The sequence below is a fragment of the Elgaria multicarinata genome, chromosome 1, assembly GCF_023053635.1.
Source record: "Elgaria multicarinata webbii isolate HBS135686 ecotype San Diego chromosome 1, rElgMul1.1.pri, whole genome shotgun sequence".
In the NCBI taxonomy this organism is placed as follows: domain Eukaryota; kingdom Metazoa; phylum Chordata; class Lepidosauria; order Squamata; family Anguidae; genus Elgaria; species Elgaria multicarinata.
Genome location: NC_086171.1, coordinates 52,573,985 through 52,707,068, shown reverse-complemented (window position 1 = coordinate 52,707,068; position 133,084 = coordinate 52,573,985). Strand labels below are relative to the sequence as shown.

Here is a 133,084-nt window from a genome sequence, read left to right as displayed (position 1 = left end):
TATGAACTCTTCTTTTGAGCAGTATCCAGTAATGTCTGCTAGCACAATAGGAAAGTAGCAGTGGCTAGCACAACCAGAACCTAGTCAAAACTACCCACTGACTTATGCCAGAAGTGGTCATTTCACTTAGTTTCCTGGGTTGCATTAGCAACGTCTAGTTTCCTGTTTCACTAGCAGCATTCCTGCTAGCACAACGTGTTTAGAGTTGATGGATTGACAGCATTGGATACTGCCCTGGGTCTTTGAGCAGCTGCCAAAGGGTTTTTCTACATAGATCTTCTGCTTCAGGATTCTTTGTGGGATTAAAACTGGCTCTTACACATGGGTTTCTCTGGGTGTTTTCTTTCTCTGCCTTTCTATATTCAATTATACAACCACTAGGTGGCAGTGTGGTATAGCAGAATTGCACAAATACACCAAGGGTTCATGCCACTCAGGGAAATGCCAGACCTCATTAGAAAGAAATAAAAATAAGTTGCCACATTGAGTAATTTTGGCTTTCCTGCAAAATTTCTGAAATGGGCTAGAATTTTATATTCATCCCCAATAGCTAGAGTTATGGCTAATGGTCTTTTTTAGCCTTCTTTTCACCTGAGAGAGGCACTAGAGAGAGATGTCCCCTATCTCCTTTGATAGTTGACTTTGGTTTAGAACCTCTGACTTGTGCTATAAGATAGAATAGTAGTGTTCATGATTTTGTGCATAATTTAGAATTTAAAATTATTATGCGGATGATTTTTTATTGTTTATCTTGAAACCTCAGGTAACTGTTCTGCCTTTGATACAGTTAATGCTTTTGGTAACTTGTCTGGCTATTCAATTAATGAGTCAAAATCGGAACTGATGCCAATTGGCGATACTATATCCCATAGCATATTAGCTAATTGGCAATTTCACTGTTTCATTTTACTTTAAAAGCAAGTGACCAAGTGGAATTTCTCTCCACTTGGTTCTTGAATATACTCTTGAATATACTTGGTTCTTGAAACTAAATTGACTTAATTCTTTGACTTAGGCTGAAGTTGGTATTACTCAAGCCTAGATCACTTGGCATACATGCAAAAACAGAGTTGGATCCAGATTTATGCTGGATCAATTATGATGACATTCATGTTATACTCCCTATGATCTCCTATTAACTGCAGGGCTACTGAGTTCAGATGTAAAAAACAGGCTTGTATTAAGGGTGGTGATGGCAATTGAGAAAGCTCTAATGATCCGGGGCTGATAGAAGTGGATTTTCCCACCCCCTCTTCGCCCAGAGGCCCCTCCAGCCCCTGAAAACACTATACAGAGTCAGAAAAACCTGTTGAATGGGGTCAGCTGTAACTTGCTTGTGGGAGGGAGATTCCTGAATATAGTTGGAGGAACCCTCAATGAGCAGACCCCTTCCTCTTCCTGAAGGTAGATCCTGGATCCAACTCCTGGTTGTTAAGGAACCAGGAGTTCAAAGAAATCTCTGGAAATGGGGCCTATCTTTTATATATGTAACCCATAAGCCTAGATTCTCACATGTCAGGCTAAGAGATATTATTAATCATGTTAGAGGTGGCTCTTTATCTCTGAAATAAATGGTGTCTTGCAGTCTGTCCTACCTTGCCGGATTGGAGATGCAAACTCCCACTTCTCACAGCACCTTTCAATATATTTGTTTGACTACAGGTCCTTTTTAATAAGCTATGTCTAAAATGAAATAGTCCATATATCTTAAAATATCATTCAGAGAATGAGGGAGCCATAGACTATTTTCTAGTTAACTGCTATACCAAACCTTCTATATTTCATATGATAGAAAAGAAGTGAACCAACGGGAAATGAACTTCTGGCATGAAGATAAAGATGTCATGTTAGGAAATATTTGCACTAGATGTATCTGCAACTCAAAATGCATTATGCTAGCTTCTTACTAAAGAGTACAGTTGTTTTTTCAAAGTAAAATCAGCATTTTGGTATCCTAGGGAGTTTTTAGCCAGTAAATATTTTACATTGTCTCTTGAAACAATCATGGTTGGCAATAGCAGCATATTGTAATCATATCTAATTGAGTCAATAAGGAATTTCCCTAAATAGCCAAGGTTTTGCTTTCCTTAATATTCTTATTAAAATACTAACAGGCCATAAATGAAATGCATAGGACTTCCTTATATACCAACCACAAGCATGCCACAAATTTGACTTTGGAGGAGGGAAGACTGACGCCTCCGCTGTCATTTCTCATAACCAGTTTTAGGGCTAATTTTCCAAATTGGGCAGATTTCTCCATTGCATAAATCTGGCCACAACTGTTGCCATAAACAGAAGCGGTCCATGCATGCAACGCTTATAATGTGAGCCTTATGGGGAAAGGCTCCTTTGTTTTTATTCTGTTCAGCACCTGTCACACATTGTTATGCACGTCATACATGGGAAAACACCGCTGCCACACATAAGTGTACTCTTTCATCTCAGCTCATCCAGGTTGCACTGGCAGTTTCTATTCATGGTGAACAGCTAAGGGCAAACTTACATGACCTCCAGAAGAGCAGTGTGTGTCAGTCTGTTTGTAGCAAAATCGCACAGGCTCTCACAGCACCTTAAAGGCTAAAGAGTTGGGCTGCCCTCCAACACAGCCTGCATGGAATAGCAGGGACTGTGTGTGCTTTAGCCCCCTCTTTTTTAAAAGCCACATTTCAGCTGTTTGGCAGGGAAGCAGGCGCGACTGAATCCAGGCCTCCACTCCCATTCCCTCTCCCTAACAGCTGCTTGGTGAGATTTTTGCTTTTTGAAAAAGGACCTTGTAACTTCCTCCCTTGAAGGAATTTTGTCTCTCCCTCTTTTTAATGGCATTTCACCACATTGCAAAAGGCCTTCTTTTTCTTGGTTCGTCTTCCAGCTAGGAATACAAACATGGCAGTCAGCCATTTTGACCCAAGCTAGATTGGGGCATTATTTTGGCATGGACTTTCATGGGCTTGAGCCCACAGAATAATTTGTTTTGTCTTTAAGGCGCAATATATCTTGTTTGTAGCAGTAGGTTCAAGCTGTGCCAGCTAGCCCCGACTGAAAAGCATACCTGAAAAGACCATTTTTACGTATCGATTCTTGACACCTTCAATCACTTGCTCAACCTTTTCCACTGTGACAGTAATCTTAAAATACAGAAGCAGCAATTCCCAATATTTTAGTGCCTTGAGTAAGGGAAAAAGGATACCTGAAAGAGCGCCTTCTCCCTTACCAACCTGCCCGGTCACTGAGGTCATCCGAGGGCCTGCTCCTGGTGGTTCCACATAGATCCATCCTCCGATTGGAATCCACCAGGGGAAGAGCCTTCAGCGTGGTGGCGCCCCTCCTGTGGAATTCCCTGCCTCTGGAGGTCAGGCAGGCGCCAACCTTGTACTCCTTTCGGCGCCTCCTGAAAACATCTTTATTCCAAGAAGCCTTTCTCTAACATGCAGCCTTGGATTATTGTTATTGCTTCTTTTAAATTTTGTTTTAACTGTTTTTATTCTGTTTTTATTTTCATTTTACCTTGTACACCGCTCTGAAATTGTTCAATGGGGAGCGGTATATAAATATTCTAAATAAATAAACAAATAATAATAAAAACATTCCTTGTGTCTGATTGTTGCCTACATATGCAACCATTAATACAGGGGTGGGCAACTTGTGGCACTCCAGATGTTTTTGCCTATAATGCCCGTCATCCCTGACTAGCATAGCCAATAGTGAGGCATTATGGGACTGGAGGGCCCACTCCTACATTAAAATGAAACTAAGATATCCTGCATATTAATCTAAAGAAACATTCTTGACAACTCTTTTGGGCAAAAGAAATGCAAATGAGTAGACAAAGAAATGAGACTTTAGGTCTGGCTTTGTGATTAATTCATTGGTTTGCTTTTTCATTGAGTGTTTGTAGCTGCTGGGGGTGGAAATGGGATCATTATTGTGGCCGCTAGCTTAAGCTACAGAACATACTATTAAGTTTACCAAACAAGCTTTTAAGAAAAAATGGGAAAGTTTGCCAACCTCTCCTAACTATAAAGATGTGTGCTGGTTGATATGTTGTCTCTGTTTAATTTTCATTCCTTGAGACAATTATATGTCAAATACATAGAGAAGAGGGATAAAGTTGCTAATGTACTTCATCTTAATATATTTTAATTCATTGAAACTGGTTAATAATTTACTGTGTATATCTGCCCTTCATTTCAATTAGCTTTACAAATGAAGAAAAAAAGGATTGTCCTTTGATCTTCAAATGAAAGAATGGCCCAAAAAAACAAAACAAACAAAAAAACCCTCCAACCTTGATGCCATTCCAAAAATGACTTTGTTGACCAGGAATTTATCGTCACTTTTCTTCTTTTTATTTACACTTTAGACATTAAGGCCCCTGTGAAGAACAATGGGCACAACCTTGCCAAGGTTAAGCACTAATGGGGAAGACATAAATGAGTGCGTAACTCTTCTCTGAAAATCAGTGGGATTTATTCCAATGGGACTTGAGTGTTTAACTTTGGCTGTTATGTGCCCACTGCTAGCAGACTTTGAGTATGGTATTCTCGGTAAGCATTTCGAGGGTTTCGTGTGTAACTTCCACTGTTATGAACGCCATGAGCCCTATTACCTTAACTAGCTAACTGACTTCCTGCTTCATCCATTCGGGTAGTGCGGGGGGGGGGACAGCCACTGGGAGGCTGTACCCCCTCTGCCTACTAGGATAAACATCATGGAAAGGGGGAGGCCAACCTGGCCCCACATATCAGCCAGAGAGAGAACTGCAGGGAGCTTGTTTTGCCTTTCCCTGCCAGAAAGAATTTTGAAAGGATTTTGAAACGAAGAACTAGTGCCTGAGTTTTGCTCTCTTTTTTCCTCCTCCCTTCTAAACCCTTTTCCTTTTGTGTTGTCCTTTAGATTTTAAGCCCAAGGGCAGGGGCTATCTTAATATTAATCCTCATAAGCTACTCTTGGAGTCTTTTTCAGCTGAAGAACAGAGTAAAAACTGTTATAAGTAAATAAGTAAATGGGGGTGGGATATGGATTAGTAAGCAGTTTTTCTTGAAGTCTTAAGAAATGTGTGTCAGCAGACCCATTCTTCCTGCTGAGAAAATCCTTAAGCCTGTACCATGTGCTGCCACCAATTTCAGTAGTGTGTGCAGCCTGGACAGGCATCAGCAGGTGGCACTGTTTTAGGGCTTTTCTGAATGTTGGAGAGAAGTCTTCAAAGAGTTTCCTATGCATTATCTCAGTAACTTTTACCATAGCTTCATGAGGGGTTGATTGACTGAAGACATGTCTATATTGCCCTTCAATTAAAAAATTTATGGGTGGCTTACAATAGTCCATAAAACATGACAAAACTATAAGGAAAAAAATAAGAAAATGGTTTACAATTGCAGAAAGTCAGCACTAAAAACAAATGCAGCAGAAAAAGAGAAAGCATCAATAGTTAAAAGCCTGGGAAGTTTAAAATAAAAACTATTGCCTTGCATCTAAGGACAAAATAGACATTACTTTAAATGTGTGTCTGCAACTATGCTTTTTTATTTTTACTCTGAAGAAGGTGTTTTTCTCATCTTAAAAACTAGGCATGTGCTCCGCTCCGATTAGAAGCGTAGAAGCAGGAGCGAATTGGCCTGCTCCGCCTTGCCCAGAGGCGGAGTAGAAGCGGACCGTGGACCCCTAGAAGCAAGGTGAAGAGAAGCGCCCATTTTCGGAGCGCTCCGGTTTCCGCGGTCTGCTCCGATCGCCATCTTGAAACATTTCGCCCATAGGATTGCATTGCAGAAAAGAAAGGGGGATAACTGTGTTGGTTTTGAAGCTATCTTTCTGAAAATTCTTGTGCTTAGAGAGTCGTGGATGGGGGTCATTTTGAGCCTACTGTCAGCTTTCTGCGTGGTGCGGTTCGCGTGCTAGAAATTTTTAAAAAGTAGGGTAAAGGCGGGAAAAAGGTTACCTGTTTCGATTGCTGAGGGGCAGAGTCAACTCCAGGTCATGATCACATGATCCCAAAGTTGGAGGAGGGGATAGGCAAAATGGGTAACTTCTCTTTCTTAGTCTGAACGGACTTTTCCCAGTGTTTTTTAAAACACTAGCCCCACCAAATGCACAAACACAACCTGAAATCATATACTAAGCCAATAATAAGAGATAGAAACACAACACTGCTACCCACCCTAACTTTGGGGAACAACTGAAAATATGTGGTGCAAGGGGATGAGCTCCCCTAGGGCATGCCATGTGGACGTGTCCCCACTCTCTCCTGTACTTGGAGGGCTATCAGAGCCCTCCAAAGAGAGTAAAGCAATGCCTATCATGAGTTGAAGTGAGAGCTTGACTCCTTAGAGCTCTTGTGGTGGAGCAATGGCTTTCATGCGTTGCTTCTTAAAAGACTGGTCACTAGACCAGTCAAATTGGCAGCTGCTTCCCCCTCCCCTGGGAAGGTTTGAACCCTCTGTCGCTGGAATGGTGGAGTCGTGCTTAAGGGCTGTTTGGATTTCGTCCTTGGGTGAATGAACATTGATCTAACACTATTACTGGTAAAAGACAGATATAGCCTTTTAAAAAAAGTTCTTCTTGTTGTTTATTCAGCAACACTGCTGCTTTTAATTCCACCCCTCCTTCGTTTATTTATTTATTTATTTATTTATTTATTTATTCCATTTTATATGCATTACTGGCTTATCCTTGGCTCACTTCCTTATGCCCCCAGAAATGTCTGCTGCCTGCCTGCCTTCTCTCCCTCCTCCCCTGCCCGCCTCGCAGGGAGGTTGTGTGTGTCTGGCTTTGACTCAGGGGAGTCCTTCCTGCGCTCAATCCATTTTTTTCAAATCCATTTTTCAAGTGTGGAAGAAGATTAATATTAGGTTGATGATCTCTACTCCCCAATTCATGGCATGTTGGGATTTCCTTTGAAATGGCTCCATTGAGATGTCTGCAGGTTTAAGCCCCGCCAAAAAACAGGGGATGATGGGATTGCCTTGTACCTTGGCATGATTGTGGGTCTAGATGGCATCTGTGAGTGTGCTCACTTCCCTTTTTTTTATCTGTCCAAATGTCAGAGAACAGTCCACGTCTGCAAATGGGGTGTTGGATTTTCATAAATTCCCCAAAAATCAGGGGATGATGGGACTGCCTTGAGTCTTGGCGTGCATGTGTATCCCTGGATAAGCTATCATGGTGGCGAGTTTGAGGTTTCTAACGTGCACATTGACAGAGCTATCGAAAGGGGTGTGAATGGGGTGTTGGATTTTCATAAATTCCCCAAAAATCAGGGGATGATGGGACTGCCTTGAGTCTGGGTGTGCGTGTGTATCCCTGGATAAGCTATCATGGTGGCGAGTTTGAGGTTTTTAACGTGCACATTGACGGAGCTATCGAAAGGGGTGTGAATGGGGTGTTGGATTTTCATAAATTCCCAAAAAATCAGGGGATGATGGGATTGCCTTGAGTCTTGGCGTGCGTGTGTGTGTATACCTCCATGAGGTGTCATGGTGCCAAACTTGAGGTTTCTAACTTTAACAGAAAAAAAGTTGTATACTTTTTTAGCTTAATGCAAGCCTATGGGGGGGGAAACGGAGCTCCGATCCAGATCCGGAGCTCCGCAACGGAGCGGAGCGGACATGGGCGGAGCGGGGGTGGAGCGAAGCGGCCTGATCCGCAAATCACAGATCTGGAAGAGAAGCGGAGCGGGGTGTCCGTGCACACCCCTATTAAAAACTACCCCTTCCCCCTATGCTAGAGTGACCATATGAAAAGGAGGACGGGACTCCTGTATCTTTAACAGTTGTATTGAAGAGGAAAATTCAGCAGGTGTCATTTGTACTCATGCAGCACCTGGTGAAATTCCTTCTTCCTCACAATAGTTAAAGCTGCACGAGCCCTGCCCTCTTTTGTATCTGGTCACACTAGGTAAGGCTCCTGCAGCTTTAACTGTTGTGAGGAAGAGGGAATTTCACCAGGTGCTACATGCATACAAATGAGAGGAAGTGGCGAACCACAGGAAGCGGAGAACTATAGGAAGTGGTAAACCACAGGAAGTAGTAAATCACAGGTTTACTTGGAAGTAAGTCCCATTTTGCCCACTGAGGCTTACTCCCAGTTAAGTGTGAATCGGATACAGGTTTATTTGGAAGTAATTGTCCAGATTAGGCCTGCAGACTGGGGGCTCTCCATTCCTAATCTAGGATATGGCAGTTCCTCCGAAGAATGGGGTTGGGGGACGGCCAGCACATTTCAATTTATTCCTTTGCCCATCATCTCATGGTTTCTCTGAATAGTTGTGCTGTGAGAATTTGGCAGGAACAACTGGTCTCATCCCTGCAATATGGCAGCCCTTTCACACATTCAGTCAATATGTCTGGAAACTGATTTTGAAAGGGGAGGGCAGACTGGGATTACATCCCACTGTCTCCACTCCCCCATAAAAGTGGCATCTTTTTAAATTCACTCCTCTGTGTAGTCATTAAAGGTTCAAGAGCCTTGTCTTGGTTGAATCTAGTTACTCTGTCTCTCAATTGCTTGGTGCAGATGTAAAGCTACCATGGTTAAGTCTTACATCTGAATGCCTAAACCATAAGGACTGGTGACAAACCAGACTCTGATATGGCTATGCAAACCGCAATTTGCAAAATCGTCTGCAGTGGACATTTATCAGAAGGAGTAAAGGGTAAATTGCAGCTAATTTGGGGTTAATGAGTCATGCTCAGGGCAATTAAGCCAATAAATTGATTCATACAAGGGTGACTTGTCTTATCCTAAAAGTATGCATCTTGGGGATTTCCACTTTTATGCTCAGTTTAGTTGCAGAATTACTTCTGTAATGTAAAACAATGTATTTCATGTGAACATGGCTTTGGGGGAAATAAAAGATTCTCCATGTTAGTAGTCTCGCCTTGTAATAATCTTACATTGTAAAGTGACCTTTTGGCCCCAGCAATCTCATCCTACTTATCTTGCAGTTTCTTTAGATAAAAGAAATAAAGCATGATATGCTTGAATTCCAGAGCTTGTTTTCTACCGCTCTGACAAAAGTTAAATAAAAAATTTTAAGCAGATACAGGGGGGAAGTTCTTAGAATAAATCCTAGTTCTCCTGATAATATTTAAAGATGCTCTAATCTCTATTCTCCCTCCGCCCTCCTTTCCCACCCCCCTCTATTCTCAGACCAACTTGGAATACATTTTGCGATAGCACCACAGTTTTAAAGTTCACATTTTGGTAGGCAAAATGTTTTTTGAAATAGTTTATTCCTAAATTCAAGATTGACTTAGGAAACAGACCCATCTGCAAGCTAGTGAACTTTTGCCCCTTCTTGGAAGACAAGCCCATATAGTCATCAGAGGAGGAGAGGAGATAGTTGGACACTGCTAAGTTGTGTCCAGAGATAAATATAGCAATAATGGCTATAGCTATTTACTGTTTTACTCTGTACAGCACCATGTACATTGATGGTGCTATATAAATAATAATAATAATAATAATAATAATAATAATAATAATAATAATAATGGGAAAATACATATATAGGGATCAGCAATTTCTTGTCAATGATGCTGCCATTTGACCCAGAAAGGGATTTTACTCTCATAGTCCCCTCTCCGCCCATGGGGAACACACATACACCCATCATCTCTGATGTTGCCTTTGCAACCCCAGAGAGGCTTCCAGCGCTGATCTCTCTGTGCCAGTTGCACAGGGGAGGGGGCAGGAAGCTCAGACACCTGAGTCCGAGGTTGGAGTGCTGTCTCCTATCTTGGATCCAGGAATCCAAAGTATCTTATGGCACCCTGACTCTGTCTAGGGGGCAAAGGATTGCTCTCCCCATCTCTTTCTTAACTCATACAGCAACAAAGAAACAGAAAACAATCCATACCACATGTGGTTGTTGTTTTTTCTTAGTTTAAAACCTTCTATTTTTCCTTCTGCAAGTATAATACCATTTGTTTACTTTGCTGATAAGCAAAACAGGAAAGCTTCCAATAATATGCAAACTAAGAACTGGGGGAAATTTCATGACAACGAACAAATACAACCTCACCAAACATCAAGGTTCAAGATACTAAAATTAGAAGTTGCTTGCAATAAGGATCTAAAGTGTCTGAAAATAATGTGAACGCAACATCAGAGCCATAGATAAAAGCCAGAGCATGAAAAATCAAACACATGATATGAAATGATAATGCTAGGGCAGCTGAGAGTGGTACAATACCGATTACTCTATAATTCGCTCTTGCTTAAGGGTCTATGGTATTCAGTGTTGACTAAACAATCTTACCAAAAAATTACTTACAACATCTTTAAGTAGCAAGCAGAGAGTGAGGCTGTGCTAAGTAGGCTATGCTCTCTCCCTGGTGTCTGGGCATATAGCACAAACATTTTCAAGGAGGGACCCTCCCCACATACAGCTCTACATGCAGACATTCAACCTGTATGCATGGACACAAGGAGGATGGGCTACTCAGCACACATGATGTCAAGAACAGAACTGAATACCAAGGACCATTAAGCAGGAGAGAATCGTTGGGTCTTAAGCCCTCTGGCCTGGAAGCATGGGCCTTAATTCTAACTACATGAGTAGGCTGGCTGTGTTTACTTAATGGTGAGGGACCGTCACTCTCCACATGCTCAGAAACATTGTTTTATTCTTATAGGACTGAGTCCTGAAACAGTTTCATTGGCTGAGTCAAGTTTAAGCCCTCATGTAAACTACCTTGAATGAAAACATGCAACAGAGAAAATAGGATAGAAGTTTCCAGTCATAGTTTTACACAACATTCTGAAACACTTACTTTTATATCTTGGGATATATTTTTATGGAATATCCTGCCTCTCCCCCCCAATTAAATAAATACAGTAAATGTATTACTGTACTTATTACAGTAAGTGTGTTGGTATGGAGTGCAGAGGGGTCATCATTCTCTCAAAGAATAAACACAAGCAGTCAAGTACTTATGAGTGTCAAGGTAAAACTGGGCCAAGGAAAAATAAGGAAGTGCTTTCCACGTACTTAGGAGACTCCCTAGAAGTTTGTAAAAAAAAACCTTTAATATATTTTTTTAATGAGCAGCCTGACAAGTGCCTGTAAGGTTCCAAGGTTTACAGGATGTTGATAGCAATTCAGTCTTGGGAGAGAGAAAAGGGTCTAGGAAACAAACGTCAGGCAGACTCTGTGCATCTATGGTTGAGAGCACTTGAGACATGAATGTCAGGACTGAGAAGAAAAATAGATAGCAGATGGAGAGAAGAGATTAATGTAAGATCTTAAGGAGGAGCCGTGCAGAATTGGCCCAAAGGCCGACCTAATCCAACATTCTGTTCCCATAGTGGCCAACCAGATGCCTACGGGCAGCCCAAGAGGAGGACACAGGCACAACAACATCCTCCCACACATGTTCTCCAGCAGCACATAATGGTGATAATGGCTCGGATCCAGATTTAGTAACCCATTGAAATCAATCGGACTTAAAGTTGGCTCTACCCTCTTTTGTATCTGATCACTGTAGTATAGCTCCTGCAGCTTTAACTGTTGTAACCAAGAGAGAATTTCACCAGGTGCTGCATGCATCCAAATGACACCTGCTGAAATTCCCTTTTCGATACAACTGTTAAAGCTACAGGAGCCCTGTCCTCCTTTCCATAGGGTCACCCTGTTTAAAATCTTCAACGAGTAGCAATAGTAACTAAACAATACATATAACCATACATAACAAATACAAACAACTCTAACCCTAAACCACTGTTAATTACAAAGACAGTGCTACAGTTATTAGGGCAGTCACTTCCACAGTTCCCTGTTGCTGGCCTTGGCTGTTGAGTTTTCCCATTCCTCCTCACTGGCTGAGAGTTGTTCTTTGTCTTTCCCTGACTCCCTTTATCTTCCTCCTCAGCAGCTCCGCTTCACTCTACAGCCTTCTCCTGTCTTTCTCCTCAGCTGCTCTTCCCTCCTTGGCTTTCTCAGCTTTTTCTCCAGCCGTCTTTCTCCTCTAGCTCCTTTACCTACCCAGCTCCAACAGTCTATTTTTGAAATCCGCACCCCGCTGTCTCTCCCCCCTCCATTTCGTGGCCCTCCCACTTTTCACAGCTTGCATTCCAAAACGGGGAGGTGCAAATCAGCGAAACTCGAGTGCGCTCCTCTGATTTCCAGTCGAAGCTCTCTCGTTCTGACTTGACTGAGTCAGTATCAGATTGCGAGCTTTATTATTTTTTTTGGGGGGGGGGGGGGGCTCGCGCATGACAATGTGTTTATATATTTGTGCACATTTCCCCAAACGTAGCCCTCCGTTGTGCACATTTTTGACATGGATGCAATTTTCTCCCATTGATCAAAGCATGTTTGTGTGCATTCTTCGAATGTGTATTTCCCATGCACATTTTTCAAGTGCATAAATTTTTGTTGTGCAGATTGTAGCGCAAGCTTGGACATATATGGACTTCAGACCTCAAATTGTGTTCACGTGCATGAGGTGCAAACTGGGTACATTCTGATAAAAAAACAAATTAATACAATTTTCTCACATCCCTATTTTCAAAGCTCTTAGGAAAAGGTATTACACCTTCTGAGGATACGCTACACCAGTTTGTTGCAAGTCTCACTTACATCCTCACGGAACTCTGACCTCTTCTACATTCTACATTTAAAAAAGAAGTTACATCATATATCATATATATTAGTTACGAAAATAACATCTCAAATATGTGCTTCTTGGACCAATTTGCTACCTGAAAGATTACATGTTACAAACCAGGCACCCTGGAATGAAATAAATCCCAGAATCTATTTTGGAACACAAATCTCTGCTTAGAAAATGGTATACAAGTCCCTGTTGGTAATAACATTACCAAAATTCTGGTTAACAGCAAATTTAAAAGGAGACAATTATTTCTGCCTGAGAATATCCTTGACAGGAAAGAAATATTACTCACAGTGGAAAAAAATGACAATAACTTTTCAAGAGCATGCATTATTGTCACACCTAGAGCTATAAAGACAAAGCTAGTTTTCTGGGTATACAGATCACTCAGGCAGGTTAAGGCCTGCCTTGATCCATTTCCAGCAGAGAGTAGGTGGAAGTAAAGCAACATGAACATATGTAGGATAAAACTGGAAAATAGTTTAACAGTGCAATTCTATATGTGGTAGAATGGCCATGTGTCTTCTTTTTCAGAGGACTGCTCTATTTCGAAAGTGTTCTTAATTTGAAAGGCCATCCAATCCATGTTTGGTTTAAAGATAAAGAACCATAAGAAGAAAGAGCTGAGCTTTGAAATTGTCCATCAAGAGTACCTAGACAGCAGACTGAGCAAGGTCAGTCTTCCACGCCATGATATGAAAGACAAGATAGCACCCCAATCTCTATCCATGGACAGAGGCCAACCAGACCAGCAGTTGAATCTTTCTTCAACGCTGATGATGGGACAGTGTCTTAAGAATATAAGAAGTGCCATGCTGGATCAGACAGAGGGTCCATCTATCCCAGCACTCTGTTCACACAGTGGGCAACCAGCTGTCGAACAGGCACCAACAAAGCAGGACATGGTGCAACAGCACACTCCCACTCATGTTCCCCAGCAATTGGTGCACATAGGTTTACTGCCTCAGATCCTGGAGGTAGCACATAACGATCAAGACTAGTAGCAATTGATAGCCTTCTCCTCCAGGAATTTATTCAACCCCCCTTTAAAGCCATGTAAATTGGTGGCCTTCACTACATATTGTGGTAGTGAGTTCCATAATTTAATTATGTGCTGTGTGAAGCAGTACTTCCTTCCTCTTTTTTGTCCTATATCTCCCACCAATCAACTTCATGGGATGACCCCAGATTCTAGTATTTTGAGAGACGAAGAAAAATGTCTCCCTATCCACATTCTCCACACCATGCATAATTTTGTACACCTCTGTCATGTCTCCCCTTAGCCTCCTTTTTCCCAAGCTAAACAATCCCAACTGTTGTAACCTTACTTCATAGGGGGGGATGCTCCACCATCATTTTAGTTGCCCCCTTCTGCACTTTTTTCAGCTCTATAATCGCCCCCTTTTTTTTAGGTGTGTTGACCAAAACTGTACACATTGTTCTAAGTGTGGTTGCACCATAGATTTGTACAAAGGCAGTATGATACTGGCAATTTTATTCTCAGTGCCTTTTCTTATAATGTCTAACATGGAGTTTGCCTTTACAGCTGCTGCACACTGGGTGAATATTTTCATCGAGCTGTCCACCACAATCCCAAGATCTCTTGCTTGTTTGGTCACCGCCAGCTCAGATCCCATCAGGTTATACTTGAAGTTGGGGTTTTTTGCCCCAGCGTGCATCACCTTACACTTGTTTACATTGAACCGCATCTGCCATTTGGATGCCCATTCTCCCAGCTTGCAGAGATCCCGTTGGAGCTCTTCACAATCCCTTTGTGATTTAACAACCTTAAATAATTTGGTGTCTTCAGCAAACTTGGCCACTTCACTGCTCACTCCTAATTCCAGATCATTTATGAACATGTTGAAAAGAATTGGTCCCAGTACCGATCCCCGTGGGACCCCACTATATACTTCCCTCCATCAGGGAATTGACCATTTATTCCTACACTTTGCTTTTTATTCTTTAACCAGTTACTGATCCATAAAATGACCTCTTCTCTTATTACATGACTGCTAAGTTTGTTCAGGAGTCTTTGGTGAGGGACTTTATCAAAAGCCTTTTAGAAGTTCAAGTAAACAATGTCCATCGGATCAAGCCTGTCTACATGTTTGTTGACACTCTCAGAAAATTCTAGAAGATTAGTGAGAGGGACTTGCCTTTGCGGAAGTCATGTTGATTCTTCTTCAGCAGGATGTGCCCTCCTATATGCTTACTAATTTTGTCTTTAATAATGCTTTCAACCAATTTACCTGGAACGGATGTCAAGCTAACCGGCCTGTAATTTCCTGGATCTCCCCTGGATCCCTTCTTAAAAATGAATGTTACATTGGCCATCTTCCAGTCCTTTGATACAGAAGGTCTTCCACACCTGAGGGCAGCAGGCTAGCTTAAGGGTTCAGCACATGCCATGTGGCAAACACCAACTCTGTCCTCCAACGTTTTGCTGCTACTCTGCCGTCCAGCATATGCTGTCTGAAGTAGCTGCCTCATTCTTCCTTTTGATAGGGCCAGCCCTGTTGGAGAGAAAAGCATTCTGTATATGCTCAGAGCCTCTGAATTTCATTGTTATTTTTGCTAACATTGGAGAAGTGTAAATAAATTCTGGTTATTCCATGTAGAATAATACCAAGAGACATTAACTATTGTCATAATAGCTCCAGGACAGCAAGATCTCGTAATCTTTGAATGGCAACATGAATCTCTTTTCTGTGGGTACACATACTGGGAAGCCAGTACATGTGGTGTTTGTATCCAAGACAAAAGAGAGATATTCACCATATCATTCCTATGCCTCAGTCTACCTGCTTAATCTCCATGTTATGTGAAGCTGCTCTCAATCTTATGTTTTTACTAGTTCACTCAATTCATTTACCCATTAGTTTAGATACAGAAACAATACTAACGTTGCTATAAAGATATTGTGTTCTAGTCATACTGTGCAAGATATGGGGTAACCAGAGCAGCATATAAATTCATTACTGTAGACATACGATGGACTTTTATGCTGTCATTATTATGTTTTCTATCTTACTCATTATCTATCTACAATTAGTTCTTACTGTTTGAACTCCCTTTTTGATTATTGTAGTGTACTCAGTTGATGTTTGCCAGCAATTACTCAAGCATCCTAGTGGAAAGAGCTAATTTGGAACCCAATACTTAAGAATGCAATTCTACACAGGTTTACTTGGAAGTAAATTCTGTTTTTTTCCCCTATGGGAATTATTCCTAGTTAAGTGTGAATGTGATTTAATTTTTAATGGCTTATTTTATATTAAACAATAATTCTAATGTCAAAACAGTTAAACCAGATAAAGTTGAATTCAGTGAGATAGTGATCCCACAATCTTCAGGAACCATTCTCCAGATGTTACCTTACTCTCTGAAGTAGAGTGGCCAGATGTCCTACTTTACAGAAGACAGTCCTCTACTTTGGAGAACTGGGAGAGGGCAGTCCTCTATTTGAAGGTGTCTGTATTTGAAGGGGTGTCTGTCCAGTGCAAGTCTGGTTTAAAATAAAAATCAAGGAACAGGGGATTCAACCTGTGCAGGATGGGGTTACACTTCCCCTTAAGATTCAGGCTCACTGCTTAAATGTACTCCTGGACTCAGCCTTGAACCTGGCTGCCCAGGTTTTAACAGGTTCTAGCTGAAGCTAGCGTGCCAACTACAATCTTTCTTAGGCATGTCTGATCAGGCCATGGTCATACATACCTTAGTGACATCCCATTTGGACTACTGTAACATGGTTGAAAACTGTTTGGAAACTTCAGCAGGTCCAGAATGCTGCAGCCAGACTGTTGTCTGGAACCAGTTAAAGGGAGCATGTGACTCCCTTGTTACAATAGCTTCACTAGCTAACGGTCTGTTTCTAGGCACAATTCAGAGTGCTCGTTATAACATATAAAGCCCTAAACAGCTACCTGAAACCAGCTTCTCCCATGTGAGCCTGCCCAGGTTTTAAGATCTTTAGGAGAGGTCCTTCTATTGATACTCCCCCCTTCAAAGGCACATTTGGTGGCAACGTGTGAGAGTGCCACTTGGTGGCTGCTCCTAGGCTGTGGAACTCCCTGCCAAGGGAGGCTTGACTGACTCCTTCTTTGCTGTCCTTCCTTTGACAGGCAGAGACATTTTTATTGAAGCAGATCTTTGGCATGTAAGATAGGCAGTCAGATTGGATGCTGCTTTTATTCTGTTATTGTTTTCTTTTCAGTTGTTTTTAATGTATTGTTTTATTATTGTTTTAACCAAGTTTCCATGAGTGTAAGCTGCCTTGCATGCCATCTTCTTGATAAAATAGTGGGGTAGAAATCAAATAACTAAAGGAGGGAGCACAGGAGCCTTGAAGTTAACACCTGGACACCAGGGTGAGCAAGGACACTGGCCATGTAGTCTACAAATAGGCAACCTTTTTGGCCCTGTGGATACTTCGACATTTTGAAAAAGTGTCCTGGGCACCACCCGGAGATTTAAAAAGCTGGGACTGCCTTCCTTTGGATTCTCATTATTCTTGTCTGCCTCTGTATTCTGTTCCCAAGTTTTCTCTCTTTTGCCTGCGCCCCCCAGTTGGTTGTTTTTACTCCACCCCCATTAAAGTCAATGGAGCAATTTAATAAATTAGGGAGAAAGGGTGCCCTGCCCCCCCAAAATGGTTGGAGGAGAGGAAGCTCACCTATCACCAAGGACCATTGCTCCAAGACTCCTTGGTGGGCAGTGAGTTCCCCCCCCCCTCTCAAGTTGTTTTTGGCAGAAGTCCCCTTCCCCTACATATCTATTAAATACAATGGTGCGATATAGCTCCATTGACTTTAATAGCCCAAGAGGTCTGGCAGACATACCCAGGTTTGGGCAGTCACCTGTGCACTCACACACTGCTGACCTGTTTTCTCTATTATGGTGAGATATATAGTCTTGCTATTTAAATTATAGGTTTTATTTCTAAAATTGTATCTGTAGCTATAAAGCGAACGTTATGGAACTTGGCATCATTTATTTATTTATTGATGCATTTTCTCTTTTTTGGCAAGGCATAAATGGTTAGCTTCCCCTGAAATTAGGTGGTGTGGCAAACGGGTGGAGGCCTTTTCAATTGAGGTAGGCAGCCCATCTTTCAAATGCTATTTCCAAGAAGGGCTGCTTGGCACTTATACTTCTTTCTGGCATCAAAGACCTTTTAAAAAAAAAACTAGGTCTTTTAAATATTGATAGTACTGGTTTTGACTCAATTCCTGTTGTATTGTTCAGCTGCTTTAACTTGATGACTTTTATTATTATTTGATTTTTAAATATTATTTGTGAACCTCCCTAGGATTACTAACACTGAAAGATGAGGCATATGTTTCTAAATAATTAAATATTGCCACTACTCCAACTGGTGGCAAGCCTTCTTGTAGGCCTCCATTTTCTGTTTGTGTCTGGTATGCCCCCTTGGAGGTGAGCCAACTGCAAAAGGGTAAATCAAAATGTACTGGGGAAGAAACTTTCTCTCCTCCTTGATGAAATTGGTTTTATCTCTGGCCTCCTTTTTAACTGGCTTTCTTCCTTAGTGGTAAGTTGCTGACAAAGGATCAGGACAGATCAGACCACAGAAAGGGAAGTGCCATCTTGTATCGCACCTTCTATAGCTGCTTCCATGGGAGGCTTTTATTAGGCAATCTCCTTGCCTCAAGCACAAAACTTCACGAGGATTCAGGTGACATCACCTCCCACTTGTAACCCTGCCATGTTTTCCCACCAATTCTTCTGTCTTTTTTCTTTCCACAAAAGTATCCATTAGAGAGGAAAATAATAGCTTCACAATGGTACTTCCAGACAAGGCTTTTATAGCACCATTGGCCTTCCCCATTCACAGAATTTTATGAGAGATCGTGATAATGTTGTCTTCCACTTGCAATCCTCCCACAGCTTCTCACAGCTTCTTCTGCCCCCCCCCTTAGAAAATCCATAAAGAAGAAGAAGAGTGGTAGTGCTAGCAGCTGTCCCACTGCAAACACCCTGTCTCTCTTCTTCCACCTGGATTGCCTTCACAGTAATCTTCCCCATCCAGGGGCACATCTACACGAAGTAAACACGCAGATTCCCATTTTAGGACACATGATGCAGCCTTCCATTCGCCGCAGCGTCGGCTTTTAACCACGATAATGCGCATATTTGCAGTTGGGATTTATCGCGACTTTTAGGTCAACGTTTGAGTTTGCACCGCATTATGGTTATGTGTTGTTGGGGGAGTTAAATCACATTTTGACATGTGGGCGGAGCATTGAGTGTAGACAATCTGGAGTAGACTATAAAGAAGTCAATCTGTAAACACCTTGAAATCAATGCAGTGATTACTAGAAGCCAACATGGATTTGTCAGGAACAAATCCTGTCAGACTAATTTATTATTATTATTATTATTATTATTATTTATTTATATAGCACCATCAATGTACATGGTGCTGTACAGAGTAAAACAGTAAATAGCAAGACCATGCCGCATAGGCTTACAATCTAATAAAATCATAGTAAAACAATAAGGAGGGGAAGAGAATGCAAACAGGTACAGGGTAGGGTAAGCAGGCACTGGGTAGGGAAAAACTAACAGTAGAAAGTAACAGTAGAAGTCTGCACAACATCTAATTTGATCTAATTTTTTGATAGGATAACCTCCCTTGTGGACTGTGGGAACGCTGTGGATGTCATATATCTTGATTTCAGCAAAGCTTTTGACAAAGTGCCCCATGATATTCTGATTAACAAACTAGCTAAAAGTGGGCTAGATGGAACAACTATTAGGTGGATTCACAGTTGGCTACAGAATCGGACTCAAAGAGTACTTATCAATGGAACCTTTTCAAACTAGGGAGCGGCAACGAGTGGGGTACCACAGGGCTCAGTCCTGGGCCCAGTGCTCTTCAACATTTTTATTAATGATTTGGACAAGGAGGTGCAAGGAACGCTGATCAAATTTGCAGATGACACAAAATTGGGTGGGATAGCTAATACCCTGGAAGACAGAAACAAACTTCAAAGTGATCTTGATAGGCTGGAGTGCTGGGCTGAAAACAACAGAATGAAATTTAATAGGGATAAATGCCAAGTTCTACGTTTAGGAAATAGAAACCAAATGCACAGTTACAAGATGGGGGATACTTGGCTCAGCAATACTACAAATGAGAAAGATCTTGGAATTGTTGTAGATCGCAAGCTGAATATGAGCCAACAGTGCGATATGGCTGCAAGAAAGGCAAATGCTATTTTGGGCTGCATTAATAGAAGTATAGCTTCCAAATCACGTGAGGTACTGGTTCCTCTCTATTCGGCCCTGGTTAGGCCTCATCTAGAGTATTGCGTCCAGTTCTGGGCTCCACAATTCAAGAAGGATGCAGACAAGCTGGAGTGTGTTCAGAGGAGGGCAACCAGGATGATCAGGGGTCTGGAAACAAAGCCCTATGAAGAGAGACTGAAAGAACTGGGCATGTTTAGCCTGGAGAAGAGAAGATTGAGGGGAGACACATTTGAAGAGTGATAACACTCTTCAAATACTTAAAAGGTTGTCACACAGAGGAGGGCAAGGATTTCTTTTCGATCCTCCCAGAGTGCAGGACACGGAATAACGGGCTCAAGTTAAAGGAAGTCAGATTCCAGCTGGACATCAGGAAAAACTTCCTGACTGTTATAGCAGTACGACAATGGAAGCAGTTGCCTGGTGAGGTTGTGGCCTCTCCCACACTAGAGGCCTTCAAGAGGCAGCTGGACAACCATCTGTCAGGGATGCTTTAGGGTGGATTCCTGCATTGAGCAGGGGTTTGGACTCGATGGCCTTGTAGGCCCCTTCCAACTCTGCAATTCTATGATTGGTAGATTTCCCGCCTTCCCACCTATCGGCTGCCTCGTCCCTTCGCACCCGCCGTTTTCAGTTGTCCTGTGACACAAAAAGGAGGGAGGGGAGGGCTGGACACTAAGCACCAGGGGAACGTGGCACTTGGCAGGGAACGTGCCCAGGTGCTATTGAAATACTACCCCACACCCACACCCCTGGTGAGCCATTGGCAAGGGGGATACCGGATGGCAGACGAAGCCCCCCTCCTTCCCCACCAAGCACAGGTGTGAAGAAAATGCAGCACAGGGGCAGCGGTGGTGCTGACAGCTGTGGAGCCATGGCACGGTCCTGACCAAGGCAGCTTCCTTTCCCCGTGAATCCACAGCAGGCTGTGTAGCGCTCTCCCTGACATGCAAGGCAGCCACTTCTCCCCGGCTTCCCACGGAACCCAGCCAGTTGTGTTCTGCAGCTGGAGCAGAAGCGCCCCTTCCCATAGCCAAGCGCCCCAGACTTGGGGGCTGGAAATGTGCCAACCCGAACCAGTGAGAGAGAGGAGGGCAGGGAGAGAGAGGAGACATGTTCAGTCCCCCTCTCGCATCATCTGCTGCCTCGTTCATTTAAGCCCCCGGTTTTGCTCTTCTATTGATCTGCGGAGTTCCGCAGATAAAAATCTAGAGTTTCCCGCGCCTATACTCCATATCATTGTATGTACGATAATGCGCATATGCACATTAATAACTACACAACAAAAAAGGAGATAAATCGCTGTTGCTGCTGCAATGTGATGCTCTTTATCTAGATTCAAATCAATAAAAATTCAGGTTAAAATTAAATGAGAAGCAATCCCGCTGTCATATAGACGGGGGCTTAGACCACATTAACAGTGCAATTGTACACATGCCTACTCAGAAGTAAGCCCAACTGACTTCAGTGGGACTTGCTCCAAGGAAAGAGGGTGCTTTTTTCTCTTCCCTATGATGAAGCCCAACCTTTCTGCCTGGCTTTCCTCCAGCGAAGGCAAGCAGGCCATGAAGGAGGGACTTTCAGAGCAACCTAGCTTTTCTGCTCCTTGGCATAATTTGCTTTTGGGGGCTTGCCTCATACCAAGAAGTAAGAGGAGAGTGCACAGTTAAGAGTCCAAAGCACAGCCTATCCAACTGATGGGAACTTCTGCTAGTTGTAATTACAAGTCACTTGGCTTTGCTGTTATACAGCAGCAGATCAGTTCCAGCAGTTTAAAGAAGGGAAGAAAAACAGAGAAGAAACTTTCTAACTCACTGATTGGGTTGTGAGTTACTAATACGTTTGGAAAGGGGGGGGGGGGAGGCAATTCCTTCAGTCTGCTGCCAAGCTCAGGAACTTTCATGCTAGATCCCAGAATGGGATTGGTGACATCACAGGCTTCACTATTGTAAATTAATGATGTCACCCAGATGGAACAATGGAATCCTACATGGTGGGATGGAAGAGCCCAGAAGCTAAGGACAATAATAATGAAATACTAAAACAGGAGAGATGCTGCTGAACATAATAAACATTTTACTAAAGTAAACTTAGTTTTTAAAAAGTTAAAAGTTTTAACTTTTTAAAAACACCCTCCCTTAAATAAGCTCCTCTACATCTTATAAAGCAATGGTTCCAGAACTCAGCTTGCCAACACCCATCTTTCAAGGGTCCCTGGCTTCCACCTGCTGGGTTATTACCTTCAACGTTTGAATGGTGGCTCTGCAGGGTTAGAGATGGAGAGGAGGAACTTACTGATTGCTGTAGTAAGCAGAAACAGATCCGCTTAGTTTACCGGAGTATTTGCAAAGTTTACAGGTGTAAACTAAGTGGGCAGAAGAGATGAGTTGATGCTTTTAGTGGTACAGGAATAGAGAAGCAGCTACCTGTGCTGCTGTAGAGTTTGGACAAGTCAATTCCTTTTTACCCTAAGAGAAGAGAAACAGGTCCACCTAACAAGGCAGGCCTGTCGCTTTGGCACTTGGCAGCAGTTAAAGGGCTGCTGAGACTGTAGCCTCCAGAGCCAGGATAGGTGGTGACTGCTGCTTGAGAAAGCCAGCAGAAAAAGAAAAAAAAAGGGGGGGGGGCGGCGGAGGGCTTTAACTCCCTGAGACAGTTATCAGTCCCTCGCTTTCCTCCCCCATCCGACGTTGAGGAAGAAAAGGACGGTCACTAGGAGACTTTTGGTGAGAGGGGAACTGAGGGGAAAGCAACCCACCCGATGGTGTCACTTTCCCAAAGAAGTCTCCCTTCAGCCCCAATCCAGAAAAAAGAATATGCTTCTCATTTATTATGATAAAATGTGTTGATGTTTTTAATATACTCCTCTCAACACTGCACTGCCAAGGTGTGGAGTATTTGCACAGCTTGCTTCAGGCGCACCAACAAATAGCCCACCGGCGTTCTCCCTCGTAACCCATCTAAAAATCCTTGGGGCGCAGTTTGCGCGGGAGAGGAGCGGGACGCGCGCGCGCGGGGGGGGGGGGATAATATTGAGAAAAATGCCTCCGGGAAGCTCCCTTTTGATGGGCCGGTATGTGCCTTCTTAGGTACCGACCCCCTCCCCCCTTTGAGAAAGAGAATGTATATGTATGTATACGTGTGTGTACACACACACACACATTATATATATATATATATATATATATATTCACATTACTTACACACACACACACACACACATATATATATATATAGTAATGTGTGTGACACCGACAGGCTGGTTGCCCTCCCTTGCTGGGGGGGGGGGGGAGCAGAGGCAGGCAGGCAGGCAGGCAGGGAAGCCATTGCCTGTTTAATAGTTGCTGTTGCAGCACTTCCGCTTCTCTCCCAGCGAGAGAGACACGAGTGGCCAGGCCCAGCCGCACCGAGGAGGAGCAGCCAGACACAAAGGGAGAGGTATGGGGAAAGGGGCACCCCATCTCCACGGCGAGGCGCAGCTCCCTCTGCCCCCGGCATGGCTTTGGCCCGGGAGGGCGCTGAGGGGAAACGGGAAAGGGCGGCAGGAGGAGGGGGCGCTTTGTTGCTGCCCAGGGAAAGCGAGAGATGGGCGAGCGACCTGGGTTGGCAAAGGAGACGGGGGGGGGGGGGAGGAGGCGAGGGGGGGAGAAAGGAATCGGGGTGATTCTGTCTGGGGCTGTCAGATATCGCACCCACCCCCCAAACGTAAAGCCGCTCCCGCTGGTTGAGCTGGGGGAGGCCGGCAGTGGCAGGAGGGTGCCTGGATGTGTAACTCCCCCCCCCGTCCTGCCTGAAAGAGAGGACGCAAGAGATGGGGTGGAGGGGGTAGGAATGGCGGGGTGTGTTGTTGTTGTTGTTGTTGTTGTTGTTAAGAAAAGGGTTGAGAAGTAATGAAGAGAGAAGCGAAGAATGGGGGCAGGGCGCCCTTTTTCTGGAGGGAGTCTCCCCCCCCGCCCTTTAATTTTAGTTTGAAAATTCTCCTCACCCTCTGTCCACAAATGGTTGCCGAATGCTACTCGTTTCTCTCCCCCCCCCCCCAGATTCCCCCCCTCCATTCTTCGTCTTGCCTTTTGGGGGCAACCTTTCTCCCCTTGCCCCGAATTAGTAAGTCGCTGATTATGCGCCTTCTGAAAAGTATTACCCCCTGCCGTCCACACACACACACGCTGGGTTTTTTAATGTCCCCTCTAATCTCTTTAGGTATCCCACACCCCTCCACAACCCGCTTTTCTGGTCAACGCTTCCTGGTAGTGTCCTCTTCTCTCGGGGTTCTGCATCTCTTCTTTCCCCATAACCTTGTTGGCACTGATTCTGCCCCTCTTCCACCAATCTCCCCACCCCCAACTGCCTAGGAGCCGATCTCCTCTCTGTGTCCTTTTTCTCCATGTGTCTTAGATGTTCTTCCGACTAGATTTTGGGTGGCTGGGGGGGCAGGTGATTGGACTCTTGTGTAAAGGATTGGGAGAAGAGTTTTTTTTTAAAAAAGGTAATTACTTAGTCTCCCTAATCCTGTTTCCTTTTTTATTAATTCTTGTGGCCTGTGTGTCCCCCTCTCCTTCTTCTCCTCTCCACATTTCCAGAGATGGAGCTGGCACTAAATGTTACTGAACCGGGGTGCGGGAGAAGCTACTTCTTTCTCCTCTTTGAATCCATTCTCTGTTTCTTCCTTCAAAGCTTTTGGGGGGAGATGAAAATGTTTCTGAAAAGGTAGACCCTAGACCCCCGCCGTTCCTTGTCCCAGTGTTAACTTTCCGTTTCCCTCCCTGCTCCTTGTGATATCTCTTCTCCAGGTTTGGGGTACGTAGCGGGGGGTAGCTATGTCGGATGACGATTCGAGGGCTAGCACCAGCTCTTCCTCATCTTCATCCTCCAACCAACAGACCGAGAAAGACACAAACACACCTAAGAAGAAGGAAAGTAAAGTCAGCATGAGTAAAAACTCCAAGCTCCTTTCCACCAGTGCCAAGAGGTGAGATTATCCTTAAACATGAACTGAGTTCTCTGCCTATACAGTTAAGAGGTTGTGATGGCTTTTCTTCACTGTTATCTTTGTGCTATTGTTCTTACTGCACAATTCACAACTTTTTGCCCACACCCCAGATGCATTTTTTTTTCTTTTAGGCATCTCATTTTCACAACTATAGCTCTAACCTTCTCTTTGAATTTACGCCCAGAAAGGTTCAGAGCTTGTAACTTGGAATCAAGACTATCTCTACCTAATTCCTCCTTGCTACTGTATATACTGGATCGCCTTTAGCAAAGCACTTAATTTCTTCACCTATCAGTAGATGTGGATTATGACAATAGTCTGTATACAGGAATACTGTAAAGATTAATTAAGGTTTGGTAGCTGCTTTGAGATCATCTGATTATATGTCAAATACTAATCTTCCATAAGGGGAAAATGCTACTTTCTATTGTTGCTTGTGTTTAGAATTAATATTTTCTATTTCTTAAATTCATGTGAAAGCAACAGCTATTTTCAGATTTTCATGCAAAACCTATCTGTTGCTTCAATAAGAAGAATCAATGTCAATTAAGACTGCAAATATTTGCATTCTACTAACCTCACACTTATGATACTTCTGTATCTGTGGTGTGACTGGAATATGAATCAATATTTTCAGCAAATTGTCTGATGGTTCCAGTGCTCTCCAGCTGACTCCTATTGATGTTACTGTGACACAGAGGTAGTGAAAAGAGGAGGAGCCTTTCATTAGAAATTTTCATAGGGGAGGGCAGATCCTGGTATTGGCTGTTAATAACGCTGTGTCTTTTCTTGGGGAGAGAGAAGCAAAGAGAAGGAATACTCTGTGTGTCTTTGACCATAGCTTCCTTTTACCTATTAAGTGATAAAAATCAATGGGAATTTTGTTACTGATTTAATTGATGCTTGGATTTCTTCCATTGTGGTTACTGTGGGGAAATCTGTCCATACTATTTTGCTTTCATTCCTGTGATGGCATTAAGATGATCAGTTAGAATGTATTTTGGTTTAGCAGCCTTTGTGGGAAGCTAGTATGTCCCACTGGAAGTTATTGATAGAGCTGGCCTCAAAGGCTTGGACGTTTGCTGGTTTTGAGCCAAACAGTGTCTCTTAACCTGTGTTCCCTGCCAGTGAAGTGGATATAACAGCAGTGTCAGAGGATTTTTATGAAGATCACTAAGAATAGGAAATGTTGACCTGGCTATGTCTTCACTGATTCATGCAACAAATTTCCCTTTCAAAAAGTTTTTGTGTTTGTTGCATATGGAATTTATCCTGCATTCTTACAATGGTACTTTATGAAATTACTTTATCTTCTTTGATGATTTCTTGCCATAGGATTCAGAAGGAGTTGGCTGACATCACCTTAGATCCACCTCCCAACTGCAGGTAAGTGTTGATGCATTCACTCTAAGGTTAAAACTGCATGTTGCAATAAACGTCATGTCACCACTAGTCTGTATCTCCTCTCATGTCCCGCTGGCAATGTTTAGGTAAGAAGATGTGTAGCATGATGTCATTGCACTCTGTGTTTCCCTGCTGCATGCAGTTGGGTGCTGCTTGAAGGAGGGAAGGGAAATGCAAAGTACAATGACATCACCTCATGCATTGTCCTTAATGAAATAGTGATACAAAGGAGAAGTTGTAGGCTTGCAGTAGCCACACATGTATCGATACATATAGATTGGTCTTCAGGCAGATTAGAGAGATTGCTTGGTGGTTGTTTGTTTATATATATATATATTGTTTTGAATCATGAGATGGAGTATCTTTTTTGAATGGCATAAAATAATTCCCTGTTCATTTGCGTTGAAGTTTAGAGGAGACATATTCCAGATGTGAATTTTCTGTTCCTCATGCTTGTTTTATTGTACCTCAGAAATGTTTGCATTAGGATTCCATTGTATTACAACTTGTCATACTGCCTCTGTGTGTGTTTCTTTCTGTCACTGGTCAGTTATGAAGGTATATGAAAATGTATATTCCTGTTACTCCTAGGCTTTCTTCTGCTTTTATAAGTCTTGTTCCTGAATGCATCACTGTTACTATTATCCAAATCTGGGAGAAAAAGGGAAATACCTGTTGGTGTCTTTCCAGTTATAATGTCTCTATGCAGAGCAGTAAGGCATGTGTAGGAATAGGATTTGAGCTCGTAGCTCAGCATATGCACCTTAAGAGCATGCATGTAATCTGGTGAAAGCACACCCCAGGGAATGTCATTGCCTTTATAAAATGAGTGTTTGAGCTGTGTGTTAAAAGATTTAAACACTTTCTGAAAGTACCTGCTAAGCTGCTTCTTAGGTTATCACTTAGCATTTGTAGCGTTTGGGATAGTACAGCATATTGGTTCTTGGTTTCCCGTTAATTAAACAGGAAGGTTAATTTCAGCATTATCTGTCACCATTTAGGTTGCTTTTTCAAGAGAGCACCTTATATCTCTCTTATCTATCTCTTCTAATATCAATTTTGGAAACAGTCGCTGTTGATGGTGGCTGTTAAAAGGAAATACTCATGAAAAAAAAATATCTTAAAACATTTACAGTGACCCACACCATGTACTCTTTCCTTTTTAACTGCTCCAGGAAGCAAATGATGCCAGTACTAAAGTTACATTTTAAAAATCATTTTATGTGGAGAAGCTGGGAAGAGAATATATGAGGACAAGGGAGGTCTAGGCTTAATGAAGGGCCACCCTGTTTATTTAATAGGATCAGCTAAAGACTTATTTCCTTCTATTGGCTAATGTCCCCGTTGCAAAGGATCAGAAACATTATGAGTGACTGATACCTGGAGGAAAGAGGGGAAATTACTGGCATGAATGTATTAGGTTTTAAAAGTTTGAGTTGATAGTGTTTAATAAAATGAATGTAAAAATATGCCTGACAAATGGTTTTGTCATGTTACTGAGACTTTCTGCAGTTTTAATTCATACTGGTTGTGAACTTGCTGAATTGGATCTGTACCCAGTGTGGATGGTTCTTAATTGTTTTTCCTCCTCTGGATCAAAGTCTGTGTCCAAATCATCCTAGTAATGTCTCAACAGTTATCTCTCTTTAAACAGTGCGTACTGTATATGAACTTGGTGTCTTTCAGAGCCACGCTAGCAAATTACCTTGTCAGAATATAATGACTGTAGATGTGGTTTCTTATTTCACTAGTGCAGTCCATTGGGAATCATAAACTTCAAGACACATACGAAGATGTTTGCTTTGCTTAAGCCTTTTGAGGGGCAAAATCGCTTTACGCTCCAAGCACATTAAACTATCCAGTGATCAGAGGAAACTTGTACTTCAGATTGTATAAGTGAACAGAAGTTTAGATGTTTTTTATTTTCTTCTCCCTATGAATTCTGTTGAATTTGAGAGAAATATGCTAGTCTTGATTTGTGCTCATAATTGGGGGAAGAAGGGATGAATCTAGATGGTTTGCTGTTTCTGATAAGGAATAGTTTTAGCGTAATTTCACTGTCAGCACTTTTATATTTATTGGTTCTGGAATACAGAAGAGCATAAATGTTCTTCTCATTGCAAGGAAGTATGGAATATGTTTCTTTTTCACACTAAGAGCATTTTAAAGTCTTTTTTGTGCAATTTTGTACATGTGTGAATGTGTTCACTTGGTAGAGATCCATTTTTCAGTCAAATTTATATTCTAGGCAGCATAGGTGTTGTATTAAAATTGCAGATGCAGCAAATGACATAACTGATTTAAGCATCACTTGGGAAAGTAGCCTCTGTACTGCTATCCTGTAATATATTCACAGGGGATCAAGCTGTTCAGTTGATGTGATGGGAAGGCCCCCCCCATTAAAACAGTGGTAGGTGACCTATGCCCCGTAGGTTGCACCTGGTATATCAGGACTGTTCCTCCCCTCCATCCCCCAGACTGCTCTCATCATGCCCCCCCCCCCACTCATTCTGCTTTCTTTCAAAGTTAGGGAAGACTTTAGCCACCAGATACAAGCATGAGGCATACATTCCCTTTGGATTTCGTAAAACTTCCATGGCCTTCAGTGTAGTTGGTGGCAAAGATTCCAGTGCCACTGTCCAGTAGTTCTCAGGGTGTGGGGCCAGCATTGCTAGAGAAGCACAAGAGAGGACAGAAACTATTACAGAATGTCTTTTTAAAGACAGAATAAAGTGCCATTTCAAGCCATCACAGACCCAGTTAGTATTACAGAAGAGGTTGTGTGCCCTGAATATTATGGGTAATAAAGTTCAGTGAATTTATTTTCCACAATTTTTTTTGCTTCTCTAAGGGCTCTCTCAGCAGATACCTTTAAAGCACTCTGTTGGCCCATATGGTCCAGCTCCTACCCTTTCCGTTTGATCTGTTTGCCTCCAGGCCAAGGTTGAGCACTGCCAGTGAACTGTCTTCCTGTGTTTTGTGTTGGTTATGCTTGGGGAAGCTTGGATTGAACCTTTTATTACTGAAGGAGACAAAAATAATGTCTTTTTGTCTCCCCCACTTGTGAATATGATTAATGTGGGTCTTTTTTATTTTGAATTATAATCTTTACAAAAACTGCTAATACTGCTAATGTTCCAGATGAAGTGGCTCACCCTATTCCTGCATATGAACGTAGTCTTAAAAGTCTACCATATCAGTTGCTCTTTACCAGGCTATCTTTCTGAGATACAAGCACAGCCTCTCACCACCATGGACATAATATCTGTAAGAGAGCAAAAATTATTATAGGTAATATCAGAACATGGGTAATGCAGGGTGATGAAACTATACAGACATGGGAAATGTATAAAAACAATTTAAGAAGTTCTTATGAAATTGGCTATTGGCTCTAATCTGTTTTGGTTACTGCTTCAGTCCTTGTTTTGTACGATTTTATGTATATGTTCAATGTTAGAGAAGTAAATGGTAACTGCACTTAAAATGTGATAGTAAAATAGCTGCTTCTGGCTGCTTTTTCATACCAGACTGCTCTTGCATCTCCTTCATAGCATGTGATCACCTTCCTTGCCTCAGAGACCTTCCCCTTTGCTCTATACCTGATAACGATCTTGACTTGAGAAGGTTATTGAAGCATCCCGCTGCATTCACATGGCAGTACTTTTCAGGGGATCAGGTTTCACCTCTCTCATTTTATGGTCTTGGATTGAATCTTGGTTTGAAATGCTCCAGATGTTGACAGAAAGTGCTTTTCTTTGTTGACCTGGCACACTTTGGGAATGTGCACTGAAGACTAGAAATTGCCCTGACTGCACTGACTTATGTACACAACGATTACAGTGCAGCAGACTGAAGAGTGACAACGAATATGTATGAAAAGGAGAAGTAGACTTCTGAGCAGTGAGCCCTTTGAGACAGCTTATACACCAAGATTTCGTGAACCCATAGAAAGTGGGGAGGGGGGGAGAGATGGGGGAAAGAGATAATTGTATCTCAAAAAGAGGCTTTGAATAAAACCTTTAGCCTGCCAGTGTCAGCAGAAATCTGACCTTTTTTTAAAATTTGAGATATTTGTGTACTTTGAAAGGTCATATTGCTAGTTAATATTGAGGAGTTTTCTATTTGTCTTGTGAATTTTACTTTGCTAACCCAATACTTGTGAAAAATTCTTCAAGGAAGGGTAGCAGGATATATTTCTATTGTCAAATGTATGAACATTTCTTGGCTCTGGCAGTTATAATGGGACAGTTGAATGCATTTTTTAGCTTTGGTTTAAATGGAAGATATGGCTTTAATATTCAAAGGATCAATTTGGCAATGAAGAAATAGTGTTGTGTACTAAAATTCCAATACATGGTTCTCTGTAAAATGTTCAATAGTAATGTAGAATTTACTTGAGAGTTGTGTGAATGTATTTGTCCTAGTGAATTTGAAAAAAAGCAGCAGAAGTTATTTGTTTTTTAAAAAATACCCATTTGTGAGTGAATGCAAAATTCTGAATTTAATAGGCCTGAGCAAAAAAACACAGCATAAATGACCACATAATCTGATCAAGGAATGTTGGCGCTCCATAATTCTAAACAGTCATGTATTGGATTAAGGAATAAAACTGCAATCTTATATTCAGTTACTTGAGATTAAGTCCCATTGAATTAATAGGGTTTACTTCTGAGTAGACATGCATAGGATTGTACTGTAACTGTTGGTAGTCTGACCCTTCAGATACTGTTTCTTGTACCTTAATTCTCCAGAAATTCCTACAAAAGTTCTAATATAATAATGATGATGATGATGATGATGATGATGATGATGATGATGAACTTAAGGACATTTTAGTGTCATTTTAGGAAGTAATAAATAATATAACATAGGAAATGCATGGAATATTATCACCTGTAAATAGGTGGAAATGAGAATGTTGATGCAGTTTTAAAAGTTGTGCAGCAAGAAATTCTAGGTGCATTTCCTCCTTCTTACCCTAAACCGCCCCATCCTCAGACTAAATAAAATCTGACAATAATACTGAATTCTGCTTTTACTTTTTAATTAATCCATGCCCTGAGGCCCTAATTCTTTAAACATTTTCCTTTGATATCAATGGATCTATGTGCAAATACATGTTTTAAGAAGAGAGGATTAAAATATCCGTTTTTATTTTGTTAGATATCATATACGAATATAAATGCTGTAAATGGACTGCTTTCTAACTCTGCATAAAGCAGCAATACTCTGCAGCTGTTAAACCAAGATGAGAGTTTTGGATTTTCTTCCCTTTGTTTGCTGGTTTGAAAGAGACATTTGTGAATCCCTAGTTCATTTTGCATATGTATGCTCTCAGTTTTTTGTCAGAGATGACGTGATATCAACAACACTTTTATTAATGTGCATTAATTGAAAATCCATACAACACTGGAAGAACAAATACTTAAGGAACAATATTCAGTAAGATTTTTAGGCAGATATCGAGCAGTTTCCTACCACAGGGCTGGCTCCCTATCCACATTCTCCATACGATGCATAATTTTGTACACCTTTATCATGCCTCCCCTTAGCCTCCTTTTTTCCAAGCTAAACAATCCCAGTTGATGTAACCTTCCCTCATAGGGGAGATGCTCCAGCCCCTTAATCATTTTAGTTGCCTTTTTCTGCACTTTTTCTAGCTCTATAATATCCTTTTTTAGGTGTGGTGACCAGAACTGTACACAGTATTCTAAGTGTGGTCGCACCATAGATTTATATAATGGCAGTATGATACTGGCAGTTTATTCTCAATTCCTTTTCTTATAATGACTGTGACTACTAAGTTTGTTCAGGAGTGTTTGGTGGGGGACTTTATCAAAAGCCTTTTGGAAGTCCAAGTAAATAATGTCCACTGAATCACGCCGTCTACATGTTTGTTGACAGTCTCAAAGAATTCTAGTAGATTAGTGAGACAGGACTTGCCTTTGCGGAAGCCATGTTGATTCTTCTTCAGTAGGACCTGCCCTTCTATATGCTTACTAATTTTGTCTTTAACAATGCTTTCAACCAATTTACCTGAAACAGATGTCAAGCTAACCAGCCTGTAATTTCCTCGATTCCCCCCCCCCCCCGGATCCCTTTTTGAAAATTGGTGTTACATTGGCCATCTTCCAGTCCTCTGGTTCAGAGGCTGAGCTTAGGGACATATTGCATATTTTTTGTGAGGAGATCCACAATTTCATATTTGAGTTCTTTGAGAACTCTAGGATGGATACCATTTGTGCCTGGTGATTTATTTGCTTTCATTTTGTCAGTAAGGTTGAGAACTTATCCAAGTTATTTCTGCAGCCATGAGAGCTGGGAAACTGATATTCTATAAAATCCATCAGATTTCCATGATCAGTACCAAAATGCCTGAGATGCTGCATTTTCCTTTCTGGGCAGGGTCTATAACTCAGTGGTGGCACACATGCTTTGCAGGCAGAAGGTCTCAGGTTTTATACCAGGTGGCATGTCCATTAAAAAAAAAATCATAGGTACCAGAGCTGGAAAATAGGCAAAGACCATGAAGAGTTGCAGACAGAGTAGATAGTACTGGGCTGGGAGGATCAATGGCCTGATTCAGTATAAGCTAGCTTCATATGTTCATAAATAATAAGGTTAAAAGCTGCACAGCAGAACTCTATAGAAGCTGGCTAATATTTCTGGGAGTCCACAGTTGTTTAGAGCTGCAAATTGTTCAGTTGAGTCTCTTCTTAAAATCAGAGCCATGCTAATGGCAGGGTTGTCTTCGATCATGTGGCAATCACTAGCTTGATTTTTGTAGTGATTTTTTGTTTGGTGTACCGTTGCTCAGTAAATCCCTAATGAGTTGAGTGCTTTGCAGTCTTGCCTGCCAAAAATGGAAATGACATCTTGGGAGTTGTTTTGGCAAAGAACTGAGATCTGAAATTTCCACATATCTCTTAATTTTATTATTTAACTATCTTTGTGACCCATTAGTATCACGTTTTGCAGTACTATGTATGTACCTTACCAGATGTCATGTGTGTAGAGTATTTGATACAGTGGAAACCATTATCTGTATAGCCGTATGCCACTGTAATCATTATGTAAACAGTTCTTTTGTTTATCTAACTTGGATTATCTAAAAGTTTTGGATGTTTCCTGGGCTATTTTAACAAATAGGATTGTATTGTTGTAGAATGTATAGAACTGGCAGAAATGTTGAAAATGCTTCACCCTACCCCACTCCCTCACACACACATACTTTATGAGTGGAAATAGGTATGGTGGAGCAGGCCTTTTATGTGTGCCAAGTAGCTTGTAAAAATTACCAGATAGCATTTGTGTTGATTCAGAAGCAGATTATGCACGTCTTTGTCACTGGAATTTATCTCCTTACCACTGTTGTAAAATTCACATTTTATTGGGTGGTCTAAAATTGTAAGAAATAAATAAGGAACAGATAATTCTTGCTGGAGAGTGAGGACTGCTTATTTGTTTTGAGCAGCAGTAGGGGAGGGTTGTTTAATCTTTCCCCTGCTCCATTTTCCAAATGAGATGAGGGCCCTACCTCTTGAAGCTGCTATTTGTCCTTTGAAGAATAAGAAAAAATGCATGTTGACACCTTCGAAAGAAGCGAAATAGTTTTGTTATGACCATGTGTAACAATCTAAGCAAAGTTAGTAGTTTGAATGAAAACTACACAGTTTCACCATTTAAACTGTGCATAATACATGTGCAAGTTAAACACAGTTCCCAGCTTGCCCTACTAATTACTGCCGCCCCCCAGTCTTTTCCTCTGCTTGAAAGAGCAGTACTAGACTATACCAATTTCATTTCCTAAAGTAGGGGAAGGTAACTCAGATGCTCTCTGTAGTGGATTAAGAAAAGTGATGCTGCTTATTCTCCAGATTACGGAAAGCTCAGTAGGGCAATCATATTTTCCTCTCTGAAGCCGAGAGAGAAAGCTAGGATGCTGCTTTCCACATTGGTGCTCACCCAAGCTACAAAGAGGGCTGCAAAACTTCAGTTCTCGGCAAAGTTTTTATAGGGTATTGGTACGGTTAGATCTGTATTGGGTGGCATGTGGATGGTAGGTTATTTAAATTCGAACTTCCATTGAGGAAGTGGGGAAGTGATAGAGAAGAGGTTTGTAGCCTCTGCAGTAATAGGATGATGGTTTTGATAGCAAACATGCAGTGTTGCTAGCTCCGAGTATGGTAAACTATAGGAATAGTTATTTACTAATTTTGACATCTCTGGTGGGTTCGTTTGCTTTTGATAGTTTACTAGAGACACTTTAAGTGCTGTGGAGTTTCTGAACAAGTCTAGTAGAGCTTCCTTTGCTTTTAAAAAATGTCGTGAAAAATAACGTTGCTGATGGTACCACTGAAAACTGTACCAATTCTTAATAGCAAGGAAATTAAAATCTTTATTCTATGACCTATAGTAGCTTTTAAACATACTTCACTCGCTTAACTCACCATGTTAATGAAATGAAAGGCATTGTTGTGATAGTGCAAAAACATCTTATACATGAGAGTGTTTGAATACAGATCACACCCTCATCCCAGTTGCACATATCCTCAGTCCTGGACTATTGCTGGAATTGAGAGAAACGTATTTGAAGCCCTTGGAAATATGTATGCAGACAGAATTATTTGGAATATTTTGGAATTTGGTTGTTGTGTGAGTACATGTGCAAACTACCTGTAGATGGTTACATGTGGTGATTCCGCACAAATCTTTTTTCTGTATGTGGCTACATAGCGTTTCCTAAATGGGAGAGCTATTGTATAGAAAATCCATCATGTTTGAAGTGGCCCTCGAAAAATGCTTTATAATATGGGAGTGGGGTGGGGAAATGGCAATATGTTTTAATTATAATAGAGCTAAGCTGTAGAAGATCAATTTAAAAGGATGCTAAAATGGATGTGGCCATAAAAGTAATTATATCACTTTTATAGTGTACTACAAGGGGTCATTCATACTGAGGTTTTAGATCCATCTAATGAATTGTGTGTGTGCACACGTGCATTATTATCAGTTGTTTTCCTGTGAACACGGTGTGAATCAGGTATTTAAATTTATTCCACACATGTATTAAATGTTTAGAACTTGTACGTTCTACCCATTCTTTTTTCCCCATCCATCAATAAACCTGTTCATGTCAGACTTCTACAGGGTAGAGTATTCAATCCAGAGTAATAGCAAAAAAGTTGTCCTTACCAAGCGGCATGCTTCACTGACAGGAGTAACATTTCAATCTCTTGTATTTTGTGGAAAACTGACTTTGGGCTCATCTACACCAAGCAGGATATTCCACTATGAAAGTGGTATGAAAGCTGTATATAAAAGGCAGGTGCCACACCAAGCAGGATATAGCACTATGAAAGCAGTATGTGGTATGTGTCAATGGGCCCCAACAGTTGTCAGTGAACTTCAATACCACTATAAAGCAGCAGCGTGGCTTCTACCTTTTATATACCACTTTCATACCGCTTTCATAGTGAAATATCCTGCTTGGTGTAGTTGAACCCAGTATCACAGGTAACCCCAGCTAGTGTGTGCTGACTTAAAAATAAATAAATCTATGGAGTGGATTGCTTCTGTAATCACACACTTCTGCCATTACTTTCTAGCTGGCATGGCATGTGAGAGCTGATGGTAACTGCTTGAAAATGGCTCAGTTTCTTTACCAAACCTTCTCACTGACCTGAGAATTCTTGCAACTTTGTTTCTGGGTTGCAAATGCCTTGATTGTTCCTCTTACCTGCGTAGGAATATTTATTTTACTTCATTCAGTTCAAATCACTTTAAGGTCTTCTAGGGTAAACATTGATCTGCACCAGCTAACACTTCTGTTGCTTCAGACTCCCATGAAGCACCATGCATGCTTGTTCCCCTTTAGATATTTGTGTCTCTCTATTGCACTTTCAGTTTGTGGTTCATGTGAGAGGGCTTTGGGTTTCCCCCCATTTTACTATTATTAGACCGCCAGTGAAATAGCTCTATTCAAAGTTGGGCTTGTACAGATCCTTAATCTCTGTTCCCTATGAAATCATACATTTTTGATCCAGTTGCTTCATTGCTTTGCATTACTTGTTCACAATTTTTATTTAAACCCACATCTACTTAGAAAATAGTTGCTGCAGCTACAAAGGAAAGCAGAGGAATAAAGTGGAGTCAGGACTTTCTGAAGCTGCCTGGAGAGAGAGCACATGCCAATAGAATTGAGAAGAGTCTGATAGCTGCAAACAGAATTTTGGGACTGCTGCTCCTGCAAATACTTGAATTTAAAACTGAACTCTGTATTGTTCCCAGACTTCATAATCCCATTGCTATTAGACTGAGAAGCTGGGCTTCCTAATGAGGTACACACAGTCGCTAGAAAAGGCTTGTATTCCTCCCAGACAGTTTCTAGTCCACCCTTGGCCCCGAAATATCATAGAAAAAGGTGGCCACTCTGATGCAGCATGAGTTGCTTTGTGAACTGTCTTGGGAGGGTTAAATCCCAGTACCTTTTTCTAAGCCACAAGAAATGAAAGCAAGAGATTTTGCAGCTTGCAACTCCAAGTTTTCAACTGAAAGCTGATGTAAACTGCCCAGAGAGCTTCAGCTATGGGGCGGTATATAAATGTAATAATAATAATAATAATAATAATAATAATAATAATAATAATAATAATGGCCAGTGGTTTATCTCCCACTCCCTTTGATTTAGGAAAATGTATGACAACTTTTCAAAAAGGTTTCTTGTAATAGTGATTAAGGGCTTCTTCACCCTGGGTTTATACCGTGCGATCAAGATTGGTTACTCACGGAAGTTTGTGGGCCCTTTACACAATGTTGTCAACCTCCAGAATTTATTACCTTTATCCCACCATTGTAAAGTGTTGGGAAAGTCGAGTTTTTCTTTGGGAAGAGCTGATGAAGCGCTTTACATGCTATGTATTTTCATAATGGTGCTACAACAGCAGTGTCATCTAGTGGCTGTACAATGAAACATATAGAACTACCCGAGAATTTATCAAAGAAGATAAACAGCCTGTGTCAGCCTGTAAGGAGCCAATCTTAATCCTGCAAAGAATCTGGAAGCAGAATTCCCGGTAAGCTGCAGGATAAAAGTCTTGATGTGGTGAAGCCCTAAGACAATATCAATCATGGTGTTAGTGAAAAATTATTATAGTTCTATGAAATAAGCTCATGCTGAACTTAATGGAGTTAAAATTGGAACTTAAAAGGGATGTGTGCCCTGAGCACATTTGCACAGTGCTTATTTTGGGGACATGGTTCTGCCTGCATGCAGTATGTCTGATTCCTGCAGTTCATATGTTCTGGGGAACCAGCTAGTGCCCCTTTCCTTTTACTGACCTGAATAGTTGTAGGATTGGTGAGAGCTGTGCAGCCTGCATGTGTGACTTCCTGCCCTTAGCACAGGGCAGCCTATGAGCAAAATACCTGCACCTTCCAGGGATATGCACTGCTTTTTAAATCTCTGTAGTGTGCACAACTGCAGTTGGCAGCTGTTCTCTGTGCATGTTCTTACTGCGCAGTTTGGGCATTCTCATCTTGCCTCATGCTAGTTTCTCAGGCTTTTAGAGCGCCCAAAGTCTTTGAGTATCTGTAGAAATTTGGGGAAAACATTCTACCTTATCACAGTGTTTGTGGAGTGACAAGGAAGGATTTATTTATTTCCTTTTTTCCTCCAAAGAACCTAAGACAACGTACATAATCCTCCTCCTCCTCTCCATGTTATCCTCACAACAATAACCCTGTGAGGTAGGTTGGGCTGAGAGTCTGTGACTGGCCCAAATTCACCCAGTGGGTTTCCATGGCCGAGTGGGACTAGAACCCGGATCTCCTGGCTCCCAGTCCAACACCTTAGCCACTACACCACACTGGCTTAGTCCTTGAATTTGTAGGCATCTTTTATCTAGCCTTGCTTAGTCTTTTGACACCTGCTGTGTCTATTTAGTTTGGTTGTTTTAGTTTAGTTATTTTCTGGCAGTTTAAGCAGATAGAAGTTATCAAATCTTACTATTGTAAGACAATAATTTGTTTTGACATCTATATGACTTTTATCTACATGACTTACCAGTATAATAAAATGCCCATTTTCTTGATCTTTGCCCCTTCCATTTTGTATCATTGATTCATCTTTCACTAATTGAACTAGGTCCGATGGATTAAAAGAAAGTCAGTTAAAAACTTAACTATTGTATGTATTATATTAAATTTAAAAACTTAGAATTAGACATTGTGTTCATATGCATAATTTCTGATGAATTTGGTATGAATTATATTCAGTTTAAGATTAATAGTTCTTCTTCGTGGTCTCTGTGCATCACACAACAGTGGGCTCTGCGCCTGCGCGGAGTCTCGTTCGGGAAAAAACTTCTATAGCTGAGGCGTTTTTGGCGGGAACCCCTCCCCCACGCCGTGAGTGCGTATGCGCAAAGAGGGGGTTCCCGCCGATTACCTCAGTTCTCTTTTGACCGCCATTGTGGTGACATCGTTTGGGAAATTCTCTGTAGGAAATTAAAATAAAACTACTGTTAGAGGCGTTTTTTTTCTTCTCTTCTCTTCCTATCAATCTAATATTTCTTCTTTATTCTTATTAGCGTTATTTTCATTATTTGTTTTTTCTCTTCGCGAAAAGCGACCGCCCGAAAGGGCGCATGGCCCTCAAGGCGCCGTTCAGAAAATGCAAAAATTGCGGGAGTAAGCTCCCCCTGTCCGACGGGCACTCCCTCTGCCTTTTGTGTCTAGGTGAGGCCCACATCGTTGATACCTGCCGTTTTTGTCAAGCATTTTCTAAACAAACATGGCGACATAGGTCAGACAGACTTAAAGCTCTACTTTGGAGCAAGGCCTTACAGGCAGTAGACAAGCCATCGACGTCAAAATCTCGTATCATGGAACCTGTTCAAACCTCTCCAAGATCGCCATTGCTTGCCGAAGCTCAACAACCTGAATTGCCGGCCACGCCAGGGAGAGGCATTACGCTTTCAATTGCTAAAAAGCTGACAAAGAAAGCTAAAAAGGCAAAACATACTGCCACGAGGAGCAAAATAAAAAGAGAAAGGAAAAATCTCTTAAAAAGAGTGTGCCGAACCCTACTCGGCCGTCTGTTCCTCCTCCGACGCCTAATAGACCGATACCGACGGTCGATACTGTACAGCCTCAATCGGTACCGACAAATGATCCTTTGCCGCAAATTTTGTTGACCGAAGCCGCGCCTTCGATACCGATATCGGTACAGCCGTTGCCGCCTCCTCCACCGCCACCTTTGTTACTGTCTCCTATACCGACAGTACGCTTACCTTCAGCGCGTGAACAGAGGCTAACGTCAACATCGGAAGGCGAGATCAGAGATCTATCACCAGCTCCTATACCGCCTAGGCAGGTGCAACCTCAGGACAGGCGTTATAGGCATGACTCTCCGGACTCGATATTCTCCACTCATTCCGGGAGAGGATACTACTATTACCATCACTCAGCTCAATCAAGGGATAGATCCCGTTCACCACGCCGTATGGATAGATGGGAACGAAGTCCCCATAGATATCAATATTGGGATCATGATCCCTATTACCGACAACCTTACGAAGGTCAATGGGAAAATTTTCCTCAAGACCACTATAGTCGAGAACGGCCTTTTCGAGAACAACCACCTATGCAATCTGTGGCCAGACCATCAACTACAATTTCTAATCCTCCACTTCGGGTCGACTTGTCTGCACGTATATAGCCAATACAACTTGAACCACCCACAGCACTAGCCTCTGATGCTCTAGCGCTAATGCAACCGCAATCAGCTCCACTTATACAAGTCCCAACTGCTCCAGTGGACTCCTCAACATCAGGCCAGGATGAATACGGTTCTGATTCATCTTCATCATCCTCGGCACGACCTTCGCTGGCGTCTCCTGATATAGAGGTCGCCCCACAAGGGGGTATTTTTCCATCGGAAGACCTTGGACACTTTTCTGATCAGGTCATCAGAATGGCACAGGCCTTGGGTCTACAGGTGGAACAATCCACATCTACTACACAAGACCCAGTTTTCGACTCGATTATTTCAGACACAACAAAACCTGTAGCCATACCTATGTTACCGGCTCTACTTGAAACTATAAAACAGTCATGGAAATCACCTTCAACAAACCCACCAACTTCCAAAAGACTGGAGGGTATGTATAAGATACAGCAGTCTGATGTCGAGTTCTTGTTCCAGCATCCGCCACCGAATTCGATAGTCATCGAAGCTGCCCAGGGTGGGAGTAGACATCAACATTCTTCCCCTGTAGATAAAGGATGGCGTTTAGATCTTCTCGCTCGTAGATTGTATACTTCCTCCTCCCTAGCACTAAAGGTTACAAATTACCAGGCAGCTATGTCTGGTTATCAGCTACTTCTTTGGGACAAAATGGGAAAGTTAATGGAACACTTACCTGAGGATAAGAAGTATCTCGCTAGACTCTTCCATTCTGAAGCGTCACAGCTTTCACGTCAGCAAATACATACCTCAAGGCACCAGGTCGACTGTATAGCAAAGACCTTAACAGGAACTATAGCGCTCCGTCGCCATGCCTGGTTACGATCTGCGGGCCTCTCCCAGGAGGCACGTTCTAGAATAGAAGACTTACCTTTCAATGGGCTTGGTTTATTTAATGCCAACACAGACAATTCCCTTGATACCGTGCAAAAAGCAAGAGCAACAGCTCGCCGGATGGGCTTCAACCAACCGCAACAACAATTCCAACGACGTTGGTCTCGACCACGTTCCTCGTACTATTCCAATAGACAACAGTACCAGCAAACTCAACCTCAACAACAACAACAACAACAACAACAGGCTTTCCAGCCACGTAAGCAACTTACAAATTTCAGAGGCAGGGCCCCTTCTCGTAAATTCGACGGCTCCCTTAGGCAGCGTCTTTGATTTCTTCTTGACGCCAGCTCCATACACCAACCCCACCGTTTTCTTTAACGATAGACTTCCCTATTATTACTACCAATGGAAGGCTATCACTACTGACACATGGGTCCTCTCGATAATCCGAAGAGGATACCGCATAGAATTCGAAACCCTCCCTTCCCTCGGTAAGGTAAAGATCACAACACCTACATCGCCTCTACTCCAGGAAGTCGACATGCTGTTGGATAAGGGTGCTATCGAAAGTGTGCCCTGGAGTCATCTTTTGAGAGGTTTCTACTCAAAATACTTTACCGTACCAAAGAAAGATGGAGGGCTTCGCCCAATTTTAGATTTATTATTAAATACGCATATTAAAACCAAAAAGTTTAGAATGGTATCATTGGCTTCTATTATCCCATTATTATCCAAGGGACAGTGGTTTGCATCGATCGATCTTTGCGATGCATATTTCCACATCGCGGTGGAGAGCACATACCGCAGATACCTGCGATTTATAGTTGGGCATAACATCTATCAATACAAAACTCTTCATTTTGGCCTTTCCACTGCTCTGAGAGTTTTTTCTAAGTGCATGTCCATGGTATGTGCTCACCTTCGTTTAATGGGTGTAGAAGTTTACCCCTATCTTGATGATTGGCTTCTCGTAGCATTGACAAAACAGCAACTTCAAAATTCGGTACAAATTACTTGCTCCTTGCTAAACAAATTAGGACTCTATGTCCACTACGAAAAATCCCAATTACAACCTTCACAGGTCATCCAGTTTATCAGGGGAACCCTCAACTCCATATCTGCTCGAGCCTTCCTGCCAACCAGTTGATGCCTACGCATAATCTACCTTGCACAGAAGTTTCGACATAAACCCCACACATCGGCATTCGCAGCACAACAATTGTTAGGCCTTATGGCCTCAACTACGGCAGTAGTTCAATATGCCCACCTCAAAATGCGACTGCTCCAGTCATGGTTCAAACGGCACTTCAACCCCCAAAGGGACCCAAAGAACCTTCGACTTTATCCACCTATCGATATCAAAGACTCTCTTATATGGTGAACAGTAATACAAAACCTGATGCAAGGAATTCTTTTCACTCAAAAACAACCAACCAAGATACTGACCACAGATGCGTCAATGAAGGGTTGGGGAGCACATTTAGACGCACTAACTGTTCAGGGTCGATGGTGCAAGAAAGAAACCAAAGACCACATAAATATTTTAGAATTTCGAGCGGTTCAACGAGCTCTCAAATCTTTCGAGTCGGAAATTACCGGTCACTTCACCCAGATAACCTCAGACAATACAACGGTGGTCACATATCTAAATAAACAAGGGGGTACCAGATCAGAAAGGCTTCTAAAATTGACACTCAACATCTTCAATTGGTGCATCCCAAGAAACGTCACGATTACTGCCATCCATATTGCCGGCACCGAGAACAAATTAGCAGATTTCCTAAGCCGTTCTCACCATCTTGCGCACGAATGGCAACTACACAGAACAGTTGTCAAGACAATATTCGATGCATGGGATATCCCGGACATAGACTTATTTGCCACAGAAGCAAACAAGGTGGTGCCAATTTTTTGCAGTCGTGCAGGTCTAGGCAAACACTCACAGGGTGATGCCTTTGCACTTCAATGGACAAACACTCTTTTTTATGCATTTCCCCCTTTTCCCATCATAGCCAGGGTAATCACCAAGATTCTTACCAACTGCATCTTGATCACCCCTTGGTGGCTGAGACAAACGTGGTTCGCCACACTTCTACAGCTGTCGAGGACTCGATACCGATGGCTCCCGCTACTGCCAACATTGCTGACGCAACAGCACGGCAAAATCAGACATCCCGACTTACAAACGCTGCGGTTAACAGCTTGGAGAATACAACTGTCCCCTCAGATCTAACCTCCACACGGCTACAAGTCATTCTCGATGCAGCTAGAAAGCCATCGACCCGAACATCGTATAACCGTAAATGGGCTTCCTTTTCGGCATTTGCCAAGGACAACAACTTTGATCCTTTCTCTTCCACTATACAACAAATTTTAATGTTTCTGCTAACGTCTCAAAGAGGCTTATCTACATCTTCAATACGTGTTTATTTGTCAGCTATATCATCGGTTCGTTCCAATATCGACAGTTCAACTGTGTTTTCACACCCCCTTTCCAAACGCTTTTTAAAGGGGCTTAATAACCTAGCACCTCCAATCTGCCCACGCATGCCGACATGGAGTATTTCAGTGGTATTAAAATCCTTGACTTCAAAACCCTTTGAACCACTAGCCACGACGGACCTACGACTACTTTCCTTTAAAACAGTGTTTTTAATAGCCATCACCACCGCCCGAAGGGCTAGTGAACTTGCAGCTCTCCGAGTCGATCCCCCTTATCTAACTTTTCACAAAGATAAGGCTGTGTTACATCCGGATGTGACCTTTCTTCCCAAGGTAGTTTCAGATTTTCATCTAAATCAGGACATTGTCCTGCCTCCTTTTTTTCCTTCCCCATCTTCGAAATTGGAAATTACCCTTCACACATTGTGTATGAGTGTCTGAAGATTGCTATGTGTGTGTGTATGTGAGAGAGGGGTGGGAAGGAAAACTTTCTTCTGTTTTTTTCACACAGCCATGATTTTGGGCGCTCTCTCTCTCTCTCTCTCTGTGTATGAACTGGTAAAGTATTGTTTGCATATTGTACTTTCTCATAGAGATCCTTGCAATTTATCTCCAGAAATACATTATGGTTTCTCTGTTTAACCACTGAAAGGATATATTGCAAACATGACTGAACAAGTAAAAGTAAATGTTACAAATACTATATTGTGCTTTTCAGTAAACACGTATGCTTTGAACTGTTATGGGCTAATATAAACATTGCCTAATTAGACTTGCTGTTAATGCCAGAACTTTACTGTATTTCAGTTGCCTTGTTTGTAGGCATAAATATACATTTAAAAATGGCAGTTAATGCATATAATGAGGGCATTCCCACAGTAGAAACTGTATCTTGACTTAAGGGTTTGAATTGTTGTGAAAAAGTTGATAGACCTCACCCTATAATTACCTACTCTTTAACATATCAATGTAGAGAACATGCTCCAGTTTCATCCTTGAAAGCTTCCTAGTTTAACATATCAGGATGCTTCTGAAGTTTTCAAATGAAGTTTGCTCTTTCTCCCCCCCTCACTTAATGAACTGAATATCTGCACACTTGTGCCTCACCTTAACCTATATATCTTCATCAATTTACAAACAACAACACCTCATGAAGTTCTAATTGTGATTTTAAAAAATCTGGATTTTGTGGTGACATATTCTTAATGAAATGGTGCCTCACATAAATAATCTGTGCTACAGATTGCCTGATATAAAGCTCTCATTGGCATTCTGTGAGAGTGCCATACAAACCAAAAATGTTTTAATAGCCATCAATTCTTTTCACGGAAATCTAGGAATTTCCACATTTGTATTCTGCTCTTCTTCCAGGGAGCCATGGCACCATATATGGGCTTATCCATTCCATTCTTCCTGAACTGAGTAATTTACCCATTAGCATCCAATGAGCTTCATATCTGAGCAAGTTTTTGAACTCTAGTCTTCCCAATCAAAGTGCAACAATATATTTACTATACCACATTGATGCAAAATTATATTGTGGTCATGTATGTTGAAAAGGCAGAAATCTTTAGCCCTTATTTACGATATGAATTTGCAAGAAATGCTAGAAATGTAATCTAGGAACTGATATTTTCTCAGGCCAAGCAGAGCCTCTCAATTGGCCCTAATATTATATACCTGAGAGAAAGCAGAAAAGGCAGGCTCAGGGTTGGTTGAAGAATTGGGGGCGGGGCGGGGTTTCAAATTCCAAGAACTGCTGCTTTCCCAAAAGATCTTGAGACGAGTCACCACTTTCCTAATGGATTAGCCAAAATCCACATCAGACTTGGAGCATAGAAAGTTGCCAGTCCCTGAACTTGGAGGCTGACAATCCAATGCAGGACAGTCATAGCACCACATGCTTCGGGCATAGTTTCTTTGGCCAGATGGGCAATTTTGCCTGTATAGCTGGGGAGATTCAGAGCAGTGTGGGGAGCAGAGAGGCTGTGTGGTGCCTTGGAAGCTGGATAACTTGGCTTCTGTGGTCTCCACCCCAGGACTGCCGCCTTTCCCCGTCTCCCCTCTATGTTTCCAAGTGCAGAGGCAGAGAAGAAGCGCGCCAGTTATGACTTTTCCATTATTCTAAGGTGGTAGAAGGACTAGCTTTCTCCTGTGTCAGAGGAATGACCAACTGTCTAGCCCACTACTCTTGTCACTCTATTTATGCATTTAGTTGGAATGAACCCTCAGGCACATTTTCCCCTCCAACCCTGTTAAATAAAAGGTACTTGAGTCTGAAGTTAGTGACAGAACCCGATACATTATACAACTCAAGCATATGTTCTACCACTAAGCTTTAATCTCTCCACATTCTCTTGTTGTCTTTTCTTTCACAGAATTGCCTCAGGAGCTTTCAGAAACAGAACAATATGCAAAATTTACATTTCTATAGTTGGATCTGCATATCTTCCCCACCTGCCCCCAAACTGTTTACTGTGTATGAATATTACTTGGACAAAAGGGTCAAGGTTATTTGTTTTTTCAAGCTTTAAACTGAATGGTTGTCATTTTCTGCATTTTGAACAGCATTGCTCAGACTTAGAGATATCTTGTCTGTTCCAAGCTTGTTTTATACTTCATGCCTTTCCCCAACTTAGAAACCTCAGTGCACATGGCTGCCTTGTTCCCCACCCCCCGCCAATTGGGTGTTATGCAGTGATGCCAGTGAAGTTCATCTGAGCTTCTGTGTTCTTCAAAGGAGATGCGAAGAACCCAGAAGTTCCTTTCCTCAAGCTCTTCTTTGGCTTTGTTTAAAATCTACATTGAAAAATGTTTTCCAACTTCCTGTCCAGCTCACAATGGTGCAAGGACCGTGCTCCAGGGAATTATTAGGATCAGTATCAAAGACCAGTCCAAACACAAGGGGCTCCAGAGAAAAGCTAGGTTATCAGGGAAATACAAGACAGGCATCTTGGAGCTGGTGCACAGACATTGTTCCAATACTTTGTACCTCTAGCTAATGACTTCTAAGCCTCATTCTTCAGAACCCCACCCAGAGCACAGCTGCAGGGCATTTGAAGAATGGTGTACTCATGAGCAGAGCCTTGTTCTCAAGTATCCCTTTACTTATGAAGAGTCCTTAAGCAGGTGGTTTCATGTCTGGCAGCCCACCAAGTCAGAAGATTTAGCATGAGCGCGCCTTCTGCCTAGGTGGTCGATAGTCATCTACCTCTGGCATCTACATCTAACCCCAAGAAGGAACTAACTCCATCTTGTGGGAGAGGGGCTACTGTTACCTCCTTCAAGGGCCTGGGGTGCCTTTGATCTGCATCAAGATACTTCCAAGTCAAGCCGAACCTCTGCAGTGCATAACTGCGGGGAGGGGGGCTCCAGTTCATTCTCCAAAGTAGAGTCCTCCATTGGGGGCAGGATACTTCCTCAGTCCTTAGGAAGACTACAAGTCCTAAGGGGAGCTGCTCTTTCAGATATTACATGCTTCTCAGTGAATCAGAATAATGCACAAGAATGGGGATGGGACAGGGGAAGTCCTTTCATTGCATCTGTTACTGTAGGGTGACCATATGAAAAGAAGGACAGGGCTCCTGTATCTTTAACAGTTGCATGGAAAAGGGAATTTCAGTAGGTGTCATTTATATATATGGAGAACCTGGTGAAATTCCCTCTTTATCACAACAGTTAAAGCTGCAGGAGCTATACTAGAGTGACCATTTTAAAAGAGTTTAGGGCACTTGCAGCTTTAACTTTTGTGATGAAGAGGGAATTTCACCAGGTTCTCCATGTATACAAATGACACCTGCAGAAATTCCCTTTTCAATATAACTGTTATAGTAGCCCTGTCCTCCTTTTCATATGGTCACCCTAGTTACTGCCACTGACCTGCTTGCTGGATACGTAATAGGAAGGGTGCTTTGGGGATTTGGGAGAGGGTGTGTTTCTGCATTTCCTGAGACCCTTAGATTGCCTCAGAAAATTAAGTGATTTGTTTCTGATTTGGGGGCGGGGTGGTGGGTGACGACGACAAATTGGTTAATCTCCACCTCAGTCTGAGCATGTTTGCCCATTTCTCATGTTCTGTCCCTCTCCCCATGAGGTCCATTTTATATCACTGGTGCCTACAAGCAGAGCCTGATGTACTTTATCTTATGTACTACTCTAAGTCACCTTGTTTATCTCATCTGTTACCTAATAGTTTGTTAAGTTTTTATGTTTTATTTTATTCGTGGCCTTACATAGTTTTGGAGTGGTAAGATATACATTGATTTGATTTGATTCAATTTCCTGGATGAGGTAATGGGATCTGCAAGAGTCGGGGATTTACTTATACCCCCTTCCCTTTCGGTAGTCCGTGTGCTCAGCTGTGGCCCATAAAGTCTGTGAAACGCTGAGCTTTGATTATTCATAGGCATATTACCAATAAGACATGGGAAATTATGTGTGCTTCTGCTCTTCCAGATTGATTAATAAGGAGACTTGAATGTATGTGCTAAAGCCAACTGAAATGGCAAGGTGGAAAATGTATTGTTGTTTTGTAATTTGAAGTAACATTTCAGTTTTCTGGAGGCACAGTAAATATGGGATTCAAGAGGAACTGATATGCAGGCTGGTAGTACTGTGCTTTGATATTCTTTTTTTGCACCAATTGAAGAACACGTCTCACTCTGGTAAAAAGTCAAGGTAAACTAATTTTGATGGCTTCTGAGACAATGGTTATCATGTCAAGGAGCTTAAAATCTTTCATCGTGGCTGTGTTAAGGCTCCTTTTATGGACACTAGCATTTTTACGACTCTTGCCTTCACAGGAGCTTAATGAAACTCAGTCCCATTGACTGTGTGTAGTAAATGGCGATATGCTCAGATTCACTTCATTTCCTTACTGATGAGATTTATTCTCCTTATTTCAAATTGCCAGAAATACTGAGCACACTGTGCTGGCTCATAGTTCTGATTTTTTTTGTTGTTGTTGTTATCATGTTAGTCATGTCAATAAAAAGCTGTTTGGCTTTGGAGATTTTTAAAGTTAACTCTAGGCTTTCAGATGAATTGGTGAAAGGTGTGATCTCAAGTATCCTGGAACATGAATGATTTCAACAGGTGAGATGGGGCTCCCTTGTACTAAATGAATGACTAGCTTCTCTTTAGCCTTGCACCGTCTGGTCCCCTGTTGTGTTCATGACTGATCCAGAAGGCAGCTCACCCACCATCATCCCTGTCTGTATTCTGTTCACACCTTTCCAACTAGGTACATAAATAGTCTCTCAGTTCACTAAGGAAGTGTGTGGACCTGGAAACTAAGCAAGGAGTTACCTCAGAGCTGTTGTATCAGCACTGAATAGCCAGGGACTAATAGTTCTTAGAGAGCCTCTTACTGAATCTTCTAAGGCCCAGGATCTGGAGCATCATTGAGACTTATCTGTGCCTTCAGAATAGACTGGAAGGACGGAAGCCTTGGGCTAGTAACTGAGCACTGTATCAGTGGACCTGATCTTCAGCCCAGTCCCAGGGGTTATGAAGGGTCTGTGTGCAGGGCTGGGCTGGGGGTCCTGACAAGGGGCAGTAGGGTCCCTGTTATTCAATCTCCCTTGGGTCTGATGTCATCTGAGGAAGTGGCCTCTGGCTGTGCCTCGAGGGATAGGGAGACTCCTGGAACCCAATCTATGCTAGGGGCTACCACAAGGTCATGCTTCCTCCCCTCTTTGGATTAGGTCTTCTTGGTCGTGACATGTTGGCAGCACTGCATTGCTTTCTCTTTGCAAGCCTTTGTGCTCCCTTTCCTTAGGGTGCCTTCTTTATGAACTTTTAGTAGCCTTGTCAAGGGTTTGTCACATATGCAGGAGCTCTGATGTGCATGCAACGCTTTCCCCTTCAGTTTTGGGGCCAGTGCTGCATGCATAGAGATTCCTGTGTCACTAAAATCAATTATGAGAAGAGGGGAAGAACAGAACTTGTCTGGAAACTATGTGTGTGTAACAGCATGCATGGAGCTTTGGATTTGCCTCTTAAGCATGTAAAGGAGTCAGCCTATCTTCTAACTCTCACTTGCTGCTGATCTGCTTGCCCTTCTGCTTGGATAAAAGTGACTGTTGCCAGCAGAGCCATTTCATAACTATGTTTGGCAAGTTAGAAAAAACTTTCCTTGATTAGGGAGGCTCACAATGACAGGAATTCATGCTTTCTTTTATAATTTTTGCTTGCATTTTTTTCTTTTGGCAGGGCAGGGGTAGGGTTGCTAACTGTCTAGATTTTGGCTAGCTTTGGGGTCTCCTAGACAGTTGCCAAAATTAATCGGACTGTACTTGTGTTTTTGTTTCTATTTCTAGATCAATTTTCTTTTCTTTCTGTATACAATCAAAACGATTACAAAACATCTGTATAATATGGCTGAGGGGGAAGGGGTTTGATTATGGTGAAGGTGCAAGCCTATGCAGTTTAAAATGATCTCTGGCCTACTCCTTCCTTGGTTGGGTTCCTGTTCCTCCAAGCTGCCTCGTCCTGGCCCAGTTGTTCAGCCCATCTTGGCTACTGTTGAGGCTGGCTTCTTAGCTTCTTCCCAGCTTGGCTTGGCTCAGTTTTCTTGCTTGTGATCAGAGCACTGCCAGTGCTTTCAGCAGCAGGAAATTTGCAACGCTGGTTGCAAGGGAGAGGAGGAAGTCACTCTACCATCTTCGCTTCATTGGCTTTACCACACTGCTGGAATGATGTGGTGGCGATTATGGGCCTAGCAGCATCAAGAACACACAGAGGCAATGCACAATGCTCATATACCCTCCAGCAGTTATGAGATTTCCTTGCACTTATGTGTGAGAGAGTGTGTTGTCTTGCGAGTGGAGAAGGAAGCGTGGAATAAAGACACAGACACCAGAGCTTGGGATAAACTAGGGCCTCTTTATTAAACAATAAAGGAGATTCAACCCCTCCCTGGATCTGCATATGAAAGTGTGGGAATATGTGTCCTTATCGCAGGCCACTTGCCTGTCTTTATGGGCGAGCCACTCTCCTAAACGAGAAGCCTCTCTTATGCAACGTTTTGAAAGTGTGGGGAGACCACCCCACATCACCCCCACTCAGTGCCGTAAAACCCTGTGTAGTTGAGGCAGGAGGATCTCCAAAGGCATACCATATCCTGACACGTGAGCTGTAAAACTCACAAGGAGAAGGACCTCCGGATATGCCAATCACTAAAAGGTGCCAGAGTGGTCACCTTCCCCCACGTCTTGCCACTGGAGGGTGCCAAGCCTTAGCTTAGGCTCCCTACCCCCACCTATCTGGGATGAAAACCCGCAAAACCACATGCAGATCCTGCAGGAAAGTATTATTCCCTGCATCGGAGAGATGAACTTTGTCTGCCCTATAAAATTCCCCTCCGGAAGGAATACGAATTTACTTGTTGACTTTTCATCATTGCCCTATTTAAGCTATGGGCTTCCCCACCCTCACACCTCTAGTGCAGAGGGAGCAAGTTTGACACACAGTACAAATATCTGGCCATCCAGATACCTCCAGGTCTGCCTTAACCTGTAGAAGTTGGGGACTTCTGCTCCAGGAATCCCATGCCCCCCCCCCAGGTGGGCATCATACCTGCAGCGGGGCAGAAACCATTTTATGGATGAGATGCCACCACAGCGTGCCTTGCCTGCCACCCCACTGGATGGAGGCTGTTTGACCGAGCCCAAACTGTGTGCCAACACTTCCTTGCGTCACTCTGTGGCTGGCCCAGATGCCATGCCATGTCAGCAGATTAGGATCCCCACGGGCTGTGGTCTCCTCTGCCAATCTGTTAAGGAATGCAATTATCAACACTGAATCTACATTAAACACACCCATCTTCCTTACAGAATGTACCCTTATGCATGCCTAAGACTGCCATCTCTCTATGGCCCAGAACTTGGCATTTCCCAACCCCACTGCAGCAGCAGCGGCCCAATTCTGAATGGGTGTCAATAGTGCTGATGTCTGAAGGGGCTTCTTGGCTACCATCAAAATGATACCAGATAAGGAGCAGGCCTTGTGAAAAAATAGCACCGCCTGTTCTTTCCCTCAAAGTAGGGTCAAACTGCAAATGGACATATATCCTCACTCAAGACCGAAGTGAGCATTACCATGGCACTTTTAGCCCAGGTTCAATAAGCCTGATGTCTGAAGGGGCTCCTTGGTCTTCCTGGCTACTGGTACCCCTTCCTGTGGTAAAACAGAAACTCAAGTTCCTTGCCCCAGAAGTTGAAGTAGAATGTAAGACTGCTCAAGGTCATATCCCCTCACTCGAGGCTGCTACTGGCATTACCATGGCGTCAGAAAATTGAAAAGGCCTTAACAGCTCTCTCAGACAATCCTGCTTGCCCTCGCTACATCTGAGCGGGCTAAGCTAGGCCGCTGATTGGCAGGCCGCTCTGCAAACTATGGAGGGGGGTTGGTAAGTGTGTGTGTGTGTGTGTGTGTGTTTGTGACTAAGCCCAAGCCACACTGCCCCGGAATGTGGTGCCACCCTCCAAAATCGCTGAGGTCGTCGCTGGATCCGATAATATTCTCTGTCTCCAAGACCAAGCCTTTCTTTCCAATGCTGCATCTTCTGCAGCCGGAAAGCCAGAGAAGCCTTGCACTTGTGTGAGAGAGTGTGTTGTCCTGTAGCTTTACCATTCAATTCTCTCTCTCTCTCTCTCTCCCCCCTCCCATGCCTGAGTCTTGTCATCTCTGTGGCTCAACTGGCTTTTTGATTGGCTGTGCTTAAGAGTGTTTTGCCATGGCCTCCTTGGACAAGTCTTTTCTCTATCTTAATATTCCCCATTAGTAAAATGGATATGTGTTTTCTAGAAAATCTTCTAAATCCTTAATTACTGAACAACATGCTACATATATGTGAACAGATGTATCCCACCCTATTATCACTGGGATCTCAGGGCAGTGTAGATAAAATCAGACCAATATAAACAAATAATTTACACAGCTAAAAATGTATTAAATCATTAACAAATTAAAACCCATAGAAAATTTTAAAAGCAATAAAACAATTAAAACCATGTGTAACCATGGAGAATTTAGCCCTCAAAGGCTTTGATAAAAAGCCATGCTTGAACTTGGTGCCAAAATGAAACCAGTGTCATTGCCAGTTGGGCCTCCAAGGGGAGGGTATTCCACAAGTGGGGAAGATGTGGGGGAGTGCAACCTTGTTGATTCTTCTGGTCCTCTCAGCATCTTTAGGCTTAAAAGGGCATGGTGTTATTGTAGTCCTGGTCCTTCTGGGAGAAGCAGTCTCAAAAAAATGGTGCTGGAGGATTTATTTCCAACCCATGATCTTTGATTTTTGGGAAGCCACGAGGCTTTATCTTGTGTGTGTCCCCACCACCCTGCTTCTTAACATCAACATAAAACCACTGGGGAAAGTTATCCAGATGTTGGGACTGAATGTCACCAGTATGAAGATGATACTAAGCTGTAACTCTTGTTTCTATCTACTTCTCTCAGTGAGGCTATAGATCTCCTGAACCAGCATCTGGAGATAGTTTTGGGTTATTCTGGAAAGAGTTTTACCACTATTTGTAGATAAAGATGTGAAGGCCTAGGGGGAAAACGTGGGAGATGGGTTCAGCTCTTTACCCTTTTAATGTTTAATAAACCGAAGCTAGTTGTCCACTTGAAATAATCTATTGATATTTCTGGAAATTTGTAGAGTAAAACAATTTGAGAGATTATCATTAGTTATGTGCTTATTACAGATTCATATCAATTGAGGTCAATGCAGGCTCCCCCTTTTTTTCAGTGGCCATGCACATACAGGGGGCAGGCTTGGGAACCCAGGTCTAAGGGGGTAAGGTTTAAACCTTCCCACCCAGCATGTACTTATCCCAATTGGATTGGGGCTGCGTGCTCATGCTCTGGAGTGAGAAACAGACAGAGTGGGGGCAGCTTGCTACATAATTAATGTAATGTGATCAGATCAGATTTTTATTATGCGGTCACAGACCCAATAAAAGCAATACCAACAATCATTAATTTAAAACCATAAAATCACAGTCTTTTGTTCAACAGGCTAAAAGAGTTATTTAAAACATACACATATTTAAAATATATAGGCATAGTTAGTAAAATTGGGAAAGTGGGCCCCATGCTACAGGTTGGGAATCCGAGGTGGATCCTGGGTCTGGATCAGTTGAAGACCACTAGCCTATGAAATATTCTGGCCTCTGACCACTGAGGGCAGGAGCGTCAAATCTCTTTCACCCTGAGCACAGAGTTACATACATTTTATTATGTGGTCACAGACCCAATAGAAACTATACCAACTATACCAACAATAATTAATTTAAAACCATAAAATCACAGTCATTAGTTCATTATACAAACAGGCTAAAAGAGTTATTTAAAACATACACATATTTAAAATATATAGGCATGGTTATCTTGTACAAAAGATAAGCAACAGCAGCCTGGGATAGAAGTTGCAATTAAGATAAGATCAATTTGCGATTCCTTTGTATGGAGAGGAGGAACTTAGCCACTAACTCTGTTGTTAACTTGTTTGTACCTGCCAGAAAATATTCCAAATACTGTTTGGGTGTAGTTTGATCCCCCCCAATATGGTGCATTATATATTTGTTATTCTTGGTCCGCTGATTAAATGGCCTTTTGAACAATGTATTATTCCTTGAAACAGTACAGAAACCCTCTGCAATCATGAAAGTTTTTTGAGCAGTCAGGCTAGATCACATTATAATTCTGCTCCTGAATTTATAACCTGGATTCTTGACTCCATGTTTAGCAGTTTTCAAATCTAATGTTTCTTTTACTATTAAGATAACAGAACCAGAAAATCACTAGCCTCTGCAATTGCTAACAGGTGATGACAACTCAAGAAAGTAAAAATTTCAATCATGAATTGTATGTTAGCCAGTGTGGGATCTATATGCAAAACAACAATAGCAAATATACACAGATTTTGTATTGATTAATAAAATTCCTTAAACTTGCTATATTTTATTGGTAATATAAACTATAAGCCTGTTCTTAGTTGCTTTGAGTGCATTTTCATTATTATCATTATTATTATTATTATTAATTAATTAATTAATTAATTCATGTGTTGCTTCCCACTGCCAAAAGCAGTCCCGAAGCAACCTACACACACAATAAAGAAATCCATGATTAATATAATAGTGAGAGGGAATCAATATAAACCATAATCAGCATGCTAATACAGATAAAATAAATAACGTAACAGATAATCTAAAAACAATACAATATGAAACTCAAACACTTTTCTCTGCCTTAATGCTCTGTGTCTCTCTTGCAGTGCAACCCTATGCATATTGGCTCAGAAGTAAGGCCAATGTGTTCAATAGAATTACTGCCTAATAAGTGAATTCCACACTTACCCACTGAATACAGTAAGACTTACTTCTGAGTAAATATATATAGAAACATGCTACTGTTCCTCCTTAATTCCCATAAATTAGTGTGGAGAGCTGTCCCTCTGTATTTACATAAGAATTATCATATTTTTACACATCAAGAAATTACCTCTTTCAAAGTGCTAAAGGGATATATATGCAGCAGGATGGTTACCTAAAGTATAATCATTGCTTCTGTTAGTTGTAATAACAAAATACTATGACTCTCCAGGGCAGCAGTTGTCAAAGAATTATTAATCTTTGGGCATGGGTTTATTTCACATTTTCCCTCCATGTATTGCAGATTTAACATCAGGAAGTGCTTTTGTTGGCTTTTTTGAATGACTACACAAATCTTTTAGCAGGCTTTTTGGTGCATAGATGTGTGATGCGTCCAGCAATTTCCACTCACAGTGTTGGCAGGAGCACATTGGTGTAATCATTATGCTGCAGTGTTCTGGATATTTGTCTTAGTGGTTTGTGTGTATTGTGAGGGTACTGATATAGTTCTGCAACAGATGGTTATCCTGGCAGACAAGACGCTCCATGTTAAGAGCAGAAGTTTCCTCTTTTGTCAACAGAGGGATATTGAGGAGGATACTTCCTACATGGACTTCTTGAGTCTCCAGATAAGATTATCTTCAGAAGTAGTTGGAATAACTTTGCTTGCTCTCTCTAGTAAATTAGCTACTTTTCCATTCTGCTAATGAAGAAATTTGTGTAGCTTAGCAGTTTGCTGACTCTCTAGGCTATGTAAGGTATCTGCAGTTAAAAAAAAAAATATGCTCAGAAATATAGGAGCTAAAGTTCCTAAATTATTCCTTAGTTTGTGTTTTGAAGAGGAGGTTATGTGGGATGAGAGACAAGCAGCTTCCCAAGACATCCAAATATGCCATGAATTGACTATCCTAACCAACCCCTTGCTTTCCCATTAATGTGAACTGGAGGCTATTGTCCTTGCTGATCTTGGCATGGATTACCCCAGAGTCACCATGGAGGTGGTGGCACCCAGAGTTTGTGCAAGCCAAGGGGCCAGCAACTGCCCACAATGGCAACTGGGCCATGGTCTTATTGTCAGTTTGTACAGCCCGATATGCAAAAGAGTTAATGCAAGTCTTTTTAAAATGACAAAGGGTCATTTGGGAAGGAATAGCAGTTTAATTTCTGTGGCTTGAACCCACAGATCTACTCGAACAAATATAAACAATTCTTGTTCCCTTTCCTCTTCTCTCCACTAGCTGCAGTTCCTCATGCCATCAGAGTCCTCCACGAGCAATGTGGTATGAGTGGTGGTGCCTGGGAGGGAAGAATCAGCGATCCCTGCCTGTGCTTGGACAATTAAGAGAGAACTGAGTAGTGTATTTGGTATAAAAGAACACAATAGGATGTGAATGTGATGTGTTATAAAATTCTAAACATAACTCTAGGTTGCTGACTTGTAAATCAGTTAGTCTTCTTCTGCCCTGCAGTTGAGGATGTGACTATATAACAGTGTATTGCTAAATGGGTAATGAATGCTAGTCTTGAGGCTTTAAACATTATTTTTCCCTAGATTTTTTTCTATTTTTTTGTCTCCTTTTTTAAAGATGTGTCCCATTGGCACTTCCCTGCCTTAGTGTTCCTTTCAGAGCAGAATCGTTCATTGCAAGGAATGTGTGTGCAAGCGGCTTGTAAAAGCCTTAGAGAGGTGGCTTGTAAAATGGTGAATAGAATCCTAAAACCTGTTAAGAATTAATAAGGGGGGTTGGGGGAAGCAGGGGGCATGACAGTTAAACTTAAGTACACTCTTTTCGGAGAAATGGCTGCTCTTCTGAAAGAAAGCAATGAGGAAAGCAGCACTTTATAGCGTGGGTAACAGCCGCATCTTGCTATTTTATTAGATGGCACTTAAAATTATGAAATTAATTGCCCAGAGCACACAAATATAAGAGGTGAAGTAGTAAATGTGTTTTAAAAGGTTTGACTATTGCAGTTGACATTTATGTCAAAGTTTCTCAAAGGAATATTAAAACGTACAAATCCAGCTCCTAGAGAGGATATCTCTGTATCTCTTCTTCATTTGTGAAAAGTTTTAGGAGCTGCTTAGAGAAATTTAATATGAGCAATGATTAGCTGTCTTTTGAGGCTTAGATAAGGTTCCCATTGTGTGGACATTGTAAATTTATGAAAACTACCCTGAATATATTGTAACTTGAAAGGAAGGACTAAGGAACCTGTGTGCTGCCTTTTTAGATCTATTTAGTTCTTTATAGCATCAGGGTCACACTTCTGTCATGTAAGCTCCAGTAGAAGTGTTAAAGAGAGATTGAAGACAAGAGCAACTTGTTCCTATAAGAGGACAAGAGTTGGCAATAATGTTCAATAATGTGAACCAAACTTTTGTGCTTTTTCTTCCTTTAGAAGAGAGATTGAGGGTGAAAATGGCTTCTTTATTTGCAGTGGGCTTGACTGAGGTTTGGAAATGAGGGAGAGAGAGTTTTTCATTGACTAACTGTAAGACTGAATCCAAACCACAATAAAATTGGATAATCCAGTTTATAGCATCAGCTCAGCATTCATGGTGTGCCAAACTTCATATAAACATAAGCACTCGTTCTTTCGTTTGCAAAGGTTAAATGCTGGGAACACAACTAGCAAATGTATCTGCTATTGTGATGTTTAATACAGATAGGATTGCTAATAGTTGGCCTTGATTGTACTTCCCTGCAGGGCTGACAGTTTGGTCCCTGAAGTGAATTGTTTAAAAGTATTTATCCGGCTATATGAGAGTGCCATGCTTTTCTTTCCCCTCCCTGCCCTCTGCATAGGACTTCCTGCATCGTGCAGTCCAATCCTATGCATATACTTAGGCCGTTTCTACACCTGCCTTTTCCCCCCCGGGAATGTCCCGGGATCATCCCTGTGCATCCAAATGACACACAGGGGGTCCTGGGAGCAGGCAGGGACAACCCCTCCATTTTCCTGGGATAATCCTTAGGTGTAGAAAGGGCCTTAGAAGCTCCCAGTTAATTCAGTTGGACACCGTTGTTTCTTGCAACCACCACAGTAGTCTCCTAATACTAAAGTATTGGATTCAGACTAAAAAGTGTCAGTTTAGCAAAACTGTGTGAAATAAAGCCAGCTTGAATGAAATCTGTTGACATACATAATTTTGTGATAGGGTCCCCAACCTTTGAGACCCGTGGGCACATTTAGGAATTTGAGAAACTGCTGATGTACATGCTCTTTCAAATTATTTACCTGCTTCATGGAAATTAATGAATGGTCAGCGTAAATGGATTCTCTGCAGCCTTTTGACAGCTAAAAGAGTGATATTACAACACTGGAAGGATAAAAGCTCACCTCCTATAATGCAATGGATTGAGGACCTTACAATGCTTTCAGTATTTGAAAAGGTGGCCTATAGAATCACCTTCAAATGGATACTTATTTGGATAATTTATCCATTTTTATTGAAGCCCATGTATAATTTCCTGGAATTGCATTTTGTACAAATCAATGTACATACATTAAAAATGGAACAGGGGTTAAAAGAGAAAACCTAAATGTAAAAAAACAAACAAACGGGTGCCCAAAGGTGACATGTTGGGGACCTCCCAATGACACACTTTAAGTTCCAATGCCTCATTGAAATTTTAGTTGCATTGGGAATGGGAATCATTCTTAGGACAAAACCTTCTAAAACTAGTTCAAAATCAGTTTTCCTAATACTCTACCTAAATTAAGATCTTCCACAGTTTTTATATATCATTTGTCCAGACCCTACTAGAAATCTGCCCCTTGTGGACTTCTCAAATTATTATTGTGTTTTAATCCTTACTTGTGGTGAGCATGTGTGAGAGAAAAAGAGAGAGAATCCTAGCTTATGATTTTATATAAAATGTGTACATTACACTTTATGTACTGCAGAAAAAGAGATGACTCTTCTAGTTTTATTTGGGGGTGAATATAATCTATATTGGTGTCAACACTCCGCTGATTAACGTGAAGTTACACAACTTGTTAGGCAAGTTTGTCACAACACTTCTCATTCTCATGACTAATAGAAGCTTGGCAAAGCAGGAGGCCGTTTCAAAAAGGATCTTGTCGCTGCTAGGAACTTAAGTGGCTGTCATATGCTTATCTTAAGTAAATGAAAATATATTGTGATTTTAAAAAGGCTAACTAGAGAGCTAGTGTAGGCCAGAGAAATGATTTCTGTTATTTGTTTTTTGTTTTCGGATATTGCCATAGATGCTTGACATATCTTGGAATCCTCCATCAATCTTATACAAATGCTCCTCAGTCTAATTTTATAGCATACCTTCAGTAAAATGTGGATGAGATGTGCCACTGCTTAGGTTTATGGCAATTCAGGAACATTTTGTCTTGGGACACACACACATATCATATGTGTTTAAATCAGCCCCTGTATCCTCTTTAATGGAACAATCCTGTTCAGGTCTCAGATCACTGATTTTAGGCCTCAACAGCTGGGCCTTGACATACTCCAAGCTGATTCCAATTCCATTCTTTAAGATCAGAAAAGAATCCCTTCTTTGTCATTCTGTTAATAGGCTACTTTCATGCTGGGGGGTGGGGAGGGGGCATTAAGAGATGTGCTGTGACTTAATGACTGTGAATGATGTGCTAAATTCCCAAGAATCCTACACATTGTAAAGATTCTTTTCAGATGACTTTGGATAAGGGCCAAACTAGACAGGATGTGTCAGATCTGTGATCAGATAATCTTATGTCACCTTCTTTGCTTAAAAATGGCAACAGCCTTTCATCCTATGTGGTATCACCAACCTAAATCTTACTCAAATTGTTATTAGCTGCATAGTGGGGGGAAAGAGAGGTACCTGAATCATACCTGTCTTCCACACCTTCATGACTAACAATAGTTTGGGGGGGGGAACAGGGGGATATTAAGTTGGAGAAAAGCTAGGGAGAGAATGGCTTTTCAAAACCATCTCCAAGTGCCATGATCACGATCTAAATCCCGCCCCCTGGTTATTCTAACAAAAGCAAAAGATTTAGGGAGGTCCAATCATGTTTTGGATTGGGTGGGTGGGTGTTACGTTAGAGAATTGTCCTCTATTTGAAGGGTGTTCAGTCCAAGACCAGTTAAAGATAAAAAGCATAAGAAGCTAGGAGACCAGGGTTTGTGAAGTTTTCATCAGCAGCACCTGGACAACAAGCTGAGTGGGCACACCAATCACCTGGTCACAATTATCCACATTACTGTGAAATCAATTTTATTTTTATTTAAATTATAGTAATTATTTCAAAATTCGCATTTATACATATAAAACCTAAATAGAAAATACAGTGTTTTTAAGGATGCGTTCTTGGGTTTTTCTCCTATTGCAATAAGATCATAAAAGCCAAACTGGATCAGACCAAGGCTCCATTTGATCCAGCATTCTCTTCACACAGTGGCCATCCAGCTGCCTACGAGGAACCCCCAAGCAGGACATGAGTACAAGATCAACCTCCCACCCAACTTCCCTGGGAAGTGGTGTACAGAGGCATACTGCTCAAACTATTCAGATGGTGGGAGCCTATGTATCCTGATGTTTTTACAGTCAGGACAAATAGCAGCTTCAGAGAGGTGGTTTTCAGTGGGAGGGGGGATAACCCTTTACAAAAATAAAGTGTTACCTCCACCCCCGACCCCAACTGGAGCCCCATGGTTGCTACTTGGAAAAATATAAAATAGTTGGAGATGTATTCACACATATTTGTCATAACCTGCAGTTCTGCCCAGAGAGTATTTAAGCCATTTTGGATCTCGCCTTCTCTTTGGACCAACTGTATAGTTAAAGGAGCAACACTGTATTCTTTCATTCTCAGTCTTTGATGAGACAAAAAGTCATCCTCTATCATTATTGCATGGAGAGTGCACATACCTGAAGCATTTCTTCTAGTCTAAACACATTGGATAATCTGATTTGTTAAAGTCCAAAACTACAGGTCATCATTAAGAGGTCTCAGTGTGGGTGTGGTGTTTCTAGGTTGTCCAAGGGTAGAAGTAGTAGCTGATGAGAGGAACTCCCCATTGATCCTTGTTCCCCAACAGTTTCTTTCACCCCCATCAGCCTTAATGCTGCTTTCCTTCAGGAATGGCTTGCTGTTGCACTGTTCTTGTGGAACTCACTGCCAACCTATTTACTTGAAATTAACTATATGTTTATATATGTATGGTTTACTTCTCCCCATGTAACTCGAAAATTAAGAAACACATTGTACTCAGAATGTATGTTGATGGTATCCAGAAGATGTTTTTGTTAATCGCTTAGTTGGGGTGCAACTCGAAAATTAAGAAACACATTGTACTCAGAATGTATGTTGATGGTATCCAGAAGATGTTTTTGTTAATCGCTTAGTTGGGGTGCAACTCGAAAATTAAGAAACACATTGTACTCAGAATGTATGTTGATGGTATCCAGAAGATGTTTTTGTTAATCGCTTAGTTGGGGTGCATCACAAGTCATGTTTTCTGCCATTAAAATGTCATTGATAGATGTCTAAATTAACACCTCATCTACATGGAGTACTTCCCTTGTTTTCTGCAAAATATTACATCTACATTGTAAGCATAACAGCTTGGTTTTGCCAGATGTCACTAGGACTTGTCCCTAGCAAATCATCTTTTATGCTGAAAAGATCGTGCAAAACCAAAATATATGTGTGATACAACTTTCTTATTCTAAAATTGTTTATGTTTAAGGTGGTTTTATAATGTTTTGATATTGAACTTTACTGTTCTATGAGCCAGATATTAAATTGATTGAATGTTGAGGACTCAACAGTTTTTTGAATAGGGTAATCCACAATTACCTCTCTGTCTTTTCCTATGTTAATTGTTAACAGCGAGAATTAATAGCAATAGACTATACTGCTCACGAGTTTCTTATTGGGAAGTTTAAAACTCCTCAAATGAGTGCATGCTCTTGTTTCCACAAGTTAGGAAGATGTTTTCTGGTTATCTTAATGGGTATTTAGGAATTATGGAAACTATGATCATCCCTATGCATCCACATGATGCACAGGGGATCCTGGGAGCAGGGAGGGATGAACCCTCCCTTTCCCTGGGATATTGGCATGCCCTTTAATCCCAGTTTTTCCCGCAGTCTGGGGCTCGCTGCGAGATGTGTTGCCACCCATGCTGGTTTGTCCCAACTCCTCAAGAGTAACCACAAGCAGCCGGGAACAGAGCACAGAGCTCCTCAGGAGCTATGTGCTTATCGGGGATGGGGGGGGAGTGGGAGGTGAGGTGTTTTTTTAAAAAAAACCTTTTTCGTAGGAGCGCTCCTGTGCTTATTTCAGATTTTTTTAAAAACCAAAATTGCGGGTGTGACATCCCCTTCCTCCCAGGACGTCGTGTGGTGTGTAGACTGACAGGGAGGCTCTTCTGATCACCATATCGCGAGACCTTCCCCCTCCAGACCCTAGGTGTAGACATGCTCTTAGTGTAATGTGCACAACTAACAAAACGTAGCCTTATGCTCAACAAACTCTCTGAAGTTCTGACTCCGTTTTGGAATAGTTTTTATCTTGTGATATTCTATATAGATATCAATGTATCTATCCTTGATTGTATTTTTCATACTATGGTTCTTATGCTACCTTTTGCAATACAAGTAATCATATAATAATAGCCCTTATTTTGCTCCTTGGATGAATTTCTATTCTATATTTATATGATTTCATTTCAACACTAAAATCTAAATGTCTGCTATATTGGCCTATTATTGCATAAGGGTGCAATCTTAGGAATTGCACCCCATTAGAAGGAGGTCTCCAAGCTCAGGCTTCAAAGAATCCAGTGCACTGCTGGTCTATTGCCAACAAGGTGGGAGGAGAATAAAGACATTTTTTCCTTCCATTTTTCCTCCAAAAAAAAAAAGGTGGGGGGAAACTTCAGCTAGTTGGGCCTCTGAGCCAGTCTGGCTCGTTTACCAGTGCTGGGTGTGGACATGTGACAGAAGGGTCGCAGGATAATTTGGTTCCTAGCAGATCTTATCGCTTCCCACCACCCCATACCACTTTTTGCCCTTCCTGAAGCCTTCATGGAGGCGGGGCAGGGAGCAGATTTCAAGATTGCCCTCCTGAAGTTGTAGGAGCATCTACAGTCTTAGGAATCCGAAATGTCCTATGGTTCTTGGAACAGTTTCCCAAGACCAAAGGATTATCAGTTGTTAAAGCATGTAAAGTCAAATTTGGTTATTTAATGTAAAATTATTTTTAGGCCACTTCTAAGGGTAAAATAAGAAAAATAATATGTAGAACAAAACATAATAAATGACTTTCAGAAATTATTCTAAACTGTGGGAAATTATTCCACTGATGTTTCAAAGGTCGTCTTTGCATGTTTATGCAGGCTAGATGGGGTGTTGTTGTAACTGTTGTCTTTTAAAATAAACTAAAAAATATTTTTGTTATACAAATAGAAGGTGAAGCACTATTGCTATATATGAAAAGACATGCTTCCAGAATTGAATAGGATAAGCTATTGCTGGGGAATTAGGAACCCCTTGGGGAATAGAACTGCTTGATTTTATTTTCTGTTTCAAAGCCAATACTAAATGGATTAATTTCTCCTGAACCATTTTACTAGGACTTTCTTCTAAATTGAAGTGATTATTGCTGGACTAAGTAGAGCTTCAGTACACTCTTGAGAATAACTTAGCCATCCCCCTGACCTCCCCAGGAAAAGGGCTTGCATTTGTAAGCCTTTAAGTATGATTTAGAAATGGAACTTTTGCAACAACTGTGCCGCTGAATTGGCCTTTCACAAAAGTCTTTGCTTTTAATCTGTTTGAACCTCAAAAATCATGTTGCTTAGAACTAAAGCAAAAGGATTCTGGATTACAGTCAATTTTTGTGAATTCTGCTGCATATAATATCATAACACCAACGTTTGTATACCACTCTGACTAAATTCTTAAAGTGCTTTCATGTAGATTAACACAGTAATCCTTACAACAGCCTTAAAAGGTAGGCTGATAAAATTGTTGCCATATCACAAAGCTGAAGCGATGCTTTCAAATTCAGGATTAGATCACCTAGTTTGGTGTTAACTATGGTTAATGTTAGTGGATTTGTAACACCTAAGCATGGTTTGTTTTAGGGTTGTTTAACCCTCACATAACTCATGCTCGCTGGGTTCACATAACACAACAAGCCCTGGGTGGAAGGTGTATATGCGGCCTGGCACCTGTGGACACCGTGACTTGTCATGGGTTGAATAACCCATGATGAGCCATGATATGTCATCCAAACCTGGTCTGGTGGGTGGGGATTTGTATGTGACAGAAAAAGCGGTAAAGGAAATGTCACACTGAAGTTCGTTTCCTGTCCTTTAGCTTAATCTCTGCTCTGGGTCATTGCAGCTTGCCTAAGACTATCCATTACATTCATTCCTGAGACGACATTTGAATTGACTACTTTGGCTCACACCTTTAACAGCCAAACTAATTTGCTTTCTAGTCCTCTGCTGCTGCTATGTGAATATCAAGCTACTTTGAAGAAATTGCTCAACAGTATATTAAAGGTTGGTTGGTTTGTTTAAATACCATGCCACATAACTTGGGTGGTCTTTTCAGAGCAGTAACAACTCATGTATAGTTAGCCACAAAAACAGGCTTATAGAAGATTTGTGTGTGTGCTTGATCCACTCATAAGTGCTTTTTCTGTTAAGAAGAAACCAGCTGTTACTAGAACTTGGATCCAGTTTCATCCACCACTCTACCTATATCTTGTAGTGACTAGGTAGACACTCTATAAAGAATAAACCAGGGGACTTCTTGTATGGTTATAGCAGTGGTTTCTCTGCTACAGAGTAGAGAACTGATTATGAAAACTGAACTTTTCTTTTTCCTAAAGCTTTTAAAACTTGATGTTGTGCAGACTTCTACTGTTACTTTCTACTGTTAGTTTTACCCTACCCTGTGCCTGCTTACCCTACCCTGTACCTGTTTGCATTCTCTTCCCCTCCTTATTGCTTTACTATGATTTTATTAGATTGTAAGCCTATGCGGCAGGGTCTTGCTATTTACTGTTTTACTCTGTACAGCACCATGTACACTGATGGTGCTATATAAATAAATAAATAAATAAATAATAATAATAATAATAATAATAATATGCTGTAGCAATAACATACAGGAGGGCTTGCTATATTATAATAATATATGTTAAATGATGAAACTATTTGGAATAGTGGGCCAAACATATAGTAATATTCATTAAACAAGAAACCTACAGTTTACAAAACAACATTAAGGCTCTACAGTTTCCAACCAAGCACCCAAAAGCAGGGAAATTGGGAGTTAAGGCTCACAAGCCTTAACACCACATCCTCCCTAAAGAGGCAGAAAGTGCAAGTGAAATTCTCATTCTCCCAAAGCAGATAAACCATGAGTACAGGATGGAGAATAAGATATGCAGAGGTGACTGTGGGGTTGTGGAAAACTGATGACATTTTCAATTTTATGAATGTTAAAATGGCCACCCCTAATTACCCCTTTATAATGGTAGAATGCTTTTTTACTGTCCAACCTTAACTAAACAGACAGTACCGTGTCCCTTTAAATATGGATGTGAGATAAGTAGTCCAATGTGTGCACTAGCTACTTATAATAGTTTAGATTTTATTTCAGTCCCCGTTCATTATGCATTTGATTCAGGCCTGCACATTTTATTGACTTTTAATTAACATTTATTATTTCTTGTAAATTTATTGGCCATTTAATGTGATTTCTTTAAAGGCTCGCAGAATCTTGTTTTCTTCCATTGTATTGACAGGAAGGTTTGGAAATATTTACTCTTATTATGACTTCCATTTATCAGTATTTTTAAAAGCAGCTGTACTCTAAATATTGCTTCAAAAACTACTTATAGGGTGCCTTGTCCCATTTTATAGATGTGATAATTATAATATTAAATTCAATTTGTCCTCTCTCCTTTTGCATTTGCAACAAAACTAGCATGTGCCACTGTGCCATAAACTTCAATATGCCTGTCTACCTGTATCTTCTGCTACTTATTTAACCACATTAAATTAGCTACTGCTTTACATCAGAAACAATACTCCATGCTGTTTTAGGGGGGAGAGAGTTTGTCCCATAGTTAACAGAGAGAGAGAGAGAGATTGCCATGTAGTTCATTGGTCTTGTGCAGGAAAAGACCAGGAGTAATTACTCTATTTACATCAAGCCACAATTTCTTTCTGACATAAAATCAGCCTGGATAAATTTAAATTCCATGCTGAATGGGTGGATTATTGTCTCAGGCTGACTTTATGATATCTCAGGATCTACTTTTACTCCGTTTGAAGCATAAACACAAAACAACCCCGTACCACATTCTTTGTCATCTCCTCCATGCTGCTTCAAGGCATTTCACCCTAGGCCAATTCATCAATTTAGTTTAATCTTGACAGTGAAGAACACCATGGAGTTGTATGTAATGAAAGCGGACAAAACGTTGCTCCGTTCCATGTTCTACTTGTCATTTGATTGATTGGTGTATTTCTCTTGGGCTGCCAGAACACAGTAACCTTAGAGATGTTTGGGTGTTGGTGATGTTTCCCCTGGCTTTTTGGGAGAGAGAGAGAGCTGCTTTGCTTTTCATTGCTTATCCAAAAATACAACTGAAGAAAAAAGAACAAAATCCTATTGGTGTTTAATTTCTATTTTCAAGCATTATGTTTTAAAGGCCTGAGACATTGTGATGACCAATCTTGGCTGGCCAGATGCTTTATGCTTTATTCCATGAGGGTTTCACTGTTCCATAAAATAAATAACACTGAACTCCTTTAAGAAGATAGGCTATTGTGGTTCATATATTGCCAACATGAAACTTGTTGTGGAGGAAGAATAAGAATAAGAACCAGAGGGGTAGCACCATGTGGAATAGGTTTTATACCAGCTAAAATTTATTGGTTTGAATGATTATTAAATCATAGTCAGGGAGTGGGGAGTTAGGGTTTGCAGGTACCTCTGCATTGTGCGTAGAAACAACCTGCCTTCCAAACAAGTATCACTCCTTGTTGAGTTCTTCAGAGGAAGGGAAGGCAACATCTATGTAGCCTTTCATCGTGCTTACACCCCGGCCTGCTGAGAACCTGTCCCTGTTTTTAATTTTGATTTCTGGGTTTGGATTTTATTTTTCATCAATGCTTGGCTAAAAAGTACGATAAAAATGTGGTAAATAAATAAATGCTTGCTGTCAGGACCAAAGAATCTTGCTTTGTCTCTAAGAAAGCTTATACACACACACACCCCAATCAAGGAAAGTACATTGCCACAGAGCAGGAAAATTTCCATTTCATAAGGTCATTGGTAACATTGAATGAATGCCAATTGCAAATACAGTATTAGGCAAACTTGGCAGTTTCAACGTTGTAGATGAGTGGTTATCAGTGTATCATGCACAGTTCTTTGGGATGCTAACATTTATTAGTGTGTCAACAATTTTCAGTACCTTCCCCTGCCCCTTAAATTTAACCAATTTAAGGGAAGTACATGCTATTGTCTTTAAATTGTACAAGTATCCTAATAAAAAATTCTACACAGTATAACAGGGCTGAGCAGTTTTGGGAAGTCCAGGGGGCATTTTTGCCCTATGGACTGTACCTCTCCCCCCCACTCCCAAAGCTGAAAAAATATTTTTAAAAATGAAAAATGGCTGGAGTGCCAAAGGCTTCAAAATGGCGACCCTAAATACCGTTTTGGTTTTTTTAAAACACTTTAAAAAGATTTTGGTTGGAAACAGGTGCTCCACATCCTCTCCACCCCCATAGTATAACTGGTTAATGTGATTATTTTTCCCACTCAAATATTTCAGGTCAGATACTTGTGGTGTGTTGGGACAAAACTTTAACATGGGCTCTTGTTTTTTAGCTTTGTTGTTTGCTAAATAAAACCAGTAAAATAAACATGTTAAATTAGATCACTCTCTAGGGCAGGGATGGGCAACAGCGGCCCTCCAGATGTTTTGGTCTACAAGTCCTATTATTCCTGACCGTTGGCTATGCTGACTGGGACTGATGAGAAATGTAATCTCAAACATTTGGAGGTCCACAAGGTGTTGTCCCCTGTCTAGTGAATCATATGTTTGGAGGTGGGGGACCGGGGGGGTGGGGGAGGAAACTGGAATTTTTTTCTAGTGCAAATTATCCTATGCAGAATCTAAGGAATACAAACACAGGAATACAACCTTAGCAACGTTGTGATATATTTGTATTGTGCCTTGACTATGTTTTGTCATACAAAGTCACAACATAAGTACTGAAATAAATGGGGAAAAATCCCCCTAAAAGTTGCAAGCAGTATAGAGAGCATTTGACAACTCCCATAAACTACAATGGCCCTGTTCAGAAGACACCTTAAACCACGGCGCCTAAGCCAAAAAGCCTTAAGCACCGTGGTTAAAGGCATGGTTTAAGGTGTCTTCTGAACAGGGCCAGTAAATTTTAACTTCTTTTAAATAGTGTTTTTTTCTGCTCTAATATTTTTACAGTTTTCTTTAAGTTGGTTGTCTGTGTGACAGCTTACTAGAGATGTGAAATTATGGTACGTTCAACTTATCTTGAGTGTAATGACTGAAGTTCCTAAAGGTATCATTTTGTATTCAAGCAACAGGTCTACATGATCTCACATGAAATGGATTATTGCAAAGAAATTTAACCAGGATATCTGTAATACCTCACCTATGATGTCCTTTATATGTGTCCATTAAAATTGTCTCTGTGCTGCTAAAATACTATTTCTTTTTCAATAAGAACTTGAATACTTAATTACGATAGTTTTTTATTTAAATCCTAGTGGTACATTTACATTTCATCTTCCATTATTGTTTTTGCAAATTTCATGTGGACAATTAATAGGAAAGGGCAGAAGTTAGACCATTGTGTGTTGCTTTTTGATAAAATATTGGGAAAGAGAGCAGTTTTAACATACAGATCACTTTTAATGTCTTTTTTACATAGATGGCCAATAATCCCATTTACAAATGAGGAGCTGAGACATTACCAAAGACACTCGCTAAATTTATGCATGAGTATACATTGAATCCCGATTTACCAATCTCATTTTGTTGTCTGTCTTCTTTTTAATGTATTGTGGAGGTAGTATACTAGTTTTCAATAGCCTCACCGGACTATCTGGTTTTTGAAAATGTAGTAAGTATACATTGACAGTTATGATTTGGATATAAAAGATTGAGCATATTTCTTTTAGTGGCGTTATTCAGTTGGTAATATTCTGCTTTTGTTGGGGCGGGGGAATTAAAAAGCCAACTAAAGCTGGTACAGACAAAATTGACTGTATTTAGGGATAATTGAGTTCCTGTTTTGTATGTTAAGAGTCCCAGTTGTCAATTCCAGATTGCATGTTGCAGCACTAAATTGGTATTAACAAATTGCAAGTACTTGTTCCACACTGTAGTTCCATCGTAAGAAGGTTACCTAATGCAACTTGAGGTAATGATAGTATTTTAGCAGCATGGTAATCCCACAACTCCTTGGACTGGTGGCTAAGGGTACTCAAGAGAGCTCTTTCTCAATAAGTTTGCACAGTTAGATCTGGTGTCTGTCAGGGTTGATCATGCAAATAAAGTAACATTACAGCCCATTTCATTTCCAGTAGCTTCAGAGAGCTAGGTATTCAAATATATGGCTCTATTATGGGATACAATTAGTAGAGAGATAGGGACTATCATGAGTCTTTGGGGTGTAAGGGAAAGGGTAGTCTTAGTGTGTAGATGTTCCAAGCTTAATTTAACCGTGTGAAGTTTCACCACAGGGAAGTTTCTTAGTAAAAGTTCTTGACTTCATGAAGTATTTTAATTATTGTGCTAGTTTCCCAAAAATGTACATAAGACCTGTTACTCTCCTCACACTTTGCAGCTCCCTTCGTACTTCTTCTGCCAAATAATCTTGGTCTAGAATATAGCCTGAAGGCACATGATGCAATAACCTTGTCAAAACTCAATGGGACAGGGTGTGATCAGTGTCTGGATGGGGAAACCCATGTATGCCACCATCACGGTAGAAAGGCAAAATGGAAATGTGATCTGCTGCTACTGTTTGGCTTCTCTCTTCCCGTGACAATTCTTGGAATAGCACAAATAATAGCACAAATAGCACCATTAATAGTTGTATGATGGGAGAAAATCTGGACTTCCATCACTACTTCCCAATGCTGGGAAAAGCTTCACCTGCTAATTTTAAACTTCAAAAGCCTAAAAGTAGACATCTTCTATTTTAATTTAATAAACTAACAAGCATGAGTTCTATATCTTGTATGATATGTAAACAATTCAAGAAAAACTGCAGAAGTCCTGATTTTGCTGTTGAGATAAGTGACCTCTTTGGGAATAAAAACAACTAAGAGATGTGTGACACCTTAAAGTGTAGCAATTTTGTTATAGCATAATCTTCTGTGTACTAGTCTACTTCATCAGATGCATGAAGTGTTTTCTGAGCTATCATTATATATACACGTGTGTGTGTGTGATTGTAAACAGTGGGGTCAGCGGGAATTGACATGCAGGAAATACAGAAAGTGATACTTAGCTTTACAGTAGCCATTCACAGAAGAGTTGTTGGTTAATAACAGACATCCTTGCAATGGTGAGCTGATTAACACATTTAGAATGTGATAGTACATTCCTTTTTGAAGAGTTTTAGGATCTGATTGTTAATGTTTCTTTTGGGGGGGTATGTTTTTCTTGATCAAAAATAGATACATGTTTTATTTATATTGTCATTTCACAGATAAATGTAATAGTTTCTCATCCCACAACTTGAGGCTCTTGAAAATGTCTTCTTTTTTTTTACAGTTGTACAGTGGTAAGCGTATAAAGCAAAACTGTGTGTGACAAATGTATTGGCTATCCACCTTTATAGCAGCAGTTGGCAACAAAATTGCCTGCCAGCAGGCCAGTTCAGTGCTGAATGCTGAATTGAGGGGCCACTTGTTGCTTCTCTCTTTCACACCCACACCAATGTTTATCTCCTGCAGACCGAGCTGTATAGGGAGTGTGTTCAGGAAACAGGGCACATGCCACAGTAAAGTCCCCAGTTGCCGTATACCTGAAGTCTGGGGCATCCAGAGCAGGGCTTGTGATGAAGTTCTAAATGAACTGTCAGATTCATACTTGAGAAAGGTCAAAATTAGCACTTTGAATTGTACCTGGAAACATACAAGGGAATCAGTATAAAAAGACAGGGAAATAGCAGGAACTACGTGTGTGTGCGCGCGCGTGCGCGTTTACCATTCTACACACTTCTCTCTTTGTTACTGTTTATTTAAGAATCAGTAGGGGACAGCTGCAGGATTCCTCAGCAACCTACACACAGTTTCTTCCAATTTCCACCTCCACTCCTCCAAAGCCTGCCAGCATGAATGCAGCTGAAAACTAAAGCAGTTGTCACCTTGCTTTACTTTAAAGTGGTATGGGAAGAGCAATATTCCCCAGCCCCTGTCCTCAACACCACCATGGATGTCAGCCTTCTGCAAGTCACTTCTGATAGTGGGCTGGTAATTCTCAGTCCAAAGCCTTAATTTTATAATGAGCTTGCTTTGCAGGAATTTAACTGCTTTTCTTAAGTATTGAGGCAAATCGCTGTAAATGTCACATCCCCTTGTATTTCACAGTGCTGGCCCCAAAGGTGATAACATCTATGAATGGAGATCAACTATTTTAGGACCTCCGGGTTCAGTATATGAAGGCGGTGTTTTCTTCCTTGACATCACATTTACACCAGAATATCCCTTCAAGCCTCCAAAGGTAAGAAATACATTGCACAACTCGTGTTTGTTGCCAGTGTGTGGGTATATACAATAGATAGATTGATATAAATATATATAATACAAAGTTGGGAGTTAGTTTTGTCATCGCTTTTTGAATGTTTTATGAGACTGAGTCTCATAAAACACACTTCGTTGAAAGCTCTTGACAATCAGACTCCACGAATAATGTAAGTCTGGAATTTATTTATGTCCATAAAGCTTTAAAAAAAAAAAGAATTGGGCTATCTTCTATAATACACTATAAAGTTAAATTTTTACTATCAAAAAGCCAAGTGTAATTAAACAAACATAATTAACTGCAAATTGGAGCAAAATAAAATATGAACACAAAAAATGTCTCTGCACCTTTATAAACATAGTTGCAGGCCAAAGTTCAATGATATGCCAGTAACATATAGCCTGTAAACAAATCATGAACTGTTTAGGAGACATCTACAGTTAAAAGTAACCCAGACAAAGTTTAGATAAAATCTTAATTAGATTCGATTTTTTCTATAAACTGTGTTTGTGGGTAACCAACTGGTTAGTTATTATTTTAAAAATCAATCTTTGACACTTAGTACTGTATATGAACACAACTGGAATGATGGAAGTGGTAGTTCTACTGGACAAATAACAGGGAATACCAGTTCTAATGGATATAAAGCTTGCTAAGGCATGCAGTGGGTTGGATGGCTGTTTGTTAGAATACAAGTGTTTGTATTTATGTTGTCTGGGAAGTTTTCAACATTGTGATGGTTTAGATGTTAAGTTTGCAAAGTAGTTTACCATAGATATTTTTTCCAGTATAAAGTTTACGTTTGTGTTTTTCATATTAGTGGATTTTTTTTGGTCAGAATATATATTTGTCTGTTTGCTTTTCTGGTAGCCTGCTGTTCTTCTTTTTCTTTGTTTAGAATAGATATACCCTGGCCTTCTACCCATTAGGATCCATAAGGTAGCTTAAAAGTAATATAAAATAGTACAAATGAGAACATAATAGAACAGCTATATCATTAAAAAAAAAACCCAGTGATTAAAGCACACCAAAAGCTGGACAGGGTTGCCCCTAAGTGTTGCCTGAAATACCAGAGTCTTAACATGCTGTCTGAATCCTATTATTGAGATAGTTAGATGAGTCTTGCTAGGAAGGAGTTACACAGTTTAGGCATCACCACTGAAAGGGTCCTGTTGTAGGCAATCCTTTAGTTTAATGCTATAACCATAGTCAGTATCCTGCATGCTACTACAGAGAGCAGGTTATCATGATTAGTGCTTATACCGTTCACCCATTATATTGATTAGATTAGTGCTTATGCCATTCACTCATTATATCAGACAAGGTGAGTTTCCACACAGCCATCTTATTGAAGACCACAACTGTGTGAATGTGTTTGAGATAATCCGATTGCCTGTTGAGTAGCTTCACTTCATTTTGTGTTTTCATATTCTGTGCTTGGTCCGGAAAGACAGATGTAGCTCGTACAAATTACTTGGTTTTCCTTACATGCCAGTCTTATGCAAGCAATGTTTTATTTAGCCCACTGTGGCCTAATATTTATTCTCTGCAGTCTTATTCACCAACTTATTCCACTTCTTTTGAGATTGCTTTGCTATAATTCCAGCAGTTTTGCTGGCCAAAGGTCCAGTTTCATAGTTAGAATCAAGCCCTCCTCACGCATTGTATAGATCAACATCCCCGTGCTCTCTGGCCCTGCGGATCCCCAGCCTTGCCATGTTTAGCAGCAAGGTCCACAGGAGAGGCCTACTCATGTGCAGACCTTGCTGTTCAACACAGCAAGGCTGTGGATCTGAATGGACCCAGCCAGCATCCATGAGGACAAAGCAGACTGGACCAGCATGTTTCCATCCCCACTTTTAGCCCTCATACATTCCAGAGAACATGTGAATAGGGCTCCAGGCAGGACCCGTATGATAATTACTTAAAGCCTGTAAGTAATAACTCACTGCTGTTGTGTATCTTTGTATGATTTTTATTCAACTGTGTGCCTTTGAAATATGTGCATTGATATTTCACCACATTCTTTTTTCAAAAGAGCGTAAAACTCTTTTCAATAAGACTTCCGATTTTTATTTTTCCTTTACTTTTAATCTGTTTCTTGCAGTATTGTTGTAAAGAACATTTAAAGAGTGCCCTTCAATTAATAGAATCCCAGGGGGATTTACAAGCTGCTTTACAAACTGTGAAATAGAGGCACTTAAAAAGTATGTATCTTCTTAATTAACATTGAAAATACAGTTACCTGATCAGTAAAACCTAGCACTCAGCAAACAGTTTATTCAATTTAGGTCTTCTAAAAAATTAGGTAATTTGAACTGTGAATGTTTAGTTTTGTTATAGCAAGAGGATCAAATGAAATAATATTCATTAGAGTACCAACTTCGTTATCTATCTTGAATCTTTTCTTTGGGTTTGATCCAGACTTGCCTGTCCAGAAATGGAAGGTTCCTTCTGTTCATAGAGGGATCCAGGATCAAATCTCTTCCTGGAGGAAGGGGGTAGGGGGCCTCGATTTTCTTCAATCTCCCTTTTTTCCTGTATCCCCCAACGCCACCTCCTATGCTGTTCCAGGGGTCTTCAGATTGAAGTATTCCGTGTTTCCTATTGAAGCTATTATTTGTGTAGGATCTACTTTAGCCTTTCTGCATTGTTCGAGGAAGGTTACAATACTTTAAAAAGTAAAATCTGAAAGAGTGGCTTAACCACCTTACTTATGTGTATGAAAAGATAGTTGAAATCTGCTAAGGAGGATCTGAGTTAAGTGATCATGAATGTGCATCCAAAGTCCCATTGACTTAAATAAAAGTTTTCTTAAAATGGAGTTTAGAAAGCCATGCTAGTGCTGTCATATGTTTCTTAGGAGAAAATCATACAGACAGCTTTCATAGAAGCTTCTTTGTTCTAGTTTCCATACTCCCTGAGGAAAGCTTTTTTGTTGTTTGCAAAGTAATGCTATTAGTTATTAAACGGTTTGACAAAAAAGGAACTAATCTAAAGTTCCTTGAACAGAGGACAGTATACATGAGTCTGTTCTGAACTGGGTCGCGGTGGCACAATAATGGTAATAGCAATCTACTAGTTGTGGGGAGTCCTTGGAAACACGGCAAGGTTGTACACACAAAACAGAAGGCATTGCAGTTGTATAGCTATGGGCACCACACCCCCGTCCTGAACTCTAAGGAGAATGACGGATTTGTGCTAACAGAATGGCTGAGAGGGAGGATGGGCAAGTCTAAGGAGTTGGCTGATAACCCATCTGTGTACAGAAAGCAAAAGGCTATGAGCACTCTTGCCTCATACCCTGCTTATTTTAGTTCACAGATATATCCTACAGTTGAGAAACCACAGATAGAAGCATCCTGTGGATTGTGAGAAAGAGGAGGACATTAACCTAAAGTGGGGGGTAGGCAATTTGGCACCCAGGGGCATCAGGACACCTTTCTTGACCCTCGCCAAAATGCCCTACCCCTCCCACTTTTCTAAAAAAGAAAAGTGTTCTTACTGGTAGCTGGGATCACTTCAAAGCAAAGTGAGAGCCTCCGGATGCTTCTACCTTCATTTCCCATGAATGCCTCTGTAACATCCCCAGCCACTAAGAAGAAGAAAGGGGGACTTCTATCTGGTAAGCAGGCTAAGGAGAGCAGGGCGTCTAAAAAGGGGAGAAGGAACCCATCAGAGTCTGGAAGAGTCAGCTGGGATTAACCTGGGGCGTGGTGGGGATGGAGATGGTTTTGTGCCTGTATGTCTTTATGGGGGGGTGCATATGTGTGAGAAAAAGACAGGAAGAGAAAAAGGGGTTAGGGGGGGATTTGGAATGGAAACTGAAAAAGAATGAGTATGATTTTTCATGTGCTTGCAGGGAGAAGGGACATGTATGTGTGCAAGTATGTGCATGTTTGTATGTATGCATGGTGGGTACATAGGGTCCTTGTGTGAGAGAGAGAGTGGGGGAGGAAACATATCTATGGATGGTGAGAGAGCGTGAGAGAGAAAAAGAGACAGAGGGAATAAGTTGGTGGGTGGCAGAGAGAGAGTAAGCATTTGCCTTTTGTGACATAGGTTTCTGTTAGCACTGAAAACTGTGGGTTCAAAGGAGTCATTTAGTGTATTGGGGTCCGATACCACCTCTACCTTGTGCCCAGTCTTTGAGCAGGTAACTTGTCTGCTATAACTAGCCATATCTTCTATGGCAGCAATTTTTTGGTGATTCCCAGGACATTTCCTAAAATTGCAAAATGTGCCTATAGGCCTAAAAGAAAGTTGCATATCCTTGTCCTAGAATGTTTACAACTTTTTTTGCAGCTCTCTCTTTCTTCCTCTTAAACCAACATTTTCCTTTAAAGCCCTCCTTGGCTCATTGTCAGAACTGTCCATTCCATGTTATTTGCTAGCATTCCAGTTATATAAGACATCCAGAGAACAATTTCTTATAGGATGACTAAAACTTGAATGAATTAATAAAAACTACCCCATCTTTGCTACTTGATCACACCCTCCTTCTTTCCAGTCACATTTCCCCCTGAAAGTCTTGCATACAACTTTAGGGACCCTAGAGGCCACTCCCCCACCACCCATGGGCCATACTCATGCTGCAACATTGCTGAATTTGGCAGCAGGTGCAAAAAAACCTGGGCAATTTGCCAATTAACAACCCACCACTTTTTTTTTGCCACCACCATATTGTATATATTCGTCTGTAATGCCATCATTGCACTGGATTTCCTTCAGTGCAGTCAACCTAGCAAGATTGATATGCTGATTTCAAGGTCTAAGAAACTCAGAATATCCATCATGCAGCCTGAGACAATAATATGGTTAACCATTCTCCTGTAGTCTGCATGTTCGCTGACAGCAGACATAGAGGTGGGAAACCTTCTCTAGAGGGCTGCATTCTTCTTGATTTTAGGCCTACTCAGAAGTAAGCAGCACTCAGCAGCACTTTTAAATAGCATTCCAAATACCAAATCTCAGTATGCTTACTCAGAAGTAAGGAGGATAAGCTTTTGCATTAGTCAGAAGTAAGGAAGATGGTTTCTGCATGTGCACTCAGAAGTAAGAAGGACTGAACCACTCATCACCACTTTTAGATAGCATCCTGAATACCAAACCTCTGCATGTCTTCTCAGAAGTGAGCATGTCTACTCACAAGTAAGCAGGGCAACCCTTTTCATGACTACTTGCAAGCAAGCAGGACAGGGCTCTGCAGGACAAGATTCAGAAGTAACCAGGACCGAATCGTTCAACAGCTTCTTCTCCAGGCCCCATGCTCTCTCCTAGGAGAACAGCTCTTATCTAGGGTGACCATATGAAAAGAAAGATAGGGCTCTTTTATCTTTGACAGTTGTATAGAAAAGGGAATTTCAGCAAGTGTAATTTGTATACATGCAGCACCTGGTGAAATTCCCTCTTCATCGCAACAGTTAAAGCTGCAGGAACCCTGCCCTTTTGACCAGATACAAAAGAGGGCAGGGCTCCTGCAGCTTTAATGGTTGTGAGGAAGAGGGGATTTCACCAGGTGCTGCATACAAATGACACCTACTGAAATTCCCCTTTCTATACAACTGTTAAAGATACAGGAGCCCTGTCTTCCTTTCCATATGGTCACCCTATCTTATCTCAAATCAGCAGCTGATCTGAGATAAGAGCTTTTCCCTGCTGTACAGTGGCCCTGAACAATTACTGCAAGTAAGCAATTACTTGTAATGCTTGTAAATACTTTTTTTCTTTTGTCAACTGCTTTGAATTTATCTTTGGAAAAGTAAACTTTTTAAAAAACAATAAACACAACTTTTAAATAAACAAACTTGAATAAATAACATGAGCCAGTTACTACACAATAAAGCATCTAACAGCTCTGAAAGATATGCTACTTACATAGAATTTCTGAACAACTAGGAAAGGAAGAATAATATAATAGTATAATATGACTAAACAAGTACAAATAGCCATTGGTATCCCCACTCAGATTACGCTGATAAGATTTCCCTACCTTAGTCTGGATTGGGTTGGATCCAGACTAAGTCTACAAACCTACACTCACTCACCTGGGACTGTGAAGAACCTTTTGAACGCAACAGTGCTTACTTCTGCATTGGCACTTTTAGGATTATACTGCAAATTAATTGAATTTAGGTCCTATTGAAATCAATGGGACAAGCTAGTCATGACTAACTCAGCCTGGATGCAATTCACAGAACTTAAAGGAACCCTTCTTTATCAGAGCTGGAAAGCAGAGAGGGGCATATTCGTCCCTGCCCTCCCTGAATAATAGATTTTCTGTTGCACCCCTGTAGGCTAATAACTACATTTTTGACAGAAAAAAGACAACCTGGAAGGAAGGCTGGGTTCCAGAAATTGCTACCAAATTACACTATTTTACTCTTTAAAATTATACAGCCTGGATCAAAGTTAGTCTGGAGACTGGACAAGATAGAATCTTCCTGGATGTCTGATAACTCCATTGTAGCTTATTTAAAAAAATAGTTTATGCAAGTTAAGGTTCAGACCCAGCCATATTTGGGGGACATTTTCCAGACAAAGTAATCCAAGTTAGCTTTATGTTACATACACTGTAAATAACCCAAGTGTTACCTTTGTATAAAGATTTCAAAGAAGTGAGGATTAAGACGACTTAATTTATATTAGACGTCTTTAACAGTTTCCTTTTGTAGTGCATTGGTGAGAACATATTTTGCCTTGAATGAAAGAAATGGTTATATAGTAGAATTACAGTTATTTCAGACTTTACATTACACTGCTTTTCACAGTACAGACAAGCACTTAAGGGTTTGAAGGCCAAAACTATGCATTAAACCCCACCTGTTCGTTCTTTACAGGGAAAGCTGTTTTGGGAGTGGAGAGGTGGTGGTGGGGAAATGAATGCATTAATTCCGCTCCAAATCATCAGGCCTTTTCCACTGTGGACTTCCAAACATGTATTTGCATAGATACATTGTTTTCAGGATTCTGTTCCTCCCATTCCACTCACTGCAAATAGGCACACATGCAGTGTTGGTGTGGGACAGAAGGAAATAAACCTTCTTTCCCCTTCCTTCCCGCCCACTGCTGCTCCTCTTATTACTTTTTTCCTACTCTCCACCTCTGCAGCAGCTGATATGCCGGGCAGGGATCCCAAACTGAGTAGAATAGGCAATGATCACCTCAAGGCAGGAATCTGCTGAGTGGGGCAAGGTCAATGCAGCTTTCGTATATCAGCACGCAGATGAGAGATTCCCATGCATCCAGTAGATTTGGGAAATTTCAGTTTGGGAGAAGATTGGTTTGACCCGTCCCCCCCACACACACTTTTTCTGCAAGGGCAGAAGATCTGTATCATAGGCAAACACTTCCCTGTCTGACCTTCCAATTGATGTCTCTTCTCATCCACATGTAGACTGAGGATGCAACGCTATGCATGTTTAGGCAGAAGTAAGTTGTACACCACATGACTGGCTGGGCAATGCTAAGTTACAGGATTTGGTTCTCTCTAAACCTGCATAGGATTGTGCCCTGGTTCAGAAGGAGAATGTGGATTAACTCTGTGTCTCCTGCTCTGGACCGCTGGAGGAAGAATGGGATAAAATGTGACAAATATAATGGAAAGTGTACCTAAAAAGTAATGAGAAGTGTCTCTTAGTCGGTGACATTTGTGGCCAAAGGTTACTAATTCCTGTTACTTAATACGACAACTGTCTTAAAAAAGCATGTGCTGCATAAGTGCATTGTAAATTATACAATTACTCTTTTGGGGCCTTAAAGACCGAGGATGGTAACGGTAAACTAGTGCTGCAGTAATTCTGGACCTTTTAAACCTAGGTAAATCTCATGTAATATAGACAATTGTCACAAGAGGGCAGCAGTTCACCATAAATAAAGACAGTCTTAGTCTTGTAATTATTCTAATTAGTTTTAAAGGAAGAATAATAGTTCTCACACTGGGAATAAAATTATTAGAATAGTAATAGGTCCATAAATTATACCAAGTGTGAAATTAAAACATGAAATTTAATTTCACCATTTGGTATAGAGTATAATAATCACTTTAGCAGAGATCCAAGTGTGCAGGGGGCATATTTCAGTAAAGCAGGGGACAAAATTCAGCCAGGGGCCAAAAACAGGTTCCATTTTTGAATATATTGAAGCTTTGCTGGCAAAGCTGAGAATTTTAGGAGCATTTATTGCAAATATTTACTTTTGCACCTTGTAATAACCATAGGCAATGTTATCAGATAGTTGCCACCACTCCCTTTAATTTTAAAAAATAAGGTTTGTTCTTTAGCATATACACATTTAGTACATAGGCCCATTTTTAACGTTTATAGTATTATTCCCTGACAATTCAGTGTGTAGAAACAATAAATTTGCATCATCATCATTATTATTATTATTATCCCGCCTTTTGTCCAATACTGGGCCTCAAGGCAGCATTACAAAATTTAAAACATATACATTTAAAACCTATAAATAAAAATATACAAAGTTAAAAATAAAATATATTCCAATATTAAAACATTTTAAATGACAGTTTTAAAAGTCCTTGGCACAGACAGAAGTCCCAATTATTCGCCAAAGGCCTACCAGAACAAAAAAGTCTTTGCCTGCCTCCTAAAGCACATCAAGGAGGGAGCCAGTCTAGCTTCCCTGGGAAGAGAGTTCCAGAGCGCTGGAGCAGCCACCGAGAAGGCCCTCTCCTGTGCCTGTGATGGTGGTCAGACTGAGAGAAGGTACCTCTGAGGCATAATCAGAAGCGGTCTGAAAACCCAGCGTGGACTGTCTCCCACACACATCCTCCCTAAGTGGTGCGGTTACGTGTGGGATCCATTCTTCCTAATGAGCATGTTCCATGTGAACTTTGTCATGGCTTGCCTGCAAAGCAATACTTTGTTAGCCTAGTAATGTTCACAGTGGCAGACTACCTGAGGAACCTGTTCAGTTAAACTGGAGATGTTTACCACAAGGCGACCTTCCAACGGACTTATCAAGGAGTTAGTATATACTTAGGGTTGGTATACGTCCCGGAAAACTGGGAATGTCATGGTTTCCAAGCATTTCCAAAATGTCCCGGCCGGTCAGTCAAGAATCCCAGATTCCTGGTCCAGCCGGCCGGAGAAATTCCAACCTCCGAAATGGTGCCTTGAGCCCGCTCAGTGGAGTGGCAGAAGCAGCGAAAAAGACACATCAATCTGGCGCCTTTTCCAGAGCGCCGCTGCTCCTCCACAGGCTCAGCTGAGTCACTCACCACGACTCACCTTACTGCGCCTGCGGCTGCGTAGAACAACAACAGCAAGGAAAGGCGCATGCGTTCTCCTCAGGCTGCCTGAGTCCCATGCAATGCAAAGGAGTTGGGTGAGCTTGGCGGGTTGCAGTCAGTCACAGCTTTAGGGTTATTTGTGGAGGAAGAGAGTTTTGTGAGGGTGAGTCGGAGGGAGGGAGTGGGGGTGAGGGGATGAAGATGGGGAGAAAGAAAAGTCCCTCCCCCCCAAAAAAATCGTCCTGGTTTTGTGGATTCAGAACATGGCAACCCTATACACACACACACACACACACATACTAGAGATGAGTATTATGTGTTCTGAAGCAGGATTAATTTAAAATTGAGATGGATGCTTCTTTAAAACCACTAAGGAAGATGGCTGCAAAAGTGTACATAGAAACAAGCGGGTGCAGGGTTTATTTTTGCTACAAAGTGAGCTCTGTTTCCCTCCACCCCCATTTGCTCTTCAGCCAACACATATAACTGGCCCTGGTTAAAAGTCTCCCTTTTCCCTTTGTTTCAGATAGCCATCTATTTTGTCTGGGGCACACACATGCCACCCCTCAGTCCTTTCCCTAGCACCAGCCTGGTTGTCTAGTCAATTTATCTCTTTTAAATTGCCCAATAACCCATGTTGTCTGGATGGTCTACAGTACATTGAAAATACAAAATACAAACAATTTCATCATTTCATTTGTTACGTTTCTATACTGTCCAATAGCTAAATCTCTTACAATAAGCAATTTGTTGTTTTTTTAAAAAAAACATATGGCACTTGTGTGTGTGGGGGGGGGTGTCCTCATGTTTTAACATTTTGAAATCTGCTCAGAGAGGGGAAGGAAGAAGAGGAGAGATGGCTTTGTGGCTGACACAAGGCCAGCCAGTCCTTGCTATGGAAAACCGACTTCAGATCAACCATAAAACAAGTTCCCACTAAGCCTGATTTGGGTGAAAAACCTGCTAATTGTGTCAGAAATGTGTTTAGGTGTGCTTTCACAGCAAGCTCACTGCTGAAATTGTGTGTGTCTTTAATTGTGCCTCTTAAGGCTTTCCCCAACCTGACACCCTCCAGATGCTTTAGAGTACAACTTCCAGCATTCCTGACCATTGGCCATGAGGGCTGGGGTTGATGAGAGTCCAAAACAAACTAGAGGACATCAGGATGGAGGGAAGTCTGTTCTGTTCTCTTGACCGGTGAACTGCAGTCTCTCCCAGAGTTATGTGATATAAACACTTGTTTGAGCCAAACAGTACCCAGAGACAGGCCGCAATCACTTCTGCAATCACAGGTACATTTTTCCAGACACAACAATTGTGGGAATTTCTACGGCTGTCTGTGGGCATCACCTAGCTCCCACAAGACTTTCTGTGTGATCACATACCTATGTGCAAACTTGCAGGAAACATCAGCAGAATTCACATGTGTGAGCCACTCCTTAATCTAAATCGCTATTCCTACCATGGAAAGTCATTTCTTGTTGTCAAATGTAGTAGAAACTCATCAACTTTGAAACAAGATTTTTGATGCAAAAAATTCTGAAATGATGCAGGTTTCAGATATTGCTCCATATGTCACTCACCCCACAATGAGCAAAAGTGAGCTGATAAAGGAAATGCCAGAGATGGGGGAAGCAGGACAGTGTCACATACCATGCAGGAGAGATTAATGGGGCATGGGGGGGGTGATTTTGTGTGTCAGCTGAGCAACAAGTCAGAGTATCAGGGTCACATCAGTTGCTCTTTTCCAACAATATTCTAGTCTAAGTACCCCAGAAAGGCAATTAAATATGAGTAAAGATTGCCTTTGTATATGTTGCTTGCTCTGGAGACACCAATTGTAGAAGTTTAGGAATAAACTAAAATATGTTGTGCAAAGTGTGGGTATGGCAGGTGTACACATTCTCCTCCAGCTTCTTCTCCTAAATTCGCTTTACCGTAGCACAGAGGCTACGGTAAGAAGAAGAAGAAAAGCCTATATTGGTGCCATATCATCAATATAGGGAGAGGGGGATTTCCATGCCTGTATAACCAGTCACGTAACTAATCACTAAATAGTTCAAGCCGTTTGGTGAATGTATCCAAGCACCAAATGAATCAAGGAAGTCACAGACTGCCTAGTGTGCGGTTGTTTCTTCAAAGAGGTCATTTGACATCTTTCCAAAAGCTACTAATTACCTTACAGCTCCAAATATGTGTATATAAGTAGCCTCTAACTTTCAATATTTCTAGCAACAAAGCTATCAGGATTAGTTTAGTTTGACCTATTCAGAAATGTACTGAGTTTCCAAATCTGATATGGAGCATGGAGGAATTTCAGTTCTGTATACTGGGAGTTTGGTATGCCTTGATTCTGCAGTCCATGCTAAGCATATAGGATCCAAATCATAGTCTCCATTAAGTGGCAGTGAACTGTGGGGGTGGGGGGGAGGTATTGGAGAGAATGGATATTAAAATATTAACCATTTTAGACATTTCAGAGATGGTACAAAATATTAACCACTTTAGGTATTTCAGAGATTGTACACACTTTGGGTTCAAATGAGGGATGTATGAAAATATTGTTTCTGTCCACCAATCCTGAGAACATGTCCAATTTGCTTTCCCCCCCCCCGAGACATGTTTGCAAATCCCTGAATTTGCTATCACAATTGAAGTGTTTTTTTTAAAAAAAAATTAAATGTGCACCTTGAAATGCTCTTTTTTTTAAAAAAAAATGCACTTTCGCTGATGGGGGGAAGTGTGCATTTTGAAAAATATGCACAGAAAGGCTCACTTCTCCCATTCAAACAAGCCAAAAACAGGTTGAAAATAAAAATGGGAGTGAGCCAAAATGAGCTTCAAAGTGAATTTTGGAGAGAATCTTCGCTAGCTCAGAAATCACTGGGTCTCCCATTTCTAGTCCAAACACATCTTTTAAGAGATATTTTTGGGCAACACATATTTCGTTTTGTAAGTTACTGAAAGAGAAGTCTTATGAATTCCATAACTGTAGGAGAGTGAAATTGCCTGACAATCCATGCTTAAGGATAACTTTCCATTTATAACACTGGAATAAATGAGAATGGTGATTTTTAGTGTGAACAAGGGGCAAATTTTAATGGATCACCCAGTGTCCTCCATTTAGTTCTTGCTGTTACAGTATTCAAAGGGAAGCATCATTCCCCCGCCCCAAAATACTCTTAGAACTTAAAAGTAGTTTTGCTCATAAGTGGGTGCATATGAGAGAGCTCAAGTGAGATTCATCTTGCCTGAGGCTGTTCAAAGAGCCTCCATCCTAGTGCTCGGGACATGGACAGAGAATGATAGATAGGCAGAAAATGAAATCCACCTCTGCTATATAGGCAGCTGCATTTTAGAAATTCTAAAATGAAATTCTAAGGTCTTTTTCAGACCACAAAAGGAGCATAATATCAAGTTAATTTGGTGGAAATAATTAGTTGAGATAACGAGTGGCAGTTCCTTTAAAATATAAATCAAATATAGTAAAACATTCATTTTAATTCTATTCACTCAACCACATAACTTAACATCTGAGAACTGGTTATGCTTCAACTATGTTTTTATTTTAGTTAAGATAGTCTGAACCTTATCTTAATGCATACCCAGATATTTAATTTTATCTTTAGACAATCAAAAAGGACTAATTAGAATAATTACTTCAATGAGCATGTTGTATCCAGACCTAATAATTCTGATTTGCTCCAGTAGACAGAGCTTCACATTTTGTAATTGAGCAAATGAGGTATACATAAATTAGGCCTTTTTGCATGAGTAGAATGCAATTATACCTTCAGCATAAAGTAGAATTTTATATTTTTATGTAATTATTTATTTTTATTTTTATTTTTATTTAATTCTTTGTGTCCCTTTATGTTATCTAATTACACATACCAGGATTCAAATGCCAAATCAAATAAGAAAAGGAAACTTTCAAAAAGTTGGTTGTAGCTTTGGCTGTAGAACATGGATTTGTTTTTTGAAGCACTGAAAGTTGTCATAGCCCAGACAAAATGAATGCTGCCCCATGGCTGACAACAACTAGAAGGCAACATGATAATTATAATCTGTAGACAAGCTTGGACAAACTTGGTGTTTAATTTCTAATGTGAGATGTGCCAGAGGGCCTGTCTGAAAAATCCCAGACAGAAGCCACTTATGACTGGGTCATTTTGGAGTTGAGGAGGCTATTACCATTTCTTTATGTTCGTTTTTTTTTTCTTGTAGGTTACCTTTCGAACAAGAATCTATCACTGTAACATTAACAGCCAAGGAGTGATCTGCCTGGACATCTTAAAAGACAACTGGAGTCCAGCATTAACCATTTCTAAAGTTCTTCTCTCAATCTGCTCACTTCTCACAGACTGCAACCCTGGTAAGGCTTCTGAAACCCGGGGTGGGGGGATGGGGGGACAGCATCTGTCACAGAGAGGTTTGGTTGCAAGGCTTCAATCTGCACTAGTCCCTTGCTAACCCTTATCATAGAATCGCAGAGTTGGAAGGGGCCTACAAGGCCATCGAGTCCAACCCCCTGCTCAATGCAGGAATCCACTCTAAAGCATCCCTGACAGATGGTTGTCCAGCTGCCTTTTGAATGCCTCTAATGTTAGAGAGCCCACAACCTCCTGCAACGTTAATTGTATGGGAGCATTGTGGACGTTTCATCCTGGTTTGATGCAGCATGGCTTGCTTCTGGTGACAAATACATGAATGGCTCATATAAGGAAACTAGCTGCCTCTTTCCAGTATGCTTTCCCAGTATCAGCTTGGGAACTCGGCTGCTGTCTAGATGTATGTCCTAAGAGCAAGACACCTGGGCTTCAGTGGCTACAGGCAAAGTCCCTTTTCTTTCTGAAAGAATAACTTTTTTAAAAAAAAATGTGTTAAGCGTTCCTATGCTCAAAACCATGTGCAAAAAATTCCGTATCACTGAAGAGCTACAACCTTTGCTGCACCTGGTTCTCAATAGTGCACTTCCTTTCCCCATGAGTCTTGCCATATCACCAACCACTGCTGTTCCCTCATAACCCTCTGGATTTTCATAAGAAGAGAGATGTTGGGTCACACCAAGGGTCCATCTAGTCCAGCGCTCTGTTTACACAGTGGCCAACCAGCTGACGGCCAGGGACCCACAAGCTGGACACGAGTGCAACAGCAGCACCCTGCCACCCATGTTCCCCGGCAACAGTGGTATATAGGGCTTTACTGCCTCTCCCACCGCCCCATGAGCCACTGGCCAACCTCCTTCTCCAGCCTAGCTTTTTGGTCCTGGGAACATCTTTGGACTCCATATATTGCACTGTCGCTGTTGTCGTTGCCTCTTGACAAGGCTCTGTTTTCTAAACACGCTACAGGAAAAGCCTGGGCAAATGTGTGTCAGAGCTGTATACTACCAGGAAAACAACAAAACAATCACAAAATTTATATTCCAGTAAGTCAGAATTTACAGCTGTTAGAATGCCAAACTTAAGGCATTGAATTCACATCAGTTGCAAAAATGAAGAGTATCTTGGTGAATAGGTTTTTGGTTTGCTTTTTAATTTATCTTTTTAAATAAATAGGTAAGTGAAAGAGCACAAAACATTCAAGTTCACGAAATTCATGAGATAGAAATGCACCCACAGATAATGTTTCATGACTGAGGGTTGCAGCCTTAGGTTGCTTCTATGAAAGTCATCATTGCCTTTTCCAGTGTGACATTTGCCTTTCATGGAAGCTTCGGGTGGGTTTTTTGGGGGGTACTCCCTGTGTACACATCTGGATTTTTTGTCAGAATTGCAGATCTTCTTTCTTCAAGCAGTTCTTAGCAGTGCTTGACAAGCATCAGACATGGTTATAGCTGCAGAAAAGTTACATAGTTAATGCTTTTGATTTCCCCCCCCCCCAAAAGAAAAGTGGCATAGAGATTATAACAATTTCAGATTTGGAGGGCCAGATTTGTTCCACAGGCCTGAGGTTCTGCACCATTGATTTGCAGCCTAACAAGCTGCAAAGGAACCCCCAAAACCCTCTTTTGAGATAAATGCATAATATAATCAGAAGAGTCTTGGTTTTGAAGGCAGTGCTCTTTTTTTTTAAAAAAAAAAAAATACTGACCAAAGTGTGCCATATCTGGAGAAACACTAATGGTCCAGCCTTACATTTGTTTACTCAGAAGCAAGCTCTGTATTTTAGTAAATCTTATACCTAAGTAAATGTACATGGAAGAAAAGAGACAAGTGTCCTAAGAGGGGTGGGGGGGATCTAATTTTAATCTAAAATTGAGACTAAGGCCTAATCTACACCAAGCAGGATATAGCACTATGAAAATGGTATATGGTTTGTGTCAATGGGCCCCAGCAGTTGTCAGTGCACTTCAGTACCACTATAAACCAGTAGTGTGGCTCCTGCCTTTTATATACTGCTTTCATACCATTTTCATAGTGCAATATCCTGCTTGGTGTAGATTAGGCCGAAATGAACAGTTAGTTCAGTCACTGAATTGCTGTTTTAGGAGTCCTTATTAAATGTCACCTCTTACCTTGCATTTCCTATAATTTACTGGAATTTGTTTATTTGCAGCTGACCCCCTTGTTGGAAGTATTGCTACTCAGTACATGACTAACAGAGCAGAGCATGACAGAATGGCCAGACAGTGGACCAAGAGATACGCTACATAAACTGGATTTTTGTCAAAACCTTGCATTGAATCATCTGTGATGGAAAGAGCTGCTTATGATTTTGAAGGGGTGGGTCAGGGAAGGGGAGAAACTGATAAAGAGTAGGGTATTTCTATAACAGATTTTATTCAGTCTTTTATTTCCTAAGATTTTGTTGTTGTAACTTAAGGTATCTTGCTACAGTAGACAGCTAGAATGGGGAATAGCATATTTTAAGGCTGTCATTAGTTCAGCAATAGTAGCTCTGATAATAGCACCAAGAAGAATGTAAACTACTTTGACAATTGGAAGGGGCGGGAAAGGGTGTTTGGTTACTTGTGATAGGTAAAAGATTAAAACAGCTTAATTTTGTACAGGTACATATATTTGGCATTTATGTAAAAGTTCTTTCAAGAAGACTCGCTATGTGTGTGGGTTGTTTTTGTTTTTAGTTTGATTTTATTTTGTAAAAAGATGTCGGGAATATTTTTTCCCCCATGGGAGGTGGGAGAGTTTGGTATTTAACAGATCCTTTTAAAAGACTGCCATCTCATCAATATGAAATATGGTGGTGTGGCTATGTGTTGCCTCACCTAGAATAGGGGAAGTAGTTCATGTATTCATTTTTCTATGCCAAGTTACCTTTGTGAAAATAAAGGTTTGAATTGGGACTTAGGGCAACCTGTAGTGAAATACCTTAAGCTGTTTAACTGTAAGGCGTGGAATAGGAGTCACTCAGTGGATTGGTTGTATGTTGTGGGCTACCTAAGCCTGCATTTGTTACTGTGCTAATAAAAAATATGTACAAAAAAATACACCTCTCTTTCGTCTTGTTGAAATAGCTGTAAATATATTCTGACAAGAGGGGACAGTGCAGTGTTGAGGTTTGTGAATGAAACACGATACAAAAGCAATATGGCAGTCTTCTCTACCGAAGGAATCTGGGCACAAGTTAACATCTTGACTGGACTACTGCACTGTGCTCTATGTGGAGCTGCCTTTGAAGACTTCCTGGAAACTTCAGTTAATACAAAATAGACTGAGTAGGTTACCAGCTGGGACATACTATAGAAAACACTTCTGGTTCTTAAGCAACTGCATTGGCTGCTGGTCTGTTTATTATTTGTGATATTTGAAGTGCCGGGTGTTACTTATAAAATGCTAAATGGCTTGAGACCTGGCTAATTGAGAGACCATTTTTTCCACATGGGCCTGTGCAAATCCTTTATTCGCCAGTGGAGGTGCCATCTGAAATTAGGCAGGTGTCGATTTAGGAAAAGACGTTCATGGTCGAAGTGCTCCATATATGGAATGCTCTCTCCAGAGAAGTTTGTGTGATGCCACCTTTAACATTTTAGCACCAGGCAAAGACTCTATTTGCCTAGACATTCCAGCATGTTTTTCAGTTACCTTCAGTGTTTTTTACAGCTCTGCTGGGTTTCATGACTGTTGCTTTAGAGCTTTTAATATTTCAATATTTTATATGGAATTGTATTGAGCTTGTTAGTATTTAAAATGGTATGCGGTTCCAGGAGTCTTGTACTGAAAGGCTGCTTATAAATGGACCATTTATGATTCATTTATTTTTTACTGTTGCTCTTTTTCTACCTTGTGTTCCCCAAAGTGAGAGAAGCCATTTACTAAAGTATCTAATCCAAACTACAGTGGGGTCGATCGCCTAGTAGCTTTGGGCCATACCTCGTGAAAATCTGTTCCCTTTATTCTACATTGTGTATTTCAGAACAAACAAGTAGGTCCAGCAACAAAATGCTGCAGGGTGGAGAATCCTGGGTTCCAGCCAGCCATGCCCTTTTTGAGGATACCCCATTCCCCCTCCCCCTGGTTTTTCCACTTCTTCCCACCGGCCATCATTCCGTATTCCATGCCCACTGAGCATGTTCACTCCTCATTTAAGGTGTTTTAAGCTCCTTATTCTTCTTCTCCTAAAACAATGACAATTTCTGGAAACCTTGGGGATCCCCCAAGCCTGCTGATATCTCCCTCTTGTTTGTGGTTCATTCTGGTTTTGCTACGTAAGAAACCACACTCAGAAGAAAGGTTTCACTAGTGTAGAAGAGGGGGTGTTCTTCACTGCAATATACAGACAAAGTATCTCAGGTAAATGATTCGGAAAGCTATGTTGTATTTATAGACAATGCTATGTAGCCTTATACAAACATTCTGAGCGGCTGCATTGAGGTCTGAAAGAAGATGGCTATTTTCAAAATATAGCAAGCACTGCTATTTCCTTAAATGTCTTCCTCCCAGCCCAGGAAGTGCAGACTTCCTTGAACCAGTGGTGTAGTGGAGGCAGGGCCTGCAGGGAGACTAACACTGGCCCTGTTCAGACAACACGCTAAACCATGCCGCTTAACCACAAAATGGTTAATCCATTTGTGGTTAAGCGGCATGGTTTAGCGTGTTGTCTGAACAGGGCCGCTGTCTGTCGCCTCTTTCGGAACTGTTTCCTCTGAGCTTAGCTGTGATCCTCACAGTAGCTGGAAGGGAAATTAATTTTCCCAGCCAAAATCCCATTGTTCCTTCTTGTAAATTGGGGTGGCTTGGACTTGAATGGGCAATTAAGATCCATTACGCAAGACCCACTCCTAGAATATGAAAACTAGAAGTGCTTTGGGGATTTGGTTCAATGCAGCTGCCTGAATTGTTGCACTCTCCTTGGGGTATTTGGCTGTGGAGACTGTCATGATGAGCATCTGCACTTCAAAGTTTACCACTTCAACCCCACTGCAGCTCAGTTTCTAAGGTTTCCCCAGGTGTTGGCCACACACTTTCTAGCCTACCTTTACGGTCATCAGGGTTGCTTTTTTAAAATGAAAGTTGCTGAATTTGGAATCCAATACATCTCCCCCCCCTTCATTTTTATTATACAGTCAATACAGGGGGCCCAGTCCAGTTCTTAAAAGCCCCCCCCATGCACCCCCACAAAGACACTAGGGGTCGAATGCAGAATAGTTCCCTGCATCTACTCTAAAGTAAACATGAAGAGAAAAAGGGTTTTAGCTCTGAGACACGGCATGGCTAGACGAGGGGGATGCTCTCACAATATGATGATCGCGAGATCCGTCTATACGCAGCACACAACGTCCCAGGAAGAAAAGAACGTCGCACCTGCCTTTTCTTTTTTTTTTTAAGAAATAGGAGTTGGAGCACACCAGCGCAAAGGTAGGTGGTGGTGTTTTTTTTAAAAAGCCCTGCTCCCCCCGCCCCCCAATGGGCACAGATCCGTGCCCGGTTCCCCGCATTTACTCATGAGGAGCCGAGACTATACCAGAATGGCTGCCCACACGTCCCACAGTCTTGGGACCATGGGGAAAAAGAGAGAAAAATGTGTAAGACCATATCTGGGGGAAATGCAGGGATCATCCCAACCTGCTCCCGGGATCCCCTCTGTGTCATGATGCACAGGGACAATCCCCGGAATATTGCCCCGTCTAGCCATGCCCACAGATTTAGATTTGTAGATTTAAAATTGTCTGCTTTAGCCCTAGGTGTCCCCATTTTGAAATACCCAGCCTTTCCCGCAGTGCGCTGTAGCACTTACCCCCTTACTAATATCTCATTAAACACAAGTCACTGTGACCACTTCAATGCTTTTATGTAGACACTTTCAAAGCCATTCTCACCTTGGATAGCCCAGGCTATTCAATGGCTTAAGAAACAACCAAGGGAATCTCCATGCAGGAGTTTACGAACATCAACCATCAAAGCCAAACCCTGAAGTGCAAAAGGAACAGCCGAAGGAGAAGGCAATTCAAGGCTCTCCTCCCTGGCAGAAGAGGTATTCTTTTTAGCTATCATCATTATTGCCTTTGGTCCTCCGTCCGGGCAAAGGAAATGCCGATTTGTTCTGGGACTGAGAGAGTTTGCTTGCCAATACTGTGAAGGGCTCCATCAGTGTCTTTGGGTCCGTCGTTGTCACTTCCCACAGCTTCACCTTTTCAAGTTTGGCCCATTGCTGTGCTACTTCAGCCTCCACCTGCCTCTCCTCCAAGAGGTCTGTTTTATTGCCTAGGACAACAACTGAGCCCTGAAAGGAAAGAAACGATCCATCAGAGAAGTGGGGAGAGGCTGACAGGTAAAGCACATGGTTTATCCCCAGGTTCCAATCCTGGGATTTTGCGGACAGGGATTGGAGAGGTATACCACCCCCACCCTGGAGACCTGCCACCATTCCAAGGAGATTGTGTCAAGCTCAACAAACCAATGGGGAGAAGGAATGCCTCTCTAGCTACCTTAGTGTCTTGATTCTTTGACAGCATTTTAAATGTCACATTTTGTCCAATCGTACGAGTTGGATCCAGACTTAGAGACTTAGAGCAGAATCTACTTAAATAAGTGTGACTTAAGTCCCAATTATTTTGATGGCTCTGGCTCTAAATATGACTCAGTCTGGATCTAACCCAATGTCTCAAGGAGCCTTTCTTTCTAAGCCCTAGACTAAGGCTGACTGTGCTAAAGTATTCTTTGAATCATACCGGCCATCATTTGGAAAATACCACAAGCGACCGCAAGCCCATCAGTAAACAGCAATCAGTAACCCCCAGATAAGTACATTAAATGACTTAAATACCATTCTTACTCTTCTCCAAAACATGATGTAGGGATGTTGCTGCAAGCTACAGGATTATTCAGACGGCCAAACCCAGCACAGAGTTAGGTGGCCAAATGGTTTATGTGTGTTCATCTCTGCACTGGATGGAGGCTCAAAAGTTCTGGTTTGAAACAGTCTGCTATTAAGGCTGCTCCTGGCTGATTTGAAGCTCACATCTTTCTATTTGTCTTTCCATGGCAAAGTCATTAGTTTATTCTCTTTTAGGTTACTATGAACCTCTTCGCTCTGCTTTGCTTCTTTCTCAGTTTCACCTTCCCTTCTGCTTGTTTTTCATAGCTCCCTTTGCCCACATCTCCCTTTTACTAGCATTCTTCGGCTCTGTCTTACCTGTTTTCCCCCTCCTCTTCCCCATTTGCTTTACTGTCTCCACTTTGCAGAAACTCCTCTTTTGTCTTAAGGTTGCAAGGCAACCTTCACCAACGCAGTGCCCTCCAGATGTGTTGGATTACAACTCCCATCATCTTCATGCTGTAACCCAAGACCTCCCCAGGGCCCCAGGTTGGGCAAGGCTGTCGTAGGAGTTGGTTCCTTTTCTCTTAAATGTACAATATCTGCAGTGGAGGCTGGTGGCTCTGATGTCAGTGCAGCGGTGAATCCACTCTGGTTTTCAGTTAGAACCAGTCAAAACTCTAAAGGAGCTATCTAAGGTGCTCTCGCCTTTGCCCCTTTCAGAAAACAGCCCACATTCCTTTCCTTAGGAAGATGGAGACTACCAAGTTCACCCAAGCTAGTGTCGGTATATAAGGTTTTGCATCCAATGATAGACCTACATAGGGCAGAACCATTGAAATGAATGTGACTTAAGTGAGGCAAACATTGGCTACAACACACAGTTTACTACTACATCGTTTACAAAAGACAACTTAGATCAAGAGTGCAGAACCTCAGGTCTGCACCTTTCCCCAACCCCTGGTCATTTGGTAGTTCCCCAACTTCTGTGCAGTTCTTCCCACATTCTGAAAGGCTGAAATGCTCCTAAAGGCTGTTGCTGACAGTAGGAGCATTAAGCTACAATAGGCTGGTGTTTCTGGTCCCACTCCATTTGCCTTTGTTTACATCCAGGAATGCAAACTCCCCCCTCCCCCCCCCCCCCCGTGAGCCTCTCTGAAATTGAATGCAGCCTACAAACTGAAAGAGGTTCTGCATCCCCGGCTTAGACGTTGCAGTTGACATAATATAACTGGAAATTAATCTACATCTTACAGCACTGTCCGACGCATGATTACTCAGATATCAGCCCATCTGTCCATACAACACACTAACCCACACTCAGTGTTTTGAGTGTTGTTATTTTAAATCGTGGGTTGTTTGGTGAACTGTGGGTTAGCATGTTGTCTAAACAGCCCCATTGTCTGGTAAATGCATTTAAGCTTATGACTGGCAGTCTGATTTAAACGCACTAAGCCCCATTAGAGATAGGGCTTCAAGTGAATCAGAGGGTTGTGCTGCTAAACATTTCTGTTACCTGACAAGCAAGTGTATTATTTTCTTCAGTCTTGGGCTGGTGTACATTTAAACGCACTTGAACTAGCTTCCTTTGCATCAGAGCATTCCTGAAAAGGGCTGTTTGTTCTTTATGACATGACATGCAACTTCACTGCTAGACATGTTATGTAGGACTTGAAACTTGTTAGGTAAGGTTAAGTTTACTCAGTTGGCCATTTATTTATTTATTTACAACATTTATATACCGCTTCCCATTCAAAATTTCAGAGCGGTGTACAAGAAAAAATAAAATAAAAACAGAATAAAACACCTTAAAATAGATTTTTTTAAAAAGCAAAAAGAAAAATGAACCATGGCTGGTTGTTAAGGAAAGGCTTCCTGAAACAATGACGTTTTCAGGAGGCGCTGAAAGGAATACAAAGTTGGTGCCTGCCTGACCTCCAGAGGCAGGGAATTCCAGAGGAAGGGGGCCACCACACTGAAGGCTCTTCCACTGGTGGACTCCAATCGGAGGATAGGTCTATGTGGAACCACCAGCAGCATGTCCTCGGATGACCTCAGTGACCAGGCAGGTTGGTAGGGGAGAAGGCACTCTCTCCAGTATCCTGGTCCCAAGTTGTTTAGGGCTTTGTACACAAGTACAAGAACCTTAAACCTGGCCCGGTAGCAAATGGGCAGCCAGTGCAGTTCCCTCAGCAAAGGACTTACATGCTGGAAAGGGGAAGCTCCAGACAACAGCCGAGCTGCAGCATTCTGGACTAGATCCAGCTTCCAGAGCAGCTTTAAGGGCAGCCCCACATACAGCGCATTGCAGTAATCCAATCTTGAGGTTTCCAATGCCTGTACCACCGTGGCCAAGCTATCCATGTCCAGGAGAGGCCGTAGTTGACAAAGCAGCGGAAGCTGATAAAAGGCACTCTGAGCCGCCACAGCCACTTGAGCCTCAAGCAACAGAGATGGGTCTAAGAGTACCCCCAAACTACGGACCTGATCTTTCAGAGGGGGTGCAACCCCACCTGGAACAGGCAATGTGGAGAGGTTCGCTTGACGCCTACATTGTTTTCCTTTCATCGCCAGCTGAAGACCTTTTTATTTTCTCAGTATTTTAACACCTAACTTAACTTAAATTTAAACTCTGCTGTTTTAATCTCATATTTTAACCTATATTAATTTTTGCTGTGTGGTTTTATCCTGGTTGTGCTTTTGTTGGTTGTTTTATTATGCTTCTCATGGTTTTAATTTTTGTGAACCGCCCAGAGAGCTTCGGCTATTGGGCGGTATAGAAATGAAATAAATAAATAAAATAAATAAATATCTCCCACTCGGGAATCACTCACCCACATTTGTACCAGACTCAATGATCTCTGAAGGTACATATGGGAACATCTTTTGTTCTAACTGGTCTTCTTCCTCCCCGTCTCCCCCCCCCCCCCGGCCTCTGCTCCCCCCCACAAAAGCCCTGGTACCTGCAACTTCCTATACTCCAGAACGCAAGACAGGAAAGTCAACATTTCAGTATCTTTTAAAATCCCCTTTTCTACAAAAATGGAACAAGGGGAGAACTCAGCAGTGCTAAGAGGGCAGTTGCAGCATTCTTAGTCATTCTTGCATTCTGAAGAGCGATGGACAAATGGTGCCCTTTGATGCCCTCTGCCAAAGAGATGATACACCTCAGCACCGAGATTTATACGTCATTACGATATGGCCTCTGCCCACGTTTACAAAATCAGTCAGAAGATGTGGCTACGGATTTGTTCAACCTCCTCCTTCACGGCAAGAAAAGTACCAAGGATTTGGGAAGAGCTTCAAACTGACCACGTAATAGAGTTGTTCACTTTTCACATCCTTTGTGGGTTGTTGTGAGAACTGCTCTTTCATCCTGCTTATCGTATTGCCCTTCCCATCCTTGAATTTGCAATTGGTATGACTACGTCTGGATCTAATACATAGTATTCAGGGTGGTTGGCTCCACAGTTGTCCTTCCAGCCCAGAGAAGGCTTCTGATCCAGAGGCACATTTCGGCTGACAGAACGGAGCAAGAGGCGATCTTCATCGATTCCCTCCTCCCACTGCAGTCCCCAAACCCAATCTTGTCTAGAGGGAGAGTCTGTGGTAGAGGCTATAAAGGGAGGGGGGAATCTGCAAAGATTGCCTCCCCCCTTTCCACCCATGGGAGCATTCTGGGCAAAGCGCCACTCAGGCAAAGCTCCCATGGGTATAAGAGAACCTAGATCCAAACCAGGATGCATGGCTCTATTTTGGGTGCGCAACAGCGATTGTGCCTATCAAAACGCAGCTGATTTAACAGTATTTGCCTAGTTCCATGGCCCAACACGCACTGGCAGAATTTGACTTTGAGGTGTGGCTTTTTGATTTCGAACCATAGGAAACCGAGGTTGCTGCTTAAGGGGTCCTTGTGATCCTTCTCCCTCTTTATTGTGCCGCCTGAGAAACCTGACTTGAATTCAGCTGCTTTCAAATGGCCTTCATGAAAACTAAATCAATGAGAAAGCGATTTCCCCTCTGCCTCGACAGAACCAGGAGGAGAGAAGTGCCACAGCGCTTTTCTGTGCAGCCAGATGGATCCGCTAATGACATGCCTGCAGGATAGGTGTCGTGAGGTTCCGGTTCCTCGATGCAATGCACATTGGTAAATTAGGGAGCTGGATCATGAACAGTCAGCATTGCTATGACAACTGATTATACAATCAGATTAGGAAATAAATTTAGTAGTAAACAAAGGCGTTGCTAATGTTTTAATAACAGCCTCTTGCCCTTGTCTTTCCTTTTCACATTCTGTTCATGACAGGCACTCGCCCTGATCCAGTTTACAAATATGTGCAGCAGCAGCAGCTAAGGCAGGGGCAGGTAACATTGGGCGGGGGTGGGTCTTCTGAGGTTCATTTCCAGCTTCCCCCTCCCAACAGGCTGCACCCCTGCTGTCCTACAGAATGGAAGTTTCAGCAGCACAACGATGGGGAAGGTACTGGGGGTCGGTGTGGCACACATGGGGCCTGCAGAGATCATACTGCCCACCCCAAGCCAGGGGCTGCCCATGCATAACAGTGGTGAGGTAGCCAGCGATGCCACCATTCCACAAAGAGGGAACTGCAGGGAAGGCTCAGTTCAGGTGGTCCGTGCCGTCATCCTGACCAGGGCCATGTATAGGTGGTAGGAACCCCATGCATAGCTAGCACGCTTGGGCAAGTATGGTTCCTCACCCTGTTTCTGCATGCATATGCCCCCAGCTAAATTAGGGGCAACTGATTCTGGAGAAATTACATGGCCGCGTAGATCAGAATTAAAGGACCAGTGTCCCTCCAAGAGTTGGCTCCAGTTTCAATCATACTTAAAGTAGACCCACTGAGATCAATGGACTCAGTTAGCCATGACTAATGTTAGTCCCATTGATTTCAGTGGGTCTACTCTATGAATATAATTGGATCCAACTGAAGAAGTTTTCAGAATTTAATGCCCATCAGCCCCCAGCCTGCATGCCCAATGGCCAGGAGTGATGGTACCAGTTCCTCGCTCCGGCTGTAGATTTGTTCCCTTTTTAAAAAAACTTGCCATTCCATGCATAGCTTTCCTTCCATCCACAAGCCATCCTCCCCTCTGTTCCTATGTACTATCTGTTAAATCTATATCACACTTTTTCACCAAGGTTAGGTCTACACACCTAATAGAATGAGGCAGGAATAATAGTACAAAGTCAAGGAATGGAATGTGCTAATTTGGATTACAGGCTGTAGATCCCACTTTTGAATGCTCTCCCATGTTTAGGGGAAAAACTTCATGCAAATAGAAAGCAGCACATTGTTTTTAACATAGGGCCATCCCAGGGTATTTTGCTGCCTGAGACACAGCAGCAAATGGTGCTACCAGTACCAAAACAACCACAAGACAAGGTGCATAGAACCCAAAGACAGCCAAGTTACTTTGGCATCTGGAAAAAAAATCTCAAACACACCTCTCCCCATCCCAGGCAAAACAAAATAGAGTAACAGCATATGCTGACCTTTCACAACTCCCAGGTTCTGTTGCCTGAGCCACCTGCTTCATTCTGCCTAATAGTAGGTTCTACCCTGGGGAAGTGTTTAAAAATGTGATCCCCCACACCACCACCATCTCTTTACAGTCTGATGTAGCATAATAAATCCTAACCCCTCTTTCTATTAGGATTGCATAGACTAAGGAGAAGTGGGGAGACTAGATGCGGGATTAAACTGAATGGTCTGCAATTCTACGACAGGGTTTGCACATAACAACAACCCAGAGAACAGGTTAAGTATGGGTTATCTTTGAATCATGGTTTGTTGTTGAACTCTGGGTTGGAGTTACATGCAAACCCTGCACTATGGTATAACTATGGGTTGTTAATCACAAACAACCCAGAGTTCACAACCCAACAACAAACCATGATTTCTCTTCAAAGACAATCCCTACTCCACCCATGGTCTGGTTGTCATTACATGCAAACCAGGCCTACAACTCTAGGAATCTTGCCAGCTGTTTTTCAAGTCAACTATGCTATGAAATAAACTATCCTGCCCCATTGCTAGCAGGTCCCATTTACAGAATGTCAGGAACCCACATCCTCTTTATACAAGCTCATGAGACACAAAGGCCAGCCCCAGTGCATCCTTACATAAGAATGTATTATCGTTACATTGCAGTCAATGAAAGACAGGGAAGGCTCTCATCTTCCGTGGCATTGATCAATACAGCCAACAAGCCCTATGTATTACGAAAGAACTCGCTCAGCCAACAGCTAACACCATATAATCGCAGCCGCATGTACACTTACTTTAAATGGCCCCATATGAGTGCTTTCTTTTTTGTTAGAGGCACTTAGTTAAGAGACCATTAGGGCCTCAATATATATATATATATATATATATTTTATTGCCGGAAAATCCACAGCGCCCTGTAGTAGGTGATATCATCCAGCTTGCTGGGCTACAGTATTCTATTAGCAAACACTGAAGCCATTTCCCCTGTGAACAGATTTAGTAGCCACAGTGAAACACATTAACATTGTGATCCTATACCTGTCTACTCAGAAAAAAGCCCCACTGAGTTCAATGGGACTTACTCCCAGGTAAATGTGCATAGGATTGCAGCCTAAATTATTTCCCCCTAAATTCTTTGTCCATTACTGCACTTAGTATTACTCTTATTGTAATTTCTACCTGCCCCTTTCTTTCCAAAGGAAGCTAAACGAAATCCATAAAATAATAATCAGGTAACTGAGCATGAACACCAGAATGAAACGTGCTGCCGTTGATTCAGTGGATTTTCAGACTCTTTTACAGCAGCTCTTTTCAAACAGTGTAGTTCACACTGGGCCCTGTTAACATGAGAGTTTCACTCTCAGCTCTGCAGTTACCCTTTGGAAAGCAGGTACATGAACACCTTCTGCAAAAAGCATAAGAAACACAGAAAGACTAAAAAAAAGTGCAAGGGAAGAGCAGAAAGAATGCATTGGTGGAAAGATGTTGTTCTCCCCCTGCAGCCCCCGTGCACCCACAATCCAGAGCAGATGGGGTGGGTAGGGGATGCAGGCAAGAAGTGAGGAAGGGCAAGTCTCACTGTGCAAGCAGAAGTCCAATCGTGCATGCATGTAACCCAAATCACGCAACTTCTTTACTGCTTTTTCAGAGAGATTATCCACAGTGGAGGCACTGCCCTTTCTCTCATCTCCATCCTCCTAATTCTCTGACACATGCAAAACTGTATTATCTACAGCATGGGTGAGCAACTTATGGCCCTCCATATGGTTTGGGCTACAACTTCCATCAGCCCCAGCCAGGATAGCCAATGGTGAGGGATCATGGGAGTTGTAGGCCAAAATATCTGAGGAACCACAAATTGCCCTCCCTCATATACACTTTACTAAGTAGTCTGGGGAATCTACTTTAGATAACAAAACTCATTTGTCATGTTATCATTATAAACTTTCAAACACAGCTGAAGAATTAAAAGGAGGGGGCTTTTACCTCCTTTTTGTCTCTACATTTGTCTATCTCCTTTTTGAGCCAGTCAACTCTCTCGAAGGATTCCAGGCTATTCACGGCATATATTAGCACAAAGCCGTCTGCGACAGCGAAGTAATGCTTGGGGAACTCCTCTCCTCCGTCCAACCCCCTGGTGTCGTACAGACGTAACTGTTCCTTTACTCCTCGGTCCGTTTCAGCCAAAGCCACATAAATGTCTTCGATTGTCGAGTGGCATTCGGCACCTATTTATTTTCAAAAGGAAAAAAACACACCCTAAAATTAACAAGCAGCCAAAAATGTTTTAAATAATAAATAAATTGTGCTATGTACCCTGTGGTCCCAGTGTGAGGACTCTTTGTGGTCCTGGTAAAAAGACTCCCCTCTCCCTCCAACAGCTATACGGTTCCTTAATGTAGCTACTCAAAGTCAGGGGTACAGCTCTTGTCCCTGCTCCAACTGTGTCCTCAAATACAACCCACTTTTTTTCCTACTAGGAGTGAATCTAAGCTATTCATTTATATGGGAAAAGGAAAGGCTTGGGCTAAGAGAAATGGCTGGGGACGTACTCCAGACCACTCCAAGGTCAGTGAAAGTACAGCACAGGCATTTACGGAAAAGAAGGAGAAAGTCTACCATGGCAGAACCAAAGGGAGGGTGCTCTATTCTTTCTCATTCTACCATGCCTGTTTCCCACAAGCTGGCTTGTTCCTGAAGGCAGGAAACCCAAATGCTCGGAGGCTTAGACGAGAGGCAAAATTGAGCCTAAAGGTGCAATCCTATGCTTGTTTAGCCAGAAAAAAACTGCAACTCCAAGTTTAGACTTTTTTCTGTCAAAATCTACATAGGATTGCGTCCTAAAATTCTCACAGTTTCCTCCTCATCTATTCTAAAGAGACTCCCTGACAGATATATGGCACACAGCAAAGATTAGGAACTATCTGGCACAACCAAACTCTCTTCCATGACTGAAACTTCTAAATATGCCTTGACAAGCAAAACCAACTTGGTTCATTACCCAATGTAAATGAACAATGAAAGAACTCTAAATAAAGCAAAGACCACTTTATTTAAGAAGGCTTTAGCCTGTAAGTGGGTCTGGTGGCTTGGGTGCTGTTTTTAATAAGACTTTTTAAAACAGTTACATTTTTCTTGTACTTTATTCCGTTGTTTTATTATTTTGATCAATTTTAATTGGTTCTGTAAGCTGCCTTGAGTTGCATTTTTTTGGTAGAAAGGCAGGATATAAATAAATAAATAAACTATTTCATAGGTACTACCACAATCATTTTAATAATAATAACAATAATAATTTATTTCTTACCCGCCTCTCCACTTGGATCGAGGTAGGGAACAACAGTAATATAAAACACATTAAAAACTGATTTAAAACATAGCATACATGATTAAAACATCCTGAAAACATTTATTTTAATTTATTAGATTCATTATTAAATAAAACAGAACATAGTCTTATAGTAACTCTTTTTAGAAGACACAGAAGAAAAGCTCTTACCGACACAGTGATTACCATAGAGAATTTGTTCCAAAATGGCTGTCTTCCCCACGGAAGCCATTCCACAAACCACCACTTTGAAGCCTTTCCCCATCTCCTGTCACGCTGTTAAACTGGGCCAAATAGAGTCTGTCCAAATGATGTTGATGAGAGGTCAAAATGGAAAAGCTATCACAAAGTGAAGCCTACTAACAGATTTACTATCTGGAGGGCACCAGGCTGGGGAAGACTGGGCTATACTGATTGGCAGCAGCTCTCTAGAGTTGCAGTCAGGAACCTTTCCCTGTACTATATGGTGATGCCAGTGATTGTACCTGGAAACATCTGCATGCAAAGTATCTGCTCTACTACTGAGCTACATCCCTTCCCCAAAACAATAGGGGGTCCTGCTTATTTCTAAAGTTTTAGAAATGTGTGTGCATGCGTGCATACATGTGCACCAGTAGCCTCATGGAGGTGTCAGCCAGAGGAGATTTCATGAACCTAGAATTGAGCACGTCAAACAACCTTTTGATTCAAAAGGACTAGATACACTACATTTGCAAAATTCCTTGGACCTTAAGATTTACTTTTGCAAGGTGACAGGCAGAAACTTTTCAAAGACTATTCCAATGCCATTTATGAAGAATCGTATTATTTATTACTCTTTTACACCAGATTAATCAAACTGAAGGGGCTAACATCCGTTGTTCCTATAATCACTCCAAAAGCTAATTAGAATTCCCTCTTCATTCATAAGCGATGGATGAAAGTGGCAGAAATCCAGTATTTTATCTACTCCATAGAAAGCACATACATTGTTGCAGTCGGACCAAGGAAACTGGATTATTCCAGACGGAGTACTCCTAGCACTCCAAATGAGAAGGCATTGCATAATTTTTTTGTAAACAAATTTTCTGCTTTACGAGAAAAGATGAAAGTGGGGGACGGATGGACAGGAGGGTTACAATTCAAGGACAATGATATCTGGACGCTGGGGTAAATTCCGTGAAAGAAGCAGGGTGCTGGACCACCGTCCACAAAACTTACCAAATGACCACATGTCAGTTGCACTATGCCTACCTCATAGGGCTGTTGTGAGAAATAACTCCTGCAGAAATTCCCTTTTCTATGCAACTGTTAAAGATACAGGAGCCCTGTCCTCCTTTTCATATGGTCACCCTACCCTTCCTTGGAGAAAGATCAGAATATTCAAATAGAAGATAATCCTCCAATCACCTTGATTTTAAAGTATAAAAAGGAAAGCGGCTGCTGCTTATCCCCTTTTCCTCTCCCTTCTAACCCACAATAAACGTCCGATTCTGGGATGGAGTCCAAGTTTAATTTTAATTAAGAGCTGAATGCTGACCAAAAAGACACGAAACTAGCTCCTCACAGCCTGAGGTAGTCTTAGGGTCACAGTTTTATACACATATTGTGTTTTAAGAAAAAATTCAATAAAAGGAAAATATTAGTTCAGAAACCCTTCTTGAACAGCTGAATCGAAGTTGGCTATTTGGGGGGGGGGGGGGAGGTGCAAGTAGTTCACCTTGCCTAGGGCGCAAAATAGTCTGGCACCGGCCCTGCTTGTATACGACACCTGTTTTCACTGCCAAATCTGAAATACGCGAAATAGTTAAAAAAAAAGGGGGGGGAGTGCTTCTGAGCGTGTGCTGAGAGCACATCTCTTAAAAGATATAGAAAAGTAATCTACCTCTGCTGTTAAGGAGAAGTGTTACCAAGGTCAAATAACATGACTTTTAGGGAAACCTAAGGCCGGCAGTTCTCACGTGAGAAATTAAGCTCACGCTGTTCACCTTCTGGGGAAGAAGGCGGGGTTCTTTCAGCGTTCTCTCCACCACTGTCGATCCCGGAGCCTCCTGAGACACGTGGTATACTAAACTACATTTCCCAGCAGCCATCTGGGCACAGCCTCTTCCTCTCCGGACGTCAGAGCTCCCTGACGCAAAGGATTTTGGGTGGCAGGCCTCTTCCTTTCCGGCTCTGGGCGCCGCCAGGTAAGTTTCGTGGGTTGGTTGCTCTTGGCGGTTTAATCCGTCGCCATCCTAAATTCGGGAGGTCTCCCGGGATCTGGTTGGGGCGCTGCCTCGCGGGGGGAAGTCGGGGAGAGAGGTCGGGTGGGTTTTCTCGGCTATGCAGGAGCGAGAAGCTTTAATTCTGGGGTGGCCGGTTGGGAGGGTGGCGTGTCTTGGGCCTTCAATTACCAAGCGAGACAGTCTTAACGAAAATGATTTGAAGGAGCCGACCGGAGGGAGAAGGAAAAATGCACAGAGAGGGATTCGCTTGCTTGCTTTACTGGGACGTTTTTCATTTGGCGTGGAGGCCTTTCTCACTGCGCTTTGCTTGCTTTAGAGTAGACCATAATTCTGTGACCGAGCACATGCTTTGCACGCAAAAGATCCCAGATTCAGTCTCTGGCAACTCCAGTTAAAAGAACCAGGTTTTTTCTCCCCGTCTAGGCGACTATTTACTCTGGTTGTCAGTAGCTCTGCAGGGTCACAGGTAAGGCCTTTCCCCATCACCTGCTATCTCAGGGTAGGTAATCTGATACCGTGCAAATGTTTGGAACTGTAACTCCCATAATCTCTAGCTGTAGTCTATGCTGTTTGTGGTTGATGGGAGCTGTAGTCCAAAGCATCTGAAGGGTATTAGGTTGCCTATCCTGGAAGTAGCAGATGATGGTGAAATGCCTTTCTTGTAACCCTGCAGAGCTCCTGCCAGTCAGAGTAAATACCAATCTAAAAGGGCAAATAATCTGGTCTGGTATAAAGCAGCTTCTGATGGCCTGTTAAAACAAATTGGAGCTCATGGAAATAGCTAGGATGCACATTTGTGGTCAGAATAAGTAAACTGTAAAAGAGTAGTTGTGACATGGCTACATTTCCTAAACGATTTGCTGGTCTTTTTTAGGTTTCAGGTCTTGAGAACAAGAACAACATTTGATTACTGCAATATTTATTGGCAGGGCTTCCACTAGTTTGGGAAACTGAGACTTGCAACTTGTGTAGTAGAGTTGCCATAAGAACATGGCAATATGTTCTTTCCAGTATTTATTTATCATATGTCACAGGAAATATATATATATATATATATATATATATATATATATATGAGAATACAGTGTTGACAGAGAATGTGTCATAGTGTTTTTGTCTTTTATATCTTATGGGTTGTATTTCAATATACAGTACTCCATGCTGGCTCTCCTGTCAATGGAACAATGCAAATCCTTACTTTTGATAGACTTTTTCACATTCCCATTCACTTTGATTTTAAAATGGCAACTGTATTTTTCTATGGAAATACATTTAACATGGTCTATATGGGTTTATGCTCCCTTAACAGAGCATTATTAGAAAAATAGATGTTTAAAGAATAATAATTCTCATCCTATGGGTTTATGATATATTTTGGAAAAATCGAAAACAAATGTTTATCAATTGCACAGTGGGGATAGAGATACCTGAGGTTTATTAATCAAATATTTTAAGAGCTGTACTTTATAATTATAAGTTGTTGCTTGTTCCTTTTCTGGGAGTTCATGTTAGTATATATGTAGAGAAATGCAACCTGATGTAAACATGCATCTCTTTTAGCAGATAAGCCAGAATGGGTGCCTACAAGTATATTCAAGAACTATGGAGGAAGAAACAGTCCGATGTAATGCGCTTCCTCTTGCGTGTCCGTTGCTGGCAATATCGCCAGTTATCTGCTCTCCATCGAGCTCCCCGCCCCACCAGACCAGACAAAGCTCGCAGGCTGGGATATAAAGCTAAGCAAGGTAACTGCAAATTAAGGATTGTAGCAAAAGTGAACTTGGTCTGTGCATTTGGTTATTTGCTTGGTGTAGGTCCTTTGGACTACAATTTGCATAATGCCTGGTGATTGGCTACACTGGTTGAGGTTTATGGGAGTTGTAGTCCAAAACATCTGGAGGGCAGCAGGTTGTCTATTCTTGGCTTAGGGGGCATGTCTCTGATGGTACTGAGCAAATACAGTTGAATGTGCAAGAATCCCTACTACTTTGCAGTGCTTGTAAAATTTATTAGCCCTAAAAGCAATATAGCTAAATTTGCAAGCCATCCTGCAGGCAAGGATACTGTAAGAGCACCTCCATAATGTCAAGGTGTTTGACGTCGTCTAAGCATGTCCTGTGACAGCAAGTCTTCCTATTTCTGTTTGCGTTCACACAATGTAAACATTTCCTGCTTTTTTGCATGCTTCAACCTCAGATGTGTTATATAGATTATGTAAAAACATGAGGTACTCCAATAATTGGATGAAGGCTTGTTTTTTCTAAATAGATTATTTATGCAATATCAGGAAGAATGTCTGCTAGAATATCAAAGAATGAATACTAAATTTCTGCTGGGAAATCCTAAATGTTGTTAGCATTTTAACGTTTATCTGTGTCATAGGTTACGTCATCTACCGCATCCGTGTTCGCCGTGGTGGTCGTAAACGTCCAGTCCCTAAGGGTGCTACTTATGGTAAACCTGTGCATCATGGTGTCAACCAGCTGAAATTTGCTCGGAGCCTGCAGTCTGTAGCAGAGGTGGGTATCTCTTGTCATGCTTGTCAGCTTTTTATAATGCACACTTTATTTATTTACAAGATTTATGTACCGTTGCATATATGAAACAGATTCCAGAAGATTGAACATATGAATTCAAACAGTAAAAGATACAAAAATTAAAACAGCATTATTGTACTAAAACACACACATACACACCCAGAATGCCAATAAAAATCTTGGCTGTCAGTGTTGGCCCATCTGACCTCCAGGGCAGGGAGTTCCACTGAAAGTGGGCCACCACACTGAAAGCTCTTCTCCTGGTGAAGGCTCTTCTCCATGTGGAACCACCAGGAGCATGACCTCTGACAATCTCAGTGACCAGGGAGGTTGGTAAGGGAGAAGGTGCTCTCTCAGGTAGCTTGGTCCCATGTTGTTTAGGTACACTAGTACCTAAACAGTTGCCTTCTTGTTCATAGAGTAAGAATCACGGGACTTGTTCACACTGAAACTTGCCGTTGTTCAAATCTGGTTTTTTTATTGGTTTTTTGGTGTATCTTTGTGTCTCCTTTAATTCATACCAAATTAGAAGGGTACCCAATTTCCAAAAGTCAGCTTAATATTGATGAATTGGAAAACAGTGACAGGGTAATGTTTTACGAAGCATGCATTGTGAAATATTTTGCTTTGAAGGATATTGTAATGCACGATGATTTTAACTTCCCCTCTAGGGAGGCAAAGAACTGTCTCTGCTCTAAATAAAATTGGGCATGTATAGAAATTCAAAAGCAGAAATAGTGAAAGGAGAAGCTACATAGCACAAAGGTGATAGCAATAGCTCATTTTGTATTTGCAGTCAAAACTGGATGGATCAAAAATAGCATGGGAACTTTCCTTGGTGGGCAGATGTTCAATTACTGTTAACTAGACGTATGTGCTAGTTGTTTTCCATGTTCTTCAGGTATGCATCGTACATATTGCTGACCCTATTTCTTTGCTACATCCCAACTAATAAAGCCTTTTGCAGTGGTCTGTTTCAATATGGTAGTGCTAACTGATCATGATCTGGAAGTTTAAAAGATAAAATACTTGTTCAGTCCCATCGCTGTAAAGAAAGTTTCTCTACAGAAAAGTCTTTGGCAGTTTTAAAATGTCATGATTAAGTATTCCATTTCCTTTGAATGAAGCTTTTCAGTTTGTTTAGTGGATACCTGGCACTCTTCCAGATTCCAGTTCTTCTCTTGTATGCGTGCTTACGTGAGCTCTGTCTTTTCATTAAGGAGCGTGCTGGTCGCCACTGTGGAGCCCTGAGAGTATTGAACTCTTACTGGGTGGGTGAAGATTCCACATACAAGTTCTTTGAAGTCATCTTGGTTGACCCTTTCCACAAAGCTGTCAGGCGCAACCCAGATACCCAATGGATCACCAAGCCAGTTCACAAACACAGAGAGATGCGTGGCCTAACCTCTGCTGGCAGGAAGAGCCGTGGTCTTGGCAAGGGCCACAAGTTCCATCATACAATTGGTGGTTCACGCCGTGCTGCCTGGAGACGACGCAACACCTTGCAGCTTCACCGTTACCGCTGATCCTTTTGGTTATAAATTTCTCATAATAAAGTCAAGGCAAAGGCTTTACATTTCCACTGTATTGTGTTTTCATTGGCTTAGATTGGCAACCCTGTAATTGAAAATTTTAAAGTTACTTTCACATAACTAGTTGCTTTTTTTAATCACTTGAGCATTATGATATATGTGGCAACTAGATGCAACAGAGATGTACTGGGGTTTTTTTGGCTTATTTTATGTATAGCATAATAATGGTGGCTGGCATGATTCCCATCTTAATTGCAAATTTGGGAAGAAGTCTAAAACATTAATATACGACAACTAAATTATAATATATATTTTAAGTGTTGTAGGCAATTTTTTTGGAATTAGATAAAATTAAAATTGGATGACAAGAATCATCCAACACTTGTATTAGACCTTGGCCTATTAATTACTTTCTTACTACACTGTAGGGTAGTCCCTTGTAGTTCTCTAGCCTTATGGTGTGATCATGTTTATCCTGCATTGATGCATGTTTTTGGAAGACTGTTGAATTTATAGAAGAGGTATGGTCATCTGACCACTTGATCGCAGTATAAAATGTGCTATTGTATTTTGCCAATTATACGGGCAGCGATATGAAGAAAGTATAGGAACGCTCTTGACAATGAAAGTCATATTTATCGTAGCAGAATTCTTTGTTCACAGCTATGGTAAAGAGAGGTAAAGCATTTTCAGCTCATCAGCTGCCCCTATATGTTTCTGTAGGTTCTATTTAATTTCTGCCATGATTGTTTAGAGCAATAAAAATCCATCTCAAAGATACAGTGTAAGATATTAGGTATACATTGGTGGATTAGGAATACATTGATTTGTATGGCAGTCTCTCCTAGGTCTTGCCAGAATGACCATGTTTCTGGATAATCACAGAAGGCGATAGAGTACAGATGGACTCTGGGTCTGCCTGGTAAAGATGCCAACCCTGAAAAATGGCCCTTCTGTTGCTCTGCAGGCTCTCAAGACTCCTAGTAATTGATGAGAAAGTCCCAGTTCTAAGCTATGCCAACCTGATGAATGACAGAGAATGAGCTGCAGGTGGATTCAGAACTGTAAAGGTTCTGGTCCACAGAAGCATCTTGAAGTCTTGACTCCTTGCTTTTACCAGTTTTACCAGTCAGTGTTTGCATACCCTGCTATTCTGTATCTTGCAGTCAATATTAAAAGTGCCTTGCAGTTGTATTGGACCGCAACTCCAATCATTCCTAGTGAGTAGATATGGGAGGACTTGGTTCAAACCCATTCTCAAGCTTTGGCCAAACAGAATCACTGCAAAATGTCTCCACTAAGCATATTGTACTAAACTAGTGAGGAACATGTGGCCCTCCAGATGTTGGACTGGCCAACATAGCCAATGGAGTTGTGTTCTGACAACATCTGGAAGTCAAGATGTTTATTTAGCAGCTAGATTTTAGCTGATCTGAAGAGGAAGTAAATATTGGGTCAAAGATGTTCTAGAGCCATTTTCTGATTCTCCTTTTGTGTAACTTGAAAAAGTTCACTTAATGTGCAATTCTGTATATGTCTTCTCAGAAGTAAATCCCATTGAGTTCAGTGGGGCTTATTCCCAGGTATGAGGATACAGATTGAAGCCTCAAAAACAAAACAAAGTTGGTCATCCTTGTCAGATCCTATGTTTTGGATCTAGTTTTATTAAACTTGCCCATTCCTGATACTTACATTGCAGGTGGCATCTTAAAAGATCCTTACTGTGCTCTTCCTACCTCAAACCAGCAACACTGGCTTCTCAGCAATTTTAGGCATTAAGTTGTCACAGTTGGGAAAATTAAAGGGGTGGATTTAATATATCTCTATTACAGTTCAAAGGAGTTGTCTGACCCCTACACACTAAACCTCTGCCTTCTATTCGGCCTTTGGGAATGTTGCTTCTTTGCCATGCCTCCAGTAGCTTTTTTGTGGTTAGGGTACCTTAAATTGCCAAAAGTGCCCATGGCCAAAAAGGTTGCATACCCTGGACTAGCCTTCATGGACTACAGATTGGAACAGTTTTGTTTGTGGTAGAGAAACATAATTATTTCCCAAAAACTGCTTCATGCTCAGACATTACATATCTAGCAAATGTGCTTGAAGCCGTCAAAGCCTTTTTGTTCACAGCACTAGAGGAAATGTCCTTGTTTGCAAAAATTACTGGCTGAATGCCACCAACAAACGCACACCTCTTCCGAAGTAAATCATTGTTGATATAAGAAGTTAGGGTCCAAGTGAATATATAACCAAAGCAAATATCAAACATGTTTTCTCTGCACTTTATGGATTAACATAGGATACAGTAATGTAGGAATCTTGGGCACACATACATGTACATTTGAACTTAGGGATGTTTTGCTTTGTCAAAGAAACGTAGTATTTGATACATGTGTGAGTTTTGAGATTGAGTTATATCTTGAGTTGATCCATATCTAGTGCCCATATGATGGGAATTTTAAAGTCAGTGATGAAGTGGAACCAGAGTCTCAGGGTCAAAGCCCTGGGACTTTTTTGATTAGCATGGTCAATGACATCATCTGCCACTCCCTGCTGCAAAGTATTTTGGAGAGGCTTGAATGGTAATTAAGACCCACTAGCTTTACAAAAGGCATATAATACAGCAGCCTTGATACCCTTAATATATTTTGGAACGATTATCAACTCCAGCCAGCATCACTAATAATCCAAAATGCTGGTGGAGTTGTCCAACATAGGGGGTGGGAAACTGTAATATACACACATGCACAGAGACATCAACACAGCTGCCTGCATTTTTTTGTGTGTGACTATGGGGAACAGCACTTCAAAATTTACTGCACCACTGCTTAAAGCAGTGACTTGCCAAAGCCAGATCCTCCCACACTTTACTTCAAATAATGTTCCATATGGAAACATTGGACCTCTTACTGCGGTTACAAAATATCCTATCAATCATTTTTACAACATTAACAGGTAGAGTGGTATCTAGTTAAGAATTATGTCATCCTTCACTCATAGTATCAATTGCAGTTACTGTATGGACAAGAAATGCTTGTACTAGAAATTACAAGGTAATTAGTTGTCCTCAGATTAGAACAACACTGGGTCTATCACCAGTGATTCAAATTGTGAACACAGTGGGTTAAAAGTTAAACTCCGTTCTCTTCAGGGTCAGAAACTAGAGCCTGTTAAAAATTGCTTGTTTAAAAAAGCCCTAGGACGCAGATACAAATCCCCATTCAGCGATAAATCTCACTGGGTGATCTTGGGCCAATCACTCGTTACTAGCCTAACTTATCTCACAGGGTTGTTGTGAGGATATAGAGAAGAAACCATGTATGCTGCCTTGAGCAACTTAGAGGAAAGGCGGGATATAAATATAATAATAAATAAGAATAGTGCCTAATCAATCGCAACCACATTTAAGGCGGGCTTTTCCTGTGCTTTGGATGCCTGCTCATGGGTGAAGGGGAAAGATGGGAGGATTATAAGAAGGCAAGTTTCACCTCTGCATGTAATAAAGCTGATAAAGGCAAAGGAGCCCCGAGGAGGATCGCAAACTCCAAACTACTAATGCAGATGAAGATTGACTGCCCTCTTCGACCACCAGAATACATGAAGAAAAAAAGTCACCACCATCACGCCAGTTTAATAAGGAATCTTCTCTTGAATCTGAAATTGAAGAAGGATGATGTGTAGAACCTGGCGATCTTGGGGCGCAGGCATTTTGGAGGAGGAGGGCTCATCAGCCTGCCTGTCTGCTTCACCCTGAGACGCGTGTCTATCTCACCACGCGGGGTTACACGTGAGGGCAGCTCTGTCTGCGCTCTCCAGAAAGTGTGTCACTGGGTGAAAGAAGCCCGGGAGGCAGCAAGAGAGGCGGAGCGAGCAGGGCTGCGGCGGGGCGCAGGTAAAGGAGGGGGCGGAGATGGTGGAGGTGAGGCACGTGGGTCAGTGCCGCACTCCCGCTGACTCTCCTCCTCCTGGTGTTGTAAGGGGGCGGAGAAAGCGGCACCAGCAGCCCTAACAGGAGCCAGCTCAGCAAGAAACTTCGCCAGGAAGCCTCGGCCGCTACTACTGCTGCTGCACCCGCCACTGCTTCGCTTCCTCCCGCTCCACACACGAGGCACATCCACGCATAAGGCGGGCAGGCGGGTGGCCGGCGGCCGCACCTCCCACAAGGACAGCTGCCGCAGTGGCTTTTTACACACACGCGCGCGCGCGCACACACACACACACACACCAGAGACAGGAGGCGCAGGAACGGGACCCGTAAGGAGGCGCCCCAGCAGCCCTTGAAGGCTGTCAGGAGAGGCACCGGGGTGGGTTTATTAAGGCAGTTCAGGAGGCTGTCGCGGGGACCAGCCGCAAGACTTGCTGGCCTCCTCAGTCCTACTCCCGCCGACCCACCCTATCCGGCTTGGAGAATCGCGGCCCGTATCTTGGAAAAGAAGGGGGACGCCATGGAGCTCAATGCAGGTAAATGGATACCGTTGTTATTGTTGGAATGAGGGAAGCAGCACCCCCTTCCCTCGCTTGAAAGGGCGGCCCCTTATGCCAGAGCCTCTTGACTCTAGTGTCACAAGGCACCCCGCTAGTTTCTGCAACTTTGCCACTGAAGTAACCCACGGTAATCCCGCGTGGCTTACAAAACAAGCTCTGTGGTTCCCACGAGCGAGGAAGGGTAGAGAAAGAAAGGGAACCAGCGAGTGAGTTTGCGATGGGGCAAAGCAAGGGCGCGGCTTGGAGACTGGGGCGTGACGCCGATGGTAGGAGAATGTGAGGTCCGGAACCGGAGGGTCGGCACCAGTGTCTGGGGGCTTCCAGGACGCAGCTGTCAGCCCATCCGAGGCACAGCAGTGGCGCGTAGCGTGAGGGAGAGGGGCGAGAGAGGATGGGGATTCTTTGGGGCGGAGGGGGATCCGGCGCTTTCTCAGCCGGCACTCTGGGACTCCTTTCTCCACCCGTCACGACGACGGCGTCTCCCGTTGTCGCTCTTCCACTCCCGGGCTGGTTCCTGCCCGCCATCTCACATGGACTCGCCGGCTGAGCCATGTGCGCCTTTTGTTTACGTTCGGCTCTGCGTACGCGCGCATTGGCCCTGCGTGGCTGTGACGCCTGGCTTACATAATAGGGCCGGGGCGGCCTCGCTGGGAGACCGCGTGTGCGGACACGTGAAGCCGGCAGGAGGCTGTTGTTTTGGTGACCTGTATCCAGGGGACTGACAAGCGAGGGACACGTGGGGACGGGCGAGGCAGACGTCGCATTGAGCTACGCCCGCTCGTGTTGCCTTTTCTCAGCCCCTGCACTTTCTTTTCCTTCCCCGCCTCCTGCTGAAAAATGGTGATTCGCTCTTTCCCAGCCGATATGAGGAGTTCCGAGGACAGATGTACTGGAGGGATGGGAGACTTGATGGAAATGATTGGCTGGAGAAAGAGAGAAACTCACGTGGCAGCACACCTTTGAATAAGTGGCCTAGACTGCAGTCCCACTTACCTTGGAATAAGCTCCACTGAATTGAATTGGACTTACTTCTGAGTAGACATACACAGGACTGCACTGTTACTGTCCAGTAAAGGGCAGCCTGATGCTTTGTATATTTACTTGGAAATAAGTCCTACTGCGTTTGTGGGGTTTTCTCCCAAGCAAACGTGTGAGATTTTGTAGCTTTATAATTTGGGCAGGATCTACACTACTGCTTTAAAACGGTTTATAACAGTAGTGACAATTGTTGGAGTCCAGGACGCACTCCCAATAAAGTCTTCAAAACGTTTTCAAAGTGTTATATCCTGCTTAGTGTAGATCTAATAGAAGCTCTTAAATTAATTTTCAGTGGCCTTAGGAGCACCTCACTTCAGTCATTTATCCTGGCAGCTGCTCAGTGAATATAGGATGGAAATCACTGCTTGTTATTTGCGTGACTCTGACATCCAGTGGTGCTGTGTGTGTACACCCCATGTGACTTGAATCAAACCATCTGGCTCTCAAGTCACATGTACAGCAGACTGTGACACTTGAAAGAAATGTAACAGGTTGGAGGAGGGTTGCAGAATAATCTTCCTTGATGACTTGAGTTCATGAAATAGATGGCAGTCAGATGGTACAACATGCACAGATTCCAGAGAGAATTACATAACAACGGATGTTGGGTAGTTTACCAGAGGATTATAATAATGTTATGCTTTATGAACAAGTGAAGCATTGTGGAGGGAGTGGTTCTTTCTCTGCCTCTCCAGGAAACTGAAATGGGGAGGGGATGGACATTCCCAAACTCAACCTTCCCAAATCTTTAAATTTGAATGAACCAGCAAGTTTAATGGGACATAATAGAGGCTAGTTATATAACAGTGTGTGCAGCTTTGTGAAAATGAATGAAGCTGAATTACAGGGAGTTATCTTGACTTGAAAAGGATTTAAAGAGTCTAGTATATATGGAAGGCCAATAACAACAAATATTTTCACTCAAAAACACATTTTAAGAGAACATAAAAGTAGACAGGTCTGGATCTTGGTGGGGGTGGGGTATAAGAACATAGGAAGCAAGTTGCTGGGTCAGATGAAGAGTTTCCAGTAGTCATCAGTTGTATCTTTTTTGGGACCCTTCCAACAGGAGAGGAAGGCAACGGCTCCCCCCCCTCAATCTCTGTCCCCCTCACCCCATTGTCTGTCCTCAACCCCAACAAGTGGTATTCAGAGACATTCTGCCTTGAGATATGGGGCTTTCATTTAACTGCTATGGTTAGCTGGTAGACTATCCATGAATTCGTCTAATTTTTTTAAGGCCACCAATGCCAGTAGCCATAATGACATCTTTTGACAGCAAGTCCCATTTGTTATGTGTTGTGTGAAGAATGTACTTTCGTTTGGCCTGGATTTACTGCCAATTAATTTCATTAGGTGATCCTGAGCTGTCTTATTATATGAGGGGGAGAGAGAAATGGGGTCATCTGCTTCCTCCACACCAACCATAATTGTTTAATGTTCTGCCTTGGCCATCTTTTCTGAACTAAAAAGACCTAAATCCTTTTTAATTTCCCTTTAAGGAAAGTGACATAATTATTCTGGTTATCCTTTTCAGCACATTTTCTACTCTGACATCCGTTTGAGGTTAGGCAACTAGGAACATACACAGTATTCCAAAAGCAGCCACGTCATAGATTAATATTGTTATTTATACTACATTATTTATACATATGATATTTTACAAAGAACAGGTTTGACACTTCCTATCTCAAGGGGCTTACAATCTAAAAATAGACACAAGGAAACAGAGGGGTGGGGAGAATGCATAATGTAAAAGCATAATGATACTGGCCATTTTATTTCCACACCTGTTTCTAACAAAGCCTGATAAGTTATTTGCCTTTCTTTGCATGCTGCAAATTAAGATGACATTTCCGTTGAGCTGTCTACAATGACCCTTAAACTCTGGTTGCAGGCAGTTAAGATCCTCTCAGTGTACATATGAAGTTGGGACTCTTTGCCTCAGTGTAAATCATAGCAAACCTCAATTACTATTTTGTTGCCCATTCTCCTAATTTGGACAGATCCTTTTAGAGTTATTATAGTCTGTGTTTTCACCCCGAATAATTAAGTGTCAGCAAGATCATTTATGAATGTCAAATATCACTAGTCCCAATATAGATCCTTGGACAATTGCACTGTTTAATTCCTCCATTGTGAAATTGTCCTTTTATTCCTACCAGATGCTTCCAATTATTTAAACTGTTCTTTATGCACAGGTGGTTAAACTTCTGTGCATGCCTCACTGAATACATTTACAAGTGTTCATATGTTTTTAAAATTCCCTACAAAATTAACATTGAGTCTGTGTTAGTAAGTTACATAATGACTTCCTGCCAAAGTACTTGGCTAAAGTACACTTGTCATGTGTAATGCAGTACTTGCACATGACTAATTATGCTAGAATGTGGATATAGATTTGCATGTTCAAATGTGCATCCCATTGAAAGCAATGTGGTGTGATTCAGTGAGAACCACAGTTGGATTGCGCAATTGAATGTTCATCCAAACAAATATGTATCTGATTTTCACATGTGCCTACTTCTGTAGATCAGGTTAAGAATAAATAGCCACCGTTAACTCATGTGTTACCTCAAGTTTCCAAGTCAGCTTGTGTTAAAAAGATCTATACACGCTTACATTTCTGCATGTTGCACATACATTTCTGCATTGTTCTATTAGGCACTATGTTGGAATATGATGCTAGAAGCAACCATGAAACATGAACTCAAAGTATTATGTTTGGGCTGCATGAAAATATGATGTTTCACTGGATTTTAATTTAGCCCCTTGTGTCGTGGTACAAATGTTTGTGCACTTCCCATTCGTAAGGACTGAGATCCACAGACTTTAGGCATACTTGGTGGGGTGTTAGATTTTTTTTCTTTGAACAGCAGATCTTCCTATGCCTTAGCATTCGAAAAGCCCTTTGTTTTGTGTGGGTGGGTGGGTTGCTTTTGAAGAACTGCAAAACCCATGTCCCCTGGGTATGCAGAACTATGTGTACATTCTTTGGATCTCAAACATAGTATTCAGGATGGTGGTGGTGGATTTTTAAAGTACGGCCACAACTGCAGATAATAATAATACATTTATTTCTTACACGCCTCTCCCTCTGGATGTCTATCCAGTGCACCCATGTCACACCAGTGAATGATGCAGAATGGAAAAATGTGGGTGGTGAGATCTTGATACATTTTTGTGAAATAGCCAGGGAAATTAACAAAAGGATATGCATACAGTTAGCTTTTAAAAAAAATAAAAATAAAGACAAGTAGGGAGGAAAGTACCATATCTATAGAAAACATAGAATAAATGTTTTTTATATTCTTTTTTTTTTAAAGAAATAACATTTCCTATGTTAATGGAAATGGCCACTTATTTGTCTGAAATTCTACTTCATATTTGGCACAAAGGTACGGTAATGCATTACTAGAACACCCATATTCTCATTCTCCATTCTGCCTCTGCATTTTCATTCTTACTGTCTGTTATTGGAATGTCATTTTGATTGTGGTCTGATTCCACTTCCTTCACTGGAGCTGATGGGATTGCTTATGAATTAGAAATTTCCCATGGTAAACATGTGGTCTTGAACAAACACTGCATATAAGTGAACAGGTTAGGACTGTGTTCCAGGGATTTGTAAATGATTACTTCAATAAAACCACAAGGAGTAGGGTGGCTTTACTAAAGAAATTTGAAGCTACTCTCCCACTGAGAGGATTTAAAAAAAAACAAAAAAACTAAAACTTGAAAGATCCCTTAGTGTCAGTGGGAGATTTAGGCTGCAATCCTGTACATACTTACCTGTGAGTGAGCACTACTGAACTTAATGGGACATATGCCTGAGGATTGTGCCTTAGTCTGTGATCCTATCCATATTTACTTGGGAGTCAGGCCCATTGAAATCGTGCAGCATACTTCCAGCTTACATAGAAGCACTGGTAGTTCCTAAATGGGTTTTCCTAGGGATTTGTTTTCTTTCGGTCATAAGTGACACTTCAGGAGGTAGGAGCGAGCAAGTGCCTCTTTGAAAAACTGCCTTCTTCCTATCGCAGAGCACTGTTTCCCTAGCAGCTCACGAATGCAAAAGAGAACTTGTCCCCTTAAAATATATTTTTTACCTTCCCCTATATTCTTCCTATTAATGTCTCTGTTAAGTGCTGTAAAAACCTGAATTGAATAGGTTCTTGAAAACTGTGACAGAGGCATTAAGACAAAACCAGTTAAATTCAATTACATGCCCATGTCATTGATTTCAAGTAAGTGTGTTCAGAATTGCAGCCTTGCAGCTGGTTTACTCCTAACAAATGCCACATGGTGGCTGTCCATGTGCAGTACTATAGGAATTGAGGTGATTTTTTTCTTTGTGCCACAGCAAATGCACCCCCAAACCTCTGCAGTTACCTGGAGAATGGGTCCAATCTGCATTATGAGCTGTTGTACATTAGCTGCTCACTATGTGGTGCCTGTTGCTTTAAGGAGGGTTTTTTTATTTTTATTTTTTTTAAGAGAAGCTTCCATGATCGTGGCTGTGGGGTGGGTGCATATCAATCCTTAGTATCTACCTTTTGGTGCTAAATATTGGAGTGAACAAATTGACATAGCATCAGTAAGTGTTCTAGGAACTATTTATTGTTAAGTCACAACAGGGTAATCTAGGACAGAATGCTACTGTCTTTTTTCATATTAGAATTAAAATAAGTCTCCTTTGACTTATGAATTGAGAAACATATTCCTATAGCAAAGGAGAAAATGTAATTTGCGGGTTTTGTAAATTTTACCAGTCAGTGAAAAGACATAAATGACTGTTATACACTAATACAAGTGAAAGTGTATGGGGCATAAGAGGAAATCCCAATAAAATAAATTACATTTTAGTAAGCTGTAAAATATGTAAATTGATTTTGAAATATGACATCTTTTGAGATGAGAAGCGTCAGTTTTCAACAGGCATATTTTAAAAAGTTTTTATTTGTTCTAAGGAGTTGTCACCTGGAAAAGGGGATCTTGCTCAGCAAACTCTCTCCTTTCCATTTATGAAAGAAGATGCTGTCTCAAGGCTCTAAAGCATTCACTCTATTTTGCAAGGTAGAATATCAGGTAAAAATTTCAAAAGCACTTAAGTTACTTGGGGAACCTGCATCCCACTGAGGTGGGGGGTGTAGACACTGAAGGCCACAATTATCAAACAACTTGCTTCGAGATTGTTCTATGACCATCAATGGGACTACTCTATAGTAAGTTCTGTGAGAATTGCAGCCTAAGTTATTTAGGTGCTTGTGAAAAATTTACCCTTTTAGGGTGTATCTGCGTCACAGTCTTAAAGTGCAATCCTATACATGCTTAAAGAAAAGCCCTACAGCTCCCAACATCCCCCAGCCAGTTGTAGGAGGTTTTTTTTCTGTTTAAACATGCATAGGATTGTGGCCTTAGTCATTCACTGTACCCAGAGAACTGTACTTCTGTGAAGGGGGCTAAAGAACTTACACAAGAGCTTCTCTACAATTTCCAGGATTCTTAGGGTGAAGCTTTGATAAATAAACTAGTATAAAAGTGATAGAAGTTTGAAGTTTAAATATACTCATAGTCTATTGCAAGAGGCAGTGCTCCTAGGTTAATTGTAGAGATGTATAAAAGCACTGCAGTGTTGTTTTAAATGTGGAAGATAAAACTGTAGCAGTAAATTGTTGTAGATTAAAATTTGTCCAGAATTTCCTGCCTGTTTCTCTCTCTCTCTCTCTCCATCTCCATCCTTAATAAGGCACCTCTTCATCACAACTACCGTTCTGTCCCTAAGAGGGCAATCCTGTGCCCCCTAGACAGCATCTGGGGCACCGTAGGATGCTGTGGATTTCCTCCTCAATGCCCAAAGACAAAGATATGAGTATGGAGAAGGAGATCTAGTTGTGGAACTTTCCTCCTCCATCCCCTCCTAGCCATCACAGAAACCTTCTCTTATGAGGTCCCAACCTTGTAAAAGAAGTCAAAGAGGGAGAAAAGGGGGCATGGTGGTGGGAGGAGAGAGAAGAGGTCTCTCTCAGCCCACTGAAAAATAAGTCGGCTAGATGGGCTCAGAGGCCCATCTAGCACCTTTTTGTATTTTAAACAGATGAGTGGAAAAGAAATCACCTCCATCCTCCTCTTGCCCTGCTTGGCGGTTGGTGGCAGGGCATAGGATAGGCCGAGGGCTCTGAACTTGAAGCCCTCTGTGTATTGGGAGCACAACCTATAGGATGGTGCTCTTAATCTCTTTCAGTACTTCCAGATTTTCTTCCTTAATATAATAGAAATGTTTCCCTTCCTTTTGCTATGTGTTTTGCCCATGTCATTTTAATGCCCAGTGGGTTTCTAAAGGCCCATACTGCTGCTGAAACTAAGCATGTATTGAGAATAATTTGGTCAAGATTGCGATGGGAGGCTGCTTGGAAATGTTATGTCAGCTGCTTTAGAGGAAGAAAAGGGCATAGGTGAAATAAATACTTTTTAAGCTGTTGGTGTTGCTAAGAGTTGCTTATTATTTATTTAGTACACTTATGTAATGCCTTTCTATCAGTGCAATTGTGGGATATTTTAATGGCTTCCCATCTAATAGACACGTTACGAAGGAAACTTCTTGCTGTCTCTCAGGTCCATCCAGTAACACTATTTCTTCTGATACTTTAGAAACAAAAGCTAATTATACTTACGTTTTGTTCTTCCCAATCATATCTTCTTTGAGCTAATTTCATAAACTTCATCTTGTTTTAGGAAGTATGGGTGAACTTGAAAGCCGTAAGCAAGACAATACAGTACATATGGTGATCCAATTCTGAGAACAAGAAAGGCGTTTGGAGCAAGGATTTAAATGAGAGAGAGGGAGATTGTGTCTGACTTCTTGTATGGATCTGTGAGGCTGGTAGAAGATAGATGCCTCTCTTCTTTCCACAGGTGGCGTGATTGCTTACATCAGCTCTTCGAGTTCAGCATCTAGCCCTGCCTCATGCCACAGTGACGGCTCAGAGAGCAGTTTCCAGTCCTCCTCTTCACCTGTACCACCATCACCAAACAGTTCCTCTTCAGAGGGCAGCTGTAACAGCAAGAGCGGAGAGGGCTCTGATGGAGCACCAAAGAATGACCAGTTAAATGATCACATTGAAGCAAAGCATTCAAGCATAACTGGATTGGCCAAGGGTCATAGTGGACTTACAAGTAAGTATTCTTTTTTTAGTAGCCTTATCTTCACTTAGGCTCATTTCAGACATCATGTTTCCCAGTATTCCAGTCTATGGTTTGGAGGCTGGGAATGGCCCTAGGGCTTCTTTCTCCCCTTTGCTCTGACATGTGGATTCCTCCTCCTTTTCTGCAGTTTTTTGTTATGTTTAAACTGGGACGGACCTGGGTTTGATCCCCAAACCAGAGTTTGGAAATCCTCTTCAAACCTAGTTCACATTATCCATATTTAGTCCCAATTATGACATAATGGCACATATGGTTATAGCAAACCATAATAGGGAGTGGGGGGAGAAAGAAGCCACATGCGAAATCCCCAGGCTCCAAACCATGACTGGTAAACAGAACATCTGAATTGACCCTTTGTATGTCCACACTAAATAAGTATGATATTTATCTGAGGCCCGGCGGCATCCTTTGCCTTGAGCCTGTAGCACTTAACCTTCAGCACTTAACCTCTGACTTCCTTCCTTCTAGATAGACTGTAGCTCTGGTACTCAACCTCTGGCAAACTGGAGCTCCTGCCTCACAGTGCAAAGTGGTGCCAACAGGCCATGTTGTCCTGTGGTCCACAAGTAAGTTTGAAGTCAAGACATGATCATAAAAGAACCCCCGGATATATTATCCAACTCATAAAGCAGTCTTCCCTATTTGAGCCTTAGATATTTCTAGCTGTGTAAAGGTTGCTTTTAAATAACTAAACTTTTTCCTTATTGTAAATAGCAAGCAAAATACTGCTCTGAAAGTAGGTAAAGTTTTATAGTACTGTACTCCATCAGTAGTGGGAACCTATGAATTCCAATAACTTACATTTAAAAAACCCCAACATCCACACATTTTTAGATTGGAGATTTTAAAATCTCCCCAGCAACCTGCTTTTGATAGGATCTTGTCCTTGTTCGAACGGTGAAAGTGGTGGTGCCATTTCAAAATAAAAACAAGACAAAAAGTTGTTTTATGAATCCAACCTGTTCTATAATTTTTCAGAGAAACTACTCAAGAGTAAGTTACTGTTTTTTCTCTCAACCTCCTGAAGGCGTTTTACTCCGAAACACATAGAGCTGTATTAAAGATTTCTCCCGTTATTGAGCACCAGCATTGTCTTCTCTTTCTGGTTTGCCTCTTCAGGGCCTCAGTCAGAAGCAGGGATGGATGAACATCCCTGAATTCTGTTTGCATGCTGCTTGGGTTGCCAGGCAGGCATGTGGGGCGAGCCACCACACGGTCTGCTTGTGACCGATAAAAACCCAGACCTTTTTTTTTATCCATGAGCCACGATTTTGTGTAATATAGTGGAATTACACTATATTTGTAATTACACCATAATTACACTATAATTACACTGTAATTACTGTATATTTGTTTACACTATATGGAAATATTTACGGAAATTGCGATTTGCACAAATTTTCAGGTGTAAATAGCACAATTTGTGTAAAAATGCATGTGTAAAAGACCATTTATGCCTGCATTTTTGTGCAAATTGTGATTTCCATAAAAGTTCCCACCCACAATTTTGAACAAATCCACATTTGTGCAGATTGTGATTTGCAGAAAAAAAGGGTGGGATCCACAAGCTTTCCTGACAGCATGTACCAAGTTGAGCCAGCTCAGGGATCCTCAAGCTGGCATCCTGGAGACCAAACTGCCAAAAATAGGCCAAGCTCAACTCCCAAACCGGCTTACTCCGACATCCCTGATCAGAAGTCTTTCCCCATCACCTGCTGGCTGAGCTTTGTACCTGGAGATCCTGAGGACTGAACCTCAGACCCTCTCAGACATGCAACGCATATCCCCTGTCACTGAGCAATGGGCTAAGGCTATACATTACATAAATAATATGTTCACAACATCAGATTTTTTAAAAAAAAAACACAACCCACCTCAACAGTGATCCTCTTAAGTATATAAACATCTAAGTTAAACATATAATAAGATTTATATGCTTTTTTACTCAGTAGCTGTGAAATATACATTTAAAATACATGCATTAAACTTTATTACACTGGTGTCAGAAGTAATAGGATATGAGAAGCATCAGATCTGAGCACAGTTATTTTAATAATTGCTATTAAATAGTTCTCCCAAAGTGCATTCCTGTCTTATCTAATCATACCTGTGTATCCATATCTCTTTTTTCTAAGTTATTTCAATCGTGATTTGATGATTCATTAGTTGCTTTTGCATATTTCTAGTTTTTTAAAAATATATCAGTAGCAACATGCTTGTTACCTACACAGATAAACACAAAGGATTAGAAATTATTTTCCTTAATTTTGCTTAACAGTCAAATAATGTTAATCTTCATTCATGTTGGTTCTTTAATCTTCTGCTATGTGGAACTTTTTTCCAGTAGTGAGTTTTTATTTTATTTTTACATTTGGAGGGGTGTGGGTGTGTTGGTCAGTGAGTGTTTGATAGTAAAAAGATTGTCCTAGTATGTAGACTTCAAAAAACTTCAGGCTTTGAAAGTTAAATTTCATATGAACAATATGACAAATGAGCAATTCTCATTTGAACTCTACACATTTGTGCCACCATGTTTACTGTGTTGGCACCAGCATATTGGCATTGCAATACTAACATTATTTTAGTGATCTGTGACACAAAGCAGATTTATCTGTCAGTGTGTTTTTCTAAGCAATTTTGTGTTAGTGCAGCAAGTATTACTAATTATTTATATGATAAACTTACATACATAGCTGGCTGATCCAAACATGAGCCAAGTTGAAGGCAGCAAAATGGGGATTGCAATTTAGGGATAGCCAATTTTTGACAATGGCTCTGAAGTTTTCTTAGTATTGTGATGATGACAGTGGAGGGGGTTGGGCATTTCTATGATGGCAACATGCTCATTCTGCATAGGCTTCCCCAACCTGGTGTCCTCTAGGTGTGCTAAACTACAACTCCCAACATCCCCACCTAGTGCACCCATTTGGGCATGCTGACTGAAGATGATGGTAGCACATCTGGAGAGCACAAGGTTGAGGAAGGCTGTATTAGGCCATAGAATCTAGGGTGAAAAAATGGCATCATCCTAAATGAACCACTGAACCCTAAATATAAATATTTGTATTAGTTGAAGGAATTTGAGACATATAGAATAGCTACCTTAGTGGGACAGGATATTGAATTCTATATTTTGCCCCTTTTGTCGAGAGTGATCCCTTTTGAATTAACCTTAACAAAAACAATATAAGGCAAATATGCATGTGTTGTTTCCTTTTCCAATGTTTCTATTGAGTTTTCATACTGCTTTTTCTATTTGTAGAATTTAATGGCATGGTCCTGCTGTGTAAAGTCTGTGGAGATGTTGCTTCAGGATTCCACTATGGGGTTCATGCCTGTGAGGGCTGCAAGGTAAAGTATATTATTTTCTAATGTAAATAGTTCACTGGAACACTTAGCAAGTAGAATTTCAGGGTTGAATAACAATTGGTGCTGATACACCTGAAAGAAATCACATGTTTATTTCTCCACTGAAACCCTAACTTTAGAAATTTTAAAATATGTCCAGACTCTCCTAAATACATCCCATTATTTCTTTCTCTTTGGAGAGTCAATAAGATCAGTAGATGAATATCTTGAAAAATACTTGACAGCCAGGGTTGAAGCAGTCCTCCCCAGTGTAGGCAGGCATATTACTCTTGCGGCCTTTTCTCCTATTTGGGTTGTTTATTTATTTTTATCACAACCAAATGTCATGAGACTTATCAGTTTCAGTGTTTCAAATAGAAATTTCCATTAATGGGATAAGCTTTAAAACTGCTTGCAAAAGAAGATGTGAAACATACAGTTGCTTACTCTTTTCAGGGTTTTTTCAGAAGAAGCATTCAGCAAAATATCCAATACAAGAAGTGCCTGAAGAATAATAACTGCTCTATAATGAGAATGAATAGAAACAGGTGCCAGCAGTGCCGATTCAAAAAATGTTTGTCGGTTGGGATGTCAAGAGATGGTATGTTTCTGTATTGAGCAGTGACCTTCAAAAAGGTGAATTGTTGTACTTTTTTTGTGCCTAATTCAAAGGGAAGCCTTATAAACGCTGATGTAGAGTAGTAGTCAAGGATGTGAACTGTGAGCCAATTCAAATTTCACCTCAGCCATGAACCCATGTAGTGCCTCAGTGACAAGCCACTACTCTTTTCAGCTCCCCCACCCCCATGGGGATAATACTTGCCGACGTTACAGGGCTGTGGTAAGGAATACTGAGGTAATGTATGTGAAGCCTAGTAATGAACCCCTTATCAGTGAGATAAGGAGTATATATAATGAAGAAAATAAGCATCATTTAAGTGAGTAATATAATGAATGAAAGAGTATCTAATATGCAATAATCCCAAGGGAAGTGGAGGTCTTTTTATGAAGCCTTGAGAGGTAAACACATGTTGACCAGCCATGCAGCTGTAGAGGTAATGCTCTTAGTTTCCAACTTGCATCTTGACTCTTCCTGACATCATCTTCCTCTCAGACTGGCTGGCCAGCACATGCTCTCTTTCTTGTCTCTATCAAGCTACTATGCCCCAATACATTTCCTCCCAATCTGGTGATTGGGGTTGAGTTGTATTGCATTCTGGTTGGAAATGATGGGAGTTACAGTCCAACACATCTTGAGAGCACCAGATGAGGAAGTCTGCCATTCTACCTTCCTTGAACTGTCAAACTATTTGGTCATATCTTCTGTGTAATAAAGTTGTGACCTGTTCTGAGCTCAGCTATATACATGTGATGGTTCTCATTGCTTCCAGTGTTCTCCCACTCTGGACACAAAAAGGGCTTCCTGCTTGTGTTTATGGGGGGAAAGAAGCCATGGCAACAGTTAACTCTTGGAGTTGGGCAAATGCATTGCTGTTTGGGGCAAAAAAAGGGGAAATTGGGTTTTAAAAAACCCCACAAAAACATGGGGTGCCATCTCTGGTACTTTCTGGATTGGATTGAAAAAGCTACTTAGACTCACATAAAGAGCTTCCTCAAGCCGAGTGGAATTCCATCCCCTGCCCCTATGTACAGCTGACCCCTCCCATCCCCTCCATGCCTTTTAACAAATTGCTTTTGCAATTCCCCTTTGTTTCAAAAGCAGTTTGCCACTTGACTTTGTAGTGAGAGCTCCTGTTGGAGGGAGATACTTGTCCTGCTGTCAAAAGCACATTGGCTCAGTTCAGACAACACATTAGTCAACGCAGTGTGAAAACTCCACTCAGTGGTTGAGTTTTTAGGAGGTACTCCCCACGCAGCATGTTCTAGCTCCACTGTTGTGTGACTGTGGGCTACTATGGAGTTGAGTAAAATCCATTATGACATTTGCTTGACAGTTCCTCCCCGCTCTCTTTTCCCCTGGTCCTCCCAATGGTTTCCCATCAGCCTTTGCTGCAAAAAAACGACAATCCTGGCAGCTCTCTTAAAGTGGCACTGACTCCTTTTGCCCCTCTTGCGAGGGAACTCTGTAGCCAGTGGGAAAAGTCAACTCAATGCAACAGAAAACTCCATGGAGCCCTCCAAGCAACGGTTGTGCAGGAATTCTCCTCTGCACAGCATGGATATTAAGTGTGGAGTGTTTTCCAAAAATCTCCACCGTTGCATGGAGTTTTCCCACCAGAAAACACATTTCTCAACCATGCAGTTCTAAAACCACCATTGAGAAATGTGTTGTCTGAACTGAGCCATTTTCTTGTTTAATCAATTGCATGCATTTTTTGGTTAGGGAATGGAGAGTGTAATATCATTTCCGCAAGACTTTATCATGACAATGTATAACTAAAGTCTTTACCTTTCTTCTTGGTAGCGGTTCGATTCGGCCGGATCCCTAAACGTGAGAAGCAAAGGATGTTGATTGAAATGCAAAGTGCCATGAAAACCATGATGAACACTCAGTTCAGTGACCATTTGCCCAGTGAGGCATTAAAAGATAGCCAAGAACCTTTACTCCTACTGCCTCAGGAAGAGGTCAACTCCAAATCACTGCAAGAGCAAGAAAATACCAATGTCCCCTCTTCTTCTTCCCCACCTCTTCCTCCTCCCCCTCCCCCTTCTGACATTGCTAAGGAAGAAGTGATTGGCATGGTGACCAGAGCCCACAAAGATACCTTCATGTACAACCAGGAACAACCAGAAAATCCTCCCACTGTTGTGAAGCCCCCAAATGGGGAAAGAATTCTCAAGTACACTGAGCAATATCATTCCAGTGGCGAACCTGTTAATAGTGGCATAAGCAGCACCCACCATGGTGGGAATGAGCAACATTTCAATGGACAGTACAAAGGGCGAAGCGGCATGCATTATCCAAATGGGTATAACCTCTGCTTCACAAGCAGCCATTCTATGAACTTTGCTAATGGCTTGACCTTAAAAGGTTGCAATAGGATGCCCGGAAACAGCTTTCCTCCAAATGAATCTATGAATGTCTACTCCTGGAGCACTGGAAGCAGAATGCATCTGGTACTACGACTGTTAATTTATGTTGCACAGTAGTCATTCCCCCTCCCCTCTGCTGCTTTGGTATGGCTGTGAGGAGATCAGAAGTTTTCACTTCTGTTTTACATTAACTGCAGTTTAGTGTATTACTCAAACCTGTGGCTAATCTTAACTATGTTAATTGAAACAAGCCAACTTTGAACCATAAGCTAACAACTATAGTTAAGAATAGTCACAGTTTCTCTGGGTTTAGATGACATAGCAAGCTGTGGTTAATCTGAAAAGGAAGTGAAATTTTCCAAGCTTCTCGCAGCCACGCTAAGGGAGCTGGTGCGCAAACCATCTGGGCACGTTGTCATAATACTAAGCTGTGGTTTAGCGCTGCAGCTAAACCAAACCAATCTAATCTCTATGCTTGAAAGAACAGATATGCTGTCACTTCTGAAGTGCACTATGAGATATTTATTACTATGCTGCAAAGGTACTATGATTATTACTATACTTCCAGCAAAGATACCACTTGTACTGCACTTCAGAATTGATGATGATGAGCATGTGTGTGTGTGAGTATAGTCTACTTAGGAAATTATCACATTTAGAAAAACCAGCTGCTGTGAAGCAGCATTTAGGTACTACAGCTCCCCCCACTTCCCACAAGTACTTTTAGAGCGATAATTATGGAATTTAGTCAGGTAGCTAATAGGAATTAACTAGCACTTAATGAAGTGTGAATAGCTAGGGAAATTAGTATCAATAAATCACGAGCAACTATTGTTTCAAGTGGAACTGGATGGTGATCAGGTGCATGGTATTTTTATTTAGGACTTAAATTCACCTTAGAACTTTTCTTGTGCTATTTGTGCCACGTGGACTAGAAAGTGGAGCAGAAATCAACTGGACATTGCGACACATGTAAATTTAATGTAAGCATGACCAAAATGATTTGAGCCTTAATTGTAAAAAAAAATTGTGAATCTTGAGGTGAACTGGGAATAATTAAGCAAAAGTTATAGCTGGGGTCGGATCCAATATTACGATCCAATATTACATGGCCATGCCTTTCTACCTGACATAGTGTAATGAAACAAAACAACAGCAGCCATTCCAAAATAGCAAAATCCATGGCTTCTCACATCTGAGTGTGGATTTGCAAGTATAAAACAACATGAACATAACATAACATGTTAACTTCGGTTCCTCTTATGAGAGATTTTTCACTGTACTAGTGACCAAGAAGCATCCTTTAATTAGGGTCTAATGTTTTGGGACATAGTCTCTAAACAAATTTAATTATGAGCAATTACACATGCTGTAATTTGTTGCATTGCCAGTATGAGGTTTTTTAAAACTGTGAAACCACTTGGCTGGTTTGTTTGGAATAGAATTTTGAGACCACGTATGTGTAAATATCTAGGTTTGCCCGATGAACAAGACTCCTTTTGTGGACCCAAATAAGTCTGGTCATGAAGTCTGGGAAGAATTTTCCATGAGCTTTACCCCTGCAGTGAAGGAAGTGGTGGAGTTTGCCAAACGCGTTCCAGGCTTCCGAGACCTTTCCCAGCATGACCAAGTGAACCTTCTAAAGGCTGGAACCTTTGAGGTGAATATATCTTGCTGAATTATTGCACTATAAATATTTATCATAAGATGGGTTGGGCCCTGACTTGGTCATACTTTGAGTAAACCCATTGAAATCAATAGGACTTTTAAGTTGTGACTGATTCAACTTTCATTGGTTTCGATGGGTCTGCTCTTAGATATGACAATGCATGCTTCCACCTGGACGGCTCCCAGCACTACCAATCAAAAGCCATTGTGCAACTATTCTGCCATTTCCTCCTTAATGGCTTCTTTGTGGAGAGTAAAAAAAAGGGAGAGAAAAATCATGAGAAGACGAGACTGCCTGGATCTCTTGCAACATTCTATGACTAAGTCACAGTGATAAAAAGCCTCATCTAGAATCATCCAAAGTCTGTATCCTGCTCATAAGATTTAGTTTTGATTTGACTACTTCCCCACACCCCTTAACATTGATAAAATCAATGCAACCATTTTGTGACTTTGGCAGTTTTCTGTTACAGATGCTAGGAGGCGTAGCAAAAGTTATCTCTGCACAAATTCATTTCTTTTGGGAATTGGGGATTCTAAACCGCCCAGAGAGCTTTGGCTATGGGGCTGTATATAAATGTAATAAATAAATACTTGGGAATTTTGTCCAACCCTCTCCAAAAATGTGTAATGGCTAGCCCCCTTTCACCTGCCAGCCTTTCCTGGGGTGGGGAGTGGGGGTAAGGCTGCTTTCATACTGATATATGCTGCTTGGTGTCTTCCCACAGCATTTTGTGGAGAGACTGGTTTCCATGTGCAAATCCCCAGGGTAGATCTTGAGTTACTACATTATTTTCAGAATCAAAGAGAGAACATTTGTTCTTGAGCAAATATACCAGTTCAGTACTTGTCAAATAATACAAGCTTTTCAGACTTTAAATGATCAGTGTACAAAGTTATGCAATAATTCCTTTTCTCCCTAATTTTCTACAAATCAACTTTTTTAAAGCAATCTATCTTTTCTTTTGACCAGGTTTTAATGGTACGGTTTGCATCTTTATTTGATGCCAAGGATCGTACTGTCACCTTTCTTAGTGGAAAGAAATATAGTTTGGATGAACTGCATTCAATGGGAGCTGGTGATCTGCTCAACTCCATGTTTGAGTTTAGTGAAAAGTTAAATGCCCTGAATCTTGGTGATGAAGAAATGAGCTTGTTTACAGCGGTGGTTCTTGTGTCTGCTGGTAAGATAACCTGTAAAGGAACAAAAAGCTTTTGTTGTATGTCCAGTTTGAGCTCCTATCTACCAAGACAAATGTTTTAATGAATAGCTAAGTGTGTTGTTGAATTTGATACTACCTATTCAACAGTGTCAAGTTGCAAAGCGACTCACTGTCTCTCTCTCCCACTGTCTGTCTTTTGTTGCCTAGAACGATCAGGAATAGAAAACGTCAACTCCGTGGAAGCACTGCAGGAAATGCTAATCCGTGCGCTCCGGACCTTAATCACAAAAAATCATCCAAATGAAGCCTCTATATTTACAAAACTCCTTTTGAAATTGCCTGACCTGCGTTCCTTAAACAACATGCACTCTGAGGAACTTTTAGCCTTTAAAGTTCACCCGTAGGTTTTCGCCTCTTATTTATATAATGGACTTGCTTAATGTTAACTAACGGTGTGTATTTTGTGCTAAAATATTTATTTATGTTTGTACGTATCTCTCGTGGAGAAGAAGAACTTGCTGACTGTGCAATGGGTAGATGTTCTGTTGTCATGCAATAATGCTTCAGGTTGAACATTTTTCTACCCGTGACAACATGGCCACAGATTTCTTCATGATTATCCAAAACAGCCCCATTTGCACTAAAGCTGAAGAAGTTACACTACATGTTATGGATACTGACTGTTAAGTACTGTGCCCCTACAACAACAAAATACTAATTTTCTCTTCTATATTGAATGGATAAGAATGTACAATGGCTACACATGGAATGCAGAATTTCAGTAAATGACACTACAATGACTGAAGAGAGATTTAATTGGTCTCTTCCCCCTTTTGAGCTCTCATGTTGTTGGGGTAGGAAGTTCTGAAAATCTGTTTGTAGTTTTACTGTTCTTAATCAAGGAAACTCCATAGGATGTCTTAGCGTATACCAATTTGGTTGCTGTAGCTGGCACACATGCTGTGTGTATATATATTATATGAACAAAGATGTTGGGTGTGTTACATCTTTATAAAATACATCGTGTATGTACATATTTATGTGTATGTATATAAATAGTTCTAAATAAACAACATGCATTTATCTTCACAATATTTTCAACTGTGGAGAAGTTAACCAAACAAAAGGAGGCGACCCATGGCAACAACCAAATTGATATATTTGGTTATGTACTGTCGAGCCAAATGTCTTGAGAGTCCGTAACGTTTAGAGAATTCCTGTTAACAGTAATATATGATGAATCAGTTAATTTAAGTACTTCAGCATCAAAAGTGAAATGGTAGGCCTGTCAGATCAGACTTTTAAACGAAGGAAAGATACTTAGACTGGGGTGACTTCTTTTTTTAATTCATTGCACCTAAGATTGTTAAGCGCTACGAGGCACTTAAAGCTGCTGGATACACTCTTGAATTTATCTGAAAGGAAAGTTTATGTGTAGTTCCCTGGAGAATCATGGAAAACTTCAAGGAAATTATATTTTTGTTGCATATTTGTGTGTTGTGTGAATCATATACCTTACACTACATTTATATGCTGTTTGAATGTTACATGAGATTGGGAAACAAAACTGAGACGCAGCCAATGTCTTTTAACAGTTGTATGCATCCCATCCCCCCACCCAGAGTGTTAGAGATGTAAAGAGTTCTTAAACTTTTTGCTGTACACAACAAAGGTCTGCTAGATCGTCTTATATCAGGTCTATTTTTCTATACGTATGTGCATTTTTAAAACACCTGCGACAAATTCCTAAACACAAGTATCTGCTTTGTATCCTGTTGCTATCTCAAAACAATATTTTCATATAATACCAAGAAGTAAAAATATACAATGGCACTCCAGCTCAGCTAGAGTATTACCATTCCCCTTCTTGTTTCATAATACAAAAAGAAAAATGCTCTAGATTGGATTCAGACTTAGTCATATTTGGGGTTGACCCATTGAAATCTGATTAATCATGAGTAACTTGATATCAGTGGGTCTCCTCTGCATATGACTAAGAGTGGATCCGATCCTCTGTTAGCTTCCACCTTACCTAAACAAAAGATTGAATCCACAGTTTACAATGTTGGTATTTCACAATCTCGGAACAATTTTACAATCTGGTAACTCCAAACATCTCCTATTAGGTTTATGTGAAGAATTAAGATGTATTAATTGCTTTTTAATTTTAACAGTGTCTGTCTCAAAATTCAGTCTAATTCAAAGGGGAAGTGTACAGCTCTCCTCTGTGCACAGAATGGAGACCACTATACTGCCACCATTCTATAGGAAACATCCCTCCATTCCTGTTTCACCTGAACAACTACTCAGTCATCTCACCTTAAGACCTTCCCCTACAGTAATCCCGTCACATTTTCGAAACATAAATTGCTCATTTGGTAGGATACATGTATTTTCAGAAACAGTATTTTTCTTAAAAATCAAAAAAAGAAAGTTGACATTTTAGGCTTCTTATAGAAGTTTCCTCTCCGCATATAAAATGTCTTGACTTTTATTATTCAGCCTTTTGATAAGTATAACCAGCACTATGTAAAGTATTGCTTAAAAAAAAATTGCATACACACACACATAAGCAGCCATAGTGGGGGCTTGCTCATTCACAAAAAGGCTGCCATGATGGGTGTGGCCAAATCATAACACACCCATTTCACAGAAGGCAAAATGGTGAGGCTGAGAGAGAGCCTGACCAATAAATTGAATACAAGGGAGAGGTGGGGCCTAAGGCCAAATCACACACCTGTCCCCACTCCCTCTACCCCTATAGGACATTGCCTAACACCACCAACTTATTCCCCCCCCCCCCCATTTTTCTGGGTGGCCAGGAGCACTTCAAAATAAAGCACTGGGCTTTATTTTATTTTTATTTTTATTTTAATAAAATTTAATTTTAATTTTATTTTAATTCCTGTTAACAGTAAAATATATTCATGCAATTTCATTTTGAATTACATGTTCCTTTACATTGTAGAAGTCCTTTATTTTATTTACCAAATCCTAGATCTAAGCTCAGCTTAATTTTTAGAACACCCCTGTGTTGCAATCTCTAAGGCCCAGAACTTCTACTAGCAGCTTTAGAGTTGTGCTGCATCATTTCTTCCCGCACTGATGGGGTACTGGAGAGAGCTACAAAGCAACTCTTTCCCCTGTGGCATCAGCCTTCAGATAACTGAGGTGCCACTAGCGTGGAGAACCACTGCCACGTGGCTTTGCACAGTCCCAGTCAGCGGAGGAGGAAGTGTCACTGTGGTGCCATGCTGCCAGAGTTAACTCTCATAAGGAGCAGGCCTCTGTGAATTTTATCTAAAGAAGCCAATTGTCATGAGCTCTGCTTTACTGTGCCACTGGTTATACACTTGATAAAAATACTGAGAAATATTTCATACCAGACTGTTGAGTACTTACTGTTGATGGGGCATTGCTGAGAGATTACAAAAATGTACTGTATGAAACTATGATTTTTTTTTTACTCTGGTTTTACATGTTTTAAAGGATTAAATATGGGCATTATGTTGGCAAAACAGACTGCTTGTCATGTGCGTTTTCTTCTTTGGAGCTTAAATATTGGAAGTGAAACTTGAAGCAGAGAAACATGTTTCCAGGGGTCTGGAAATAAAGCCCTATGAAGAGAGACTGAAAGAACTAGGCATGTTTAGCCTGGAGAAGAGAAGATTGAGGGGAGACATGAGAGCACTCTTCAAATACTTAAAAGGTTGTCACACAGAGGAGGGCCAGGATCTCTTCTCGATCCTCCCAGAGTGCAGGACACGGAATAACGGGCTCAAGTTAAAGGAAGCCAGATTCCAGCTGGACATCAGGAAAAACTTCCTGACTGTTAGAGCAGTGCGACAATGGAATCAGTTACCTAGGGAGGTTGTGGGCTCTCCCACACTAGAGGCCTTCAAGAGGCAGCTGGACAAGCATCTGTCGGGGATGCTTTAGGGTGGATTCCTGCATTGAGCAGGGGGTTGGACTCGATGGCCTTGTAGGCCCCTTCCAACTCTGCTATTCTATGATTCTATGTAAGCAGTACTACTTGTTGCCTCGGGCCAGAGTCCCAAGACAACCTGTTTTCAATATTTTTATTTACAGATTCCAACATCTGCGCAGA

At 41.5% G+C, this 133,084-nt stretch overlaps 4 protein-coding genes across 6 annotated transcripts; 3 read left to right on the top strand and 1 right to left on the bottom strand.

Annotated features, from left to right (window-relative positions):
• The first annotated feature begins 23,190 nt into the window (after positions 1 to 23,190).
• Positions 23,191 to 88,185, top strand: LOC134400052 (ubiquitin-conjugating enzyme E2 E1). Its single transcript, XM_063128282.1, has 6 exons — positions 23,191 to 23,321; positions 24,674 to 24,852; positions 26,209 to 26,259; positions 71,337 to 71,469; positions 84,971 to 85,118; positions 87,305 to 88,185. The coding sequence occupies exons 2-6, from the start codon at positions 24,701 to 24,703 to the stop codon at positions 87,400 to 87,402; spliced, it is 582 nt and encodes a 193-aa protein (XP_062984352.1). The 5' UTR covers positions 23,191 to 23,321; positions 24,674 to 24,700; the 3' UTR covers positions 87,403 to 88,185.
• A 3,004-nt stretch (positions 88,186 to 91,189) lies between these two features.
• NKIRAS1 (NFKB inhibitor interacting Ras like 1) lies at positions 91,190 to 102,825 on the bottom strand. Of its 2 annotated transcripts, none has more exons than XM_063147689.1 (4): positions 102,769 to 102,825; positions 100,973 to 101,101; positions 99,460 to 99,701; positions 91,190 to 91,429 (listed from the first exon to the last, which is right to left on the bottom strand). In XM_063147689.1, the coding sequence occupies exons 2-4, from the start codon at positions 101,064 to 101,066 to the stop codon at positions 91,190 to 91,192; spliced, it is 576 nt and encodes a 191-aa protein (XP_063003759.1). In that variant the 5' UTR covers positions 101,067 to 101,101; positions 102,769 to 102,825. The 2 variants fall into 2 exon arrangements, with proteins under 2 accessions (XP_063003759.1, XP_063003752.1); XM_063147682.1 differs by having other exon boundaries at positions 102,666 to 102,804.
• Positions 102,826 to 102,918: 93 nt separating this feature from the next.
• RPL15 (ribosomal protein L15) lies at positions 102,919 to 107,119 on the top strand. The gene is made up of 4 exons (XM_063128214.1): positions 102,919 to 102,969; positions 104,569 to 104,753; positions 105,391 to 105,527; positions 106,766 to 107,119. The coding sequence occupies exons 2-4, from the start codon at positions 104,582 to 104,584 to the stop codon at positions 107,069 to 107,071; spliced, it is 615 nt and encodes a 204-aa protein (XP_062984284.1). The 5' UTR covers positions 102,919 to 102,969; positions 104,569 to 104,581; the 3' UTR covers positions 107,072 to 107,119.
• Positions 107,120 to 111,146: 4,027 nt separating this feature from the next.
• Positions 111,147 to 132,493, top strand: NR1D2 (nuclear receptor subfamily 1 group D member 2). 2 transcript variants are annotated; one of them, XM_063128190.1, is made up of 8 exons: positions 111,147 to 111,535; positions 119,513 to 119,773; positions 123,066 to 123,154; positions 123,608 to 123,752; positions 125,577 to 126,229; positions 127,620 to 127,805; positions 128,787 to 128,997; positions 129,184 to 132,493. In XM_063128190.1, exons 1-8 carry the CDS (start codon positions 111,520 to 111,522, stop codon positions 129,378 to 129,380), a joined length of 1,758 nt encoding a protein of 585 aa, XP_062984260.1. In that variant the 5' UTR covers positions 111,147 to 111,519; the 3' UTR covers positions 129,381 to 132,493. The 2 variants fall into 2 exon arrangements, with proteins under 2 accessions (XP_062984260.1, XP_062984270.1); XM_063128200.1 differs by lacking the exon at positions 111,147 to 111,535 and adding an exon at positions 120,272 to 120,369 and having other exon boundaries at positions 119,701 to 119,773.
• The last annotated feature ends 591 nt before the right edge of the window (positions 132,494 to 133,084 follow it).

Coding starts and splice junctions, on each gene's coding strand:
- LOC134400052 (XM_063128282.1), top strand. CDS start 24,701: ATGTCGGATGACGATTCGAGGGCTAGCACCAGCTCTTCCTCATCTTCA. Junction 24,853..26,208: donor CTTTCCACCAGTGCCAAGAG/GTGAGATTATCC, acceptor TTCTTGCCATAG/GATTCAGAAGGAGTTGGCTG. Junction 85,119..87,304: donor TCTCACAGACTGCAACCCTG/GTAAGGCTTCTG, acceptor GTTTATTTGCAG/CTGACCCCCTTGTTGGAAGT.
- NKIRAS1 (XM_063147689.1), bottom strand. CDS start 101,066: ATGGGGAAAGGCTTCAAAGTGGTGGTTTGTGGAATGGCTTCCGTGGGG. Junction 99,702..100,972: donor CTATGGTAATCACTGTGTCG/GTAAGAGCTTTT, acceptor GAAAATAAATAG/GTGCCGAATGCCACTCGACA. Junction 91,430..99,459: donor AATGTAGAGACAAAAAGGAG/GTAAAAGCCCCC, acceptor CTTTCCTTTCAG/GGCTCAGTTGTTGTCCTAGG.
- RPL15 (XM_063128214.1), top strand. CDS start 104,582: ATGGGTGCCTACAAGTATATTCAAGAACTATGGAGGAAGAAACAGTCC. Junction 104,754..105,390: donor GGGATATAAAGCTAAGCAAG/GTAACTGCAAAT, acceptor TCTGTGTCATAG/GTTACGTCATCTACCGCATC. Junction 105,528..106,765: donor GCCTGCAGTCTGTAGCAGAG/GTGGGTATCTCT, acceptor CTTTTCATTAAG/GAGCGTGCTGGTCGCCACTG.
- NR1D2 (XM_063128190.1), top strand. Junction 123,155..123,607: donor ATGCCTGTGAGGGCTGCAAG/GTAAAGTATATT, acceptor TACTCTTTTCAG/GGTTTTTTCAGAAGAAGCAT. Junction 128,998..129,183: donor GGTGGTTCTTGTGTCTGCTG/GTAAGATAACCT, acceptor TTTGTTGCCTAG/AACGATCAGGAATAGAAAAC.